Below are 144179 nucleotides of genomic sequence, written 5' to 3'. Positions count from 1 at the left end.
AAATCAAATTTTCACCCAAAAACTCTCCAACAAACTCCACAAGATGTTGTCTTTCTTCGAGCTAGAGTTGATTTCTGTGAGGACCCGCAAAATTCTCCTTGTTTTATTTTATACTATTTTATTTTTCCGTGTGTATTTTCCTTACTTTAATTTTATTATATTAAATTTTTAGAGATTTTTATAAGTGAGTATCATTTTAAATCATTTTTCCTAGTATAAGTTAGTTCATGTTAAGTTTGAAGTGCATTGTAGACGTGGGACCCGCTAGTACGATAAATGCGATATATTTTGACCACTAGTTGAAGTTTTGTGTTAAGTGATATTATTGTACAAGGTGTTAAGAGATAATTAGGGATTAGTTAGGAAGATTAGTGTTGGAAGACAAAGCTAATTAGAGTAAACTCTAGAAGCTAAGTGTCAAGACACCATTGGAGGGTGGACTTTGACCCAAGACCACCTTACTTTCTAATTAGCCAAATTTGAACAAAGTTCATCTCATTTTCCTTCATCTTTGGCCAGCCAAAAGAGAGGAGAAAAGAGAAAGAAGGCTTCATCTTGCACCTCAATTTCTTGCTACAATCTTGAGTTTTAACCAACCAAATCACAAATTACTCCATAAAAGTTGTTTACTAAGGAGGATTAAAGGATTGAGTTGAGTGATTTTTGAGGGACAAGCTCTAAGTTACCATCTTTGTTGAGGATACAAGGTACTTTGGACAAGAAACTTCCTTTTTCTTCATATATGCGTAAATTAGTGGATTATAGTTGCTACATAGGTAACTTTGTAAGAATATTTCATGGTTTGAAGTAGTTTTATGGTAAATTTCAGTTTTATGGTGAAAATTCTGATCACATGTGATGCTTGAGGGTTTTCCATGTTTTGATAGTTTAGCTATGTATAATATTGAAGTTTTATAGACTAGTTTAACTTGCCTAAGGAAATTTTAGCTTGTGTGCCTAAATTCCAACAATGGAAGATTGAACTGTCCTGCTACTGACCTATATGTATGTCTATGTTAGAGGCTGAATCAGGCTTAGGTCAAAATATGAAAGTTGTAGGAAATGGTTTAACTAGCTGCCTGCCAAATTTCAGCTCAATCAGAGCACGGTAATAAGTGAAATGACAAAAATACCCTTGACTGCCAAATGTACTGTTTCACAGGCAGTTTTCTGTTTTCTCTGAAATTACACCTTTTGACCTTGAAAATGAATGAAATGGCTATTGATGTCTTCATAAGACTTGTAGTTCTCTGTCTTAGCTTTGAAATGGTGTAAAGTGTACCCCAATCCGATAAACGTAGCTCCAGTGGTGACCAAAATACTATAAGATGTCAAATCTGCCGTTTAGCCTTTTGTCTTCAAAATTGATTTCCGGTTGTATTATTAGACTTGTGTTGTAATTGGATGATTTTGAGCCTAGTGAAAGACTATTGTGGTAAGATTATTTGTGTGTGATATTGGGGCTGAATTGAGAAAAATAATGAAGCCATAAATGGCTGGAAAATAGGTAAATACAAAGGACGTGCTGCCCAAATTTTCACTCGAGGACTAGTTGGATGTACTCGCGACTTGAGCGAAAGGGTTTAGGGTTGTTCATGCCTTTAGGACCAACTGTTACCTTTTTACTCTGAAGTCACATCTTTGCTTTGAATTAATGGTTCATTTGGATAGGCATATGACTCGTAACTGAGTCTCACCTGCGAATTCCATTCACTAGGTTTTGGAGTCGAGTCTCAATTGTTTTCCCTTGGTTGTTCTAGGACATGTCGGTGACCAAAGGCATCCTTTGGGAGGAAACTTTTGAAGTTCTCCTTGTTTGAACTGGTGAGTGTACCACTCCCCTGATTTGTTGTTTAACTGGTTTATTTGTACTTGAAATCTGTGATATGAATGACTATGAACTCTGTTTATTCTGAATGAGACGAGGGTGTACTTTATCACACTTGTTCTCTTACCTATGTGATCATTTACTATACGAATTTGAATCTGTTATCTGTGTCTGTTCTGACGTCATTTGGAGGCTTGTATCCAACGACCCTTCTGTGACCTCTGAGCTCAAATCCTGTGGCTAGTTACTCGAGTCGAGTCAGCAAGGGTCTGGTCGATTAGATAACGAGTCACGGTAGCCTGTTTCTGGAAAATCTTTGGGTATTGGAGACTCTGGATTTCCGGTATACTCGAGTATTACCACTTCTGTTTCTGTTGAAGTGTTCGGGCCCTGTAAGGGTATGTTTGGTGGACGGAATTTGGTGTAAAGTGATGCCTTACTGGACTGGTTACTTTATTTGAAAGTTGACGGAGTGTCAACTATTATTTGATTAAGCTCTGGTGAAGCAAATGGGAATTTGGCTCCAGAGAGCCACCTGTATCCTTTCGATTTGAATCACTGTGTGTAACTGTTTCCTGTTCTATCTGATGTGTGTATATGATTGATGAAAACGAAGTTACATGACTCTTTACTATTTATACTTCTGGTACCTCATTGAGCGTAACCTCACCCCCTTCCCGTTATCTTTGTTTTCCTTACAGGGGACAAACTTTGAAATCACGATTTTGGAAGAAAGGGTCGAGCAAGTGTAAATGTTCTTTAGTTAAGCTCTTTTGTAATCGAAAACCTTAGTTGGATTTTAATCAAGTATCACATTTTGAATTGTAATGTTTTCAATGTATGTATATAAGTGTTTAACCCTGTATACTATTTGTACTTGATGGAGATGGTACGTTTCATGGCTTTGGGTGAACTTGTCTTGGACTCATTAGATGGCCGGGCGAGTATGGAGCTTGAACAAAGTAAGGAAAATTCTGGCGAGAAAGGTTTGAAGAGAATCCGGCCGTATATCCGGCCAGTTCTTGGCCGGATACTTGGTCGGATTGTCAGGGGAAAAATGGAAAGTTTCGTTTTGGTTCACTGCCTTGAATCTGGCAGACAATCCGGCCAGATCTTGGCCGGATTATGACGTGGCCCCAGTGCTTTCGTTTCGTTTTCAATTTTCGTTGGAATGTTATATCAAAGGTCTATTGCATCTTTCAGTTTAGTTATTTTAGTTTTCGAAAGTTCATTTTTCGAAGTTCTTTTGAACGTCTCGTAGGATTTTCATGCGTTTCGGTTTAGTAGTCCTGGCGAGAGTTAGGCAGGCGGTCCGCCGAACCCTTTGGTTCGCCTTAGGGGCAGGTGGGGCTGTCACAATTTCCAAGAGGTGTGGAAGTTGGATGAAGATTTGGAGCAAGATTGGAGCAAGATTTGTGAAGTTTTCTTCCTCCTTCCTCCTTGGGTGTGTTCGGCCAAATGGAGAGGTAAGAGAGAGTGTGTGTGATAGTTTTTGGCTTGTCTTGGAAGGTTGGAGGAAAAAAGGAGCAAAAAGGTGTGCCAAAGTCAACTTTGAATAGTGTCGGAATAGTGTTTTGTACCACCACTTTTCTCTCTTGTTTGTTGCACTAGTGCACTAATTCTCCAATGTAATTCCTTTAACATTGTAATTACTCATTCTTAATAGTCTAATATAAATTTATCAAATCCCCACTTAGTCGTTCCAACGTGAAATGCTCGAACTTCCGGCTCGCGCATGATTAAGCGAAATTTAAAAGCAATTCATGCAACGATAATATAATTAACTAATTCTAGGGTAAATAATTATAAAAATGACTATTTTAAGAATAAATGTGAGAACCCAAAAATTTTCTTGTTTTCTAGCCATTATTTTTTATTCCATGCCTACATTTTCTATACTTTCCTTTATTATATTAATTTTCAAGCTATTTTTATAAGGGAATTAAGTTCTCAAGACATTTTCTGGTATAAGTTAATTCATGTGACATTAGTAGTGTATATTGGACGTGGGACCCGCTAGTGCGTTAAGTGCGATAAGTTTTGATGATTAGGTTAAGTTTTGTATAACGGGATTATTTTACAAGATGCTAGGAGATAATTGGAGGTTAGCTAGATAGAGTAACCATTGGAAGACTAGAGGATGAGATTAAACATTAAAGGTGCCAAGTGTCGCGACCCGATTAGAAGTTGGACTTGACCAAAGGTTTCTTAACTTCCCTAAAGCCAATTTTGACCAAGCTTTCCTCACTTTTCATCCCCTCTTGGCCGAAACTTTGAGAGAAGAAAAGAGAGAAGACTTCATCTTGTATCTTCAATTTCTTGCTTCAATCGTGTGTTTCAACCAACCAAATTGCAATCTACTCCATAACAGTTGTTCACTAAGGAGATTTCAAGTTGTTGGTGGAGTGATTTTGGAAGGGAAAGCACCAAGCTTCTAGCTTTCTTGGAGGAACAAGGTAACCTTGGCTAGAACTTCCCTTTACCTCAATTAATTGTCAAAGTTGTGAGTTTTGTAGTTTTATGAGAAAATTTCATGGAGAAAGTGGTGATTTGGGAAATTTCAGATTTTTGGTGAAATTTCTGGTCTTATTTGATGCTTGAGCAATTTCCATGGAGTGATAGCTTTGTTATGTGTAAAATGAAGCTTAGATATGCTAGTTTTGGTTGCTTATGGAAATTCCAGCTTGTGTGGTTAAATTTCAGCTTTAGGGTTTCAATTTGGGGCTTTATTGTGGTTGGTTTTGGAGCTATCAAGTGGTTCAAATTGAAGGGTATTGTGGCCCTAGTTAGGAGTGTTTTATAACTTATGTATTGTGTGTGCAATTGTGGTTGATTTGAGTTGAGATTGGTGATGGGTTGTAGGGTGGAAAGTAAAGGAATTTAAGGGGAAATGCTGTCCAATTTTTGGGGCAACTTGATTCCTTCAACTTTGGGTTGATTTGGTGATAAACTTGCTTAAGATGCTTGGTATTGCCTTAATGATAGCTTAGATGTTGGTTTATGATGTGTTTTCTTGATTTGCTGTATTGAAACCAGAAAAAAAACAGGGTTTGTCAAACCTGTAACTTTGGTTTCATTTTTCACATTGATTCGTATCAAATCAGTGGTTGGCCAAAACATGAAACTTTTAGTTCTATATTTTATCTTTCCAACGCATCTGATAACGCCTAAATCAGAATTTTGTAGCCTGAGTTATTGCCATTTGAATCCAGATCTGACAAGAAAATTCTGGTTCTGTAATCTGCAAATTCGACCTGGATCAATTGTGAATTGGGTTGACTTATCTTCATGAAAGTTGTAACCCTTTGTTTTAGCTTCGAAACGCTACCTAGTACACCTTGATCTGATAACCACATCTCCAGTTATGGTCAAAACCGTGCAATCCGTTTTCATACCGCATGCATTTCTTTGCCGTTTTTGCCGTTTTGGCCATCTTAGTCCTTATTTCCATTACGATGGTTGTTTGACTGATAGTTGAGTATAATCTTTTATCACAAGCAGTGACGACCCGGACGGAGTCGGTGGACCCATATAAATTGTCTTGATTTTCGTGCTAGTTATTTTGGGTGAGTAATTGGGTTTGTTTATGTAATAAATTGTCAAAGTGCTTTATATATGTTAAATGGGTACTTAGGCGAGGGTATACTTTATCTCACTCGACCTAAACCCATTCTATGTTCTTGATTTAATATGTGAGAATACATGCCTTGTGTTGAGTATCACCCCTTGTGCTGTGTGCTGTTGGGGTGATTACATGACTTGAGTATTTTGATGAGTACTTTGTTGAGAGATATCTGTAGACACCAAAATATCGGCCTTTGTTTTAATTTTTTAATTTTCATTTATTTTGTTTTATTTCCATTTTATTAAAAAAAATCTTTTTTAATTGATTCATTGAAAACAAGGGAAAGCAAGAAAAGAAAAACAGAAAAATAAGGAAAATCAGCTTTTGAAAAAAAAAAGAAGCAAGGCCACGCGCGCGTGAACTTCATGCAGGCCAAACATTTCGTATCAGAAACATGAAACGCAAAGTACAGAAAATGCAGCGCAGCTGCAATTCTTTTTCCATCATTTTTTCCATTGTTTTTTCTTCACCATTGGATCACTTTAACCTCATTCCAGCTGGCCTTCATCAAAACCTCAAGAAACACACACAAACAAAGCCAATCGAATGGCTAAAAATAGAGGCGGTGAACTAAGGTTTATGGAGAGCCCTTGAGATCAGGGTTTTGAGGTTGCTATTTGATATAAAAGGAACAAAAGAGAACCGAGGGTTTGAGAGAGAGGAGAGTGAATGTGACTACTAAGGGGATGAAATAGAAAAAGGAGTGACGGCTGAGGGTTAGACAAAAAGAGTGAGAGAGAGCAAGAGAGATCTGGGGGTGTAAGTTCTTGGCCGAGGAGAGAAGGAAGAAAAGCTTCGGGTAGAGGGTGACTGGGCAGAAAGAAATATAGAAAACTGAGAAAAACCAAGGCCAGTAGAAGGGAAGATAAGAAGAGAAATGTGATAAGGAGGAAGCCGAAGGGAAGAAACAGCACTGGGAAGGCACAGTTTTGGCGTCAACTTAGTCTGCTTCCAGTTTTTTCCTTTCTTTTGGTAAAAGCTCTTACCTTTTCCTGGTGTTTATACCTTAATATTAAGATTTCATTTTTGGTTTCTGTGAGAGGAGCTTCGATCAGTTTCTAGTTGTTCGATGTTTGTGAATATATCTTCCATCATCCCGTGGTTTGCTGTTTGCTGTCATGTTGAGTTGGTTTGTGTTTTACAGCTCCAAAGTTGTTGCCTTTTGCTGTTTATTTATATGATTAAGTATGTTAATGCTTGGGATTTGTTTGGAGCTGTCATTAGACTTTGTTATTAGGTTGTGGTTTAGAAGTAAGATACTGGCTGTGAAAAGGGAAGTGATGTTTACACGGGTTGCTTATTTGTCAATGCATGTGAGTTTGTGTTTGGATAAGATTGCAGAAATTTCCTATCTTTGCATGTTTCGCTCTATTCTGAATGATTGGCATGTGTAAGTGAAGAGTTAGCTTTGTTCAAATGTGATTTGGATAAGCAAACATAGGGAGTTAAAATTTCTGTTTTCAAATGGAGTTGTTTTTCAACAATCACACGAACTCAGTCCCCCCTTGTCGGCTATCCATATTTTGTTGTGGTTGGAGCATTAGGTGTCTTCATCAGTGAGGTTTGGTTAAGATGTTTTGGTTTTGAGGGGAGGGATGCTGAATCTTTAATTCTGTATCATTACATGGTATTTGTTGAGTTGAGTCTGTTAGGGTCCTTAGAGCCAGATTGAAGGGTTCGCTGCAACAAGCTTGAGTATCTCGGCTTGTTGCAGCAGTTTTTCCTTTTCTTTGGGTTGTTGAAATTATGTCTGGTTTAATGTTCTTGTTTTTGCTCGCTGATTGGCTATGATACCACGAACATATCTGGGATTTTCACATCTTATGGTATGAAAACTCATTTTCCGTTGCTTGTACTATGTTCATTTTTGGGGTCTATTTGGAATGGATGGTGGTATCTTCGATGAGTTCAGCAACGTTGGTTTCCTGAAATTTTTCTTGATGGGAACTCATGAATAAGGGTCATTAGTTTGGGTTTGTTTTGTTTTGAGAGTCGAGAGTTTGAGGTTTCACTAGACATTCATGTTGCTTTGTTGTGCCATATGTCCAGTTGCCTTAGTTAGATCTTTTAGAAATAGATGATTGTATTTGGGGGATGTTAATAACAATGGGTTGAAGCCTGGCATTTCGGTTTGGTTGTTAAATTAGTAGAGCTTGTTTGAGGTCTTGCGTGCAAATATATCTAAGCTGAAGTAAAAAGAAGTAAAAAGCTGCTGCATTCATTCTTATGTCTTTGCTGTTTTCTTCTCCGCAACAGCTCATCAAGTGAGTTTTGTCACCTAATTTGCTAGTTAATCTTGCTGTGGAAAGGGGAAATTGGATGAGTGGTGTTGAGTTTGCATGTTTGGGTCTAAAAAACACTTGAATCATGTTCGAATACTTGCCGGAAAATGAACAATCAGATTGCCGAACCATTTTTGCATGAAAGTTTTCAAGAATTTGCATGATTTCTTTCTAAGTTTTTGCTTGTTTGGATGTCAAAGTTATGTGTTGTGTTGCTTAATTTAAAGCTTGGATGTTTGGTTGAGAAAGTTTTATCAAAGTTTGTGTTAGATTCTGAAATTTGTGTTCGAAGATGAAACTGCGGCAGGTTTGAATTGCAGAAGTTTATGTCGTAGCATTTGCATGAAAATCTTCCAAGAATTGCACTTTGCTCCCTGTTGTTTCTTGTGAGAACCCTCATTTTTACAATACAATTTCCCCAAACTACATGCCTTGCACCAAGATTTAAACCACCTCTTATATGCCCTAGCATTATATTTTACAATGTGTTACAACAAATCCCTTGTATTGACCCACATTTTAAAACACAATTTTCTTATTTACATGCCTTATTATAAGATCTAGACCATTTAATATATGCCCTTACAATATATTTCCTATGTATTATAATAATTTCCATGCATTTCATTTCAATTCATTTTACTTGAAGTAAAATATTTCCTTGAGCTAGGTTGTAAATAATTCACCACTTGTAATTGTCCAAGTGTTCTTTTATTAGTGGTAGAGACTTTATATCAGATATTAGAGGTGTTAACTAGGTATTGGTACTTTTGGAAGGGTTAAAACATCATTAGTCAAAGAATTAAGAGAAGTTGTGGACAAGAATTGGGCCAAGTGGCAAAACCCTAGTCATGCATTTTGTTTGACCAAAGATTAGATGAATTTTAAACCAATATTTGCTCCATTCCTCCACCATAATTGCGTGCCCTTCTTAGCTTCCAAGAGAAGGAGAGAAACTCCATTTTAAAGCTTTCTAAACCTAGTGTAAGCTTGAGAGAAAAATCAAAAGAGAAAGATCTAGAGTTAGTGAGAAACATTCCTCCAATCCTTGTGGTTGTTCCAAGCCTAAAGCTTCTATTGTGGTGGTTTGTTTGGTGACCAAAGCAACTTGTAAGTAAGGTATGTAATCTTTAAAATTTGGGTTTATGATGTTATATCATCTACTTGAGGTTGAAATGGTGAAAAACAACTTGTTAGGGTTGAATTTGGGGTTAGTTTCTTGAGTTAATCAAGTAATGGTTAGGTTTACTAATATGCATACCAAGTGTTTGATGAAATGTCTAACCCTTATTCATGTGTGTTTATGAAGTATTGATATGTTTTAAACTCCTATTTAGTTGGATCTAATACTTGTTATGTGCAAGGAATGAAAATAACAAGAAGAGTAGAAGTTAGAAATTTTTAAAGTGTGCTGACCGAAACTTTTAAAGCTTGCTGCCTGGTTTTTCCTTGATATTTTCATGCACATTTTGGCTACAAATGTGAGTGTTATATGTTGGGTTATGTGTGTGGAGGTTGTCTACAAAAAAATTAGCCAATTTGGTGGAATAAATTTTGAGTTATAAACAAAGGAGGAAAACTGGACTAGGTCCAGAAATTTTCTGTCCAGCAATCTTGTTAAGGTCATAACGTGTTACTCACTGATCGGAATTGAGTGCCATTTGTGGCAATTGAAAGTAGACTCTTAGAGCTTTAAAACGGTACAAAGCTCATTTTCTGGTTCATCCTGAGCGATCCGTGGCGAGTCTGGAAATTTGGCTGTCCCGGCGGTACTGTTCATCAGAGACAGTCCAGAAAGTTCATTTGGTTTCTTAATTTTGAGCCACTTATGTTGGGATTTTGGAAATGGTTTCTTCCAGACAAATTTATCCTTATGAACCTAGTTTCCAATACAATTGACGGAACCTAATTCCGACTTTTCCACAATGAGCAATGACCATTTTCCCGAGGCTGGCCGGGCAAGACAGTTTAACCCGTAATGAAGCCTTTGAGCTTTAGTGAAACTTTTCTTTTGCCAAACTTTCATGTACATACTAGACTTGTTTTCCATGAACTTTCACCATGGTTTAGACCCTATTTGCATGCCGGATTAAGTAGCTTAAGCTACTCACTTGGCCTCTTAATGAACCTATACTTCAGTAGGGAACGAATCCAATTATTAATGTTTTCACTCGTTGACCTAGGTTTGGGCAACGACGGTGATCGTAACTGAGACGTTTGACGTCGATTATTACTTTTTCTTGACAGGTGAGTGTTCCACTACCTGCTACTTGTTATGTGAAATATTTGTGTACTTGAAAGTATTGAATTGTTATTGTTTGAGCCAAACACTGTTTTAATTAAAATTGAGGCGAGTGTGTACTTTATCGCAATTCGACCTTCCTTGTTTTTTTTCTTTTCACTGAGGCTCTACTTACTGAATGAATTAACGTGAAATGAGATATTACTATACATGACTGTGCTTAAGTTGCGTGGATGACATTCCACCAACTACTGTTACTGTTTGGGTACCCAACCTCATAGGTGAGTCGGTTGTATCGAGCCAGCAAGGGCTTGGTCGAGAAGGCCGATAAACCTTGAGGACTGTTTACTGTTCACTGGAAATTGAATCTTGCTTGGAGGTCCCTGGTGAAGCATAGCCGTTGTGCTTGCTTGTTGTGTTGTCCAGCACCACCAGTGATAAAATCCTTGGCTTGATACTGTTTCATTGGAATCTTTGAGCATTGGAAACTCGGATTCCTGGTATACTCGAGTATTACCAAACTACTGTTTATGGAGTGCGGGCCCGGTGGGGGGTTGTTTGGTGGACGGAGACTGGTGAAAGTGGTGTTCTACGGACCTATATACTGTTACAAGTGTTGACGGAGTGTCAACAGGAGGCAATTATGATCAAGCTCAAGTGGACCTTTGACTTTTGAAAGCCACCCGTATCCTTGAATTGAACTGTGATTAAATTGTTATTTTACTGTACGGTGTTTAGTTGGCTATTTTGTGATTTTATGTGGCTATGTGTTTACTTGTTTTACCTGGAACCTCACTGGGCTTTAGCTCACCCCGTTCCCTTTGTTTTCCTTAACAGATCGGAAAAGGATTTGATCGAGGGCTTTCTTAGCTTTATTTTGCCGTTCTTGCGTTTTGAGGTTGTAACTTTCGTTTAAGCAGACTTGTAAGCTTAAATTCTTAAGGATGATTTGTATTATGTAATTTTGAGTGAAACGTGGTAAGTTGGCATGCGATGATATATGTACTAAGCTGAATTGTTGGATTAGTGTTTATGTTTGAGTTAGGGTTTCAGTCCCCTGCATTGTCAAATGTTACATTCGTTTCATTGATGATATTAGTACTTTGAACGACTGAGTCCTGGCGAGAGCTGGGCAGGCAGTCCGCTGATACCCTAGGGTTTGCCCTAGGGAGAGGTGGGGCTGTCACAGTTGGTATCAGAGCCTAGGCTTCAGATCCTTGTAGTATATCCTAGACTTCAACGTTTGGGATGCTGGATTGTTGGATTGGTTTCAAAGTTAAGTGACCAATGAAAGGGATAAAAATTACAGCCTAGGGTTGAATTGGCCTAGATGAGTTAGGTATTTTTGACTTGAGAATTATATGTGATTATTTCCCCTTAAGAGTGCTTATGTTTATCTACACTTTGTGTAGGATGGCCGGATCGTGTGGCCCTAGCGATAGATCGGTTGGCGAGATGCCCTATGAGGACTTACCGATGATTAGATACCAGACCAGGCCCAGAGGAGCTAGAGCTTATTGAAGCCCATGTGACTGCTATGGGCATTGCGAGTGTCGGCATAGTTACACTTATCCTAATGAAATAGCTCTGGCCGTAGTGAAAGAGCGGAAAGTCCTAGCAAGGGACAATGCTAGGCTTGGATTTGAAGCGAAGTACCTGAAGAAAACTATTGAAATGCAAGCTCAACGGACTAAGGAACTTGAATACGATGTGGTCAAGGGCCGAGAAAGGGTTGATGATCTGAGCGCGCAGCTTGGAGAAGCTCAAGAGCGCATGGTTAAAAGGGCTAGGAAAGTGAGGGTTAGAGCTGAATCGATCCTTAACATATGTGGTGACTTACTTGGGGAAGAGAGCAATGAAGCTTCTCACGTAGGAAGCGAGGTTGGAGATGAACCCGCCCAGTCTGGTGGATCCATTAGTCCCACGGTGGACTAAACTCCTACTCCTAGGCTACACTTTTGGATGATTTTGACTATTGTACATAGGCAGGATAGGGGAGGTTGTGACTCGGTGGTTGTACAGTTTTCTTTTGACCACTTGTGCTAGGTTTTGTTTGATATGACTGTACGACTATATCTGTACTCTTGAAGCTTGTACTTGCTACTTTTGGTCCTGTTATCTTATAAATGACTGTTAATAGCCCTTATGTACAATGTTTTGACTATTGACTTGGATTTTTGACCTTGGATTTTGACTGTTGACTATTGACTTTGACTTTATTCCGACATTGGCCTTTAATTGCTTTGTATTTTCACTCATCTATTGTGACTCCTATTTCATTTATTTGACTTTTGAAAATGAATAAATATCTGTCATGTACCAACACGTACTTACCCGTTGTTATGATACTTGGGCCCTAGACTAGTGAGTAACAATGGAGACTAGACGGTGATATGGTTGGGGCCAGGGGTGTGGATCTAGGTAGGTCCAGGACTAAGAGGAGGAATAAAGGTCTGTAGTCAATTAGAACCAAGGACCCGAATGTGGAGAAGGAGACCAGATAGTTACAGCTATCAATCGTATGACTGATCTACTGTTTACTGGCCCGTTCGGTTGACCAACAAGGTCAAACACCGGGTAACTAATAAAGGAACCTTGAAGTAAGTGAAGATAGAGCCCCGAAACGGTTCCAAAAGTTCGCACCTCCTAAATCTCTTGGAGAACTAGATCTCGAAATTGCCGAGAACTGGGTTGAAAGAATGGAAGATATTTTTGCTGCTTCGTGGGGTCTCTGCGCAAACTGATCTTGTGGCCATGTGGTGTTATTGTTCCGATTATGTGAGTCAGTGGAAAGGACTAGGTGCTCTTCTTAGGCGTAAGTTATGACTCATGACTGTTATAAGCGTAAACCCTTTATCATGATACTTGGGGAAGGTAGATATGTACGTCGGGTAGGAATCTCTAATATGTGTGATTTACTCTTGAGACTGGCCAGTTCGAGTTGTGAATTACCTTATTGTGGATTCTTGTACTTGAGTACCAAAAAGTGGAGAGCCCTAAAATAAGGGTCTGTATCTTGATTGCACTTGAGATAAGTTTTGATGGCAAAAGTCAAAGCACGAAAGATCCTAATATTTGACCTAGTTATTGGACTGAATGAGGGAACGAATCTCCGAAGCTATCATGGACTAATCTCGAAATAGTCTGACAGGGTTTCTATAGACGGTGGCTAGATTGTAGCGTACGTCGAAAAATTTGCACTGAAGACCTATTTCCTTCTCTCTATGACTGTGAAGACTTGATAAGTGTTTATTTCGAATGTGAGGCGGTTTGATTACAACTATATGGATATTTTTACCCCTTGTGATATCCTTTCCTATACTTCCTTGACACCTATCCACTAATGTCTAAGTATGGACTTGACTCGATTATTATCGTGGCGAGATTATGAGTTTTGTAATTATGCATAGGGATTTGAAAAAGGAATTGGGTTCTATACTTATATGCAAGAGCTTGAGATAGGATGTGGAACTTTCAACATATAAAGTACGCTTTAGGGATTCGTTATGTATATAAGTGGCAATGGTACTCCTTGTGTTAAGACTCCAGAATAGGAATAAGTGACACAGTATTTGAAGTATTGTCCCACTTGTGTTCTACTTTCCCGTCTATCTCATTGAGAATAGCTAAGTTTAATTGCTCGTGGTTGGACTGGAAATGAACGAACTTAAAAGTTATATGACTAGAGCTTCCATGAAGCCAGTCGTAATTAGAGTTGCCTGGCAAGCTATCATTGAGTTAAGTAAATCGGCAAGGTGACAAATGTGACTGATCTGCAAAAGAAAATAGAGATTATTTGAAAGGAAGTAGAGTTCCGAAAGAGAGTAACTGAGCACTGGGAAGGACGAAGGAAACAAGAATACTTGGAGAAAATTGAACTATGGCACCAGAACATAGAATTGAAAAACAAATATGAAGGGATTCCAGAAGGGGTATGCAATAAGTTTGAATTAGTGCATTTGCCTAGTCGAATAGCATCTCAAGACATCCCTTGTCACGTTAGCCCTTAGTGAGTGGTTGGGCAGTATTGGATCCTTGCCCATGAGTCTATTGCTTTAATTTAGTCTTTAAGTTAAGTGAAGATTTCCATTTGTTGTTCCAAAGGAATAAACTATTTAACGTATAGTGTATGGGTTTGAGAGCTAGCAAGAATAGTAGCCAAGTTTTAACTCTTTTTTATCGAGATTAAAGTTTGTGTCACATTCTTCACCTTGACTAAATCAAAAGTTGACCAAATTAGTTTCATGTTCCTCTTGCTTGGCCGAACAAATGGAGAAAAAAAAAACCAAAGAGAGACCCTCAACTCTAACCTCAAAGTTGTACTTGAATCTTGAGTTTCAACCAACTAATTTGCAAAATACTCTATAGAAATGATAACTAAGGTAGATTTTAAGGTGTTGGTGGGGTGATTTTGGAGGAAGAAGCTCTAAGTTTTCATCTTTCTTGAGGTTACAGGGTAACTTTGGCAATAAACTTTCCTCTACTTTAAATATATGCAAACTGGTGGTCTAGGGTTTCAATTTCGTTTGTTTTATGAGAAAATATCATGGTTTGAAGTTGTGTTGTGAAATTTTCAGTTTTATGATACTTTTCTGTCCACACATGATACTTAAGTGTTGGCTATGGTTTGGTAGCTTTGCTATGTGAAATATCTAGCTTTTATATGCTAGTTTGACTTGCCTATAGAAACTTCCAGCTTGTGATTAGGAATTTCAGCTTAGGGTTTCATTTTCTAACTTGAATAGGTGACAGTTATATGCTTGATGTAGTGAGTTGTTGGCTTGATATTTATATGCTTGAGTTGAAGCTATTTCATGGGAAGAATGAAGCCTTGAATGGGCTGGAAAAAGTTAGTAAACACAAAGGATGTGCCGCTGAAAATTTTTCCGCAGGGAACCTTGGAAAGTTTTACGAAATTTGTTATATCTTGATGTAGAAAAGTCAAAATTGAGTTTCATTTATTATGTTTGAAACTAGGTTTAGAGTATCAGTATTGTTCTCAATTCCCATGAATATCTACGATGTTTCAAAGTTGACTGAAAGTGTATACCTGTTCTGTCTGTTACTGGGTGAAGCAGCAACTTTAGATTGGAATTTGACTAACTTGTGGATTGGATCTTACAATGGTACCTTCTAGAAAGTTGTAACAATTTGAATCTATATTCCGACGGTATAAAGTTTATAAATTTTGGACATAAGAATCTCGAGATATGATTTTCAAATGAGATCACGCAAAACTAGAAAATTTCTATTTTCCTAGGATTATTCCTACTTACATTTCCAACTTTAGGATTGGAGTTGGTAAACTATTTTGAAATTGGTTTATGAGTGGATTGAGGCTTAAATAAAAGGAAAATGAGTTCTTCAAATCATTTTAGGTCAGACAGTTTACAACTTTGCATTTTGAACGTCTTTTCTACTTTCTCCAAACGTTTGGCTATAAGTGATACTTTTCTGCTCTAAATGACTTTTGTAACATTGATTAGTAAGGACATGAGGATTATTCCTCGATTGGAACAAGCTAGTATTATATTTTGATAGGTTATACGAGTATGAAACTTGTAAATTAATACATGTTTTAAATAAAGATTTGGAGCCTCAATTCCTATATAATATGGCTTTGTATTGCTGGTCTTTTACTAAAGCATGTGCTCACAGGACTCGAGAGAGTTAAAAAGGATATTCACCGAAACTATTGTGAACTACTCAGTAATCAAGCTGAGAATTTCGAGGGCGAAATTCTTTAAGGGGGAGAGAGTGTGAGAACCCTCATTTTTACAATACAATTTCCCCAAACTACATGCCTTGCACCAAGATTTAAACCACCTCTTATATGCCCTAGCATTATATTTTACAATGTGTTACAACAAATCCCTTGTATTGACCCACATTTTAAAACACAATTTTCTTATTTACATGCCTTATTATAAGATCTAGACCATTTAATATATGCCCTTACAATATATTTCCTATGTATTATAATAATTTCCGTGCATTTCATTTCAATTCATTTTACTTGAAGTAAAATATTTCCTTGAGCTAGGTTGTAAATAATTCACCACTTGTAATTGTCCAAGTGTTCTTTTATTAGTGGTAGAGACTTTATATGAGAGATTAGAGGTGTTAACTAGGTATTGGTACTTTTGGAAGGGTTAAAACATCATTAGTCAAAGAATTAAGAGAAGTTGTGGACAAGAATTGGGCCAAGTGGCAAAACCCTAGTCATGCATTTTGTTTGACCAAAGATTAGATGAATTTTAAACCAATATTTGCTCCATTCCTCCACCATAATTGTGTGCCCTTCTTAGCTTCCAAGAGAAGGAGAGAAACTCCATTTTAAAGCTTTCTAAACCTAGTGTAAGCTTGAGAGAAAAATCAAAAGAGAAAGATCTAGAGTTAGTGAGAAACTTTCCTCCAATCCTTGTGGTTGTTCCAAGCCTAAAGCTTCTATTGTGGTGGTTTGTTTGGTGACCAAAGCAACTTGTAAGTAAGGTATGTAATCTTTAAAATTTGGGTTTATGATGTTATATCATCTACTTGAGGTTGAAATGGTGAAAAACAACTTGTTAGGGTTGAATTTGGGGTTAGTTTCTTGAGTTAATCAAGTAATGGTTAGGTTTACTAATATGCATACCAAGTGTTTGATGAAATGTCTAACCCTTATTCATGTGTGTTTATGAAGTATTGATATGTTTTAAACTCCTATTTAGTTGGATCTAATACTTGTTATGTGCAAGGAATGAAAATAGCAAGAAGAGTAGAAGTTAGAAATTTTTAAAGTGTGCTGACCGAAACTTTTAAAGCTTGCTGCCTGGTTTTTCCTTGATATTTTCATGCACATTTTGGCTACAAATGTGAGTGTTATATGTTGGGTTATGTGTGTGGAGGTTGTCTACAAAAACATTAGCCAATTTGGTGGAATAAATTTTGAGTTATAAACAAAGGAGGAAAACTGGACTAGGTCCAGAAATTTTCTGTCCAGCAATCTTGTTAAGGTCATAACGTGTTACTCACTGATCGGAATTGAGTGCCGTTTGTGGCAATTGAAAGTAGACTCTTAGAGCTTTAAAACAGTACAAAGCTCATTTTCTGGTTCATCCTGAACGATCCGTGGCGAGTCTGGAAAGTTGGCTGTCCCGGCGGTACTGTTCATCAGAGACAGTCCAGAAAGTTCATTTGGTTTCTTAATTTTGAGCCACTTATGTTGGGATTTTGGAAATAGTTTCTTCCAGACAAATTTATCCTTATGAACCTAGTTTCCAATGCAACTGACGGAACCTAATTCCGACCTTTCCACAATGAGCAATGACCATTTTCCCGAGGCTGGCCGGGCAAGACAGTTTAACCCGTAATGAAGCCTTTGAGCTTTAGTGAAACTTTTCTTTTGCCAAACTTTCATGTACATACTAGACTTGTTTTCCATGAACTTTCACCGTGGTTTAGACCCTATTTGCATGCCGGATTAAGTAGCTTAAGCTACTCACTTGGCCTCTTAATGAACCTATACTTCAGTAGGGAACGAATCCAATTATTAATGTTTTCACTCGTTGACCTAGGTTTGGGCAACGACGGTGATCGTAACTGAGACGTTTGACGTCGATTATTACTTTTTCTTGACAGGTGAGTGTTCCACTACCTGCTACTTGTTATGTGAAATATTTGTGTACTTGAAAGTGTTGAATTGTTATTGTTTGAGCCAAACACTGTTTTAATTAAAATTGAGGCGAGTGTGTACTTTATCGCACTCGACCTTCCTTGTTTTTTTTCTTTTCACTGAGGCTCTACTTACTGAATGAATTAACGTGAAATGAGATATTACTATACATGACTGTGCTTAAGTTGCGTGGATGACATTCCACCAACTACTGTTACTGTTTGGGTACCCAACCTCATAGGTGAGTCGGTTGTATCGAGCCAGCAAGGGCTTGGTCGAGAAGGCCGATAAACCTTAAGGACTGTTTACTGTTCACTGGAAATTGAATCTTGCTTGGAGGTCCCTGGTGAAGCATAGCTGTTGTGCTTGCTTGTTGTGTTGTCCAGCACCACCAGTGATAAAATCCTTGGCTTGATACTGTTTCATTGGAATCTTTGAGCATTGGAAACTCGGATTCCTGGTATACTCGAGTATTACCAAACTACTGTTTATGGAGTGCGGGCCCGGTGGGGGGTTGTTTGGTGGACGGAGACTGGTGAAAGTGGTGTTCTACGGACCTATATACTGTTACAAGTGTTGACGGAGTGTCAACAGGAGGCAATTATGATCAAGCTCAAGTGGACCTTTGACTTTTGAAAGCCACCCGTATCCTTGAATTGAACTGTGATTAAATTGTTATTTTACTGTACGGTGTTTAGTTGGCTATTTTGTGATTTTATGTGGCTATCTGTTTACTTGTTTTACCTGGAACCTCACTGGGCTTTAGCTCACCCCGTTCCCTTTGTTTTCCTTAACAGATCGGAAAAGGATTTGATCGAGGGCTTTCTTAGCTTTATTTTGCCGTTCTTGCGTTTTGAGGTTGTAACTTTCGTTTAAGCAGACTTGTAAGCTTAAATTCTTAAGGATGATTTATATTATGTAATTTTGAGTGAAACGTGGTAAGTTGGCATGCGATGATATATGTACTAAGCTGAATTGTTGGATTAGTGATTATGTTTGAGTTAGGGTTTCAGTCCCCTGCATTGTCAAATGTTACATTCGTTTCATTGATGATATTAGTACTTTGAACGACTGAGTCCTGGCGAGAGCTGGGCAGGCAGTCCGCTGATACCCTAGGGTTTGCCCTAGGGAGAGGTGGGGCTGTCACAGTTGGTATCAGAGCCTAGGCTTCAGATCCTTGTAGTATATCCTAGACTTCAACGTTTGGGATGCTGGATTGTTGGATTGGTTTCAAAGTTAAGTGACCAATGAAAGGGATAAAAATTACAGCCTAGGGTTGAATTGGCCTAGATGAGTTAGGTATTTTTGACTTGAGAATTATATTTGATTATTTCCCCTTAAGAGTGGTTATGTTTATCTACACTTTGTGTAGGATGGCCGAATCGTGTAGCCCTAGCGATAGATCGGTTGGCGAGATGCCCTATGAGTACCTACCGATGATTAGATACCAGACCAGGCCTGGAGGAGCTAGAGCTTATTGGAGCCCATGTGACCGCTATGGGCATTGCGAGTGTCGGCATAGTTACACTTATCCTAATGAAATAGTTCTGGCCGTAGTGAAAGAGCGGAAAGTCCTAGCAAGGGACAATACTAGGCTTGGATTTGAAGCGAAGTACCTGAAGAAAACTATTGAAATGCAAGCTGAACGGACTAAGGAACTTGAATACGATGTGGTCAAGGGCCGAGAAAGGGTTGATGATCTGAGCGCGCAGCTTGGAGAAGCTCAAGAGCGTATGGTTAAAAGGGCTAGGAAAGTGAGGGTTAGAACTGAATCGATCCTTAACATATGTGGTGACTTACCTGGGAGACGTGAGTGATGAGGTTTCTCACATTGGAGATGACACAGTAGCTGAACCCGCCCAGTCTGGGGGGTCAACTAGCCCTATGATGGATTAAGCCTTTACTTCTAGGCTATTCCTTTGGATGATTTTGACTATTGTACATAGAAAGGATAGGGGAGGTTGTGACTCGGTGGTTGTACAGCTTTCTTTTGACCGCTTGTGCTAGGTTTTTGTTTGATATGACTGTACGACTATATCTGTACTCTTGAGGCTCGTACTTGCTACTTTTGGTCCTGTTATTTTATAAATGACTGTTAAGAGCCTTTATGTACAGTGTTTTGACTGTTGACTTGGATCTTTGACTTTTGACTTTAACTTTATTTCGGCATTGGCCTTTAACTGCTTTTCAATTTCACTCATTTATCGTGACTCCGATTCCATTTCTTATAGGACCTTTAAATATGAATAAGCATATATTGTATACCCCTATTTGCTTACCCTGTTAGTTATAATACTTGGGCCCTAGACTAGTGAGTAATAATGGAGACTAGACAGTGATATGGTTGGGGCCAGGGGTGTGGATCTAGGTAGGTCCAGGACTAAGAGGAGAAATAAATGTCTGTAGTCAATTAGAACCAAGGACCCGAATGTGAAGAAGGAGACCAAATAGTTACAGCTATCAATCGTATGACTGATCTACTGTTTACTGGCCCGTTCGGTTGACCAACAAGGTCAAACACCGGGTAACTAGTAAAGGAACCTTGAAGTAAGTGAAGATAGAGCACCGAAACAGTTCCAAAAGTTCGCACCTCCTAAATCTCTTGGAGAACTAGATCCCGAAATTGCCGAGAACTGGGTTGAAAGAATGGAAGATATTTTTACTGCTTCGCGGGGTCTCTGCGCGAAGTGAGCTTGTGGCCAAGTGGTGTTATTGTTCTGATTATGTGAGTCAGTGGAAAGGACTAGGTGCTCTTCTTGGGCGTAAGTTATGACTCATGACTGTTATAAGCGTAGACCCTTTATCATGATACTTGGGGAAGGTAGATATGTACGTCGGGTAGGAATCTCTAATATGTGTGATTTACTCTTGAGACTGGCCAGTTCGAGTTGTGAATTACCTTATTGTGGATTCTTGTACTTGAGTAACAAAAAGTGGAGAGCCCTAAAATAAGGGTCTGTATCTTGATTGCACTTGAGATAAGTTTTGATGGCAAAAGTCAAAGCACGAAAGATCCTAATATTTGACCTAGTTATTGGACTGAATGAGGGAACGAATCTCCGAAGCTATCATGGACTAATCTCGAAATAGTCTGACAGGGTTTCTATAGACGGTGGCTAGATTGTAGCGTACGTCGAAAAATTTGTACTGAAGACCTATTTCCTTCTCCTATGACTGTGAAGACTTGATAAGTGTTTATTTCGAATGTGAGGCGGTTTGATTGCAACTATATGGATATTTTTACCCCTTGTGATATCCTTTCCTATACTTCCTTGACACCTATCCACTAATGTCTAAGTATGGACTTGACTCGATTATTATCGTGGCGAGATTATGAGTTTTGTAATTATGCATAGGGATTTGAAAAAGGAATTGGGTTCTATACTTATATGCAAGAGCTTGAGATAGGATGTAGAACTTTCAACATATAAAGTACGCTTTAGGGATTCGTTATGTATATAAGTGGCAATGGTACTCCTTGTGTTAAGACTCCAGAATAGGAATAAGTGACACAGTATTTTGAAGTATTGTCCCACTTGTGTTCTACTTTCCCGTCTATCTCATTTGAGAATAGCTAAGTTTAATTGCTCGTGGTTGGACTGGAAATGAACGAACTTAAAAGTTATATGACTAGAGCTTCCATGAAGCCAGTCGTAATTAGAGTTGCCTGGCAAGCTATCATTGAGTTAAGTAAATCGGCAAGGTGACAAATGTGACTGATCTGCAAAAGAAAATAGAGATTATTTGAAAGGAAGTAGAGTTCCGAAAGAGAGTAACTGAGCACTGGGAAGGACGAAGGAAACAAGAATACTTGGAGAAAATTGAACTACGGCACCAGAACATAGAATTGAAAAAGAAATATGAAAGGATTCCAGAAGGGGTATGCAATAAGTTTGAATTAGTGCATTTGCCTAGTCGAATAGCATCTCAAGACATCCCTTGTCACGTTAGCCCTTAGTGAGTGGTTGGGCAGTATTGGATCCTTGCCCATGAGTCTATTGCTTTAATTTAGTCTTTAAGTTAAGTGAAGATTTCCGTTTGTTGTTCCAAAGGAATAAACTATTCAATGTATAGTGTATGGGTTTGAGAGCTAGCAAGAATAGTAGCCAAGTTTTAACTCTTTTTTTATCGAGATTAAGTTTGTGTCACATTCTTCACCTTGACTAAATCAAAAGTTGACCAAATTAGTTTCATGTTCCTCTTGCTTGGCCGAACAAATAGAGAAAAAAAAAACCAAAGAGAGACCCTCAACTCTAACCTCAAAGTTGTACTTGAATCTTGAGTTTCAACCAACTAATTTGCAAACTACTCTATAGAAATGATAACTAAGGTAGATTTTAAGGTGTTGGTGGGTGATTTTGGAGGAAGAAGCTCTAAGTTTTCATCTTTCTTGAGGTTATAGGGTAACTTTGGCAATAAACTTTCCTCTACTTTAAATATATGCAAACTGGTGGTCTAGGGTTTCAATTTCGGTTGTTTTATGAGAAAATATCATGGTTTGAAGTTGTGTTGTGAAATTTTCAGTTTTATGATACTTTTCTGTCCACACATGATACTTAAGTGTTGGCTATGGTTTGGTAGCTTTGCTATGTGAAATATCTAGCTTTTATATGCTAGTTTGACTTGCCTATAGAAACTTCCAGCTTGTGATTAGGAATTTCAGCTTAGGGTTTCATTTTCTAACTTGAATAGGTGACAGTTATATGCTTGATGTAGTGAGTTGTTGGCTTGATATTTATATGCTTGAGTTGAAGCTATTTCATGGGAAGAATGAAGCCTTGAATGGGCTGGAAAAAGTTAGTAAACACAAAGGATGTGCCGCTGAAAATTTTTCCGCAGAGAACCTTGGAAAGTTTTACGAAATTTGTTATGTCTTGATGTAGAAAAGTCAAAATTGAGTTTCATTTGTTATGTTTGAAACTAGGTTTAGAGTATCAGTATTGTTCTCAATTCCTATGAATAGCTACGATGTTTCAAAGTTGACTGAAAGTGTATACCTGTTCTGTCTGTTACTGGGTGAAGCAGCAACTTTAGGTTGGAATTTGACTGACTTGTGGATTGGATCTTACAATGGTACCTTCTAGAAAGTTGTAACAATTTGAATCTATATTCCGACGGTATAAAGTTTATAAATTTTGGACATAAGAATCTCGAGATATGATTTTCAAATGAGATCATGCAAAAGTAGAAAATTTCTATTTTCCTAGGATTATTCCTACTTACATTTCCAACTTTAGGATTGGAGTTGGTAAACTATTTTGAGGTTGGTTTATGAGTGGATTGAGGCTTAAATAAAAGGAAAATGAGTTCTTCAAATCATTTTAGGTCAGACAGTTTACAACTTTGCATTTTGAACGTCTTTTCTACTTTCTCCAAACGTTTGGCTATAAGTGATACTTTTCTGCTCTAAATGACTTTTGCAACATTGATTAGTAAGGACATGAGGATTATTCCTCAATTGGAACAAGCTAGTATTATATTTTGATAGGTTATACGAGTATGAAACTTGAAAATTAATACATGTTTTAAATAAAGATTTGGAGCCTCAATTCCTACATAATATGGCTTTGTATTGCTGGTCTTTTACTAAAGCATGTGCTCACAGGACTCGAGAGAGTTAAAAAGGATATTCATCGAAAATATTTTGAACTACTCAGTAATCAAGCTGAGAATTTCGAGGGCGAAATTCTTTAAGGGGGAGAGAGTGTGAGAACCCTCATTTTTAAAATACAATTTCCCAAACTACATGCCTTGCACCAAGATTTAAACCACCTCTTATATGCCCTAGCATTATATTTTGCAATGTGTTACAACAAATCCCTTGTATTGACCCTCACTTTAAAACACAATTTTCTTATTTACATACCTTATTATAAGATCTAGACCATTTAATATATGCCCTTACAATATATTTCCTATGTATTATAATAATTTCCATGCATTACATTTCATTTCATTTTACTTGAAAGTAAAACATTTTTCTTGAGTTGATTTTAATTAATGCACCACTTGCATTTGTCCAAGTGTTCTTTTATTAGTGGTAGAGACTTTATGTGAGAGATTAGGTGTGTTAAACAAGTATTGGTACAATTGGAAAGGTTAAAACATCATTAGTCAAAGAATTAAGAGAAGTTGTGGACAAGAATTGGGCCAAGTGGCAAAACCCTAGTCATGCATTTTGTTTGACCAAAGATTAGATGAATTTTAAACCAATATTTGCTCCATTCCTCCACCATAATTGTGTGCCCTTCTTAGCTTCCAAGAGAAGGAGAGAAACTCCATTTTAAAGCTTTCTAAACCTAGTGTAAGCTTGAGAGAAAAATCAAAAGAGAAAGATCTAGAGTTAGTGAGAAACTTTCCTCCAATCCTTGTGGTTGTTCCAAGCCTAAAGCTTCTATTGTGGTGGTTTGTTTGGTGACCAAAGCAACTTGTAAGTAAGGTATGTAATCTTTAAAATTTGGGTTTATGATGTTATATCATCTACTTGAGGTTGAAATGGTGAAAAACAACTTGTTAGGGTTGAATTTGGGGTTAGTTTCTTGAGTTAATCAAGTAATGGTTAGGTTTACTAATATGCATACCAAGTGTTTGATGAAATGTCTAACCCTTATTCATGTGTGTTTATGAAGTATTGATATGTTTTAAACTCCTATTTAGTTGGATCTAATACTTGTTATGTGCAAGGAATGAAAATAGCAAGAAGAGTAGAAGTTAGAAATTTTTAAAGTGTGCTGACCGAAACTTTTAAAGCTTGCTGCCTGGTTTTTCCTTGATATTTTCATGCACATTTTGGCTACAAATGTGAGTGTTATATGTTGGGTTATGTGTGTGGAGGTTGTCTACAAAAACATTAGCCAATTTGGTGGAATAAATTTTGAGTTATAAACAAAGGAGGAAAACTGGACTAGGTCCAGAAATTTTCTGTCCAGCAATCTTGTTAAGGTCATAACGTGTTACTCACTGATCGGAATTGAGTGCCGTTTGTGGCAATTGAAAGTAGACTCTTAGAGCTTTAAAACAGTACAAAGCTCATTTTCTGGTTCATCCTGAACGATCCGTGGCGAGTCTGGAAAGTTGGCTGTCCCGGCGGTACTGTTCATCAGAGACAGTCCAGAAAGTTCATTTGGTTTCTTAATTTTGAGCCACTTATGTTGGGATTTTGGAAATAGTTTCTTCCAGACAAATTTATCCTTATGAACCTAGTTTCCAATGCAACTGACGGAACCTAATTCCGACCTTTCCACAATGAGCAATGACCATTTTCCCGAGGCTGGCCGGGCAAGACAGTTTAACCCGTAATGAAGCCTTTGAGCTTTAGTGAAACTTTTCTTTTGCCAAACTTTCATGTACATACTAGACTTGTTTTCCATGAACTTTCACCGTGGTTTAGACCCTATTTGCATGCCGGATTAAGTAGCTTAAGCTACTCACTTGGCCTCTTAATGAACCTATACTTCAGTAGGGAACGAATCCAATTATTAATGTTTTCACTCGTTGACCTAGGTTTGGGCAACGACGGTGATCGTAACTGAGACGTTTGACGTCGATTATTACTTTTTCTTGACAGGTGAGTGTTCCACTACCTGCTACTTGTTATGTGAAATATTTGTGTACTTGAAAGTGTTGAATTGTTATTGTTTGAGCCAAACACTGTTTTAATTAAAATTGAGGCGAGTGTGTACTTTATCGCACTCGACCTTCCTTGTTTTTTTTCTTTTCACTGAGGCTCTACTTACTGAATGAATTAACGTGAAATGAGATATTACTATACATGACTGTGCTTAAGTTGCGTGGATGACATTCCACCAACTACTGTTACTGTTTGGGTACCCAACCTCATAGGTGAGTCGGTTGTATCGAGCCAGCAAGGGCTTGGTCGAGAAGGCCGATAAACCTTAAGGACTGTTTACTGTTCACTGGAAATTGAATCTTGCTTGGAGGTCCCTGGTGAAGCATAGCTGTTGTGCTTGCTTGTTGTGTTGTCCAGCACCACCAGTGATAAAATCCTTGGCTTGATACTGTTTCATTGGAATCTTTGAGCATTGGAAACTCGGATTCCTGGTATACTCGAGTATTACCAAACTACTGTTTATGGAGTGCGGGCCCGGTGGGGGGTTGTTTGGTGGACGGAGACTGGTGAAAGTGGTGTTCTACGGACCTATATACTGTTACAAGTGTTGACGGAGTGTCAACAGGAGGCAATTATGATCAAGCTCAAGTGGACCTTTGACTTTTGAAAGCCACCCGTATCCTTGAATTGAACTGTGATTAAATTGTTATTTTACTGTACGGTGTTTAGTTGGCTATTTTGTGATTTTATGTGGCTATGTGTTTACTTGTTTTACCTGGAACCTCACTGGGCTTTAGCTCACCCCGTTCCCTTTGTTTTCCTTAACAGATCGGAAAAGGATTTGATCGAGGGCTTTCTTAGCTTTATTTTGCCGTTCTTGCGTTTTGAGGTTGTAACTTTCGTTTAAGCAGACTTGTAAGCTTAAATTCTTAAGGATGATTTGTATTATGTAATTTTGAGTGAAACGTGGTAAGTTGGCATGCGATGATATATGTACTAAGCTGAATTGTTGGATTAGTGTTTATGTTTGAGTTAGGGTTTCAGTCCCCTGCATTGTCAAATGTTACATTCGTTTCATTGATGATATTAGTACTTTGAACGACTGAGTCCTGGCGAGAGCTGGGCAGGCAGTCCGCTGATACCCTAGGGTTTGCCCTAGGGAGAGGTGGGGCTGTCACATTTCTAACTAATGCTACTATGGCCCATAAGATTGAAAAGATTAATCAATTTTGTCCCTTTAACATGTTATTTTTCTTTGGTATTGTGAGAGCCCGTAATTTTTCCATTTTAGGGTTTTATTATATTGAATGGCTTGTTTTCTGCACTTTCTGTATCCGGAAAATTTTCTAGATAATTTTTATGAGTAAATATAGTTTTTTAGATGATTTTTCTAGTATCGGTAAGGTTTTGAGAAATTAAGAGCGTATACCGGACGTGGGACCCACTAGTGCGGAAAATTCGGAAAAATTCGGCCAACTAGGTTAAGTTTTGGATACTGGAATTAATTTACCGGGTGTTAAGAGATAAGTAGATGTTGCAATTTGGATTGGTGTGAGAGGAAACAAAGTGATAGACTTGCATTAAATAAGTGACAAGTGTCACTTGGCTATTGGGTTTACCTTTTGACCATTATTTCTTGTTTTACCATTTGACTCATTAAACCAAAAACTTACCAAAATTAGCTTCATTTCCAAGCTCTTGTGGCCGGCTCTCTCAAGGAAGGAAGAAAAGAAAAACCTCTTCAACTTCTTGATTCACTCTTGCTCAAATCCACTCACTCAACCATTTATTCTTGTTTTTGTTCCATAGGAAACCATAAGTGAGTGTTTGTGAGGTGTTTGGTGAAGTTGTTTGGAAAGCTAAGGTGACTAATTGCTCTCTCTCTTGTTTTACTAAGGTGAGTAGTGAAGGACCCCTCTCCTCCCTCTAATGATACTTAAATCATGATTGATGGTAGTATAAGATGCACTTTTATGGATTATATCTTGATTTTTGGTTGAATTGATGAAGTTTTATAATTTTTGGGGATTTTTCTGTTTTCATATGAATATGATTCTGTGGTTATGTATTGTGAGGACCCGTAATTTTCTTAATTTCTAGGTTTTAATTTCTTTTAATTATACGTTTTTCCACCTTTTCTTTATTCGAAACATTGTGCAAATAAATTTTATGAGTAAATATAGCTTTTAAATGATTTTTCTAGTATCGGTTAGTTTTTGGGGAATTAAGAGCGTATACCGGACGCGGGACCCACTAGTGCGAAAAGTTCAGAAAAATTCGGCTAACTAGATTAAGTTTTGAATACTGGAATGAATTTACCGGGTGTTAAGAGATAAGTGGAGGGTGCAATTTGGATTGATATGAGAGAGACAAGTTAGGTAGAGAGTTAATAAAAGGTGACAAGTGTCACCATTTGATTGGGCTTACCTTAAGACCTTTCTTACCATTGACTTAAATAACCAAAATTGACCCAAAAATCCTCAAAAAAATCCTCCTTGAAGCCGGCCCTCTCTTGCTCTCTTTCTCTCTCTCTTACTCCAAGAACAAGGAAGAAAACACTTCAATCTTGTTCCAAATCACCAAAACCAACCATCCAACCTTGATTTTGCTCCATAAAACCACTTAAGGAAGTGTTGGTGAGTTGTTGTGTGAAGTTTTTTGGAAAGTTAAGGTGACCAATAGCTCTCTCTCTCTTGTTTCTAAGGTAAGTTGTGAAGAACCACCCTCCTCCTTTAATTGATGCTTAAATCATGCTTAGTGGTAGTATAAGATGCAAGTTTATGGATTAATTTTTGATTTGTGGTTGAAATGATGAAGTTTTATTATTTTTGGGGATTTTTCTGTTTTAATATAAGCATGATTGTGTGGCTATCTATGATGATTGGAAATGGTCTATAATGACTTAAGGAGGTGGGAAAAGTGATTAATTGCAACCAATTTCTGTTTTGGAAGAAAATTGAAAAACTAGGGTTCTTAAGGGAGCATTCTGTCCGAATTTTTAGGTCCTATATATAGGCCGAATTGGGCTTAGCTCAAAACATGAAAGTTGTATGGAATGACATTTTAGAGGTACCTACAAAATTTCAGGTCAATTGGAGTAGTGTAGAAAGAGATAAGTCGAAATTACTATTGCTGTTCTGGTTTTACCCGAAATTGAGAACTGCGCCTGTAATTGGTTGTTTTTCCTGGAATTTCTTCCGAATTGGTTGTTGAGGCCTTGTGATGAAATTTATCCCTATTTCTTAGCTTTCATATGGTTTTGGAATTTCTGGATTTGGACTTGCAGAGCCTGAGTTATGATGTTTCCGTTAGAATGCGTTTTGGTGAATCTGTTTTACGTTGTTGATGTAGTATCTTGCATTTTTGACCTGTTTGCACTCAAAACTGGGTTGAGTGACCTTCTGTAATGTTGTAGCCCTGTCTTTTAGCTTCGAGATGGTGGGTCTTGTACCCTCATCCGATAAGCGTAGTGAAATTTGTGCCATTACCGTAAAATGAGGATAAAAACTGTTTTTTTCAGGGCCAAAGCTAGTTACATTTCCGAAATTTCTGGTTTCCTCTAATGCTTATATATGCTTATGGAACCCTATTGTGATTGTGTTGGCATCGGTTTATGACTTGTAATCGAGTCTTCTTGTGCTTAGTGGAATATTCTAGGGCTTGACTTTTATTTCCGGTCATTTTCCTAGCTAACTTTTGTACTTGGATAACCTTGAGCCTATTGAACGGCTGTGGTGATGAATGTATATTGAGTATGACTTTGGGAGTTGATTGAGGAAAATAATGAAGCCGTGATGGCTGGAAAAGTAAGAAATTTAGGGGAAGTGCTGTCCAATTTTTTCTAGGCCAATTGGTTCCTTTAAGTTTGAATTGGCTTGTGATAGAAATGAAGGGCTTTTGGGTTGTTGAACCTAGGTCTTCATGTTACCTTTTTATTCCCAAAAATCATGTTTTGTACCCTTGCATTAGTAATTATTTGGCGAGGCATACGACTAGGAGTCGAGCCTCACATGTGTATTTTGTTTACTCGATTCTGGATGTGAAACCTTCAATTGGTTTACTTTGATTATTTTAGGGTTTCTTGGCGATTAAAGCCAATCCGAAGTGAAAACTTTTGAGGTATCTGTACTTGAACCGGTGAGTGTACCACTCCCCTCCATTGCTGTTTAACTTGATTTCTGCTCTCCAATCTGTTTAATTTGTTTGAGACGAGGGTGTACTTTATCGCACTCGTTCTCTTGTCTGTTCATATGCCAATTTTGGTGTCAATCTGAATCTGTATCTGTATCTGATATCTGTATCCGTGACCTATGAGCTCAAATCCTGTGGCTAAGTTATTCGAGTCGGGCCGGCAAGGGCCTAGACGATTAGATAACGAACCGCGGTAGTCTGTTTTGGGATCTTTGGGTATTGAGACCCTTGATTCCGGTATACTCGAGTATTACCATTTCTGTTTCTGTTGAGGTGAACGGGCCCGGTAAAGGGGTGTTTGGTGGACGGAATTTGGTGTAAAGTGGGGTCTACGGACGTGTTGGTTCTATATACGTTGACGGAGAGTCAACTGGCTTGGATCAAGTACTGCGCTGGAAAGCTGGCTCCTGAGAGCCACCTGTATCCTTCCTATTTGAGTTCTTGTGTTTACCTGTCTTACTTTATAGCGAGCATGTGTATCTGGTTTTTATAACGTGAAATACCTGATTTTTCTGCTACATGTTTGGTACCTCATTGGGCGTAAGCTCACCCCCTCCTCGTTATCTTTGTTTTCCTTACAGGAACCTCTTTTGGAAATCATGATTTTGAGAAGCGAGTTGAGCTAGTTAGAAAATCTTTTGTTCTTTTGTATAGCTCCTCGAGAATGAGCAAACCCTAAATGTATTTTCGTTTCACTGGTTCATTTGAATTGTAAACCTAGCGACATGTATATATGAAAGCGTTTTTCTCCATGTTTAAGCTTGGCGGTCTTCAATCGTCTTCATTCTTTTTGGGTCCTATCTCGCGTAATATCGGATTTGTGTGATTCGACTCCGTAGTCCTGGCGAGAGTTGGGCAGGCGGTCCGCTGAACCCTTTGGTTCGCCTTAGGGTGAGGTGGGGCTATCACACGTATGATGATTGGAAATGGTATTTTAAGGAAGCTAGAAGGTGGAAAAAGTGGTAAATTGCAAGCAATTTCTGTTTTGGAAGAAAAATTGGAAAGTTAGGGTTCTTGGAATTACATTCTGCCCGGTTTTGTAGCTCATAGTTAGAGGCCTGAATTGGCCTTGGGTTAAAACATGAAAGTTGTAGGGAATGATATTTTAGAGATGCCTGCAAAATTTCAGGTCAATCGGAGTAGTGTAACTTGAGAAAAGACGGAATTACCCTTGCTGCCCTGGTTTTACCCGAATTTGGGAATTGCTTCTGTAATTGGTTATTTTGGTTAGGAATGCTTCCGAATTGGTTGTTGAGGTCTTCTGATGAATTGTATCCCTGTTTCTTAGTTTTCAGATGGCTTTGGAATTTCTGGATTTGGACTTAGGTAGGCTGATTTATGATGTTTGCACTAGAATGCGTTCTGTGAATCTGTTTTTGCGGTTCTGGTGTAGTAGATTGCATTTTTGACCTGGTTACACTCAAAAATGGGCTGAGTGACCTTCTGTAATATTGTATCCCTATCTCTTAGCTTCGAAACGGTGGGTCTTGTACCTTCATCCGATAATCGTAGTGCCATTGGTACCAAAACCGCAAAATGATGTCAAAAACTATTTTTTTCCGGGTTAACACTTACTCCATTTCCGGATTTTTCTGGTTTCCTCTATTGCTTGTGTGTGCTTATGGAACCCTATTTTGGGAATATTTGGCATTGGTTTATGACTCGTTATCGAGTCTCATTGTACTTGTTTGCATGTTTTAGGGCGTGACGGTGGTTCACGACGCTCCTTTGACGGAGGTGCATGAAATATCATTTTCAAGCTTGGTGAGTGTACTACTCACTTGTGTGTTACTATATGGCTTTGATACTTGAACTTGATGAGTTAAATGTTATTGCACCATCGATATTGATTGAAGTGAGGGTGTACTTTATCACTCTCACTTATTTCTCATGTTATTGGAATGTTACATGGAATGTTACATGAAATGAAAAGTACTTGACTTGGTGTCGATTGGACGAGTATCCAACGACCATGATTGTTACCATTGAGCTCAACCCCATTGGTAATTGATTGAATTGAGCCGGCGAGGGCTTGGTCGTGCCAATTAATGAACCTTGGGGACTGTTATATGGAATCTTGTAGTATGAGAGACTCTCGATTCCGGTATACTCGAGTAATACCACAGTGCAAGTGTTTGGAGTTCGGGCCCGGTAGGGGTATGTTGGGTGGAAGGAATGGAAGTAAAGTGGAGTCTACGGTTGGTTACTCTTAAACATTGACGGAGGGTCAATGAGCTTCGATCAAGAATGCAAACGAGGAAAAAGGGCTCTTGAGAGCCGCCCGTATCCTTTTATCACCACCATTAATGTGTGCCTTTGCTTACTTTTGATGAATTGAAATGAAGAGCTTTATGCTTATGTGAACTTTGCTGATTGAGTGGTATTATCTCACTGGGCGTAAGCTCACCCTATTCCTTTTGTTTTCCTTACAGGAAAATGAATACTTTTGGACTGCAATTGATAGTTGGTTGCCGAATTGAGCTAGTTGGACATATCTTTTGTATAGCTCATTTATTGAAACCCTAAATGTACTTTTGGGACCGTTTCTCTTTTGATTTGGCAAACCAGACATGTATCCACTTTTGAATACTTTTGTATGCCACTTTGGCTTGTATCTGCTAAATTTCAACATGTAAATATTTGCTTGATGATTGGTTGGGGTTTCGACGGGTCGGTTACTATTCATGGCCTACTCCAGTTTTATTATTTTTACTTTGACATTTTGACTTGTTTACGCGCGTTTGTAAGATCCGGAACGTATTAGATCGCTCTAAATTGAACCGTTAGTCCTGGCGAGAGTTGGGCAGGCAGTCCGCTAACCCCTTTGGTTCGCCTTAGGGGAAGGTGGGGCTGTCACAGGTATGCTTTCATGTGATTTGTGGACAGATTCTTTATGAATATTAGGATGAATTTGAAGGTTTTAAGAACTTTTTCTAGATTTTAGTTTTGATTTGGATTCTTAGTGAAATTTTGGGTATTTTGTGGTTTGAATGTAGCAAATTGATTTTCATTTATTTTTGTGGATTTCATGATTGATTTTTATAGGTTTCGCTTTAAGTCCTTAATTTTAATTTATTTGCTTTTGGGATCCTTAATTTTGTAATAATAATAAATTGATCCCTCAAACTTCTTTAATTCTTTTACATGGGTCCTTGTTTGTTTCAATTTGATGAATATGAGTTATTCAGCTTATTTGAATGTTTTGAGTGATTCAATTTCATGTTCATCTCCATTTCATGTGATTATTTTGTTAATTAAAGTGATACCTTGACCTTTTTATTATTTTGGAGGGTAAATAAGTAATTTCGTTTCGTTAGGGCACCAACTCAAGGGAGGTACACTCTATCCCTTATTTTGATTTTATTTGATCCTATGTGCCCCTATGTGACTTATGTGTGATATTGCATGCTTTTGAATGTTTTTATTTCATTTATTTATTTATTAGGCATTTTAGTTGTTTTAATTTAGTATATTCATTTTATTTTAATTTTGGTCATTTGAGAGGCATTTAAATGCCAAGTTGTAATAGTTAGGGGCTTCAAGACCTGTATTTAGATAGAACATGTAATAGTTAGGGATTTATTTATTTTATTCCTTTCCCCCTCTTAGATTGTAGTTAGGGCCCCAAGTGTAATAGTTAGAGCTTTATTTGCTTTATTTGTCTTATGTGTTTTTGCATGCTTATGTGTTACGTGTTACTTGCTTTCTTAGGGCCTTGCATCTAGATATCATGATTATGTGTTATGTGTTTCTGTGATATTATGTGTTTATTTGCTTTATTATGTTTTATATTATTTGTTTAGTTAAAATCAATGTGTGACGTCACCACACTAGTCCAACGCTAGTTGTGGTCCATTCCCCGAATCCACACTAGTCCAACGCTAATTGTGGCCCTTTGTTCCGACTTTTCTTACTAGTCCAATGCTAGTGATAATTCATAGACATGGGCTAATCGAACGCTAGACCCTTAGAAACCATTCATACGCTAGATCATGTTTGAGTGACCACACTACATTTTTCATGCATATTTTTACTTCCTAGGGTCCTTTTATCATTTTTGCATGACATCCCCCTTATACGTATATCCCTTACCCCATATTTCCCCTTATATGTATATTTCTTACCCCTTTGTATGAAAACATGACATTAGACTTGTATTTCATTTAAGAATTAGAACTAGGTTAGATCATTTGCTTGCCTAGATAGGAAATAACCCCAAATATGGGATATGGACGAATTTTCTCTAGCCTTAGCACACTCGTATTCCCTCTATTAAAGGGAAAATCCAGTCACGAATCATAGTCCCCCACACCCGTTATGATGCATTCCTTTAGGCCATGTATATTTGTATATTATTATTATTTTCTTTTCTTTTCTTAGAGTCTCATATTTTTGCATATTCGTGACCTCTTCGAAGAGTCATTCTTGGTCATCACAATTAATGTGATTTGCACCAATTAAACTTTGAAGAGATATTCCGACCCCCCGATACCCTCCTAGGTTTAGGTTTTGCATGCATATAGTGACATCCAAATGTGATAAATTCTTAGGTTAAAATAAGAAAATTTTTGACTAAATCACGCAACTAGCTTTGGCTAGGTTGAAAGGGTGCCTTGGATTTTATCCTTGCCTTCCCTTTCTTCAAATGTGACTCCCGAACACTTTTCTCTGATTTTCGTAGATTTGGAGTCGTTTCAAAAGGGTTTTCTTTACTTTTTTATTTAAAATTCATTTTAGGTGACTTGGTACACCTTAACTTGATACCAAGTGGCGACTCTGGTTTTTATTCAAAACCCTTTTTAAACTATAATTTGGGCCAAAATCGTCGCACTTTTAAACCCCATTATTAGGCCCATTTTCTTTATTTATTCTTTACAAATTATTTAACTCACATATTTTCACTCAAAATTAAATCAAAAAAATCCCATTTTCTTAAAACTCGTTATTTTATTTTATTTTAAAAAATGGGGCGCGACAATATCTTTTGTTGAGAGATTGGATATCTCAGGACTCGATTCCAACCCGGTTCCAAGGGTAAACGGGCTATTCGAGCCGGCCGGGGTTTGATCAAAGTTTATCCTATGCTAATCTTGGGATTTAGTTCTTTGTTAAAGCAAAGTGATTTTGCTTTTGTTCGAGCTGCTGTGTGGTGAAGACTGGCCAGTGGGGGTTGATAAGGTGAACGAGAAAAGTAAGTAGAGTCTACGGACTATGAGTATTTTTATTGACAGAGTGTCAATAGGTGGTCAAGTTCGGGGAATTGAACTGGCTTTGAAGCCACTTGTATCCTACCATTGTAATGTTACAATTCTGTTTATTGATGCGAAATATCTTGGTTTACATGTTTATTTGGATGTGATTTTACGTTTCTATCCCCGATTATTAACTAAACATATATCTTACCCTATTCCATTTGTTTTCCTTAGCAGGGGTCGACGCGGGGATCGCTCGGGAAGGTGTATAGTATAGGTGACTTTTGGGGGTTGTAGATGTAGAATGGTTGATTTTACCCTAGTACTTGTTGTAAGCTGACTAGTAAGATGTATATCTTTGTTGTGACAATTATAGTTAGTAGCTTATTTAGGGATTACTTTCTGGTACTAGTGGTGTGTAGACTTGATGTAGTAGTTTTATACAACTTTTGAAGACGTAATAGTGTAAATTGAACTCTCTTTTGCGTGAGGTCTATTTTCTCATTTTTAAGTATCGAGTCCTAGCGTGAGTTAGACAGACGATTCGCTAAGCCCTTTGGTACGCCTCTAGGTACGGTGGGGCTGTCACAATAAAAGCATGAGTCTTCACAGAGACGGGATGAGAGGCACCTCCCACTCAGATTGAGTGTGGTACATGCTACCGCTCAACACGTACAAGTCAAGTACAAGATCTCAGGTAGTATTCAAGTTGTAAACATGTATATCAAGTCAATAATAACTAGTAAACAGTAAGAAATCACATTAGGGCAAGTGCGATAAAGTACACCCTTGCTCGTTCAAACAAGTCAGGAATTTCTTTTCAAATATCAAGTTCAATCATGCACTTGGAAACACTCACCAACAATTTATTTCGTTTCAAAACCACGTCCAAGGTCAACTCCTTGGTTGGAGTCCAAATCTGCGATAAAATATCATTGGACAGTTTGAAAGCAATTAGGGTTCAAATATATAAGAGTTTCGCTTAAAGAAAAGCAAATAAATGAAACTCGTTGAAGTAGTATTCATTTCACTTATCAATCTCTAGAAAATTCATGCTCGCTCGTTTGGTTTCGATAAATAAGAGATTAACACTTTTGAATTCGCACTTGGTATGAAAGATTGAGAAAATCATAGTCATAAGGGTCGCTACTTTCACCTTTTAACAGGTACGAATTTTGGCAAAATTTCAGTTTATATACCTCTACTAATGGAAACTTGAATACCATAGACAATCCAAGTTCACTTCGACCTCAAATTATCGCTCAAGTTTCAAGTTCACTCGCTTATCCTTCGAGCGAAAATTTGGGTAGCATTTCCCCTATTTTCTTACTTTTTCCATCCAAGTACAACTTGGATTCACAAGTCAACAAACCTCCAATCCAACCACAAGCGATAACCAACAACATACAGCTATTCAAGGTCTCAAAACCAACCAAACAAACCAAATAATAAACTTATCACCATGGATATCAAAGCTGGAGACCAGTTTAAAGAAGAAATTATAAGTGGCAGATTTGTCATCCTTCAGTGTTTTGGTCATAACTGTAGCTAGGTATATCGGATCGAGGTAAATTTAATAGCATTTTGAAGATAAGACATACGTCTAGAACTTTGATGAAGGCATCAAACCCCAGTTCAGACATTATCAGGGTCGAAATTGGCAAAAATAGAGACATAAAAATTCTGTCGGAGCCAAAACAGGATAACTGAACAGTTTTGGTAAAATGGCTATAACTTGGTGTAGAAAAATCGAAATTGAGCTCCGTCAGCGGCGTTTAAAACTAGATTCCTAGAAATTTCCAATGGTATAAAAATCAGGTTCTAGTCATTTCCTACAACTACCGGCAAGCTCAGGAAATTTGTGACAGCCCCACCTTACCCTAAGGCGAACCAAAGGGTTCGGCGGACCGCCTGCCCAGCTCTCGCCAGGACTACGGAGTCGAATCACACAAATCCGATATTACACGAGATAGGACCCAAAAGAATTGAATGATTGAAAATCGCCAAACTTAACAGTAACTTACCAAAATCACATGGAAAAAAAAATACATTTTCATATATACATGTCGCTAGGTGTACAATTCAGATGGAACCAGTGAAACGAAGTACATTTAGAGTTTGTTTCCCCTCGAGGAGCTATACAAAAGAACAAAAGATTATCTAACTAGCTCAACTCGCTTTTCAAAATCATGATTTCCAAAAGAGGTTCCTGTAAGGAAAACAAAAGGAACAGAAAGGGGTGAGCTTGCGCTCAATGAGGTACCAGACATATAGCAGAAAAATCATGGCATTTCACATTTAACAAATCAGATACACATGCTAGATGTAAAGTAAAGTAACTAATGATTCACATAGGAAGGATACAGGTGGCTCTCAGGAGCCAAATTCCCATTTGCGTCACCGAAGCTTGATCGAAGTTGACACTCCGCCAACGTATATAGAACCAACGTCCGTAGACCCCTCTTTACACCGAATCCCATTCACCAAACACCTCTTTACCGGGCCCGCTCACCGCAAACGAACAGAAATGGTAATACTCGAGTATACCCGGAATCAAGGGTCTCAATACCCAAAGATCCCAAAACAGACTACCGTGGTTCGTTATCTAATCGTCCAGGCCCTTGCCGGCCCGACTCAAATAACTTAGCCACAGGATTTGAGCTCATAGGTCACAAAAAGGTCGTTGGTTATAAGTTTTCAAACGACGTCCGAACAGATACAGATACAGATATCAGATACAGATACAGATTCAGATTGACACCAAAATTGGCATATGAACAGACAAGAGAACGAGTGTGATAAAGTACACCCTCGTCTCAAACAAATTAAACAGATTGCAGAGCAGAAATCAAGTTAAACAGCAATGGAGGGGAGTGGTACACTCACCGATTCAACTTCAAAAGTTTTTACTTCAGATTGGCCTTAATCGCCAAGAACCCTAAAATAATCACAATAAACCAATTGAAGGTTTCACATCCATAATCGAGTAAACAAAATGCACATGAGGCTCGACTACTAGTCGTATGCCTCGCCAAATAATTACAAATGCAAGGGTACAAAACATGATTTTTGGGAATAAAAAGATAACATGAAGACCTAGGTTCAACAACCCAAAAGCCCTTTCATTTCTACCAAAAGGCAAATCCAACTTAAAAGAACCAAACGGCCTAGAAAATCGGGCAGCACTTCCCCTAATTTTCTTACTTTTTCCAGCCATTAAGGCTTCATTATTTCCTCAACCAGTCCCAAAGGTACACACACAACAACAAGTTCATCTAATAGTCATTCAGCAAGTTCCAAGTAGTACTAGTACAAGTCAAACTAGGGAAAAGTCCGGAAATGAAAGTTAAGCTCAAAACCAGAAAAACAGTTTTGACGTCCTTTTGCGGTAATGGCATCAAAGGTACTACGAGTATCGGATGGAGGTCCAAGACCCACCGTTTCGAAGCTAAAAGACAGGGATACAATATTGTAGAAGGTCACTCAACCCAGTTTCGAGTGTAACCAGTCAAAAATGCAAGAAACTATTCCAGAATCACAAAAATAGATTCACAGAACGCATTCTAGCGGAAATATCATAAATCAGGCTCTCCAAGTCCAAATCCAGAAATTCCAAAACCAGCTGAAAGATAAGAAATAGGGATAAATTTCATCAGAAGGCCTCAACAACCAATTCGGAAGTAATTCGAGCCAAAACAACCAATTACAGGAGCAATTCTTACATTCGGGTAAAACCAGAACAGCAATAGTAATTTCAACTTTTCTCATTCTACACTACTCCGATTGACCTGAAATTTTGTAGGTACCTCTAAAATGTCATTCCCTACAACTTGCATGTTTTAAGACAAGGCCAATTCGGCCTCTATCTATGAGCTAAAAATTCGGACAGAATGAAGAACATTGAAACCTAGTTTTCCACTTTTCCTTCCAAAACAGAAATTGATTGTAATTAATCATTTTTTCCACCTCCTAGAGTCATTAAACATCATTTCCGATCATCATACATGACCCCATTATCATATCCATATGAAAACAGAAAAATCCCCAAAAATAATAAAAGTTCATCCATCCAACCACAACTCAAAATATAATCCATCAAACCATCTCTTTAGCCATCACAAGTCACTAATTCACCATTATTGGAAACAAACAATGAATCTTTACACACCATACCTTGATACCTCACAAAAGATAGTAGCTTAGTGGTTCCTTCTCCAAAATAACTCCACCAAGACCTTGGAATCTCCTTAGTAACCAACTTTTATGGAGTGATTTGCAATTCCATCAGTTAAAACTCAAGATTGAAGTAAGAAATTGGAGTGAAAGATGAAGGTTTTTCTCTCTCTCTTGCTCTCCAAGTTTCAGCCATGTGAAGGAAGAAATGGCTTGATTTTTGGTCAAATTTTGGTTTTAGTAAAGTTAAGGTAAGATGGTCAAAAGTCCAATAGTGAATAGGATGGTGACACTTGTCACCTTTTGATTTAAAACTTATCTTTTTGTCTCTCCAATACAAATATCTTAACACTTTGTAAAATAATATCACTTAATACAAAATGGCCAACAAGTTGTCAAAAATATAATGGCATTGACGCGCACTAGCGGGTCCCACGTTCAAAATACACTTTTAATTTCTCAAAAACTAACGATACTAGAAAAATCATTTTCAAAAACTATCTTTTGCTCATAAACTTTATCTGGGAATTTTTCTAATAAAGAAAATGTAGAAAAGGCGGGCGATTAAAAAAAATAAACCCTAGAAAATTAAAAAATTTTCGGGTTCTCACACTTATACTTTTCGGGGCGTCACAAACTCCCCTCCTTAAAAGAATGTCATCCTCAACATTCCCTCTTGCACCAATCAAGTCGAGACATCCCGCAAGAATCACTAATATTGCAAACCAAACCCACAGTCCGGCATCCTAAACTTCAAGCCTAGGATACACTACAAGAATCTGAAGCCTAAGCTCTGATACCACCTGTGACAGCCCCACCTTACCCTAAGGCGAACCAGAGGGTTCGGCGGGCCGCCTGCCCGGCTCTCGCCAGGACTACGGAGTCGAATCACACAAATCCGATATTACACGAGATAGGACCCAAAAGAATTGAATGATTGAAAATCGCCAAACTTAACAGTAACTTACCAAAATCACATGGAAAAAAAATACATTTTCATATATACATGTCGCTAGGTGTACAATTCAGATGGAACCAGTGAAACGAAGTACATTTAGAGTTTGTTTCCCCTCGAGGAGCTATACAAAAGAACAAAAGATTATCTAACTAGCTCAACTCGCTTTTCAAAATCATGATTTCCAAAAGAGGTTCCTGTAAGGAAAACAAAAGGAACAGAAAGGGGTGAGCTTGCGCTCAATGAGGTACCAGTCCGTTGAGTGCTCTCGTGAGCCGGTGAAATCATAGCACTTAAACACCCAACGCTTAAATAGATCATAACACACGAACAGAGAGAGGGAGCCCCTTTTTGAGCTCCAGATAACATGAACATGAACCACAAACAGAGTGGAGACGTTGGTGTCCAGCACAAGACTTTCCCAGAACTCATTGAAGCCAAAATCATATCATGAATTCACATGCAAGCACGCATGAGATGCAATCGAGTAAATAATGCAAGAAATATTTCACAAGTACTTTGGAAATAGTTTAGGGTCACTCACCTCCATGGCTCAGAAACCATCCATCATATATCATTGCCTTGCTCAAATCCGAGTCTTAGATCACAACTCAATGCAAACAAATCCCTTCAAAGTTCGGACAGAATGAAGAACATTGAAACCTAGTTTTCCACTTTTCCTTCCAAAACAGAAATTGATTGTAATTAATCATTTTTTCCACCTCCTAGAGTCATTAAACATCATTTCCGATCATCATACATGACCCCATTATCATATCCATATGAAAACAGAAAAATCCCCAAAAATAATAAAAGTTCATCCATCCAACCACAACTCAAAATATAATCCATCAAACCATCTCTTTAGCCATCACAAGTCACTAATTCACCATTATTGGAAACAAACAATGAATCTTTACACACCATACCTTGATACCTCACAAAAGATAGTAGCTTAGTGGTTCCTTCTCCAAAATAACTCCACCAAGACCTTGGAATCTCCTTAGTAACCAACTTTTATGGAGTGATTTGCAATTCCATCGGTTAAAACTCAAGATTGAAGTAAGAAATTGGAGTGAAAGATGAAGGTTGTTCTCTCTCTCTTGCTCTCCAAGTTTCAGCCATGAGAAGGAAGAAATGGCTTGATTTTTGGTCAAATTTTGGTTTTAGTAAAGTTAAGGTAAGATGGTCAAAAGTCCAATAGTGAATAGGATGGTGACACTTGTCACCTTTTGATTTAAAACTTATCTTTTTGTCTCTCCAATACAAATATCTTAACACTTTGTAAAATAATATCACTTAATACAAAATGCCAACAAGTTGTCAAAAATATAATGCATTGACCGCACTAGCGGGTCCCACGTTCAAAATACGCTTTTAATTTCTCAAAAACTAACCGATACTAGAAAAATCATTTTCAAACTATCTTTGCTCATAAACTTTATCTGGGAATTTTTCTAATAAAGAAAATGTAGAAAAGGCGGGCGATTAAAAAAAATAAACCCTAGAAAATTAAAAAATTTCCGGGTTCTCACACTTATACTTTTCGGGGCGTCACAAACTCCCCTCCTTAAAAGAATGTCATCCTCGACATTCCCTCTTGCACCAATCAAGTCGAGACATCCCGCAAGAATCACTAATATTGCAAACCAAACCCACAGTCCGGCATCCTAAACTTCAAGCCTAGGATACACTACAAGAATCTGAAGCCTAAGCTCTGATACCACCTGTGACAGCCCCACCTTACCCTAAGGCGAACTAGAGGGTTCGGCGGGCCGCCTGCTCGGCTCTCGCCAGGACTACGGAGTCGAATCACACAAATCCGATATTACACGAGATAGGACCCAAAAGAATTGAATGATTGAAAATCGCCAAACTTAACAGTAACTTACCAAAATCACATGGAAAAAAAAATACATTTTCATATATACATGTCGCTAGGTGTACAATTCAGATGGAACCAGTGAAACGAAGTGCATTTAGAGTTTGTTTCCCCTCGAGGAGCTATACAAAAGAACAAAAGATTATCTAACTAGCTCAACTCGCTTTTCAAAATCATGATTTCCAAAAGAGGTTCCTGTAAGGAAAACAAAAGGAACAGAAAGGGGTGAGCTTGCGCTCAATGAGGTACCAGTCCGTTGAGTGCTCTCGTGAGCCGGTGAAATCATAGCACTTAAACACCCAACGCTTAAATAGATCATAACACACGAACAGAGAGAGGGAGCCCCTTTTTGAGCTCCAGATAACATGAACATGAACCACAAACAGAGTGGAGACGTTGGTGTCCAGCACAAGACTTTCCCAGAACTCATTGAAGCCAAAATCATATCATGAATTCACATGCAAGCACGCATGAGATGCAATCGAGTAAATAATGCAAGAAATATTTCACAAGTACTTTGGAAATAGTTTAGGGTCACTCACCTCCATGGCTCAGAAACCATCCATCATATATCATTGCCTTGCTCAAATCCGAGTCTTAGATCACAACTCAATGCAAACAAATCCCTTCAAAGTTCGGACAGAATGAAGAACATTGAAACCTAGTTTTCCACTTTTCCTTCCAAAACAGAAATTGATTGTAATTAATCATTTTTTCCACCTCCTAGAGTCATTAAACATCATTTCCGATCATCATACATGACCCCATTATCATATCCATATGAAAACAGAAAAATCCCCAAAAATAATAAAAGTTCATCCATCCAACCACAACTCAAAATATAATCCATCAAACCATCTCTTTAGCCATCACAAGTCACTAATTCACCATTATTGGAAACAAACAATGAATCTTTACACACCATACCTTGATACCTCACAAAAGATAGTAGCTTAGTGGTTCCTTCTCCAAAATAACTCCACCAAGACCTTGGAATCTCCTTAGTAACCAACTTTTATGGAGTGATTTGCAATTCCATCGGTTAAAACTCAAGATTGAAGTAAGAAATTGGAGTGAAAGATGAAGGTTTTTCTCTCTCTCTTGCTCTCCAAGTTTCAGCCATGTGAAGGAAGAAATGGCTTGATTTTTGGTCAAATTTTGGTTTTAGTAAAGTTAAGGTAAGATGGTCAAAAGTCCAATAGTGAATAGGATGGTGACACTTGTCACCTTTTGATTTAAAACTTATCTTTTTGTCTCTCCAATACAAATATCTTAACACTTTGTAAAATAATATCACTTAATACAAAATGCCAACAAGTTGTCAAAAATATAATGCATTGACCGCACTAGCGGGTCCCACGTTCAAAATACGCTTTTAATTTCTCAAAAACTAACCGATACTAGAAAAATCATTTTCAAACTATCTTTGCTCATAAACTTTATCTGGGAATTTTTCTAATAAAGAAAATGTAGAAAAGGCGGGCGATTAAAAAAAATAAACCCTAGAAAATTAAAAAATTTCCGGGTTCTCACACTTATACTTTTCGGGGCGTCACAAACTCCCCTCCTTAAAAGAATGTCATCCTCGACATTCCCTCTTGCACCAATCAAGTCGAGACATCCCGCAAGAATCACTAATATTGCAAACCAAACCCACAGTCCGGCATCCTAAACTTCAAGCCTAGGATACACTACAAGAATCTGAAGCCTAAGCTCTGATACCACCTGTGACAGCCCCACCTTACCCTAAGGCGAACTAGAGGGTTCGGCGGGCCGCCTGCTCGGCTCTCGCCAGGACTACGGAGTCGAATCACACAAATCCGATATTACACGAGATAGGACCCAAAAGAATTGAATGATTGAAAATCGCCAAACTTAACAGTAACTTACCAAAATCACATGGAAAAAAAAATACATTTTCATATATACATGTCGCTAGGTGTACAATTCAGATGGAACCAGTGAAACGAAGTGCATTTAGAGTTTGTTTCCCCTCGAGGAGCTATACAAAAGAACAAAAGATTATCTAACTAGCTCAACTCGCTTTTCAAAATCATGATTTCCAAAAGAGGTTCCTGTAAGGAAAACAAAAGGAACAGAAAGGGGTGAGCTTGCGCTCAATGAGGTACCAGTCCGTTGAGTGCTCTCGTGAGCCGGTGAAATCATAGCACTTAAACACCCAACGCTTAAATAGATCATAACACACGAACAGAGAGAGGGAGCCCCTTTTTGAGCTCCAGATAACATGAACATGAACCACAAACAGAGTGGAGACGTTGGTGTCCAGCACAAGACTTTCCCAGAACTCATTGAAGCCAAAATCATATCATGAATTCACATGCAAGCACGCATGAGATGCAATCGAGTAAATAATGCAAGAAATATTTCACAAGTACTTTGGAAATAGTTTAGGGTCACTCACCTCCATGGCTCAGAAACCATCCATCATATATCATTGCCTTGCTCAAATCCGAGTCTTAGATCACAACTCAATGCAAACAAATCCCTTCAAAGTTCGGACAGAATGAAGAACATTGAAACCTAGTTTTCCACTTTTCCTTCCAAAACAGAAATTGATTGTAATTAATCATTTTTTCCACCTCCTAGAGTCATTAAACATCATTTCCAATCATCATACATGACCCCATTATCATATCCATATGAAAACAGAAAAATCCCCAAAAATAATAAAAGTTCATCCATCCAACCACAACTCAAAATATAATCCATCAAACCATCTCTTTAGCCATCACAAGTCACTAATTCACCATTATTGGAAACAAACAATGAATCTTTACACACCATACCTTGATACCTCACAAAAGATAGTAGCTTAGTGGTTCCTTCTCCAAAATAACTCCACCAAGACCTTGGAATCTCCTTAGTAACCAACTTTTATGGAGTGATTTGCAATTCCATCGGTTAAAACTCAAGATTGAAGTAAGAAATTGGAGTGAAAGATGAAGGTTTTTCTTTCTCTCTTGCTCTCCAAGTTTCAGCCATGAGAAGGAAGAAATGGCTTGATTTTTTGGTCAAATTTTGGTTTTAGTAAAGTTAAGGTAAGATGGTCAAAAGTCCAATAGTGAATAGGATGGTGACACTTGTCACCTTTTGATTTAAAACTTATCTTTTTGTCTCTCCAATACAAATATCTTAACACTTTGTAAAATAATATCACTTAATACAAAATGCCAACAAGTTGTCAAAAATATAATGCATTGACCGCACTAGCGGGTCCCACGTTCAAAATACGCTTTTAATTTCTCAAAAACTAACCGATACTAGAAAAATCATTTTCAAACTATCTTTGCTCATAAACTTTATCTGGGGAATTTTTCTAATAAAGAAAATGTAGAAAAGGCGGGCGATTAAAAAAAATAAACCCTAGAAAATTAAAAAATTTCCGAGTTTTCACACTTATACTTTTCGGGGCGTCACAAAATTGACTAAAATTCACCACCAAATGTTGGAATTTTTTATCAAATCTGGAAATTCATCTTTTAACGCTAAAAGACACAATCATGCCACTAATCACCTCACAAATTCCATATCCAAGCTCAATACCAACATTGGCTAGTTAAACAACATAATCAAAGCTGAAAAATATAAAACTCTAGCTGAAATTTTCACTAAACAACCGAAAACTAGAAAATCATCCATAATATTCCAAGATTCAAAACATGTATAGCATATTTAGCAAGATTAAGAAAGATAAAAGGAAGTTATAGACTTATTCCTTACAAAACCTTCTTGAAAGTGAGGTACCAAGCTATTTCTTCCAAAACTTTCACCACTCCTAGTTTCCTAAACACCAAGATGCAAGTTTAATCGATTTGTTTTTGTGGTTTCAACTCAAACAAGGCAAGATTCAAGGTTGTAGTTGGAGGTTTTCTTCCTCTCTTTTCTCTCCTAAACTCATGGCCAAGACATGAAGAAATGGAAGAAAAGTTGGCCAAAAGGAAAGATAAGAAGAAAGGAAAATGTCTTGGTCAAACTTCCATGGATTGCCAACACTTGTCACTTCAAGATTTCTTCTTTTTTTTTCTTTTCTCCCTTTTCTTTGGTCAATAATGGTGGCCGACTTAAGGGTTAATATAGGTAAAATTAAATGAAATAAAAACAAGGAGATTAGAGTAAGAAAGTATTGGTCAAGTGGTGTACTCAATCTGTAACAAACGGTGCACGTCGGTTCAAGCCTATTTTCCTTAACTCTCTCGTACTTGTGGTTTAACTTATGATTCATTAAATTATTACTAGCACTTCTAATCACACACTTCCTCTTACTTAATACTTGCTCTTATCCACCAAATTTAGTACACACACCTCCCCAAATGATAACACTACCAAAATGCGTAAAAACCCTAATTTGCTCTAACTATAAAAGTAAAAGTAAAAGTAAAACTCTCGATTCTATTATATATTACAACTCTGGAGGGAATAAAGTAATTTATTCAAAATAAGAGGGAATTATAAAAAAATATAAGTAAATTTTCAAGTCGTCACACTCTGTCTGCTGTCGGACGCAAGCATCGGCTATATCGGACGTCCGATACTCCCAACGGCTAGTTGACTCTTCATCTACTTTCTAACCGTTAGAAGTCATAATGAGCATTTTTCTGACCTCATATAAATAGCACATAGTCAGAAACTTAACAACTTTTGCACATTGAAGATACAAACAATATAGAGTAGTTTTAGTGAGCAACACTCTCCAAGGAAGATTTGTAGTCTTAGTGGTGTGAAATTCATTGTAAACTTTTCATTTGTGAGTGAATATTTCAATAGTGTAGCTCTATGAGGGTTGTCCTGAGGGATAGTAAAACTTCCTAGCTTGACTGAGTGGAGATTTGGGCAAGAAGGAAGTGAGTCTTCCTTGGTACACAAGATTGGTTGTACTTCATCAACTTAAAGAAGCTTGTTTGAATTGATCTTCAAGCTCAAAAGGAGCTTGGTAATCAATTGGTTTGCAATTCCTTTTGTGACGGCCCCACCTCCCCCTAAGGTGAACCAAAGGGTTCGGCGGACCGCCTGCCCAGCTCTCGCCGGGACTCACTCACTCACTACAGTCCTCAAATAAATTACAATATAAATCTCACATAAGTACAAGTACAAGTACAATCTCAAATATTACGCAAATTAAAACTAGAGCTCCAACGGTACAGCAGATCCTCCAATCATTCACACGGAGAACTTTAATACAAATGCTTCCGTCGCTTCAAGCCCTGTGGAGGGGAATAAAATAGTTTTGGGGTGAGCTAGAAGCTCAGCGAGTAACCAGTAAAATTAGTAATCAAATCAGTTTCTCAATAGTTCATTTCAATGATGTCATGATTCAGTAATCAAATGTACTTTTATTGCTCTTGTGAGCCAGGGAGATCATGGTACTCAGACGTCCAACGCTCAAATAGATCCAGTAACAGTGAAACAGTAATAGGGAGCCCTTTGGTGCTCCAATGAACAGTAAACCGTGGTGAAGACGTTGGTTCTAAGCCCAAGACTTCCAAAGAACTCATTTAAGCCAAATCATGTCATGAACTTCACATGCAAACACACATGATATGCAATCGAAAATATGCCAAGAAACCAGCTGTCATAAAGTAGCTTTAAAACAGTTTGGCTGCGTCACTCACCAACCACGGTCAGGACCATCCATTCATATATCGTTCCTTGCCACTCCAAGGCCCTTCAACTCAAAACCTCAAAGCAATCAAAGCTTTCAAAGATCGACAGCATATCCCCTTAATTTCCTTACTTTTCCATCCTACAAGCAACACCAATTCATCTCAAATCAACCACATACACATCATAGACTATCAAATACACCTTTCGGCACAATATCCATAAATGAAGCTACACTTATCGGATTGAAACGAATCTCATGGCGTTTCGAAGCCAAGACATAACCCTACATTTCTTATGAAGACCGCCAAAGCCAAATCATGCATTTTCAGAGTCAAAAATGGAAAACTCCACGAAAACAGAAATCTGGGCGCGAAACAGGGCTCATGGGCAGTCAAGGGTATTTTGGTCATTTCACATGTTACAATACTCCAATTGAGTTGAAATTGTACAGGAAACTAACTAACTCAATTACCAACAACTTTCATGTTTTTGGCAAAGGCTGATTCGGCCTCAATCATGGCCTAACAGGTTCGGGTAGAACAGGGTAGGATGAAACCCTAAACTGGAAATTCCGCATAAACTCTGAAATTTTCCGCAACCAATCATATCCAACATATACCAATCTCCATTTTACACTATAACAGGCCATCAATCCATGACTAAACAATAATTATGATATAAAAACATAAAAATCACTAATAAATCAAAAATCCATCAAAACTCCACTTTCAACCATAAAACCTACCACAAATCAACATATTTAGCCACTAAAGCCACTAATTTGACATTAGCAAGAACAAAGAGAAAGTTTGTAAGCAAGGTACCTTAACACCTCAAGAAAGATGATAACTTAGGGTTTTCCTTTCACAAATCCCTCCACTAGAAGATTTAATCCTCCTTAATAAACAACTTTGATGGAGTAATTTGATAATTCAACGGTTGAAACTCAAGATTTGAGCAAGAATTGAAGTTGAAGTTGAAGAAACTCTCTCTTGTTCTTTCCTCTCCATAAATTTCAGCCAAGACAATAAAAATGGAAAGAAATTGGGTCAAAATTTGGTTTAGTAAAGGTTAAGACAAGTCCAAGTCAAAGTCAAGGTCCAATGTTTCAAGGACAAATGGCATCCAAGGGTTAATCCTCATCTTGTTGTCTTCCAATGGTTAATCCCTCTAGGTAACCTCTAATTATTTCCTAGCACCTTGTAAAATAATATTTCCTGATACAAAACTTCAATTAATCGGCAAAAATTTATCGCACTTAACGCACTAGCGGGCCCCACATCCATAATACGCTTCAAAATGACCCGAACTAACTTATACTAGAAAAATGGTTGGAAAACTATATTCATTTATAAAAATCACTGGAAAATTTTAATAATAAAATAAAGTAAGAGAAATGCACGCGGAAAATAAAATAAATAAGGAAAATTTTCCCTTTTCTTTTCCTTCGGGCGTCACACCTTTCTTCTCATTTACTTATTGTTATGTTGTGATCTTTAAATTGCTTATCTCTTCTACTTCTCTCAAGTGATATTGTTCATTCATTGATTGATTCATTGTGTGATCACTTAGAAAAGAGGGTAAATTTCATATAGAGCAAAAAGTGCCCATAACTTGATTAGTTTTCTAATCAACCTAATTCACCCTCTTCTTAGGTTGTCTTCGGGTCTAACAGTTTCCACAAACTCCCGTCGTCCTTTAATTCAAACCCATTGGAAGGTTTAACTCTAACCTTTTTCTTAATCTTAGTAAACCCATCATTCAACTATTGTGCTTCCTTAATCCTATCTATCAAGGTAGGTGCGATCACTAGGGCAGTTAGGATCTTGGCCGTGGAGTCCACCATTTTTAATTCAAAATTCTCCATTTATTCCTCTACTATAGGTTCTCTTAATCCCTCGATTTCCTACCAAGGGCATCTGCTACCTTATTTACTTTGCCTGGGTGATAGCTAAACATCAAATCATAATCCTTAATTAATTCTAACCATATTCTCTGTCTCATATTCAACTCTTTTTGAGTAAATAGGTACTTGAGGCTTTTGTGATTGGTAAAAACTTTACATTGCACCCTATACAAATAATGCCTCCACATTTTCAAGGTAAAGACAACTGCCGCCAATTTCAAATTATGCATTGGACAATTCTACTTGTAGAGTTTCGATGACGCCTCTACTTCTCCCAAGGGCGAACCTAAAGGTATCCGCGGGACGCCTGCCCAACTCTCGCCAGGACTCGAGATAATTCCAATTCAAACTTAAAGTCTAATACTAACAATAAAAGTCGGAATAAAGGTACGAAATCATTTCCATACATAAATATTCAATCTTATATTACAAGATACCAAAAGTACATCTCATTCCCAAAATATACAACCTACAAAAGTCGTCTAGACAAATACATTCAAAATCCCAAATTCAACAGTGTATCAAGTCCCAAAATACAACCATTATAAGTCGACCAAACAATTACAACCAAGGTACTAATCAAAAGAGTAATCTAGTCGGCTTTTCTCCAAAATCTTCCCGTCCGGTCTTGCTAAGGAAAACAAATCTAACGGGGTGAGCGAATGCTCATGAGGCCAAGAAAAAAAAAATAAAATATGCACATGCGAACACATAGTTCAAGTAACAAGTAACAATAACATATGTACTGGAATTAAAGTCAGAAAGTTCAAGTAATTCACAATCGATAATATAACACACTTGTTAAAGATACAGGAGCTCTCAGGAGCTAATTTTCACTTGCTTCGTCAAGGCTCGATCCAATACCCCCTTGTGATGACACTCCGTCATCCGGGTAGGTATTAAGTCCGTAGAAACTTCACTTAATACTTCCTCCATCCAGCATTCCACCCTCTCGGATCCGTAACCAAACACGCACGAAAAGGGCGACACTACACGAGTATGCCGAACAAAATCTCAAAAGATCAAGTTTTGTTTTTAAGAACACGCATGAAAAGGGCGATATTCCACGAGTATGCCGAACAAGATCTCAAAAGATCAAGTTGTGTTTTGTAATAATCCCATGATTCATCAAGTTTCTCGACCAATCCTATGCCGGCTCGAGTCGCAAGATTGGCCAATGAGATTTGGGCGTCCCCATAAGTCGAGGAGGTTCACTCCACTCGACAACACGACACGCACGACAACACGACATGCACACGTAAATGAGTATATTTTGCCGACGAGATTCACTTCAATCAAGTTTAATGCAAGTAAAGTTTGAGTAAAGGAGAGCGAGTGCGATAAAGTACACACTCGTCTCACCAAGTGATATTCATGTATATAAGCAGATAAATCAAGTAAACACAACAAGTCATGCACTTGACACTCACCAATTCAAAACTAATTGAGCGAGTAAAGTCTTTAGTTGTCCCCTCTGGGATTCTCTTCAAAACTCGCTTGAGTGTGAGACCCCGTAAATTTTCTCATTTTCTAGGTTTTATTCTATTTAATTGCGTGCTATTCTGCATTTTCTTTATTAGAAAAATTTTCCAGATAATTTTTATGAGTAAATATAGTTTTTAGATGATTTTTCTAGTACCGGTTAGTTTTTGAGAAATTAAGAGCGTATACCGGACGTGGGACCCGCTAGTGCGGAAAGTTCGGAAAAATTCGGCCAGTTAGGTTAAGTTTTGGATACCGGGTTTCCTTTAACAAGTGTTAAGAGATAACTAGAGGTTACTAAATGGATTAGTGTGAGAGGGACAAAAGGATAGCCATGCATTAAATGGAGTGACAAGTGTCACTTGGAGAGTAATTCTTACATTTTGACCACTATTCACCATTTTACCAAATAAACCCAAAAATTGACCAAAAAATCTCTTCATTTCAAGCTTCTCTTGGCCGAACCTTGCTAGGGAGAAAAGGGAAAACTCTTCAACTTTCTTCATCTCAAACCTTGCTCAATCCAACAAACCAGCCGATTAAACTTGAAAGTTCTCCATAAAAATCCTTTTCTTAGTAGTTGTGAGGTGATTAGTGAAGTGGGTTGGAAGATTAAGGTGCTAAATTGCTCCCTTTCTTGGGTTGTTAAGGTGAGTAGCTAAGGGACCTCTCTTTCTTCTCAATAATGCTTAATTAGTGACTTATGTGAGATGAAGTGATGATATTAGGTGTTGTTTCATGATTTTTGGTAGAAATTGGTGAAGTTTTATATTTATTCATGATTTTTCTGTTTTCATATGATTAATATTGTGTGGCCATGGATGATGGTTGGGAATGGTTTAGAATGAAGCCTTAGGGTGTAAATTGTGGCTATTTACGGAAAATTTCCGCTTTGAAAGGAAATTTCGGAAATTAGGGTTGCAATTGAACCCATTCTACCCGGTACTTTTTCGCCTAGTTAAAGGCCGAAATAGCCTTGGTTTAAAACATGAAAGTTGTAGGGAATGATAGTTTATAGTTGCCTACAAAATTTCAGGCCAATCAGAGCAACGTAGCCAGTGAAAAGACTAAAATACCCCTGCTTCCCTGTTTCCGTCCGAACCTGGTAATCAGCTTTGGTAATTGGTTAGTTTGTCCAGGAATACTACTGATTTGGTTGTTGATGTCTTCTTAAGAAATATAGCCTGGTATCTTAGCTTTCAGATGGCTTTGGAATCACTTGAATTGGACTTTGGTAACCTGAATTATGGTTATTTAACCAGAATACGTTTCGTTAACTTGTTTATGCAGTTCTGGTTTAGTACATTGAACTTTTGACTTAGTTGCACTACAAACTGGACTGAGTGGCCTTCTTCAACATTGTAGCCCTTTCTGTTAGATTTGAAATGGTGTATATTGTACATCCATCCGATGATCGTAGTGCCGGTTGTGTCCAATACGCTTAATGACGTCAAAACTGTTTTTAGGTCTTAGAGCTTAACTTCCATTTCCGGACTTTCCCTAGCTTACTTTAGTACTTATACGTTCTAATGGAGCCTTATTTTTGGTAGTAAGTGGAATTGGTTTATGACTCGTATTCAAGTCTCATTGTGTTTATTTGAATGTTTTAGGGTGTGACGGTGGTTCAAGACGCTCTTTGGCCGGAAGTGTATGAAATATCATTTACTTGCTTGGTGAGTGTACTACTCACTTGTTTGCTACTATGTGGCTTGGTTACATTTGAAATTGATGCCTTGAATGTTATGTGCACCGTTGACATTGATTGAAGTGAGAGTGTACTTGATCACTCTCACCTTTATGTTCAATATGACTGTTTCCTGTGATACTTAAATGGTACATGAAATACTGGCTTTGGTGTCGTTTGGACGAGTATCCAACGGCCATTACTGTTACTATTGAGCTCAACCCCATTGGTAGTTGATTGAATCGAGCCGGCAAGGGCTTGGTCGTGAAAATCGACGAGCCATGGGGACTGTTATATGGAATCTTGTAGTATGAGACTCTCGATTCCGGTATACTCGAGTATTACCAATTTTAAACTGTTTGGAGTTCGGATCCGGTAGGGGTATGTTGGGTGGAAGGAATGTAAGTAAAGTGGAGCCTACGGTTGGTTACTCTTTAAACATTGACGGAGGGTCAATGAGGTCCGATCAAGTATGCAAGCGAGGAAAAGGGGCTCTTGAGAGCCGTCCATATCCTTTTACCAATTTTATTAATGTGTGATCTCGATTTACTTCTTTATTGAATGAATTGGGGTGAAAGGTCTGATGCTCATATGAACTTGGTTGCTTGAGTGATAGTATCTCACTGGGCGTAAGCTCACTCTATTCCTTTTGTTTTCCTTACAGGAATTTGAATACTTTTGGAATGGCTTTGATAGTTGGTTGCCGAGTTGAGCTAGTTGTAGATACATTTTGTGTAGCTGCTCAATGAATGAAACCATAAATGTATTTTGATCCGTTTCCTCTTTTGATTTGTAATTTGCAAACCGTACATGTATAAACTGGTAGGATCACGTTTGTTTGCTATTTTGGCTTGTAAATGCTTAATGCAAGATGTACATGTTTGATTGATGTTTGGATGGTTCTTGGACAGATTCGTTTTCATGTCGACTCCTATTTTCATGTTTTCTTATTTTGTGATTTTGGCTTGTCTGAGTGCGCTTTTATTTTTTCAGAACGTGTTAGATCACGGGTAACTGCTCGTTAGTCCTGGCGAGAGCTGGGCAGGCAGTCCGCTAACCTCTTTGGTTCGCCTTAGGGGAAGGTGGGGCTGTCACAGGTGGTATCAAAGCCTAGGTTTGAATTGGCCTGGGCGTGTTAGAAATGCTCGACTTGAGGATTATTTTGATTGGTTCCCTTAAGATTGGTTATGCTTATATACTCTTTTGGTGTAGGATGGACGGACAGAGTGGGCCTAGTGGTAGCCCTACTGGCGAGCGACCCCGGGGAATGCTCCCGACGATTAAGTACCAGATTAGGCCAAGAGGGGCCGTCATCCGTTGGAGCCCGGCTAACCGCCTCCAACGGTGTGAGTGCCGCCACACCTACGCCTACCCCAACACCGTTGTGTTGGCCGCGGTCGAGGAACGGAAGGAGTTGGCGAAGGATAACGCTAGACTCGAGGCTGAAGTAAACCAACTGAGAACGGCCAACGAGAAGCAAGCAGAGCGAATCAAAGAACTAGAGTATGACGTGATCGAAGGGCAAGATAGGGTGGACGACCTTTGCGCCCAACTTGGAGAGGCACATGAGCAATCGACTAAGTGAGCTAGGAAAGTTAGGGTTCGAGCTGAGTCGCTCTTGAACCTTTGCGACGAGATGCTCGAGGAGGAGAGCGATGAGGCTTCGTGTGCGAGGGGCGAGGTTGGAGGTGAATCCACCCCGTCGGGTGGGTCCACTAGCCCAACGACGGACTAGGCCGTCACTTTTGTAGTATTTTGGGGAGGTTTTTGACTATTGTATATAGGACGGATAGGGATGGGTAGACCTGGGAAAGAACGTTAGCTAGCCATTCTTGTATGTTTGGGACTAGCGATGTGTATATTACTTTTGATGATGTCTTTCCCTTGTGGACTGTTTTGTTGTACTTGACTTGACTGGATGTTCATATGTGCTTTATTTGCCTTGTGTGGAATGTATATACGTTTTATTGTAAAAGTTTCGGGTTTCTTACTTACCAGTAGTGTTCTTTTATGTGACAGCCCCACCTCCCCCTAAGGCGAACTAAAGGGTTCGACGGACCGTCTGCCCAACTCTCACCGGGACTCAGTCGTTCACTCAAGCAAATCAGAAATAAAACCACAAGAAAGAGCAAAACAAGGATCCAAAACTTAAAACAAAATTATATACATTGTTATCTCAGAAGGAAGTACAATCGTCGAATATACAAAGGTTCTCAATTCACCATACAACCAGCCCGTGCCAAGCAGTAGGGCGAGAACCATTACAAAACCAAAGAACTAGACCAAGCTAGTCTATACAAAGCTCTCGTCCTTGGTCGCCTTCCCCTGTTAAGGAAAACAAAACTAAAGGGATGAGCTAAAAGCTCAGTGAGCTTCCGAACACATAAGCAGCAATCCATCCAAAACATTAAATATAGAATTTCAATAATTCAAGTAACATTTACAATGGAAAACGATAATAACACATACATTAAAAGGATACAGGCTCACAAGGAGCCATTTGTTCGTTCGTTCGTTCTCCTGACATTCCCCTTATTCCTCCATTCACTTGAAAATGTATTTTTGTAAGTAAAACCCTCGTTCGTTCGTTCATTTCATTCACCCCCTTCCCAGACATTGGCCGGGCTCCACTAGACTTCAAGGTAATACTCGAGTATACCAAACGTTCACACCCAGGGTCGTCATATCGCCCGACCGAGTCCGCTTCTGGCTCGAGTCGATCGGTAACGAAGGGCAGGGCCCAATTCAGCCAAACGGCTTACATTCATGCGCAACTAGCATTTAATCATTAATCATTGAAAATTTCACATTTATTTAAGTCGAGTGCGATAAAGTACACACTCGCCTAGAAAACTCGTTTTAACAATCATTGAAAGCACTTAACACATTATCAATCAATAATAACAAGCCAATAAGTCAAGGAAATATAACAAACAAAGAACACTCACCTATTTACGTAAAACAACGTGCAAATATCCTTACGGATATTACCTCAGTCACCGAGAAAACCTAAGAGTAAATGAGCAAGAATATTACAGTCTATCTAGCACAAACAAGTAAGTGAAATCAAAGAAAAACCGGCAAATGATAAGTAAAACGTATAAAGATGCCTTTATAGTGAAAAGGGGATATTTGGATCGGAGGACGAAAATAACTAGAATTTCATAAACCAAACACAAAACTAACTCAAGCGGGTTATAAAATGTCCGGCGGAAAACACTTGGGCCAAAGACAACTCGGACTCCAACGAGATAGGCTAAAAATATTATTTTCGGAATCGTTTAGATAGTTCAAAATCACCTCATACCCAAGCAGCTAGTATAGACTATGTGAGAACCCGTAATTTTCTTAATTGCTAGGTTTTATTTTCTATTAATTGCACACTTTTCCACATTTTATTTATTCGAAAATTGTGAAAATAAATTTTATGAGTAAAGATGGTTTTGAAATCATTTTTCCGAGTATAAGTTAGCTTATGAGAATTTAGAAGTGGATACCGGGCGTGGGACCCGCTAGTGCGGTAAGTTTGATACAATTCGGCCAACTAGGTTAAGTTGTGTATACCGGATTTTAATTTATCAGGTGTGAAGAGATAATTAGAAGTTACCTAGATGGATTATCATTGGAGAGACAAAAGGATAGAGTTGCATTAAATAAGGGTGACAAGTGTCACCTTGTGATTTATTCTTGACCTTGACCATTTTATTTACCTTTACCAATTAACTAAAATTGACCAAAAATTCATCACTTTCATCCTTCTCTTCGCCGAATTTCTTGGAGAGAAAAGAGAGAAAAACCTTCAACATTTTCCTTCCATAACTTGCTCCAATCTTCAAATCCAACCGATAAAACTTCAAATCACTCCATAAAAACTCTTCTCTAGGTAGGATTAAGGTTCTTGGTGAAGTGATTTGGAAGAAATTGGTGCTAAGTAGCTTCCTTTGAAGAGGTTGCAAGGTGAGTAGCTAGGGAATTCTTTCCTTGGTATTGATAATGTCAAATTAATGACTTATGGTGGCTAAAGATGTGATTTGGTGAAAGATTTCTTGATTTTAGTTGAGATTGGTGACTTTTATATTTATTCTTGAATTTTTCTGTTTTAATATGATTCATATGGTGTGGCTTTGTATGATGATGGGAATTGATCTAGAATGAAGTTAGAAGGTGTAAATTGTGGTTAATTGCAGGAAATTTCTGTTTTGGAAGGAAATTGTAAAAGTTAGGGTTTCATTTTCCCTCATTCTGCCTGGCACTCTTCATCATAGTTAGAGGCCGAATTAGCCTTGGGTTAAAACATAAAAGTTGTATGGAATGATATTTTAGAGATGCCTGCAAAATTTCAGGTCAATCGGAGTAGTGTAGCTTATGAAAAAACTGAAATACCCCTGCTGCCCTGTTTCTACCCGAACTTGGTAATCAGCTTTGGTAATTGGTTAATTTGATTGGGAATGCTTCTGATTTGGTTATTGACGCCTTCTGAAGAAATGTATCCTGGTGTCTTAGATTTCGGATGGCTTTGGAATCACTTGATTTGGACTTAGGTAGCCTGACTTATGATGTTTGAACCAGAATGCGGTTTGTTAACCTGTTTTTACGGTTCTGGTTTAGTATATTGAATTTTTGACCTAGTTGCACTAGGAACTAGACTGAGTAACCTTCTTCAACATTGTATCCCTACCTCTTAGCTTCGAAACGGTGTGTATTGCACCTCCATCCGATAATCGTAGTGCCAATGGTGCCAAAACCGCAAAATGACGTCAAAACTGTCTTTTGGTTTAGGACCTAAACTTCGTTTCCGGACCATTGTCCTAACTTGAATTTGTATTTGTACCACTTGGAACCTATTGAACGGCTATTGAAATGAGATTATTTTGTGTGAGATTTTGGGATTGATTGAGGAAAATAATGAAGCCATGATGGCTGGAAAAGTAAGCAAATTCAGGGGAAATGCTGTCCAATTTTCTAGGCCGTTTAATCTCTTTCGATTTGAGTTGCCTTTTGAAAGAAATGAAGGACTTTTTGGGTCGTTCAAACCCTAGGTCCTCTCGTTACTTTTGTTTCCAAAATCATGTTTTGTACCCTTGTATTAGTAATTATTTGGCGAGGCATACGACTAGTAGTCGAGCCTCACTTGTGTATTCTGTTTACTCGATTTTGGATGTGAAACTCTCAATTCTTTTACTTTGGTTCTTTTAGGGTTTCTTGGCGATTAAAGCCAATCTGAAGTGAAAACTTTTGAAGTATCTGTACTTGAACCGGTGAGTGTACCACTCCCCTCACTTGTTGTTTAACTCGGTTTCTGTACATGCAATCTGTGATATGAACGACTGAACTATCTGTGTATTTTGTTTGAGACGAGGGTGTACTTTATCACACTCGTTCTCTTGTCTGTTCATATGCCAATTTTGGTGCGAATCTGAATCTGTTATCTGTATCTTTCATCTGTATCTGTATCTGTATCCGCATCTGTTCGGACGTTGATTGGAAGCTTGTATCCAACGACCTTTCTGTGACCTCTGAGCTCAACACCTGTGGCTAGTTACTCGAGTCGGGCCGGCAAGGATCTGGTCGATTAGATAACGAACCACGGTAGTCTGTTTTGGGATCTTTGGGTATTGAGACCCTTGATTCCGGTATACTCGAGTATTACCATTTCTGATCTGATTGGAGTTCGGGCCCGGTAGGGGTATGTGAGGTGGAAGGAATCGGAGGAAGTGAAGTCTACGGTATTGGTTACTCCTTTAGCGTTGACGGAGTGTCAACTATTATTTCGATCAAGCTTCGGTGAAGCAAATGGGAATTTGGCTCCTGAGAGCCACCCGTATCCTTTCTATCTATGGTGTTTGTTCATTTCTTTATTTGATTCGCATATGTGATTAATAGAATATGAAGTTCCATGTATCTTACTTGCTATTATTTTGGTACCTCATTGAGAGTAAGCTCACCCCCTTCCCGTTATCTTTGTTTTCCTTACAGGGGACAAACTTTGAAACCACAATTTTGGACAAAAGGGGTCGAGATAATGCATATGTTATTTTGTTAAGCTTCTTTGTAACCGAAACCCTAATTGTATTTTGTGTAGCATGAATACTCTGGTTTGTATTTTGGTTCACTTGTTCAAGACTCCGATGTAAAAATATGTATAAGTGTTTAACCGACGTTCCGTACTTCCATATGATTTGGTATGCTCTGTTTTAACTATTGATGGTCTTCAATTGATCGTTTTCGTTGGGTTCTCGTGCGAACTATATTGGATTTGTGCGAATCGACTCCGTAGTCCTGGCGAGAGCTGGGCAGGTGGTCCGCCGAACCCTTTGGTTCGCCTTAGGGTGAGGTGGGGCTGTCACAGACTAAACGTCATGATAAAATCATGAGAAAAGGAGGACAATACTACCTTACGTTCACACTTAAAACCTCACTTAAAAGTGGTTCACTTGTGGCCGAGAAAACCCTAAATCATACCTCTATATTTTAGGAAGGAGTAAGTAGCATTTGAAGTGTTAAACTAAAGAGGTATCATGTTTTAAAATGGAAAGCCGGTCATGGTATTGGCCAAACAAAAGTATACAAGTTCAAATAGAAACTTAGCCCTCGAGCGAAAATTTGGGCAGCACGCCCTTTGTATTTACCTATTTTTCCAGCCATTTATGGCTTCATTATTTTCCTCAATCAATCCCAAAGTCACACACAATATCATCTCATTTCAATAGCCATTCCATAGGCTCAAAGTCATATAAGTACAAAAATTCAAGTGAACAATAAGTGCGGAAATGAGCTTTAGTAAAAGACAGATTTGATAGGGTTTTGCGGAAAGGACACATTCGAGGCTACGCTTATCGGATTGGGGTGAAACTTATACCATTCCGAAGCTAAGACGAAGTCCTACAACTTTCATGAAGATCACTTGGTCTAATTTCCAGTGTAACCTAATCAAATTCCCAGTTCACAGAACCAGGTTCCAACTAATCGGCTAAGTAACTGTACTACATTTAAATGGTCATATCTCAGGCTACCAAAGTCCGTTTAAGGTGTTCTTGGAGGCTTTGGAAAACTAAGACAGAGTACTAAAACTTTCATGTTTTGGAAAATGGCTAAATCAGCACGGATCATAGTGACTAGACACGATCAACTAGATGAACTGTCTAAAACGGATCACTGGAAACATCCTAGGGCAGCGAGGGTATTTTGGTCTTTTCATAGGCTACGTTGCTCCGATCGGGCTGAAATTTTGTAGGCACCTATAAAATATCATTCTCTACAACTTTCATGTTTTATAATAAGCCTAATTCGGCCTCCAACATGATACAATAAAATCGGACAGAATAGGGCTATAATTTTCCAGAAATCTGGAATTTTGGGATTCAATGGAAACTTTCTTCATTTCTTGCCTCAATCCACCACCACAACCTCCTATATAAGCTTAGATACAACATATATCATCCATATAGCAAGTATAGGCAGAAATCATCAAACCCTAACTTACATATATCACCTTTAAAATCATCACAACAACTTGTATCACTACTAATCTAACCAAAACATGAATTATATAACAACTTAAACCAAAATAAAAGAACCAAAGCCATGGGTAGACCTTATACCTCAACAAATGAAGCTTGCAAGAATAATACTTCACCTCCTCTTGGAATTTTTGTTTCCCCTAGCTTCCCAAGTTCACAACTCACACTTTAATCGGTTTAGAATTTTGTTCCTCACTTGGATGGCTCAACTCAAGATGAAGGAAGTTTGTTTCTTGCTCTCTCTTTCTCCTCTCTTTGTCTTGGCCAACCAGCAGAAAAATGAAGGGAAATTGAAGCCAACAAGATGATAAGAAGGTTGGACTTAGCTTGGTCAAGGAGCCATAGGGGTGTGACACTTGTCACCACCAAAGCCAACAAAAATTTCTTTTTCTTTCCTTGCATTTTTAGCCATAAATTTCGGTCAAAGCCAGCTGGAAATAAGGAGATATTTTGCTCAAATATTAATGAGCTTGTATGGTAAGAAAGTGGTGGTCAAGTGGTGTGTTCAATCAGTAGTGCACGGTTCACGTCGGTTCGCACCGTTTTTCCTTAAATCACACGTACTAGGGTTTTTACTTCCTATTCACTAACTTTTTATCATTTCTTCTAATCACATATTATTTCTCACCCAAAAGTCACTCTTAAGCACCAAATTTGATCCTCGCTCCGTACCGGATAATTACACGACGGATACACGAAAAATCCTATTTCACTTCGAATTGAAATCGGAAAGGAAAACCCTAATTTCCTATGATCATTGGCACTTTTTCTAGGGTGATTAAGTAGCAATATGGTATAGAATAATAATTTTCAAATAAAAGGAAATTTTCAAGAAATATGTAAGGAATTTGCAAGTCCTCACATTTTATGTTATAGTTACGTTGCCTAGATTGAATAGATTTCATGGAAGGCACGCGTAGTGGACGGGGACGTGGGTGCGGGAGTAGGGAACCCACGTGGAATAGGGGCGCTAGGGAAACCTCGTCAGGACCTAATCCTGAACCTGGGTTTGACCCCAACGTTCAAATAGCCGCTGCTATGCAGCAAATGACCAACTTACTGGCACAAGTGGTACAACAACAGGGTCAAAATCCTAACCCTAACCCTGGGAACCTTGGCAACCATGTGGAGAGCGAAGACAGGGCTCTCGAGAGATTCTAGAAGTTCGCCCCACCGAAGTTCATTGGGGGGCCCGATCCAGATGTCGCCGAAAGGTGGTTCGAGAAAATGATAAATATTTTTGCTGCCTTGCACTACACCGAAGAAAGGTAGGTGACCTTCACGGTTTTCCAACTAGAAGGAGCGGCCCGCTCCTGGTGGAACATCATCCGGTAGAAATGGGAACGGGAACAGACACCGCGGACTTGGGTGAACTTCATGCGAGAGTTTAATGCTAAATTCTTCCCTCCTTTAGTCCAGAAACGGAAGGAAGATGAGTTTATCCGACTTCGCCAAGGGGTCCAGTCTGTAGCGGAGTACGAGAACCAATTCACCCGCCTATCCAAGTTTGTCCCTGAGCTGATAATGACCGAGCAACGGCGAATAAGGTGCTTTATCCAAGGCCTGAACGTAGAAATTCAGAAGGACCTCGCAGTGGCTCAGATTAATGCATTTAGCGAGGCCGTGGAGAAAGTCCAACGGGTGGAAAGTGCTAGGCTGCAAGTACGGAACTTCCAGGCTAAGAAGCGAGGCTTCCCTGGGAGTAGTTCAGGACAAGGGGAGAAAAGTGCTCCTCCCAAGTACGGACGAGGGTTTGGAGGTGGTCGACAGTTGGGAGTTGGTAGAGGGGCTCAGTCCAGGGGTGGCCCAGCAGGGAGAGGTCAAGGAGGGAGTTTCCAGAAGGGTTCAGGTTCGGCATCCCGTGGACCTTGTGGGTACTGCGAAAAGCCGAATCACTCCGAAGATAATTGCTGGAAGAAAATGGGCAAATGTCTGCGTTGTGGAAGCGCAGACCACCAGCTTGCTACCTACCCAATCTTAAAGCAAGACGGAAAGGGAGCTCAACCAGCGCCAAAGACCAATACGGGACCGGCTAAGGGAGATGGGACGAAACCTAAGGTCGCGGCTCGAGTGTACTCGTTAGAGTCTCAACAAGTCCCAGATTCCTCTGAGGTCGTAGAAGGTACGATCCCTATCTTCCACCGCTTTGCAAAAGTTTTAGTAGATCCTGGTGCCACTCATTCCTTTGTTAACCCTAATTTCATGTGTGGCATTGACCTCAAACCTGCTAGTTTACCTTACGACCTAGAAGTTAGTACGCCTACGGGAAATCATTGTCTGGTTACTAGTTTGGTTTATAAGGATTGCGAAGTTTGGGTAGGAGAGAGAAAATTGTTAGGGGACTTGATTAGCTTGTCCATCAAGGGGTATGACGTGATCTTGGGCATGGACTGGTTAGCCAGGTATAACGCCCAACTAGATTGTAAGAAGAAGGTGGTAGAATTCCGTATTCCTGGGGAGGCGACCCTAAGGTTGGATATAAGGGGAAGGTTAGCCTCATCCGCCCTGATCTCAGGCATTCTGGCTAGGGAACTGCTAAATAAAGGGGCGCAAAGATTCTTAGCCTTTTTAATCAACACCCCTATGGATAAATTGAAGGTGAAAGACGTGCCTATAGTAAGGGAATATCCGGATGTGTTTCCTGACGAGTTGGTATCCTTGCCTCCGGAGAGAGAGATAGAATTTAAGATCGACTTGCTATCGGGAACCTCGCCTATCTCAAAAACCCCGTATCGGATGGCCCCTGCTGAACTTAAGGAGCTGAAATTGCAATTACAAGATCTTTTGGCGAGGGGGTTCATTCAAGAGAGTGGGTCTCCGTGGGGAGCCCCTGTACTGTTTGTGAAGAAAAAGGACGGCAGTTTGAGGATGTGTATCGATTATCGGGGCCTGAATAATATTACGGTTAAAAATAAGTATCCACTGCCCCACATAGATGAGTTGTTTGACCAGTTGCAGGGAGCGGTGGTCTTCTCGAAACTGGATCTCCGCCAAGGGTATTACCAGTTATTAATTAGGAAGGAGGATATTCCGAAAACCGCTTTCAACTCGAGATATGGGCATTACGAGTTCGCAGTTATGCCCTTTGGACTAACCAATGCCCCTGCCGCCTTCATGGACTTAATGCATAGGATTTTTAAGCCCTACTTGGACCGATTCGTCGTGGTATTCATTGACGACTTTCTAGTCTACTCCAAGACGGGTGAGGAACATGAGCAGCACCTAAGGGTTGTTTTACAAACCATAAGGGACCATCAACTGTATGCCAGGTTCAGCAAGTGCGAATTTTGGCTGGAGAAAATTTTGTTTCTAGGGCACGTGATTTCTCAAGAAGACATCTCGGTTGACCCGACGAAAGTAGAGGCCGTGACTAATTGGAAGAGGCCAGAAAACCCCACCGAGATCCGCAGCTTTCTAGGGCTGGCTGGGTACTACCGGCGATTCATTAAAGACTTCTCTAAGTTAGCTGGTCCTTTAACTGACCTGACGAAGAAACATGGTCGGTTCGTATGGAATGGCCGATATGAGACAAGTTTACAAGAGTTGAAGAAAAGATTAACCATGGCTCCAGTTCTAGTCTTGCCTAATGGAGTAGACGGGTTTACCGTTTATACTGATGCATCGCGAGAGGGCCTAGGATACGTTTTAATGCAGAACCGGAATGTAATCGCTTTTGCCTCTAGGAAGTTGAAACTTCACGAGCAAAATTACCCGACCCACGATCTGGAATTAGCCGCGGTTGTTTTCGTTCTGCAGAAATGGAGGCACTATCTATATGGGGTCACATTTGAGGTGTATTCAGATCATAAGAGCCTTAGGTATCTTTTCTCTCAAAAGGAATTGAATATGAGGCAGCGACGGTGGATGGAATTTCTGGAGGATTACGACTGCACTATCAATTACCATCCAGGGAAGGTGAATGTAGTGGCCGATGCTTTAAGTCGTAAGGCTCAAGCAGCAGGGTTAATGATTAAAGAGTGGGATATGTTAGAATCCGTCTGCGAGTGGAAACCCTGCCTTGGGAGTCATAAGGTGATTTCTGGCAACATTAAGGTAACCTCCACCCTCTTGGAGCGGATTAAAGAAGCTCAAAAGGAGGATTCAATGGTGCGGAAATGGGGAGAGAAGGTGGAAAATGGGGAATCAACTGACTTCAACTTTAGTCCTGAAGGTATTTTAAAATACCGAAATCTAGTGGTGGTGCCTAAAGATGAAGCGTTAAAAACGGAGATCTTAGAAGAAGCTCATCGGTCTAAGTATACAATCCATCCGGGTAGTAGCAAGATGTATCAAGACCCGAAAGGAGCCTATTGTGAGACAATATGAAGAGGGAAATCGCTTTGTATGTGCAGAAATGTCTCATTTGCCAACAAGTTAAGGCGGAGCATAAAAAACCATCAGGCTTACTACAACCTCTGGAGATACCCGAATGGAAGTGGGAAAATATTACAATGCACTTCATTTCTGGTTTGCCCGAACGCAACGAGGACACGATGCCGTTTGGGTGATCGTCGATCGACTAACCAAGTCGGCCCATTTCTTGCCGGTAAACATGAAATATTCCATGGACAAGTTAGCTCAGATGTACATGAATGAGATCGTCAGGTTACATGGTGTTCCTGGGAGCATCGTCTCCGATAGAGATCCTCGTTTCGTATCTAGATTTTGGCAGAAGTTCCAAGAGACTCTGGGGACTAAACTCAACTTGAGCACTACCTATCACCCTCAGACGGATGGACAATCGGATCGAACAATCCAAACTCTCGAGGACATGTTGCGAACCTACATTCTGGATTTTGGAGGTAACTGGGGTCAACACATGACCTTAGTAGAGTTAATGTACAATAACAGCTACCATTTGTCGATTCAAATGGCTCCATACGAGGCACTATATGGATGGAAATGCCGGTCACCGATCTACTGGGACGAAGTTGGCGAGAGAAAGGCACTGGATCCAGCTACTCTTCCATGGCTGGAAGAAGCTCGAGAAAAGGTCAAATTGATACATCAACGACTCCAAACAGCTCAAAGCCGACAAAAAAACTATGCGGACAATCGAAGGAAAGACTTGGAGTTCGAAGTTGGAGACCGTGTTTTCCTCAAGGTTACACCGTTACGGAGCGTCACGGCGGGTACTGTTTCCCCTAGTTAGAGGGTTGCAATTGAACCCATTCTACCCGGTACTGTTTCCCCTAGTTAGAGGCCAAATTAGCCTTGGATTAAAACATGAAAGTTGTAGGGAATGATATTTTATAGATGCCTACAAAATTTCAGGCCAATCGGAGCAATGTACCTATGAAAAGACTGAAATACCCCTGCTGCCCTGTTTCTGTCCGAACCTGGTAATCAGCTTTGGTAATTGGTTAATTTGATTGGGAATACTAGTGATTTGGTTGTTGATGTCTTCTTAAGAAATATATCCTGGTATCTATCTTTCGGATGGCTTTGGAATCACTTGAATTGGACTTTGGTAGCCTGAATTATGGTTATTTAACCAGAATGCGGTTCGTTAACCTGTTTATACGGTTCTGGTTTGGTACATTGAACTTTTGACTTAGTTGCACTACAAACTGGACTGAGTGGCCTTCTTCAACATTGTAACCCTTTCTGTTAGCTTCGAAACGGTGTATATTTACATCCATCCGATGATCGTAGTGCCGGTTGTGTCCAATACGCTTAATGATGTCAAAACTGTTTTTAGGTTTTAGGGCTTAACTTTCATTTCCGGATTTTCCCTAGCTTACTTTGGTACTTATACGTTCTAATGGAGCCTTATTTTTGGTAGTATGTGGATTTGGTTTATGACTCATATTCGAGTCTCATTGTGCTTATTTGAATGTTTTAGGGCGTGACGGTGGTTCAAGACGCTCTTTGGGCGGAAGTGTATGAAATATCATTTACTTGCTTGGTGAGTGTACTACTCACTTGTTTGCTACTATGTGGCTTGGTATACTTGAAATTGATGCCTTGAATGTTATGTGCACCGTTGACATTGATTGAAGTGAGAGTGTACTTGATCACTCTCACCTTTATGTTCAATATGACTGTTTCCTGTGATACTTAAATGGTACATGAAATACTGGCTTTGGTGTCGTTTGGACGAGTATCCAACGGCCATTACTGTTACTACTGAGCTCAACCCCATTGGTAGTTGATTGAATCGAGCCGGCAAGGGCTTGGTCGTGAAAATCGACGAGCCATGGGGACTGTTATATGGAATCTTGTAGTATGAGACTCTCGATTCCGGTATACTCGAGTATTACCAATTTTAAACTGTTTGGAGTTCGGATCCGGTAGGGGTATGTTGGGTGGAAGGAATGGAAGTAAAGTGGAGCCTACGGTTGGTTACTCTTTAAACATTGACGGAGGGTCAATGAGTCCGATCAAGTATACAAGCGAGGAAAGGGGCTCTTGAGAGCCGTCCGTATCCTTTTACCAATTTTATTAATGTGTGATCTTGGTTTACTTCTTTATTGAATGAATTGGGGTGAAAAGTCTTATGCTTATATGCACTTGGTTGCTTGAGTGATAGTATCTCACTGGGCGTAAGCTCACTCTATTCCTTTTGTTTTCCTTACAGGAATTTGAATACTTTTGGAATGGCTTTGATAGTTGGTTGCCGAGTTGAGCTAGATGTAGATACATTTTGTGTAGCTCCTCAATGAATGAAACCCTAAATGTATTTTGATCCGTTTCCTCTTTTGACTTGTAATTTGCAAACCGTACATGTATAAACTGGTAGGATCCCGTTTGTATGCTATTTTGGCTTGTAAATGCTTAATGCAAGATGTACATGTTTGATTGATGTTTGGATGGTTCTTGGACAGATTCGGTTTTCATGTCGACTCCGATTTTCATGTTTTCTTATTTTGTGATTTTGGCTTGTCTGAGCGCGCTTTTTATTTTTTCGGAACGTGTTAGATCACGGGTAACTGCTCGTTAGTCCTGGCGAGAGTTGGGCAGGCAGTCCGCTAACCTCTTTGGTTCGCCTTAGGGGAAGGTGGGGCTGTCACATAGAGCACCTGAAGAAATAGTGACCATACATCACTCACGTAAATCCACTACCACGTAACACACAAGAAAGAATATCCACTTGTTTAGATTAAACCAAAGCCTCAAAAGAGAACCTATTTTTCTCGAAAATCAAAATTCGAAAATGATGGTTTAATAACACAAAAAAAAACTGATTTCCTTCATGAAATCGAGTTTAAAGCGATCAATTAACATCAAGAAAGAATAACGAGTTCTCAAATTTTCATTTTCTAAGAAATCGGCAAATTTCAGCTTTGCGCGTCAAACTTAGAAAATTCAGATCTTGCACTCAGTAGGTCCAAAATTGTAAAACTTGGCACCGTTGGAAACTTGATTCAAAGTTCTAAAAGTTTCTAGAAGACACTCTTCCAAGATTCTAAATGGAAGACATTCAAATTTTAGCTCAAAGTGGCTGACTATAGGCACACAGGACAGTTTTAGTCTTATTTTTCGGCAAACTTTAGAAATTCGGAAAAATTCACAGAAAGTGAACTAGCCTCTAAAATTTGTAAATCAATTATAATTACAACCAAGGTTTAAAACACAACAAGTAGAACTAGAATCGGAGTTTTGAGCGTCCAGATATAGCAACTCAAAGTTAGCTAAAAATGAGGACTAATTGAACATTTTCCAGATTTGAAAGGCTATCTTTGAAGTATTATTTGGCCATCAAATTGGCATTTAAAATACACCAAATTCGGTACACTAGATCTTTCATATATGAAATATATCTCTACCAAATTTCACACAAAAAATCACGTGGGAAGGCAGTTAACAAGACAACTGAAGTTTGTGAAATTTTCAAAACAAATCTGCCAACTCAAGCTTCTCTTCCCTTTTTAAACAATTTGTATCATGAAATCAGTCTAATTTTTGGGTCATTTGTGAAACCAAGGTCCAAGAAACATTTCATAAGCAATTTTTAGTTGGTTGACATCAAAATCTCAAAATAAAACCTCTCACAAACAACCAAACCAGTTGGTCAGCATGAAAAGAGGGTTTTCCAGATTTGCTGCAGTTTACAAATTGCACCATATCTCGCTCAATACAACTTGGAATTGAGAATGGTCAGTGGCGTTGAAAACTAGATTCAAAAGGTTTCATCTGAACAAATCATTCTGAAATTCAGTTTGTAAAGAAGAGAAAACAGAGCTACAAATTGCAGTTTCTAACTTCCTCTCGTTTGGACTGACAGAACAGGGCAGCTGATTTGATTGGTCACTACAGATGACTCACTTCAAATTAGAAGGTGCATATACACCATTAGAAAACTATGGATGTCTAGTTTTGAATGCCGCTAACGAAACTCAATTCCGACATCCGGACAGAGAGATATGTTCGTTCAAAGAACACTGCCAGAGAACCACTGTTACACGTTTTTCAGATTTTGTTCTTGCCAAAATTCAATTTTTATCCAACCAATCCAAATGATTTTTGGTAGAAACTTTATGCACACCACACACAACATATATACATCAGTTTCAAGGTCAATTGAGCATCAAAAATTCGAAATCAGACCACTGCAAAAACAGGACAGATTCGTTCATACCTAACATCAACTTCCATCGGTTTCCTTTTCACTTTCCTACCCAAATATCATCTTGTTTAACATATAATTACCTCAAACAACATTCATTATCACCATAACAATCCAATATATCCATTGTGGGATTTCATAGAGCCCACTCCAACATTTAAACTCAAACCACAACAATAACCATGAAGCTACAAGCTTCCTAGCAAAAATAATCCCACTAAAGTTAAGATTAAGTGATCGGATGATTACCTCCTACACTTTGGAGTAAAATCAGAAATTTTGCACCTCTAAAGCCCCAAGAAAAACCGTCAGATGATGCTTCCTTCCAAGCTCAAGTGAATCTCCAAGTGGTTTTGTGGTTAGTTGCAAAGTTGGAGATGATTTGAAGCAAGAATAATGCAAGATGATGGAGAGCTTTTCTTCCTTCTTTTCTTACTGTTATGGCCGGCCAAGATGAGAGAGAAAAGAGAGGTTTTGTGTGCTAAAACGTGGAGTGGAAGAATGCAATAGTAGATATAGGTATTGGGCCAAAAGTCAACTCTTAATAGTGCGCGCACGCACGCGTTTTATGTCCATTTTGTCTTGGGTTTGTTTCACGTGTGCACTAAACCTCTAATGTACTTCCTTTAACATTATAATTATTCACTCTTAGTAGTCTAGAATAAATTTCTTAAAGTCCTCCAATTAGTCGCGCGCGTGAAAACGCGAACTTCCGACTTGCGCGCGATAAAGCGCAATTTCTAAGAAATTCTTGTAACGATAATATAACTAACCAATACTAGAGTAATTAATCATAAAAATATCTATTTTAAGACTAACGCATGAGTCCTCAAATCTCCGAGGTCACTGTACTCTCAGATCGAATATTGCCTCCAAACGCGTATTCGCTATTTCTTACTAAACGAGCTTCCGAAAATTAAATTTATTAACGGGACATTTTAAAAATATATGCAAGTCATAGTTCCATGTAAATGGTTTTAAAATGGTTGAAATAAATTATTCGGGAAAAACAAGTGAATAAATATTTAAATAAGCCAGTAAATTACTATAAAAATAAGAGAATTTTCGGGTCTTCACATCCTTCCCTCCTTAAAAGAATTTCATCCTCGAAATTCACACCGAGGATAATATCATACCTCTTAGTAGTCATGCTTACCAGATTAGTCAATATGTGACGACCCCACCTCCCCCTAGGGCATATCCCAGGGTTTAGCGGACCGCCTGCCCAGCTCTCGCTAGGACTCACTCACTCACTTCAAATATAATAGGTTATAATTTCAAGAGTAAAAGAAATACCAGTTTCCAACCTTGAAACATACATGTACTTTCATTTCTATTTCAAACATTCGTACAATTCCACATATATCAAAAGATATGAGTTTCAGATATATTCAGTTCTAATCGAGCACTAGCGCGAGTACAATCGTAAAATTCAAAAACTACTAGACTACGCTATCCTGTACCAGTCTCACGCCTCGCTCATACCCCCTGTAAGGAAAACAAATGGCGTGGAATGAGCTAAAAGCCCAGTGAGGTTCCAAATAGCAAGTTGACCAATATTGAAAAGTACAAATATCACGTAGCAAAATAGCGAGCATATCAAGTTCATGAAAGTGAGCAATAACACTTCAAATACCAAATGTCAAAATGAGCGAGTGAAAACTCTTTTTGTTTTCCAAAAGAACAATAACACTTCGAATAACAATCAATGTATAAGGATACAGATGGCTCTCAAGAGCCAAATTCCCATTTCTTCACTAGAGCTTGATCAAGTATTAGTTGACACTCCGTCAACTTTCAAGTAAAGTAACTAGTCCAGTAGTACACCACTTAACTCCAATCGCCGTCCACCAACCAAACCCCTTACCGGGCCCGAACTCCACAATAAACACTGGTGGTAATACTCGAGTATACCGATTAGTCGAGGAGACAATACTCCACTCGACAACACTAGATACCCATGGTTCGTTATCTAATCGACCAAGCCCTTGCCGGCTCGACTAGATTAACTAACCAGTAGGGTTTGGGTCCCCAAGAAGTCGATGAGATACATCTCCAATCGACTGAATGAAGATAAAAGTACGAAAACGGGAATGAGAGGTACCTCCCACTCGAATCGAGTGTGGTACATACTGCCGCTCAGTACTTACAAGTCACGCACAAGTATATCAAGTCATTTGCAACCAGAAACGAGTACATATCACATTAGGGCAAGTGCGATAAAGTACACTCTTGCCTGATTATATCAATCACATATCATTCGATCACATTGGTCAAGTATTGAAAATAAGTGTCCAGTTCAATCAGGTATTTGGAAGCACTCACCAAAGATTTAGTGCTTGTCAAAATCACTCTCAGTTGTAACTCCTTGGTTGGAGTCCAAATCTGCGATACAATATCATTTAAAAACTTAAAATTACTAGGGTTCGAAACTTAAGAGTTTCACTTTCAACAGATCAAGTAAATGAAACTCGTTTAGATAGGATTCATGTTACGTATCAAACTCTAGAAAATTCAAGCTCGCTCTTTTGGTGTTGCTAAAGAAGCAACTAAAACTTTGGAATTCGCATTTGAGTCTAAAAGACGAGGAAAATATATTCCGAGTGGTCACCACCTTCATTTTTCCAAGGGTATGAGTTTCGGCCAAATTTTAGCTTATATACCTTTACAAAAGAAGACTCGAATACCATAGACAATCCAAGTTCAATTCGACCTCAAATCTTCGCTCAAACCGCGAGTACACACGCCTAACCTTCGAGTGAAAATTTGGGCAGCATGCCCTTTGTATTTAGCTATTTTCCAGCCATTTATGGCTTCATTATTTTCCTCAACTCAGCCCAATTCAACATATAAGCAAGCTCAACACAATAGCTATTCAACTGGACTCAATATTATCCAATTACAAGTCAATTCGAGCAGTGCAACCATCCAAATCAAAGCTAGAAGTTAGAAACTAGTTTTAAAGATAAATAGCCACATAGTAGGTTTGATATCTCTCGGCAGTCACAACTGAAGCTATGCTTATCGGATTGGGGTAAATTTTATGGCGTTTTGAAGCTAAGACAGAGACCTACATTTCCTATGAAGACACCAACACCCAGTTCTTGCACCTTCAAGGTCAAAAATCGCAATCTCAGAGAAAACAGAAGACTGTCAGCTAATCTGGGTATTTGGGCAGTCAGGGGTATTTTAGTCATTTCATTCTCTACAGTGGTCCGATTGAGCTGAAAGTTTACAGGTAGCTAACTAACTCAATTCCCTAAAACTTTCATGTTTGAGTAAAAACTGATTTGTTCTTTATCACGAACGAATATGCAGTTCCAGTTGGGTCCAAAAACTGGGCAGAATCACTAACCCTTGCTGAAATTCATTAATCTTCACCAAAACTAGAGTATCATCCAATATAATTCAAGATTCAAGTCATCTATCCAATAAAATGCAACATAAGAGAGAGAATAAGAGTTTCTTAGCTTAATACCTTCAAGCTCAAACTAAGTCGAGTGCGATAAAGTACACTCCCGACTTAGAAGGCGAGGGACAATTGAAAACACTTCACAATGAATCACTTAGCAATATTCATAATACATACACATAAACAGTTAACACATAATTCAGATAACACTCACCAAGGATTCAAATGACTACTCTCGAGTCTCGAGTTGGTTTCCTGGTTCACGGCTACTTCCTAGTACAAGTTAATAAGTTCAAAGTAAATATATAATTTGTAGTCGATCATTTGTTATTCTTTTATTTAAACTTATTAAAATCAAGTTTGACCTTAAAATACAACTATAACATTCTCAATATTTATTTATCATTTTATTTTTGAAACTTATTGACTTTATTATTTTTAAACCATGAAATACCTATCTTTAAGTTTATAAACTTGTATAAGGTTTAAACTAATATACTTTCTCAATCCAGTATTAATTATGGCTTATAGATACTCCATACTAAGCTCTAGGTTGTTCGTGAATTAAATTTTGTTTCACAACCTTAACTTCTCAAGTTTTATAGTCTCTTAAATATTATAAAACTAATTTAAGTGATTAGGAGCCATTTCGTGTATATAGCCATAACAAATTACCTTAGAGTTTCTAAAACATTATATAAGTCTTAATCTCATTACCAATTCAACCATTCAACATAATTCAGCAATATTACTTCAAAATCCATTAGGTTTGGTAGCTCTAAAACAAGGTTAACGTACATATATAAAATTTAAGATCTTATAAAACATTTGAGCTAAGATTAAATCATTTCATTCTAATCTTAATAATTAAAGCAGATGGAACTTTTATTTCTTCCCTTTTAGACTGAACTAGACTCTAGTGTGCATGTTATTCCTATTTGTTCCACTTCACTAGCCCTTCGAGTTTTAAATTCTTTAAAGTATTCAAAACAAGGTTAAGATGCTACAACGGATATATATATATATTTATATGTATAGTTACAACAACTATCTTAGAAATTTGTTCAAAAACTTCAAGGAAAGTTCATCTCTTCCCTGGTTCGGCCAACAAGTGTAATTTCCTGCAATATCATTCAAATTGTTCAACAAATCTCCACCTTTTACTTGCTTGAAACACTAAACACGTAGCTCATAATTTGCCCACCCAAACTAGAACAAATAACACATAATTCCAGAAAAGAATCCCACCAAAAGCCTCAACTAATTCGGCCAGCAACACATTACAATTTCCAGCAGTATAGCAATTTAACATATGGTGTTTTCTCCATAATTTTCTTCAGTTTTAACTCCAACTCATCATGCAAAAGATGATTCTCCAACTACAGAGTAAACTTGATCATCCATATTAAATTTTACAGCCAGAATTTCAAAGGAAAACTGATCTGAAGTCTATTTCTCTCTCTTGGTCAAGCTGTGGTTGTTTTGGACAGCAATAAGTTTTTAAACAAGAAATTTCTCCATTAACTACTTCAGTTCCCATTCAACTCCAACATGAATGCTAAAACTAAAAAAAATTATGCAAGGTATTCAGATTCAACGTAGGAATTTGGAACCCAAAAATCTGTCAAGAAAATTGGAAAATTTCCTTACTTCATCTCTCGGCTAGCTAGACAGAACCACCGGTTAATTCTTGCAAATTTTTCACTCAAGCTAACAACTCTGCACTAGTTACGTAGATAAGACAAGGAAATAGCACATGGTTTGAGCTTCTAGCAGAAAGTTACTCCATACATTCGGTTACTAAGCTGCAAATTTCAGTTTCTTCCTCTCGGATGAAGCTGGAAAAATTCCAGCATGTTTCTTCCTACAGTCTCAACCCAAAATTCCATCTTTTCCCAAGTTTCTTCAACTAAACTTCCCATAATACATAAGGCTAACGTATTACATGCATTTCCTGTCATTAGTTTCCATTTCACAATGATCACAGGCTGCAACTCAAGCAACTTACATTCGGTTCCTACAACTTCAGTCTAGCTCCCATCTTTTCTTCCTCCTTATCAGAATTCCCCTCTATTAAATCTTATTATTCTTTGCTAAAAACTAACATGCAGCCCATATTTTCAGTTATATTCAAGAAATAAAAAAGGTGGTTACAAGATTCTTACCTTCTCCATTAAATTTTAATAACGGCAGATTGCTCCTGCTCCTAGCTTCGGTTTCTCCTAAAATTGTAGCAGCTTTCACTCTTCCTCTCGGTTGAAGCTAATCAGTGAAGAAACTAACAAAGTTTCTCTTCCTATCCTTCACTTTAGCTCTCAATTTTGGTCGGTTAAAGAATGCAGAAATGGGAAAGCTATTAGGATGCTCTGTTTTCTCTCTCGGTTGTTGCTGCCTAAGGAAAAATTGCAGAGTTCTCTCTCTCACTCTCTTGATTGGTACTCCAAATGAGCTGATCACTCACTTCCTCTTCAGTTGGTGGTGATAATTCCAAAGCTCTCCACTCAGCTTCTACTTAGTTCTAGAACTCAGGTATCCGGCTGGTCGCACGTTAAATTAGCTAGGATGAAGGGTTTGTTAGGTCATTTGATATCCACTTATTTGCTGAATAAGGGCTGTGATTTTATTAACTCACACATTAACTCCTAACCTCATTTGTATTTCCTTGATCCATTAGATTCTCACACATTTGTTTTTATAGGAAATTAACTACATATGTAGCTCGTTCAACTATAATATATTCAAATCACACAAATTACGGTATGCATATCATATATTTATTTGATTCATATAATTTTTTAAATTTTAATTGTAATTTATTTTATTATGTTTTTGACATCATTCTAGGATATTTCTAAATTCTCAATTTGTAACGACCCCACCTCCCCCTAAGGCGAACCAGAGGGTTCGGCGGGCCGTCTGCCCAGCTCTCGCCGGGAATCAGTCGATCACGACAGTCCTCAAACAAATACAAGATAAAATCTCACATAGAAATCAAATATTCAAACATTTACATATCAAAAGCGAAGCGTCCACGCTTCCACTGCGCCACTCTGATCCTTGACACCAACTATTATACAGGAGGAAGTCCAAAACTAGACTATTACACATCCAATCAATTCTAAACATTCAATACAATCCCAATATGAACGATTACACAAAAGGAAATCCAAGTTCAATCCATACATGATATAATCCATGATAAACACTACAAGCCACTCATTCGCCTTGAGCCCTGTGGAGGGGAATAAAACATTTTGGGGTGAGCTAGAAGCTCAGCGAGTAACCAGTAAAATCAGTTATCAAATCAGTTTCACAATCGTTCATTTCAATAATGTCATTTCAATATGGAGTATCAATAATTCAAGAAACATTTACAATGGAAAGCGATAGTAACATTCATGAAAAGGATACGTTCGTTCTCCTGTCATTTCATTTCATTTGGTTTCATTCGTGCATTCATTCACCCCGTCCCTGGCTTTTGGCCAGGCTCCACCAACCTACAAGGTAATACTCGAGTATACCGAAACGTTCACCCAAGTTCCTAGTCGTCCGACCGAGTCCGCTTCTGGCTCGAGACGACCGGTAACAAGAGGCAATGGCCAGTTCAGCCCAAAAGGCTTACATTCATGCGCAAGTAGCATTTAATCATTAATCATTGAAAATTTCATATTTATTTAGGTCGAGTGCGATAAAGTACACACTCGCCTAGAAAACTCGTTTTAACAATCATTGAAAACAAAATCAATAATAACAAGACACTGATATGCAAGCACGCATGATATGTAAGAAAACAGTTCCAAAATTAACTTTGAAAACAGCTCAAAAGTAAATAATGCGGGAAAGCGGTTCAAAAGTAAATTTGGAAACAGTTCAAAAGTAAATAATACAAGAAACGGTTCATAAATAATTTTAGAAATAGTTTGAGGTCACTCACCTCCACGGCTCTGAAACCATCCACCAAGCTCCAAGTAGTACTAGTACAAGTCAAGCTAGGGAAAAGTCCGGAAATGAAAGTTAAGCTCAAAACCAGAAAAATAGTTTTGACGTCCTTTTGCGGTAATGGCACCAAAGGTACTACGAGTATCGGATGGAGGTCCAAGACCCACCGTTTCGAAGCTAAGAACCAGGGCTACAACAATGTAGAAGGTCACTCAGTCCAAATCCTAGCACAACTAGGTCAAATATGCCAAATAACAAACCAGAACCGTAATTGCAGGTTTACAAATCACACTATGCTGTAATTAGTCCAACTCAGTCTATACAGGTCCAAATGCATTGATTCCAAAGGAATACGGTAGCTAAGACATCAAGATACATTTCATCAGAAGACACCAACATCCAAATCCAAAGTAATTCCAGTCAAAACAGACGATTACAAGCGCAGTTCGCACATTCTGATCAACCCAGAACAGCAACAGTAAAATCGACATATCTCATTCTACACTAATCCAATTGCCCTGAAATTTTATAGGCACCTCAAACACATCAATAAATACAACTTTCATGTTTTAAGCAAAGGCCAATTCGGCCTATAACCATATGATACAAAACCGGACAGAAAGGGGGTTATGAAACCCTAACTTTTCACATTTCCTTCCAAATCCAAAATTGGTTGGAATTTCCAATCATTTATATCTACTAGAGTCATTAACCATCAATTCCCATCATCAAAGATATCCACAACATCACATTCATATTAAACCAGAAAATTCCTCAATAAATTGAAAACTTCACCATCAATTCCTTCAACCCATGAAATACTACCACAATACAACACACATAACTACCACAACCATAAATTAACCAATACTAGAGCAAAATGGACTTGTTTATCCAACTTAGCTCAAAATCAAGAAAGCTATCCACTTAGAGCTTCCCATCCAAAAGCAAGCCATCAAAAGCTTTAAACCACCATAGTGAGCCCTTGTGTGAAATATTTCCAAAACCATCGGTGAAAGCATAAGATTTTGGTAGAAATTGAAACTAGAAAATTGAAGAGTTTCTTGTTCTCTCAAAGCTCACGGAAGAACCAGGGAAGAAATGAGATATTTTGGGTGCAAAAGTGGAATAAAAAGGGAGGAAACAGCCGGTCAAAGCTCATGACCGACTCTGCCACGTCAGAATCCGGCCGGAATCTGGCCGGATTTCCGGCCGGATTCTTGGCCGGATTCAAGGCAGTGGCCAATTCAATTTTTTTCTAAACTGCAAGGCAATCCGGCCAGGTATCCGGCCAGAAACTGGCCGGATTTCAGGCCGGATTTGGCCCCTGTTTTTTTTTCAAAACTTTTCTTTTCTTTTCCAAGTTCAAACGTTGCGCTCCTCCGCTCGTCCAACAAAAATATATATAAAATGAAACCCCTCCTTCATACGGGGCGTCACAATCTCCCCTCCTTAAAAGAATGTCGTCCTCGACATTCCATCTTGTACTAATCAATTCAAGACATTCCGCAAGAATCACTTAAACATTCCAAACAATCACTAAGGTTACTCTAATGCCACTTGTCCGATTTTCATTCTTACGTACCCACAGTCCGGCATCCTAAACTTCATGCCTAGGATACACTACAGAGATCTGAAGCCTAAGCTCTGATACCAATTGTAACGACCCCACCTCCCCCTAAGGCGAACCAGAGGGTTCGGCGGGCCGTCTGCCCAGCTCTCGCCGGGAATCAGTCGATCACGACAGTCCTCAAACAAATACAAGATAAAATCTCACATAGAAATCAAATATTCAAACATTTACATATCAAAAGCGAAGCGTCCACGCTTCCACTGCGCCACTCTGATCCTTGACACCAACTATTATACAGGAGGAGAGTCCCAAACTAGACTATTCACATCCAATTCAATTCTAAACATTCAATACATCCCAATATGAAGATTACACAAAGGAAATCCAAGTTCAATCCATACATGATATAATCCATGATAAACACTACAAGCCACTCATTCGCCTTGAGCCCTGTGGAGGGGAATAAAACATTTTGGGGTGAGCTAGAAGCTCAGCGAGTAACCAGTAAAATCAGTTATCAAATCAGTTTCACAATCGTTCATTTCAATAATGTCATTTCAATATGGAGTATCAATAATTCAAGAAACATTTACAATGGAAAGCGATAGTAACATTCATGAAAAGGATACGTTCGTTCTCCTGTCATTTCATTTCATTTGGTTTCATTCGTGCATTCATTCACCCCGTCCCTGGCTTTTGGCCAGGCTCCACCAACCTACAAGGTAATACTCGAGTATACCGAAACGTTCACCCAAGTTCCTAGTCGTCCGACCGAGTCCGCTTCTGGCTCGAGACGACCGGTAACAAGAGGCAATGGCCAGTTCAGCCCAAAAGGCTTACATTCATGCGCAAGTAGCATTTAATCATTAATCATTGAAAATTTCATATTTATTTAGGTCGAGTGCGATAAAGTACACACTCGCCTAGAAAACTCGTTTTAACAATCATTGAAAACAAAATCAATAATAACAAGACACTGATATGCAAGCACGCATGATATGTAAGAAAACAGTTCCAAAATTAACTTTGAAAACAGCTCAAAAGTAAATAATGCGGGAAAGCGGTTCAAAAGTAAATTTGGAAACAGTTCAAAAGTAAATAATACAAGAAACGGTTCATAAATAATTTTAGAAATAGTTTGAGGTCACTCACCTCCACGGCTCTGAAACCATCCATCAAGCTCCAAGTAGTACTAGTACAAGTCAAGCTAGGGAAAAGTCCGGAAATGAAAGTTAAGCTCAAAACCAGAAAAATAGTTTTGACGTCTTTTGCGGTAATGGCACCAAAGGTACTACGAGTATCGGATGGAGGTCAAGACCCACCGTTTCGAAGCTAAGAACAGGGCTACAACAATGTAGAAGGTCACTCAGTCCAAATCCTAGCACAACTAGGTCAAATATGCCAAATAACAAACCAGACCGTAATTGCAGGTTTACAAATCACACTATGCTGTAATTAGTCCAACTCAGTCTATACAGGTCCAAATGCATTGATTCCAAAGGAATACGGTAGCTAAGACATCAAGATACATTTCATCAGAAGACACCAACATCCAAATCCAAAGTAATTCCAGTCAAAACAGACGATTACAAGCGCAGTTCGCACATTCTGATCAACCCAGAACAGCAACAGTAAAATCGACATATCTCATTCTACACTAATCCAATTGCCCTGAAATTTTATAGGCACCTCAAACACATCAATACATACAACTTTCATGTTTTAAGCAAAGGCCAATTCGGCCTATAACCATATGATACAAAACCGGACAGAAAGGGGGTTATGAAACCCTAACTTTTCACATTTCCTTCCAAATCCAAAATTGGTTGGAATTTCCAATCATTTATATCTACTAGAGTCATTAACCATCAATTCCCATCATCAAAGATATCCACAACATCACATTCATATTAAACCAGAAAATTCCTCAATAAATTGAAAACTTCACCATCAATTCCTTCAACCCATGAAATACTACCACAATACAACACACATAACTACCACAACCATAAATTAACCAATACTAGAGCAAAATGGACTTGTTTATCCAACTTAGCTCAAAATCAAGAAAGCTATCCACTTAGAGCTTCCCATCCAAAAGCAAGCCATCAAAAGCTTTAAACCACCATAGTGAGCCCTTGTGTGAAATATTTTCCAAAACCATCGGTGAAAGCATAAGATTTTGGTAGAAATTGAAACTAGAAAATTGAAGAGTTTCTTGTTCTCTCAAAGCTCACGGAAGAACCAGGGAAGAAATAAGATATTTTGGGTGCAAAAGTGGAATAAAAAGGGAGGAAACAGCCGGTCAAAGCTCATGACCGACTCTGCCACGTCAGAATCCGGCCGGAATCTGGCCGGATTTCCGGCCGGATTCTTGGCCGGATTCAAGGCAGTGGCCAATTCAATTTTTTTCTAAACTGCAAGGCAATCCGGCCAGGTATCCGGCCAGAAACTGGCCGGATTTCAGGCCGGATTTGGCCCCTGTTTTTTTTTCAAAACTTTTCTTTTCTTTTCCAAGTTCAAACGTTGCGCTCCTCCGCTCGTCCAACAAAAATATATATAAAATGAAACCCCTCCTTCATACGGGGCGTCACAATCTCCCCTCCTTAAAAGAATGTCGTCCTCGACATTCCATCTTGTACTAATCAATTCAAGACATTCCGCAAGAATCACTTAAACATTCCAAACAATCACTAAGGTTACTCTAATGCCACTTGTCCGATTTTCATTCTTACGTACCCACAGTCCGGCATCCTAAACTTCATGCCTAGGATACACTACAGAGATCTGAAGCCTAAGCTCTGATACCAATTGTAACGACCCCACCTCCCCCTAAGGCGAACCAGAGGGTTCGGCGGGCCGTCTGCCCAGCTCTCGCCGGGAATCAGTCGATCACGACAGTCCTCAAACAAATACAAGATAAAATCTCACATAGAAATCAAATATTCAAACATTTACATATCAAAAGCGAAGCGTCCACGCTTCCACTGCGCCACTCTGATCCTTGATACCAACTATTATACAGGAGGAAGTCCAAAGCTAGACTATTACACATCCAATCAATTCTAAACATTCAATACAATCCCAATATGAACGATTACACAAAAGGAAATCCAAGTTCAATCCATACATGATATAATCATGATAAACACTACAAGCCACTCATTCGCCTTGAGCCCTGTGGAGGGGAATAAAACATTTTGGGGTGAGCTAGAAGCTCAGCGAGTAACCAGTAAAATCAGTTATCAAATCAGTTTCACAATCGTTCATTTCAATAATGTCATTTCAATATGGAGTATCAATAATTCAAGAAACATTTACAATGGAAAGCGATAGTAACATTCATGAAAAGGATACGTTCGTTCTCCTGTCATTTCATTTCATTTGGTTTCATTCGTGCATTCATTCACCCCGTCCCTGGCTTTTGGCCAGGCTCCACCAACCTACAAGGTAATACTCGAGTATACCGAAACGTTCACCCAAGTTCCTAGTCGCCCCGACCGAGTCCGCTTCTGGCTCGAGACGACCGGTAACAAGGGGCAATGGCCAGTTCAGCCCAAAAGGCTTACATTCATGCGCAAGTAGCATTTAATCATTAATCATTGAAAATTTCATATTTATTTAGGTCGAGTGCGATAAAGTACACACTCGCCTAGAAAAACTCGTTTTAACAATTCATTGAAAACAAAATCAATAATAACAAGACACTGATATGCAAGCACGCATGATATGTAAGAAAACAGTTCAAAAATTAACTTTGAAAACAGCTCAGAAGTAAATAATGCGGGAAAGCGGTTCAAAAGTAAATTTGGAAACAGTTCAAAAGTAAATAATACAAGAAACAGTTCATAAATAATTTTAGAAATAGTTTGAGGTCACTCACCTCCACGGCTCTGAAACCATCCATCAAGCTCCAAGTAGTACTAGTACAAGTCAAGCTAGGGAAAAGTCCGGAAATGAAAGTTAAGCTCAAAACCAGAAAAACAGTTTTGACGTCCTTTTGCGGTAATGGCACCAAAGGTACTACGAGTATCGGATGGAGGTCCAAGACCCACCGTTTCGAAGCTAAGAACCAGGGCTACAACAATGTAGAAGGTCACTCAGTCCAAATCCTAGCACAACTAGGTCAAATATGCCAAATAACAAACCAGAACCGTAATTGCCGGTTTACAAATCACACTATGCTGTAATTAGTCCAACTCAGTCTATACAGGTCCAAATGCATTGATTCCAAAGGCATACGGTAGCTAAGACATCAAGATACATTTCATCAGAAGACACCAACATCCAAATCCAAAGTAATTCCAGTCAAAACAGACGATTACAAGCGCAGTTCGCACATTCTGATCAACCCAGAACAGCAACAGTAAAATCGACATATCTCATTCTACACTACTCCAATTGCCCTGAAATTTTACAGGAACCTCAAACACATCAATACATACAACTTTCATGTTTTAAGCAAAGGCCAATTCGGCCTATAACCATATGATACAAAACCGGACAGAAAGGGGGTTATGAAACCCTAACTTTTCACATTTCCTTCCAAATCCAAAATTGGTTGGAATTTCCAATCATTTATACCTACTAGAGTCATTAACCATCAATTCCCATCATCAAAGATATCCACAACATCACATTCATATTAAACCAGAAAATTCCTCAATAAATTGAAAACTTCACAATCAATTCCTTCAACCCATGAAATACTACCACAATACAACACACATAACTACCACAACCATAAATTAACCAATACTAGAGCAAAATGGACTTGTTTATCCAACTTAGCTCAAAATCAAGAAAGCTATCCACTTAGAGCTTCCCATCCAAAAGCAAGCCATCAAAAGCTGTAAACCACCATAGTGAGCCCTTGTGTGAAATATTTCCAAAACCATCGGTGAAAGCATAAGATTTTGGTAGAAATTGAAACTAGAAAATTGAAGAGTTTCTTGTTCTCTCAAAGCTCACGGAAGAACCAGGGAAGAAATGAGATATTTTGGGTGCAAAAGTGGAATAAAAAGGGAGGAAACAGCCGGTCAAAGCTCATGACCGACTCTGCCACGTCAGAATCCGGCCGGAATCTGGCCGGATTTCCGGCCGGATTCTTGGCCGGATTCAAGGCAGTGGCCAATTCAATTTTTTTCTAAACTGCAAGGCAATCCGGCCAGGTATCCGGCCAGAAACTGGCCGGATTTCAGGCCGGATTTGGCCCCTGTTTTTTTTTCAAAACTTTTCTTTTCTTTTCCAAGTTCAAACGTTGCGCTCCTCCGCTCGTCCAACAAAAATATATATAAAATGAAACCCCTCCTTCATACGGGGCGTCACAATCTCCCCTCCTTAAAAGAATGTCGTCCTCGACATTCCATCTTGTACTAATCAATTCAAGACATTCCGCAAGAATCACTTAAACATTCCAAACAATCACTAAGGTTACTCTAATGCCACTTGTCCGATTTTCATTCTTACGTACCCACAGTCCGGCATCCTAAACTTCAAGCCTAGGATACACTACAGAGATCTGAAGCCTAAGCTCTGATACCAATTGTAACGACCCCACCTCCCCCTAAGGCGAACCAGAGGGTTCGGCGGGCCGTCTGCCCAGCTCTCGCCGGGACTCAGTCGATCACTACAGTCCTCAAACAAATACAAGATAAAATCTCACATAGAAATCAAATATTCCAACATTTACATATCAAAAGCGAAGCGTCCACGCTTCCACTGCGCCACTCTGATCCTTGATACCAACTATTATACAGGAGGAAGTCCAAAGTAGACTATTACACATCCAATCAATTCTAAACATTCAATACAATCCCAATATGAACGATTACACAAAAGGAAATCCAAGTTCAATCCATACATGATATAATCCATGATAAAACACTACAAGCCACTCCTTCGCCTTGAGCCCTGTGGAGGGGAATAAAACATTTTGGGGTGAGCTAGAAGCTCAGCGAGTAACCAGTAAAATCAGTTATCAAATCAGTTTCACAATCGTTCATTTCAATAATGTCATTTCAATATGGAGTATCAATAATTCAAGAAAACATTTACAATGGAAAGCGATAGTAACATTCATGAAAAGGATACGTTCGTTCTCCTGTCATTTCATTTCATTTCCAACACATTCGTGCATTCATTCACCCGTCCCTGGCTTTTGGCCAGGCTCCACCAACCTACAAGGTAATACTCGAGTATACCGAAACGTTCACCCAAGTTCCTAGTCGCCCGACCGAGTCCGCTTCTGGCTCGAGACGACCGGTAACAAGGGGCAATGGCCAGTTCAGCCCAAAAGGCTTACATTCATGCGCAATAGCATTTAATCATTAATCATTAAAATTTCATATTTATTTAGGTCGAGTGCGATAAAGTACACACTCGCCTCGAAAACTCGTTTAGCAATCATTGAAAGCAAAATCAATAATAACAAGACACTGATATGCAAGCACGCATGATATGTAAGAAAACAGTTCCAAAATTAACTTTGAAAACAGCTCAAAAGTAAATAATGCGGGAAAGCGGTTCAAGAGTAAATTTGGAAACAGTTCAAAAGTCAATAATGCAAGAAACGGTTCATAAATAATTTTAGAAAGAGTTTGAGGTCACTCACCTCCACGGCTCTGAAACCATCCATCAAGCTCCAAGTAGTACTAGTACAAGTCAAGCTAGGGAAAAGTCCGGAAATGAAAGTTAAGCTCAAAACCAGAAAAACAGTTTTGACGTCCTTTTGCGGTAATGGCACCAAAGGTACTACGAGTATCGGATGGAGGTCCAAGACCCACCGTTTCGAAGCTAAGAACCAGGGTACAAAAATGTAGAAGGTCACTCAGTCCAAATCCTAGCACAACTAGGTCAAATATGCCAAATAACAAACCAGAACCGTAATTGCAGGTTTACAAATCACACTATGCTGTAATTAGTCCAAATCAGTCTATACAGGTCCAAATGCATTGATTCCAAAGGCATGAGGTAGCTAAGACATCACGCTACATTTCATCAGAAGACACCAACATCCAAATCCAAAGAAATTCCAGTCAAAACAGACGATTACAAGCGCAGTTCGCACATTCTGATCAACCCAGAACAGCAACAGTAAAATCGACATATCTCATTCTACACTACTCCAATTGCCCTAAACTTTTACAGGCACCTCAAACACATCAATACCTACAACTTTCATGTTTTAAGAAAAGGCCAATTCGGCCTCTAACCATATGATACAAAACCGGACAGAAAGGGGGTTATGAAACCCTAACTTTTCACATTTCCTTCCAAATCCAAAATTGGTTGGAATTTCCAATCATTTATACCTAGTAAAGTCATTAACCATCAATTCCCATCATCAAAGATATCCACAACATCACATTCATATTAAACCAGAAAATTCCTCAATAAATTGAAAACTTCACCATCAATTTCTTCAACCCATGAAATACTACCACAATACAACACACATAACTACCACAACCATTAATTAACCAATACTAGAGCAAAATGGACTTGTTTATCCAACTTACCTCAAAATCAAGAAAGCTATCCACTTAGAGCTTCCCATCCAAAAGCAAGCCATCAAAAGCTTTAAACCACCATAGTGAGCCCTTGTGTGAAATATTTTCCAAAACCATCGGTGAAAGCATAAGATTTTGGTAGAAATTGAAACTAGAAAATTGAAGAGTTTCTTGTTCTCTCAAAGCTCACGGAAGAACCAGGGAAGAAATGAGATATTTTGGGTGCAAAAGTGGAATAAAAAGGGAGGAAACAGCCGGTCAAAGCTCATGACCGACTCTGCCACGTCAGAATCCGGCCGGATTCTTGGCCGGATTCAAGGCAGTGGCCAATTCAATTTTTTTCAAAACTGCAAGGCAATCCGGCCAGGTATCCGGCCAGAAACTAGCCGGATTTCAGGCCGGATTTGGCCCCTGTTTTTTTTTCAAAACTTTTCTTTTCTTTTCCAAGTTCAAACGTTGCGCTCCTCCAACAAAAATATATATAAAATGAAACCCCTCCTTCATACGGGGCGTCACACAATTTATAGAATAAGTATATTTAGTCATTTAATTTGACCAATTATTTGTTATCTATAATATTTCAAATGACGAAATAAGGGTAATAATGGCTAAGTCTATTCAAGATTTTCTCGAGTTACCACACAATAACCTACACTTTCCAACTCGTATCTCATAATTTCTATCCACCCAATTAGAAATCAAACTTTGATCCCCAATATGCGTTTTAACTTCCAAGTCATAGGATAACTCAATCGACCTCATGTCTATCTTACTCATGAATTTAGGGTTTTCAAAAGAGTGTGTCATATCATAGTTACTTAGAACCTTAGCTAAACAAATTCCACCAATGTCAATTACTTTCTCCAAAATCCAAGATATATGATCCCAACAATCCTCAAGGTTCTGAATTGCCATCTCTGACTATCCATCAGTTCGTGGGTGGTCGGAAATGCTTAAATTCAATTTAGTTTCTAGTGTTTCTTGCATCTTTTGCTAGAACCGAGAAATAAATCGAGGTCTCGATCGGACACAATACTTACAGGTATCCCATGCAACCCTATAATTGCATCTTAAACCACACTTGGAAGTATCTGTATAAATTTTTAAAACCATCTCCTCTGCTCGGTAAGGCTAACACAGGTGTCTCGGTTAAACACTCTTTCATTCTTGAAATCATTCCTTAGATGTTGTATAACCTCGAAAGGGTACTTCTTTCAACTAAAGCTCACATTTATTGCAATTAACAAAAGTTGTCACTCTCTCAGGATTTGAAAACTATCATCAGGCATCTTTCATGATTTCCTCGGACCTTAGAGTATACCAATATACCATCAATAAATGGCATCACAAATTGATCCAACTATGGCATAAAACCCTGATGTGTTAAGTCCATAATTGCTGCTATTGTATTAGTCAACCCAAAGGGCGTAACTGTGAATTCAAAATGTCATGTCTAAAATTGAAAGCGATCTTAAGTACATCAGTTTCTAGGATCTTCAATTGGTAACAACTCTATTTTAAATCCAACTTGAATAATACTACGGTCCTTGCAGTTGATCAAATTTTCATCTATATGAGGAAAAAGGTTATTTGTTCTTAATGATCACATTGTTCAAGTCTCGAGAGTCTATGTATAGCCTCAAACTTCCAATACAAATATTATATCATGTCCCTTAATTGTTAGGCTCATTAAATCTATCAAATATTTCCTTTGTATTTCTTTTCCAGTTCTACGTTTTTGCGTAGCAACTCAGTTTTCTCTGCATATTCTTGTTTCCACCGTCCTTTCCAGTAGTCAGCCAATTTCTTTTAAAACTCTATCTCCTTTCGAAGAAGGTCCACTTCCTTATGCATTTCTCCCAAATTTGTCATCTTACCGGTTGATTTAAGTCAAATGCTAGCCTGCCAGGCAAATCAAGGATCAAAATGAGTAACTATTCACAATGAAAATTCTAGCTATATTACTCTTTCATTCTTTTGCTTATAGGTTACCTCAAAATATAGTTCTTAACTATTCTCTTCTTAATATGGATGAGCTCTTGAGTCTCCACAACATTACTATCATCACTTATAAACATAACAAGATACGAAGATCTTATTTCTTAATATAAAAGTTTCAAACCCTAATTCACTTTCCAATACTCACTTACAAAGTTACTCAAGAAGAAACCCTAACCTCTTGCTTTCATTAGTGCCTTATTTGATTCCCTCAAATCAATTCTATTATTTTGAGGTTAGGCCCTCCATGAGGCTTAGATAGGTGAACTTCAAGAATCGTTCAATCCTCACACCTCTCTCGATTCTTAGGTCGGTTGATTGATTTAACCCTTTGGTGCTCAACTAACCGTGCTAAGACATCAATCATATGGTCAACAATAGTAGCTACGTGATTGTTTTCCTTCAATTCTAGGGTTTTGGTCCGGCCCAGTTGCCGTTACCTAAACATCCCCTTGAGTTTGGGGTTGCTTAACCCCTCGCCCTCGGTCCCTTTTCACTTCTTTGGCCGCTCATAAATTTAACATTTATAAAGGCATGATGTAAAATGAGTGCATATAAACGAAGTTTGAAAAGTGACACTTTGATCATGCAAAAAAAAACTAAAAGGGAAGACACCGAAATAATCGCAAATGTGTACAACCCAATCATAGATTTGAAGTCATAAAACAATAAAGTCAAGTATCTCATAAGTAACATTCAATTGCTTCCAAAGTTAGATAGTACGGTTAAACAAATACAATGGCCTTTGAACAAGCACCACCCCAAGTATCCTTGGCAAAAGCTATTAAAATAGTTTAAATCACTAGCTTAGTGATTGGCGGAGCTAGAAATCTCTGCTACTTCCGTAAGATCATTTTTATTTCCAGCACTAGGAGTTTTCTTCTTCATTTTCCCTCATTAAGTATCTTGTCATCACCACTTGTTCGACCAAGGTAACACACTTGGTCATCATTCTCTCAGTCCTCGAGTATCCTCTCGAACTACCTTAGTTTCCTCGGATAGCCATCTCCAGTCATCGACCACCGTTAACACTCCGTTATTTGGGTACGAGTAAGTCCTCTAGCAATCACATGGGGTCCTAGTTCAACGAGTTGGATTATATCTCCAATGAATTTTCCCTAGGCCATTCTCGATAACGGATAACCGGAAGGGGCCCCCGAGACGGCTCAATACCATCATTACCTTCTGTGACGCCTGAAAGAAGAAGAAAGGAAAAATTTATGGTGAATAGTGTTTAGTGAGAATCCGGCCGGAAATCCGGCCAAGAACCGGAAATCCGGCTAGTTGTTGGCCGGATTGTTGGTTGGATTATGAAAAAAATAGATTCGCCACTACCTTGAATCCAGCTTGGAATCCGGCCGGAAATCCGGCCTGATTCTGGCCAGATTGTGACGTGGCACCTCCGCAGCCAGGTTTGACCGGCTGTTTTTCCTTCATTCTTATCTTGTTTTGGCTGATATTTTTTCTCATTTCCTTCCTTGGCTTGGCCGGCTGTTTTGAAGAGAGAAAACAAGAGAAAGTTCATTTTTTTAGTTTCAATCTTTGCTCAAATCTTGAGTTTTAACCGGTGAAATCACAAACTACTCCGTACAAGTGTACACTAAGGAGGAATAAAGGAGTTGGTGGAGTGATTTTGGAAGGGCAAGCTCTAAGCTACCATTTTCTTGAGGTTTCAAGGAAATCTTTGCTAGAACTCCTTCTCTACTAGTAATACTAGCATATTTGTGATTCAGAGTTGTAAATAGGTAGCTTTATCAGAATATTACAGGGGTTGAAGTAGTTCTATGGTGAATTGCAGTTTTATGATGAAATTTCTGCTCTCATGTAATGTTTTGAGGATTGTCCATGTTTTGATAGTCTTGTATTGGGAAAAATGGAGCTTTTATGTACTAAATGTGGTTTGTTGTGGAAATTCCAGCTTGTGTAGGTCAATTTCAGTTTTAGGGTTTCAAAATTTGGGGCTCTTCTAGGGTTGTGGTGGAACTCTTGATTGGCTAAGATTGAAGAGTATTGTAACCCTAATAAGGTGGGTTGAATAGCTTATGAATTGTAGTTGTACTTGTGGTTGTGTTGGATGAATTTAAATGGTTGTTTGTAGGGTGAAAAATCTGAAATTTTAGGGGAAATGCTGTCCAAATTTTAAGTCTATGTGATTTCTTGGTTTTGGCCTGCTTTGAGTGAAATGAGTGACTTTGGGGATGATTTCATGATTTTAAGTAGAGTTTGACAAATTTCTGATTTATTGGTGATTTTTCTGATTTTATATGATAATTATTGGTTGGCCATGAATGATGGCTTGATATGGTGTAAAATGGAGCTTTTGTGTGTTAGTTGTGGTTGTTTGCAGAAAATTTCAGATTTGTGCGGAAAATATCAATTTTAGGGTTTTGAATTGGGGCTTAATTGTGATTGATTTTGGAGTTATCAATTGGCTCAAATTGAAGGGGCATTGTGGCCTACTTAGATATGTGGTATATCTTATGATTCGTATGTGTAATTGTAGTTCTATACAAAGGTTAGTTTAGAAGTGTAATTTCAGTTTTACCTTGTTTCTGGACTCAACTTGGACTGCAAATTTATCCATGTTTTAGACCGAACCAGCTGTTGGACAAAACATGAAAGTTGTAGAGATTTGAGTTAGCTATCAACCTACAAAATTTCAGATCTATTGGAGTACTTACCAATGTGAAATGACCGAAATACCCTTGATTGCCCTTAAGCCCTGTTTCATGGACAGTTTCCATTTTTCTCTGAGATGTCGATTTTTGTTCATGAAAATGTTATGATTTAGGCTTTGGAGTCTTCATAAGAAATGTTAGTATATGTTTTAGCTTCGTAACGCCATAAGATTCGTTTCAATCGGATAAGTGTAACTTCAATTGTGATTAAAATGCCAAAAGGTGATAGGAACTTGATGCTTTTAGAATTCCTTTTGTTTGACATGATAATTGTGATCTAGGGTTTGGACTTGAGCAAGGCAATGTCTGTGATGGATGGATCATGAACTGTGGTTGGTGAGTGATTTCCTAACTATTTGCAAAGTTACTTTTCGAACTATTTCTTGCATTGCATACTCGACTGCATATCATGAGTCACTACAAGAAATTTGGTCATTAGTGACAATATTTCTCAGTGATGAAAAAAAATCGTCACAAAATGGGGTCCTTTAACCACAATACGGCAAGTTGTCACAATCGAGTCAAGGAAGCCAACACATCAGTGACGACCTTGCATTGTTGTCACAATTCGATTCCCGCCAGGAGTCATGAAGAGAGCGGGAACTGCAATAGTGACAACTTTCTAAAAGTCGTCAGTAATAATAGCACCTTTCTTTGACAACTTTGCTATTGTTGTCACTGATAACATTATATAGCTGTTAGTGACAACTAGTTTTATCACTGTTTGATTTTAAATATTTATTGTTTTTTGCAACTATTACTCTTAATTTTTTGTAATCATTATGTGTTCTCTAATGATTTTTAGTTGTTGTATACTTACGAGCCTCCTTATTAGTTTAATTTTCTTGTATATGTAATAACTTCATTAGAATAAAAAATAATTAAAAAATAAAAAATTCATTAGTGTAAATAAACTTGTGACTACTTAACTTAGAATGATTATTAGTTAATTTGATATGAATTTAAATAAGAGTTTTCAAATTGAATCGGTTATCGAAGTGGATAAATCATAAACTCCATAGTTAATTAACTAATACACTTTATGTATTAGTTGAATTGTGCATTTTTTTCTTATTTGAAGATAATGGATTAATAGTGAAGTTTTATAAATAGTAGTTATAATTGATATAAAGTTTTAGCACTTATAAGAACTAGTTAAATTTTATTAAAATGCTTTTCCATTTATATGAATTTAAAAAATTTTGCCACTCATACTAAAATTTTTAATCATACTAAAACTTTAAAATTGTGACACAAAAATAATGAATAAAAATGAAATCTATATTTCAAATACAATTATAAAAGACAAAATTGCACCAATTTTTCTTGTGTAAAAAGGGGGGGAATTATGATGTCCAAATCTAGTTAAAATTCAAGACAAAAACAAAGTGGCGCAATTTTAAAATTCAAGGCAAAAAAAGAGGCGCAAAATTGTCCAAGTCTCTTGTACTACGTAGATGCAAAATAAACTTTTCTAAGTGTTGAACTCTCTCTCAGACATCTCCCCTCTCCAGTCTTTAAATCGAAGCCCGTTTTTTATCCTTCCCGTCAAAGTCTCTCTAATTTCAGCTTCAAAAGCAGCGATGGCACCAAAGGCGGAGAAGAAGCCGGCTGAGAAGAAGCTCGTGGCCGAGAAAGCCCCAGCAGCCGAGAAGGCTCCGGCAGAGAAGAAGCCAAAGGCCAGGAAGAAACTCCCGAAGGAAGGCGGAGCCACTGCCGGCGACAAAAAGAAGAAGAGAGTCAAGAGAGCAGCGAGACCTGCAAGATCTACATCTTCAAGGTGCTGAAACAAGTCCATCCCGACATCGGGATCTCCAGCAATGCCATGGGTATCATGAACAGCTTCATCAACAATATTTTCGAGAAATTGGCTCAGGAGGCTTCCAGGCTCGCCAGGTGCAATAAGAAGCCGACGATTACGTCGAGGGAGATTCAGACTACTGTGAGACTTGTACTTCCCGGTGAATTGGCCAAGCACGCCGTCTCCGAAGGCACCAAGGCTGTTACCAAATTCACTAGCTCTTGAGGAAATTGAAGAGAAAACGGTTGATTTCTAGGGTTAGTTCTTTCGGTTGATTTTTAGGGAAAATTTTTTACCTAGTTATCGTGAATCCCCTAGATTAATTGTATCCTCTACTTCTTGGCCCACTTGGGAAGGACTTGCTACTTCCCAAAGATTTTTGGTACAAAATCAGCTACAACTGGACTTGGTAGGGGGAGAATTGAATAATAATGACCAAATTAGATGAGGCAATTAGACAAGCTTTAGATGAGGCATAATAGCATACTCATTTACCTCAAAATATTTATTGCTCTGGCTGAATGATTTTTCCTCCAGAACTGCGCACTTCAATTTTCTCCAAGGTTGCAACACGAAACATTCGTTCTGTTTCCAAGAGGGTAATCACTTCTATTTCTTCTTCCCGTCTCTTTTGTGCTTTGCCCGGAGTGATAACTATGGGACTATTTTTGGTTAATTGAAGGGAATTTTTTCTTTTCATTTTTGATTGTAGTTTGGATTTACTTTTCTTCTTTGTTTGGTACAATGAATCTGTTCTACTTCTAGCATCTTAGCTCAATCTGTTTTTGTGTAACTACATCTCATAGCATTCTTAATTATTGGTAAATGCTAAAGTAATGTTCTTTAATTGTTTGTGTTAGTAAAATAGAGTTCTTTCCTGCGTTCATATATGGTTCCTTGGTGTTTCTGGTGAAGTAATGACTTGTGGGAAAAGTTCCCTTTTCTAATCTGGGTATAGATTGTATATTCCAGGTGTTATGTGTACATCAAGTTGTCTCATACAATAACACTAAATACTCAGATTTGGATTGGAAGGCATTTTCTGTAAGGTTGATTCAGGAAATGAAAACTTAATGCTTCTTTTTTCTTTGTGGAAATAATGTGTATGCTTCTTTTTTCTTTGTGGAAATAATTTGATGCATGGAGAATTACTTCAAGTTATGTTTATCGAACGCTTAGTCCTGACAATTGGCTTGTTCATTCTGAAGTTTTCTTCTTTCACTTCCAATATTCAGTGGCTCTTTGTTTACTTTTTCTTTACTATTGCATCACAGACTCACAGTTGTATGTCTTCCTATGTTATCTAGAATCTTTTAGAGATTTGCATCTGGCCCGCATTTTCCACTGTTGACGTTAAATGAAAGGAGAGTTTTCCACAGAAGATAAAGTAGTGAAGCTGTCGAGCTTGTGTAGTTTGCTCTGCTTCTGAGAAGTTTTGATGCCTATGTGCTCTGGACTAGTGATTGACGAGTTTCAGTCAGCTTTTTGTTGCACTGATTACAGTAGCCAGTTGAATGTCAAAAGGGAGATTTAAAAAAAAACTCAGATTTGGGTACTTTTCTTAACATAACTAGTTGGACTAGTCTTTGTGTTTAAACCTGAATTATGTAATTGTCTTGCTATAAAAGTGTGTACTAAGCTTTCATGCTAGGATATAAGTTGAACTTAGTGATAAGTAGGGAATAAACACGGACATCATCTCAAAAGTTTGTAATATGATCTATGAACTCTGTTTGATTTGTGGGCTTTGGTTGCACGAGTTTTAGTTACACGGGCAATGTATTCATGTGACTTTCCAGATTTTATTCTTATGAAATTTCAAAGTGGTTGTCACATGGGTGAAAACAAATTTTGCATAAAAGAATACCATAAATTGACTGGTCTGTATTCTTCTAATTAGATGTCATGGCTGATTACTGTGTAGGCGAATTGTCTATAGTTATAATATGTGGATATATTGTGGTGAAAGTTTGTATTATCTTAATGGATTATGACACTGTAAGTATTTATTTACAGTAGCATTTTTTTAATGGGTTGCAGTTCCATGGTTGATTTTGTGCATTAATTTAATTTAGTTGTATGGTTTGACAGCTTTAATTTCATAAGGATGATAAAATTCTTGCTTTTGTTTTACTCAAGTGTTTTAGCATGGTGTGCTGAATACGTTTTTCAATCAAAGCTAAATTAGAGGTTCAAAGCAGTTGATTATCATGCTCTTTTCATTTCTATTGCACTTGTTTCTGAGCTTTATAATGTTATGGAACTTATCTGCTATACTTGCTATGTTACTCATTTCATTATGATTACTACACCGGTACTTGGATATGATTGTAATCATTCATACATAAATTTTTTGTCTTTACATTTGATTGTTATTACTTGATAATACATTTTCATTTTAGTAGTACTTGTACTCCGAGCATGTGTGTCCAGTCTTTGAAATTAGTGAGTTTTTGAAGCCAATCTGAAGCTTTCTTGAGTTCTAAAGTTTCAAGTGCTTTATCTCTTACTTTGCTCTTGTTCAGTCACTGTCTAGACGATACATAAAAGAAATGATTCAGCTTATTTTCTTGCAAATTTCTAAGTTCTCTTTCTTGTCTCAAGTTTTTATTATCACCTACTAATAATTGAAGTACTTCACTGCAGATATGTTGCTCATTTTAGATTTTTGAAAGATCAGCAGCCAGAGTTGCTAATTGACTCAAGAACTGTAGAGAAAATCCTATACTCAAGAAATTTTTCGACGACACATTAAAGTCATCACTGATAAGTTTTATTGACAACTTGACTAAAGTTGATGCTCGTAATGCATGGCAATAAAACTTAATAAGGTAGATTTGTACTCCAGAGTTGCTAATTGATGCTCGTAATGCATGGCAAAACCTTTTTCTGATCATACTTTTAATAAGGTAGATTTGTAATAGTACAAATCAAGTGCAATATGAATCATGGACATAATTTTCTGCCCAATTGACTTAATGAGGGCATTTATATAGATGGTTTAATTTTGGGTAGTAAGCTAATTTAAAATAACCTTTTACGGGTTGAAGAATGAACTTAATCAAGTTATTGTAGCACAGCAATTTGCAGCGAATCATTGTTTTATGTTATCCATGGCTAATTTTTATAAGTAACAATCCTTTGTCTTCAGTAGAACATATAGAATATAAATAAGTTATTGACATTACTAATACTTTAATAGCTAACTTTTGAGTTCATTTGGGATATTGTTCTTGTTATGACAATTCTTCACCTTCTTTATTCTTTTCCTTAATAATTTCCTACTCATTATTTGAGTTTGTGATAAGTAAATCTAAGATTTTTTTCCTTTTCAAAATGCTTGTTACTTACTATTGTTATACTACTTTATGCAGACAAATGCTACTATGTCAGATTTTGTGCAAAATTCACAGCTACTAAGTGGACTCAAGAAGGATGAAGATAAAGCTTCTTTTTTGGCTCGTGAAGTGTTTTGGAAGTTTTTATGACTTTTGAGGCTCGGATGCTTTTTGTAAACTTGATTGACTTTGCATGAACAATTTGGGTTACACAGTACCACTTCTATTGTAGTATTTGTAGGATGACATTGAACTTAAACATTATATTTTGGTCCTTTGTAGCATAATGGATGCTTTTAGCTATTAATTAGCAGGCCTTTTATGGTTCTTTTGATTTGATGAATTGTTGGATTCCTTTTTAGTATAATGGATGCTTTTAGATATTAATTAGCAGGCCTTATATGGTTCTAATTTGATGTATTGTTGGATTGGTTGCTTTTAGGACAATCGTTTGTATCAGGTTTTATAGTGACAATATATTGTTACTAATCAGATTTCTCCACTAACAACAAAAAGTTGTCACTAAATAGGGTGTATAACAAAAAGGTATATAGTGATGATAAATGTTGTCAGTAAAGAGCCATTTTTAGTGACGACTCTAAAGAGTTGTGAGTAACCAATCAATACCAACGGCAACTATGAAAAGGATTTTACTGACGACACTACTATGAGCATCATTGATAAGGTGAAATGTCGTCACTATATATGTATTTATTATTGACAAAAAATATTGTCACTAATGAATAACATTTACTGACGACATTTAATGTTGTGACTGTGTACCTTTACCGACAGAGATTCACTGACGACTTTGTGACAACTAAAATGTTGTCAGTAAAACACGTTAGTGACGACTTTTACATTTTCTGTGATAATAATCAGTTGTCACTGATGACCAAATTTCTTGTAGTGAGTGCTTGCATGTGTATCATGACATGATTTGGCTCCGATGGGTTCTGGGGAATCTTGTGCTTAGAACCAACGTCTCCACCACTGTTTACCTGGAGCATTGATAGCTCCCTATTACTATTTGACTGTTCCTTGATCTGTTTGAGCGTTGGAGTTCTAAGTACAATAACTTCACTGGCTCACAAGAGCAATATACATACATTTGATCACTGATTCATGACATCATTTAAATGCACTATTGTGAAGTTTATTTGATTTTTGATTGTTACTGGATACTCGCTGAGCTTCTAACTCACCCCAAAACATATTTTTCCCCCTCCACAGGGCTCGAGGCAGAGGAAGCGCATGTAATGAGTTATTAGTATGACTAGATGAAATATCTCCTGTACAGTTTGAATTTAGTTTTATCTTGTGTAATATTTGGGATTGATATTGTAATTATTTGAGAACTGAGGACTTTTGTCTTATTCGGGGAATTGTACGACTACTTGAGATTTGTAATGTATGTACGTATATGTTCTAAGTTTGGAAAATGTTATTTCGTTTATTATTGAGGTTGTACCCTATGTTATTGGATGTGACTGATGTAATTTAATTGAGGATTGTTGTGAGTGAGTGAGTCCCGGCGAGAGCTGGGCAGGCGACCCACCAAACCCTGGGGTACGCCCTAGGGGGAGGTGGGGCCGTCACAGTTGGTATCAGAGTTTAGGCTTCAGATCTCTGTAGTGTATCCTAGGCTAAAGTTTAGGATGCCAGACTGTGGAATTGGTTTGAAAGTGGTAAGTGTAAGATATGACTTGGTTGCTTCCAAGCATACATCAACCGATTCTGGTACTAGTGTACGGCCTGAGTTGTACAGTTTCTTAGTTTTGGATTCTTGTACTTGAGTACTCGATATTTTTCCTGAGGAAATACTTGTGAATTTGGAAGGAACATGGTCTAGTGTTTGATGATGTGAATAGGAATCATAAGTGAGTTTGAGATAAGTTGTAATGGTACAGGTTAGGGTACAGATGATTTTGTATTGTACTCAAGACTTAACCGAATGAGGAGATTGGAATGATAAATGTTATCTAGAACTTGTCCAATAATATTTTGGCTAGGGTTTTGATAGATTGTGGTGGTGGCCGGAATTATTGAGAAAACTTCTGGTTTTGCACCCTTCTTCTAGTCTTCTTATTTGAGTAAGGTTTGCACCACCCGATTTGTAAGTGTTGGGTTATGAACTACTTGAACTGCCTGAGATCGACTGAGCTGAGCTCATTTGAGACTTGAACTTGTTTAGGCGAGTGTGCTCTTATATACACTTAATGGACCTGATTTGACTGAATATATGGTCTCTCATTTACGCATGAACAAGTAGTTTGATTCGTATATGACTTGCATGTGGATTTGAATTTTGTGACTTCTTGATGACTTCTTGAGAATGTGAATTGCTGGGCATAGGCTAGGCGAGTGAGTTCTTATTCGTACTCGTGCTCCTTGAACTTGAAGTAATTGATCCTGCTTTTGAACTCGTATGCTTTTATGGGTGGTTGTAGACCGGCTACTACTCTTCTGTAGCGGTTGAACTGAACCTCTCTGGCGAGGCACTGCCTGTTATGTTGTCCAGCACCGCCATTCTTCTGGCGAGGCATGCCTGTTGTGTTATCAAGCACCGCTAGGGATGAACTTTTGAACTGAACCTCTCTGGTGGGGTATTACTTGTTGTGTTCTCAAGCACCGCCATTCTTCTGGTGAGCCATGTTTGTTGTGTTATCAAGCACCACCAGGGATGAAATTTTTGAACTGGACCTCTTTGGTAGGGTATTGCCTGTTGTGTTCTCAAGCACTGCCATTCTTCTGGTGAGGCATGCCTGTTGTGTTATCAAGCACCACCAGGGATGAAATTCTTGAATTGAGACTCTTTGCTGAAATATAGCCATTTGTGTTAATTTGCTGTGTTATCAAGCACCACCAGGGATGAAATTCTTGAACTAAGACTATTTGGTGAAGTATAGCCATTGTGCTAACTTGTTGTGTTATCAAGCACCGCCAGGGACAAATACTTGAATTGAGACTCTTTGGTGAAGCATAGTCGTTGAGCTAACTTGTTGTGTTGTCCAGCACCGCCAGGAGTAAATTTCCGATCTGAGGTTTCCCTCTGTCCTGAATTTTTCGAATATCTGCGACTTTGAATCCAACTCAGGGCTAGTTGTTTGAACCAATCCCTTTTGCATGTTCTCTTTGGGTACTTGTTTAGCTATCCGTTGGCCCGTTACTAAGTGATAAGTGGGATTGGAGTGATTCCTAGTACTTGACTGACTTTCGAGGACTATTTTGATCTGGTTAGTACAAGTTGGAATGTCGAGGACGACATTCTTTTAAGGGGGAAGTTTGTGATGCCCGAAAGAAGAAGAAAGGAAAAATTTATGGTAAATAGTGTTCAGTGAGAATCCGGCCAGTTCTTGACCGGATTCTTGGTCGGATTGTTGGTGGATTTTGAAAAAAAATAGATTTGTCACTACCTTGAATCCGGCCTGATTCTGGCCGGATTGTGACGTGGCACCTCCGTAGCTAGGTTTGACCGGCTGTTTTTCCTTCATTCTTATCTTGTTTTGGCTGATATTTTCCCTCATTTCCTTCCTTGGCTTGGCCGGCTGTTTTGAAGAGAGAAAACAAGAGAAAGTTCTTCATTTTTTTTAGTTTCAATCTTTGCTCAAATCTTGAGTTTTAACCGGTGAAATCACAAACTACACCGTACAAGTGTACACTAAGGAGGAATAAAGGAGTTGGTGGAGTGATTTTGGAAGGGCAAGCTCTAAGCTACCATTTTTTTGAGGTTTCAAGGTAATCTTTGCTAGAACTCCTTCTCTACTTGTAATAGTAGAATATTTGTGATTTAGAGTTGTAAATAGGTAGCTTTATCAGAATATTTCTGGGGTTGAAGTAGTTCTATGGTGAATTGCAGTTTTATGATGAAATTTCTGCTCGCATGTAATGTTTTGAGGATTGTCCATGTTTTGATAGTCTTGTATTGGGAAAAATGGAGCTTTTATGTACTAAATGTGGTTTGTTGTGGAAATTCCAGCTTGTGCAGGTCAATTTTAGTTTTAAGGTTTCAAAATTTGGGGCTCTTCTAGGGTTGTGGTGGAACTCTTGATTGGCTAAGATTGAAGGGTATTGTAACCCTAATAAGGTGGGTTGAATAGATTATGAATTGTAGTTGTACTTGTGGTTGTGTTGGATGAATTTAAATGGTTGTTTGTAGGATGAAAAATCTGAAATTTTAGGGGAAATGCTGTCCAAATTTTAAGTCTATGTGATTTCTTGGTTTTGGCCTGCTTTGAGTGAAATGAGTGACTTTGGGGATGATTTCATGATTTTAAGTAGAGTTTGACAAATTTCTGATTTATTGGTGATTTTTCGGTTTTTATATGATAATTATTGGTTGGCCATGAATGATGGCTTGATATGGTGTAAAATCTGAATCTTTAGCCCATGAATGTTTCTGGCCGGATTGGAGGCAGTAGCTTAACCCAATTATTTTTAAACTCCCTTGCAAATCCGGCCAGATATCCGGTCAAGAACTAGCCGGATACTCGGCCGGATTCGGTGAACAGTTCTCAGCAAAAATTTTCTTCTTTCCTCGTTCAAATTTCATACTCGTCCAAAACCCAACCAAATACCAATATACTTTGACTAACACTAGAGAGTATACATTTCCAAGTAAATGTACCATGTAAACATAAGAAAACGCTTGTATATTTACACATTGGTAACTTTACAAATGAAACAAAACATTCGATTAAAATACATTTAGGGTTTCCAACTGTTGAGGAGCTATACAAAAGAACAAAAGAATATCTAACTAGCTCAACTCGTTCCCAAAAATCATGATTTCCAAAAGTGGTTCTTGTAAGGAAAACAAAGATAACGAAGAGGGGGTGAGCTTACGCTCAATGAGGTACCAAACATATAGCAGTAAAATCATGGCATTTCACGTTTAACCAATCAGATAGACATGCTAGATATAAAGTAAAGCAGTTAGACACAATGATTCAAATAGGAAGGATACAGGTGGCTCTCAAGAGCCAGATTTCCATTGCAGTACTTGATCCAAACCCGTTGACTCTCCGTCAACGTATATAGAACCAACATGTCCGTAGACCCCACTTTACGCCAAATTCCGTCCACCAAACATACCCCTTACCGGCCCCGAACACCTTAACAGAAACAGAAGTGGTAATACTCGAGTATACCGGAATCAAGAGTCTTAATACCCAAAGATTCCCAGAAACAGACCACCTTGGTTCGTTATCTAATCGACCTGGCCCTTGCCGGCTCGACTCGAGTAACTAACCACAGGTTTTGAGCTTAGAGATCACAAAAGGGTCGTTGGATACAAGTCTCCAAACGACGTTAGAACAGACTCAGATACAGATAACAGATTCAAATGTACACAGTAAATCGGCAGACAAATAAGAGAACGAGTGTGATAAAGTACACCCTCGTTTTAAACAGATTAAACAAAGAGTACAATCATTCAAATCACAGATTGCATGTACAGAATCTAAGTTAAGCAACAATGAGGGGAGTGGTATACTCACCAGTTCTATCAAACCACTTCAACGTTTTCACTCCAAAGTAGGGCTTTGATCACCGTGAAACCCTAAGGGCACTAAGTTGGGCTACAGCCAGGTCCTTCTGAATCTCAATATTTAGTCCCTGGACAAAATGCCTTATCCGTCTTTGTTCAGTTACAATCAGTTCAGGCGCAAATTTAGATAACCGAGTAAATTGACTCTTATACTCGGCTACGGTCTGAGTTCCTTGGCGAAACCGAATGAATTCATCTTCCTTCATTTCTTGGATTAGGGAAAAACTTGGCGTTGAATTCCCTCATGAAATTCGCCCACGTCCTCGGGGTTTGTTCTTTTTCCCATTTCATTCGAATTACGTTCCACCAAGAACGGGTGGCTCCCTCCAGTTGGAAGACAGCAAACATGACCTGTCTCTCCTCGGTATAGTGTAAAGCTGCAAATATGTCTATCATTTTCTCCAACCACCTTTCGGCCACATCTGGATCGGGTCCTCCAAGGAATTTCAGCGGGGAGAACTTTTGAAATCTCTCGAGGGCTCTATCCTCGCCCTCTACATTGTTACCAGCATTTTCAGGTTGAGGATTAGGGTTTTGGCCCTGGTGTTTTACTACATGGGCTAGCAGATCGGTCATACGCTGGATAACAGCGGCTACTAGGGCATTAGGGTCGATTCTAGGCTCAGGGTTTGGTTCAGGCGTGGGTTCCTGATTACCCCTTTCAGTCGAAGGTTGCCTAATACCACATCCACGGCCTCATCCACGACGGGGTACCCTCCATTTGATTAACCATTCTAGGGTCGAAGCGTGAAAATAACATTAAAGATAATTATATGCATAAGTAAGTAACAAAAGGTACACACAAATCAAAAACATATATACTTAACACTTTATCAAACAAATCACACGATAGTAGTCGATCAGATACAAGCAAAAGGAATCCCATGAAAGTATCAGGGTCATCAAAGATACTATATACCAACTAGGCCAAAGGTACAAAAGCAATTAATGAAAAGCTTTCCCTCTCTAGGGCTCCGTCCATAATCTACGAGAAATAAACAATTTATATCTTAATCAAGGTTAATCATACTTAAAGACACCCAAACAAATCACACGAAGTTCCAGAGAAACACATTTCTAGTTCGCTCAAGTCTCTTCTAACCTAGGCTCTCATCTCTGTAGTAGCCGGGTACAAGAATCCCAAATAAGATAATTCACAACTTGAGCCTGCCGGTCCCAAGCGTAAATCATCTATATTAAAGATTCCTACCCGACATACATATCTATCTTCCTCAAGTTCCATGATAGAGATTTTTACACTTATAACATGCACGATTCATAACTTACACCCAAGAAAGCACTTAATCCTTTAAACACATTCATAAAGCAGGACCATAACACCACTTGGCCCAAGCTCACTCCTTGCAGAGACCACGCGAAGTGGCTCTGATACCAACTGTGACAGCCCCATCTCCCCCTAAGGCGAACCAAAGGGTTTAGCGGACCGCCTGCCCAGCTCTCGCCAAGACTACGGAGTCGAATCACACAAACCCTACCCTAAGAAAACGAACAATTGAAAACCACCAAACTCAAATATAACTTACAAAATCATACGGCAAAATGGAACATCGATTAAACACTTCAACGAAAAGGAAAACGAAAAACGAAAACAAAACTGAAAATGAACAGTAACCGCCACGTCACAATCCGACCGGATTCCTGGTCGGATTGGAGGCAGTAGCTTAACCCAATTATTTTCAAACTCCCTTGCAAATCCGGCCAGATATCCGGTCAAGAACTGGCCAGATTCGGTGAATAGTTCTCAGCAAAAATTTTCTTCTTTCCTCGTTCAAATTCCGTACTCGTCCAAAACCCAACCAAATACAAATATACTTTAACTAACACTAGAGAGTATACATTTCCAAGTAAATGTACCATGTAAACATAAAAAAACGCTTGTATATTTACACATTGGTAACTTTACAAATCAAACAAAACATTCGATTAAAATACATTTAGGGTTTCCAACTGTCGAGGAGCTATACAAAAAAACAAAAGAATATCTAACTAGCTCAACTCGTTCCCAAAAATCATGATTTCCAAAAGTGGTTCCTGTAAGGAAAACAAAGATAACGAGGAGGGGGTGAGCTTACGCTCAATGAGATACCAAACATATAGCAGTAAAATCATGGCATTTCACGTTTAACCAATCAGATAGACATGCCAGATATAAAGTAAAGCAGTTAGACACAATGATTCAAATAGGAAGGATACAGGTGGCTCTCAGGAGCCAGATTTCCATTGCAGTATTTGATCCAAACTCGTTGACTCTCCGTCAACGTATATAGAACCAACATGTTCGTAGACCCCACTCTATGCCAAATTTCGTCCACCAAACATGCCCCTTACTGGGCCCGAATACCTCAACAGAAACAGAAGTGGTAATACTCGAGTATACCGGAATCAAGAGTCTTAATACCCAAAGATTCCCAGAAACAGACAACCGTGGTTCGTTATCTAATCGACCTGACCCTTGCCGGCTCGACTCGAGTAACTAACCACAGGATTTGAGCTCAGAGATCACAAAAGGGTCGTTGGATACAAGTCACCAAACGACGTCAGAACAGACTCAGATACAGATAACAGATTCAAATGTACACAGTAAATAGGCAGACAAATAAGAGAACGAGTGTGATAAAGTACACCCTCATTTCAAACAGATTAAACAAAGAGTACAATCATTCAAATCACAGATTGCATGTACAGAATCCAAGTTAAGCAACAATGAGGGGAGTGGTATACTCACCAGGTCTATCAAACCACTTCAATGTTTTCACTCCAAAGTAGGGCTTTGATCACCGTGAAACCCTAAGAATAACCAAAGTAAATCAAGTGAAGTTTCCACATCCAAAACCGAGTAAACAGAATGCACAGTGAGGCTCGACTACTAGTCGTATGCCCATTCAAATGACTACAAATATAAAGAGATAAAGGTGTGGTTTTGGAGTAAAACGATAGCGGTTAGTTCTACAACATGCGCAACCCCCAAAACGTTACATTTCTAACAAAATTAACTCACACTTGAAGGAACCAAATGACTTAACAATTGGACAGCACCTCCCCTTAAATTCTCTATTTTTCCATCCTACAATCAACCCCAACTCATCTCAAATCAATCTACATACAAATCATAGACTATAAAACACATCTTTCAGCATAATAACCACAACTGAAGCTACACTTATCGGATTGAGACGATTCTTACGGAGTTTCGAAGCCAAGACATATATCTACATTTCTTATGAAGACCTCCAAGGCCAAATCATGCATTTTCATGGTTAAAAATCAAAATCTCAGAGAGGACAAAAAACAGTCCGCGAAACAAGGCTTGTGGGCAATCAAGAGAATTTCGGTCATTTCACAAGTTACAGTGCTCCGATTGAGCTGAATTTTACCAGTAGCTAGCTAACCCAAATACCAACAACTTTCATGTTTTGGGTAAGGGCTGATCCAGCCTTTAACATGGTCGAACATACAGTGAAAAAACAGGGCAGATTTGAAACCCTAAAACTGAAATTTATGCACTCTAGCTGAAATTCTTCGGAGGCAAGCAAAACTAGCATTTTCAAGCTCAAAATTACTCATGACAACTACCAAATCATGGCTAAACATCAATCATCATATGCGGACAGAAAATTTACTATAAAAACTGAAATTCACCATACCCCTACTTCAAACCATAAACTTATCCACAAAACTACATATTTAACCTCTCCAATCCACTAATTGACAATTATTAAGTGTAAAACGAATTTTCTATGGAATTTACCTTGAAACTAGAGGAAAGATGATAGCTTAGGTTTTCTTCTACAAGAATCACTCCACCAAGACCTTTGTTCCTCCTTAATAAGCACTTGTATGGTGTAGTTTCCAAAACTACCGGTTAAAACTCAAGATTGAACCAAGAAATTGGAGTGCAAGATGAAGTATTTCCTCTCTTCTCTCCCTCAATAATTTAGGCCAAGCAAGGTGAAAAATGAAGAAAAATTTGGTCAAAATTTGATTTTAGTAAAGGTAAAGAAATTTGGTCAAAGTCCCCATCCAATAGTGTCATGACACTTGGCCTTTCTTAAGTTTATTCTTATCCCTTTGTCTACCAAGCTTAAGCTAGATAACTATCCTCTAATTATCTCCTAACACCTTGTAAAATAATACCCCTTAATACAAAACCTCAATTTATCGCCAAAATTTAACGCACTTAGCGCACTAGCGGGCCCCACGTCTACAACGCACTTTAAACTTATCATGAATTAACTTATATTATGAAAATGATTTAAAACCTATACTCACTTATAAAAATCTCTGGAAAATCAATATAATAGGGTATAATGAAGAAAATACATGCGAGAAAATAAAATAAAATATTATAAAATAAAGAAAATTTACGAGTCCTCACAATCCTGTTGCATCCTCATGATGCTCCTCACACACAGCATCTCAGTGTGATCTCTGGCGGCGGCACGCCTGAGCCTCCTCCTCTCATCTAATACCGCCACGACCACATGGTCAATGTAGGAGTAATTCTGGCAACGGGTACAACGCCTAGTCCGACAGGCCGTACTCCAGCGCCGAATCTGTCCTCCGGGCCTCTCCTCGTAATTGACGACGCGAAAGCGCCTCCGAGACGGCCCACCTCCGCTCCCACTAGCTCCGTCCATGACCTATAAGGATATCCAGACTTTACAGCTTAGACAGAATAATATCACTTAAACAGACCCTAACACAATCCCCGAAGGTTCTAAGAATCAAGTTTCGAGTTCGCCCAGGTTATTTCTAACTTAGGCTCTGATACCAACTGTGACAGCCCCACCTTCCCCTAGGGCATACCCTAAGGGTTAACGGACTGCCTGCCCAACTCTCGCCAGGACTACTAAGCTGAACACACAGTTGTCAAATCATACGGTGCAATCGTACGTCGAATATACGCATCCACGAGCACGAAACGAAACGAAAACAAAAAAATGAAACCGGAAAATCACCTACCACGCCACAATGCGGCAGGATTCCTGACCGGATTGGAGGCAGTGGCTTAACCTAAAATGTAACCCAAATCCCCTGTCAATCTGGCCAGCTATCGGCCGGATAGTCAGCCAGATTCTCTTCCCGCCAAAACTTTTCTTTCTTTGTTCAAATTCTGCACTCGTCCGAATTCCAATCAAGTACAAGTAAACTTTATATATCATTAGAGAATGTACAATTCCAACCAAACATACCACATAGACATGATTAACACTTTTATATACACACGTTGGTCACATTACACTTAAAAGGAAACATTGGATCAATATACATTTAGAGTTTTCCAACTACAGAGGAGCTATACAAAAGAATCATCTATACTAGCTCGACTCTTTCTCTCTTCCAAAAATCATGTTTTCCATAGTAGTAATCCTGTAAGGAAAAATAAAATAACAGGGGGTGAGCTTTCGCTCAATGAGGTACCAACAGGTCATGCAATCCGGAATCACAGAAGTACACTTTAAACAATCACATAGACTTCATTTCAATACCAAGGAGCACCACATTTTAACATGGAGTAAAAGGATACAGATGGTACTCAAGTACCAATTTCACCTTATCACCACTTGATATGAACCCGTTCACCCTCCGTCAACGTTTGAAAGTGACCACGACCGTAGGCTCCACTTTACACCATATTCCATCCACCATACACACCCCTTACCGGGCCCGAACACCTTACAGTAACAGTAGGGGGTAATACTCGAATATACCACAAGGTCAAGGAGATAACACTCCACTCGACAAACAGTAAACCCATGGTTCGTTATCTAATCGACCAGGCCCTTGCCGGCTCGACTCGATTAACGACAAATGAGGTTTGAGCTCAGAGATCACAGTAAAGTCATTGGATACAAGTCTCCAAACGATATCAAACCATGCACAAGTACGGATTCACAATTATACAGTAAACAGTCACACGGATAAGAGAACGAGAGTGATAAAGTACACTCTCGTCTTATACAGTATAAACAGAGTTCACAGTCATTCAGTCCAAAGATTCAGGTACAAATAACCAATTAAGCATTAAATCATGCATGGTACACTCACCAGTTCAAACAAAGCAAGTTCACAAATTTTCGTCCGACGTATGCCTTGGATCACTGGCACGTCCTATAATAATCAAGAAAACAACAATTGAGACTCGAGCACGAGTCGTACCTCTTCAATGAACTACTAATGCAAGACCAAATATAGCTTGGAATGGAAAATACATAACATTTAGTGCTAAAAGTATAAACAAACCCCAAAACCTTTCATTTCTATCCAACCTCAATCTAAACTCAAAGGAACCCAATATCCTCAAAATTGGACAGCATTTCCCCTTAAATTTCATACTTTTCCATCCTACAAGCAACCACCAACATTCATTCAAAACAACCACGAGTACACCTACAAAGCATAGGCTATTCAACACACCTCATTAGGGTTACAATACCCTTCAACCTTAGTCAATTAAGAGCTCTACCACCAACCATAATAAAGCCCTAACTTGAAGCCCTAAAACTGAAATTTTTCCCCACAAACTGAAATTTTTCACAAACAACCACAACCAACACACAAAAGCTTCATTTTACACCATATAAAGCTATCATTCCATGACCAACCATTAATCATCATATAAGGACAGAAAATTCACCAATAAATCTGAAATTTATCAAAACTCTACTTTAAACCATGAAATCTTCCACAAAACAACATATTTAGCCACTATAAGGCACTAATTGACCATTATTAAAACAAAGAGGGAATTTCTAAGCAAAGTACCTTGAAATCTCAAGAAAGGTGGTAGCTTGGGGTTTCCTCTTCCTAAACTACTCCACCAATACCTTGAATCCTCCGTAGCAAGTAACTTTTATGGAGAAATTTGCAAATTAATCAGTTGAAACTCAAGACTTGGACAAGAAATTGAAGTAACAAGATGAAGTCTTCTCTCTTTTCTTCTCTCAAAGGGTTCAGCCAAGAGGGGATGAAAATGAAGAAAGCTTGGTCAAAATTGATGTTAGGAAAGTTAAGACAACTTTTGGTCAAAATCCACCTTCGAATAGAAACGCGACACATGGCGCCTTTAAGGTTTATTCCTATCCTCTTACTTACCAATGGTTAATTACCTAGCTAACCTCCAATTATCTCCTAACACCTGGTAAAATAATATTCATTAATACAAAACTTGACCTAGTCGTCAAAGTTTATCGCACTTAACGCACTAACGGGTCCCACGTTCAGTATACACTCCTAATGTCACCTGAACTAACTTATACTAAAAAAATGATTTAAAAACTATATTTACTTATAAAAATAGCTAGAAAATTAATATAATAAAGAAACTATAGAAAACATGTGCAAAGAAATAAAATAATGCCTAGAAATTAAGAAAATTTTTGGGTTCTCACACAACCATTCAAAACTTAGGTAAACCAAAGAAAATCCAAATAACTACTAATGGAAAGATGCAAATACGGTTTTGGAATTGAAAAGAGAACATTTGGACCCAAGGGACATGAGTAACCAAGGAGTTCCTCATTCCAATTCGCGATTGGAATTTCCAGCAATAAAATAGCTAAAAGACAACCGACCTCGAGTTTAAAGTGGAACAAATGCAACCAGAAAGTATGCTAGAAGAAACCATCACCTTTCCTCTTATTTTACACATGGTTTTATCAAAATTTCAGTTTATACGCTACCATCAAAGTGCACTCAAGAGATCACATGTAGCCTAATCCAAACTAACCGAAACTCACCCTTCATTCATCACATATTTCACAAGAAAGGAAGTAATAAAAATTTTAGCAGCACTTTCCCTTATTTTCTTCACTTTTCCATCTAAACTCAACACTTATACTCATATCAATCCAACCTCAATCACAACCACAAATTACCAGTTATAAAGTACACTTGTTTAAGGCCACAAAATCATCCAAAATAGCCAATTTCCTAGCTCAAAAACCAACCACAACAAAGCTGAAATTTTGAACTACAAGCTGAAATTTTCTATAGGCAAGCCAAAATACATATATAAGCTAGAAAATTCACATGGCAAAGCTACTAGTTCATGGCTAAACTCACAGCATCATATCAAAGCTGAAATTTTACCATCAAAGCTGAAATTTTTAAATCACCACTCAAACCATGAAATTTCTCATGAAAACTACCAAAATCAAACCTTAAATCCACTCATAAGCAAGTAATAAAATAAAAGAGAGCTTCTTGATATATTTACCTTAATACCCTAAGAAGAAATGGAAACCAAGTGCTTCTTTCTCCCAAATCACTCCACCAAAGCCCTTAATCTTCCTTAGATGTCACCTTTTATGGAGTAGTTTGCAAGCTTAAGTGGAAAACCAAAGGATTCAAGCAAGATTTGGTGGTTGAAGATGAAGGTTTTTCTCTCTTTTCTTCACTCAAAATTTCGGGATTTTGGCCAATTTTTTTGTCAATAAAAGAGTAAAAAAGGTCTTAGTCAAAAGTCAAAAGTCCAAGGCTTTTCTGACAAATGTCCATCCAAGGTTAATCATCATCTCTTTTGTCTTCCAATCACTAAAATATCTTGTCAACCTCTAATTATCTCTTAGCACCTTATATAATAATATCCCTTTGCACAAAACTCCTCCTAATCTTCAAAAATTTATCGCACATACCTCTTTAGTGGGTCCTACTTCCATAATGCACTTCGAACTTAACATGCACTAACTTATAAAAGAAAAATAATTTAAAAGTTTGACTCACTTATAAAATACCTAGGAAATTAAGGCAATAAAGTAAAGTAAAAAAATGTATTTGAAGAAACAAAATAAACAAAATAAAATAAAATAAAAAAAATTCGGATCCTGACACCCCACAGCATCATCACTTGTAATCACAATATTATCCACATAAACAACTAATAAAATCTTACCAACATTAGAATGCCGATCAAATACAAAGCGATCTACTCCACATTTTGTCAGACCGAACTTCATGACAACACTACTAATCGACCAAACCAAGTGCTAAGAGACTGTTTCAATCCATATAAAGATTTTTTCAAATGACAAACCAATCGTGAATTCTCTTCCTGAATAACAAATCCACGAGGTTGTTCTATATATACTTCTTCCTCCAAATCTCCATGTAAAAATGTAATTTTCACATCCAACTGATGTAATGATCAATTATAAGTTGTTGCCAAAGAGATAAGAAGATGAGCACAGGTAATCTTTGCAACAGGAGAAAATGTCTTTAAATAGTCTATTCCATACACTTGAGTATGTCCTTTAGCTACCAGACAAGCCCTCAATCTATCAATAAAACCATTAAGTTGCACTTTTATAGTGTACACCCATTTACAACTAACAACAGGCTTCCCAGAAGGAAGAGGGACAAGATCCCAAGTATCATTTTTATCTAATGCAAACATCTTTTTTTGCGTAGCTAATCTCTGATCAGAATAATTGAGAGCATAGGTAATAGATTTAGAAATGGATACAAAGTCAAATAAAGCAACAAAAGAAGAAAATGACAGAGAGATACAAGAATAAGAAAAAAATATTAGAAATAGGATGAGAAGTACAGTTTCTCTTACCTTCGCTTAAATTAATAGGAAGATCTAACTCACAAGAGGGCGTTAAACCTGAATTTGAACATTGAAAGTTAATTGGTGCAATGCATGGTGTATCAGGGGCTTTCTCAATTACGGAACGACGAGAATAAATTTAAAGATTAAGACGAGATAACCGAGTTGTGGAATCTGGTGGACTGCATAACTCAGGTAATAAAGATGAAAGGACTGATAAAACAGGAGAAAAAAAAGAGAAACACTGTTCTAACTCACTAGGCATACTTTGTTTCATAAAACAAGGAGTGGACTCAAAGAAAGTAACATCAACACAAGTAAAAAATCGATTTAAATCTTGACTGTAACATCTATATCCTTTTTGCACTTGTGTGTATCCTAAGAAAATACATTTAATAGCATGAGGATCTAATTTATCCACCTCGGGAGTAAGCTGATGAATAAAACGCACACATCCAAAAATACGATGAGGTAATTTAAATATAGGTTCACGAGGAAAAAGAATGGAGTGAGGTAATTGGCCCCCAAGAATATTAGATGGCATGCGATTAATTAAATAGCATGCAGTTAAAACTGCATCACTCCAAAACTGTTTAGACACATTCATGTGCAATAAAAGTGTTCGATCAATTTTGACTAAATGTCTAATTTTTCTTTTAGCAACTCCATTCTGTTGTGGAGTGTGGGGAAAAGAGGACTGATGAATAATACTGGATTTAGTCATAAAAGTATCAAAAGGAACTAAAAATATTTTTTCGTATTATCACTGCAAAATCTACGTATAGATACACCAAATTGATTCTTTATTTCTATAACAAATGCACAAAAAATGGAATATATCTCTGAACGATCTTTCATTAAATAAAATCATGCAACTCTAAAAGAGTTATCAACAAAGATTACAAAATATTTAAAATCTAACTTTGAAGTGACGCGACTAGGACTCCAAACATCAGAATGAACTAACAAAAAGGGTTCAAAAACCTGTTTATTGACTCAAGGGGCAAAAGAAACATGACGATGCTTTCCTAACTAACAAGATTCACATTCTAATGAAGACAACTGACTCAAAGTAGGAATCAACTTTTTCAAATTTTGTAGAGACAGATGACCCAAATGACAGTGAATTTCAAGAGGAGAAATAGTAATAGGACACGTAAGCGGACCATTGGAGTTTAGAAAAATAAGGACCACTATGCTCATGCCCTCCACCAATCATCCTCTTTGTCTTCAAATCCTGAATGACAACAAAATCAAGAAAAAAAGTAACTGAATATTGTAGAAATTTAGTAAGTTAACTAACAGACATTAGATTAAAAGACATATTGGGTATGTAAAGAACAGAAGACAGTGTAAGAGATGGGTTAATTTCTATAGTGCCTAGTCCTTTAACTTTTGTTATAGATTCATCAACTAAAGTAACATGAGAAAAAGAAGTAGACTCTTAAATATTACAAAAATTGTAGACACCAAAATTTTAATTTAATTTTCATTTGTATTTCATCAAAAGTCGTAAAATGATAGTTAGCTATTTTTATTGAGCTAAGGTTCATCTTCTTTTAAAAATAATCAATAAAACAAACATTTTTTGCATTAAATTTTTGAAAAAAGAAAAGTCTCACAAAAAAATTTGTTTTAATCTTTTCAAATTTAATTTCTTCAAAATAAATGAAAATTTGCAAGGCAATTTCAAATAGAAGTTTAACATTTTGTTTACCCTAAATTTGTTTTGAAAAAAAAATAAAAACAAAAAAAACAAAAATATGTGGAATGCATGCAAGATAGCTAGGTGGAATGCATGCAAATGAGCCATGTGGTTTTGGCTTTTTGCACACCACAATATTTAGGGGATAGGTGGCAAGAACACTTGTTGGATTGGGAAAAATTTGGAAGGAAAATGGGAGAAAAATCTGGAACCAAGAGGAAAATAGGAAGAAAGGAGCTTCGGGTGGTAGAGGAGAAAAAACAAGGAAAAAAGGAACAAAAAATGAACAACGGGGGAGAGCTTTCAGGCAGAGGAAAAAACAAGAGAGGGAGAGGAAGAGTGAGGAGAGAGAGAGAGAGACTGTGGAGAGCAAGGAAAACAAGAGAGAAACTAGGAAAAGGAGAAAACCAGAAGAAGAGAGGAAGAGGGTTTCAAGGAAAAGAGAGAAAAGAGAAAAGAAAAAAAAAACCAGAAAAGGGGGAATTTGGCCTGGCTGAGAGAGGAAAAGCAGGAGGAAAAACAAAGAGAAACAACGGAGAGGGAAAGAGAGGGAGAGGAAATAGAAAAGGAAGAAAAGTTTTCTACAGAAAGTTTCGTCACCAGGCTGATGAACTAGCCTGTTTCGGGGTCAAATTTCTGCTTCGATTTTGGTTTTTGGAGAAATCTTTTGGCTTTTGCACTTTCTTGGGAGATAATAGAAGAAGTTTCATTCACAAACTTCTTGGAGAAAACATCTCTAAGCTGGCCAGATTGAGACTCAAAGTGCTGACCTCGCCAATCTTGAATATATGTCCTTGTTGCTTTGCAAATCTTGTGGCTCATAATCAAAGTTGTGTTGTAAAATTTCTGTTGGAAGCTTATGAACAAAAAAAAAGGGCCATCAGCTTTCTTCATCCGTGAAAGCAGAATGGATGTGATCCATGGGTTTTGATGATTTGATTTCATCAAAGTGTTGGGATAGTTTGATGCTCGATGGTTCAATAGTTTGGCTGCAAGGTGTTAGCTTTCGATAAACCCATTTAGGATTCACCAGAAAGTTGGTTTTGTTTTTCTCTGTCATTGCATGTTTTTCCATTTGGTTATTCGTTTGATCTTCAATGACAATAATGTTTCCTGCAGTTGGGTTGTGTTATTCAAAGAGAGTTGAAGTTTTTAATGGGTTTTGGTTAACGAGTTTGCTGGTTTTGGTTTGAAATTGTGAAGGAAGTTTGAATGAGTTGCAAAGTAGCAGTAGGGAGTTGCAAAAAGCTTCAGTTGCAGAAAGCTTCTTCGAAGCTTTGCATGCAAAACTTCCAAAAATTGCATTTTAACCCCTCAAGTTTTTCCTTATTTCACTATGGCCCAAAAGTATGGAAAATCAATCAATTTTACCCTTTTGAAATTCAATCATCTTTTCATGATTTAACCATGTTTTAATAAGTTTATTTTCAGGTTTTAGGAGATAATTAGTAGAACTCCATTAATTTTTAAAACTTTATTTTTGACTTCTAATCTTATCAATAATAATAATTTGACCCTTAAAACTTTTATAATTATTTCAATTAGGTCCTTGCTTGTTTTAATTTCTTGAATATGGGTTGGTTACTTTCATTTAAATGCTTTAATTGTTCAATTTCATGATTATTTTCATTTCTTTACATATTATTGCTTTTATTTATTAATTAAATTGGTACATTGACTACTTTGCTGATTTTTGAAGCTTTAAATAGGGTAAATCCAAACCCAATTAGCTACTACTTCAAGGAGAGGTATTTTTTATTATTTAAAAATCCTATGTGCTCCTATGTGATTTTATGTGTGTAATTGAATGTTTTTTGAATGTTTTTTATTTTATTTTATTTATTTATTTATTCACTTTATTGGTTTTAATTTTGTATATTTATTTTAATTTAATTTTTGATTATTTGAGAGGCAATTAAATGCCAAATTGTAATAGTTAGGTTATTATTTTATTCTTTACTCCTTTAGATTGTAGTTAGGACCCCCGAATGTAATAGTTAGGTCTCTATTTGCTTTTATTTGTTTATGTGTTGCATACTTATGTGCTTATGTGTTTACTTGCTTTCATTAGGGCTTTGCATCTAGATATTATGTTTATGTGTTATGTGTTTTATGTGTTTACACGATTATTTGTTTTATTATGTTTTATATGATTTATTTGATTATAATAAATGCATGACGACACCATACTAGTCCAATGCTAGTTGTGGCCCTTTTTTCAATTTCTCACTAGTCCAACGCTAGTGAGAATTTATAGACATGGGCTAATCCAACGCTAGACCCTTAGGGACCGTCCACGCATTAGATCATGTTTGTGTGACAAATCACTACATTTCATGCATATTTTCTACTTTTTAGGATTCTTACCATTTTGCATGATATTTTTCCTATATATCCCCTATACCTATGTGCGAAATATGACATTTAGACTTTCATTCCATTTAAGGAAATTAGGAGTCAATTAGTGCATTTGCTTGACTAAATTAGGGAAATTACCCTTCAAATATGGGAAATGGACGAGTATGGCTTCATGGCCTTAGCACGCTCGTATCTCTTCTATAAAAAGAAAAATTGAGTTACGAATTCAGTTCCCTATACCTGTTATGTTGCATTCCTATCCTATTAGGTCACGTACATTTATATATTATAATATTATAATTTTTCTTTTCTTTGAGTCTCATTTTTGCATATTCGACCTCTTCTAAGAATCATTTCTTGGGTATCACAATTAATGTGATTCGCACCAATTAAACTTGGAAGAGATACTTCGATCCTCCTAATATACATTAGGTCTAGGCTGCATCCGTGTAGTAACCTCCCAATGGAATAAGTTTTATAGGGTAAACTAAGAAAATTTTTTCGACTAAATCACACAACTAACCTTGGTTAGATTGAAAGGGTATCTTGGATTTTATCCTTACCTTCCCTTTCTTCAACCGTGACTCCCGAGCCTTTTCTCTTGATTTTCGAAAATTTGGAGTCATTTAAAAGGGTTTTTTCTACTTTTTACTTTTTTTAAAAAAAATCATTTTAGGTGACTTGGTACACCTTAACTCAATACCAAGTGGCGACTCCTGCTTTTCTTAAAAAATCCTTTTTAAACTTTTATTTTGGGCCAAAATTGTCGCACTATTTAGTCCTATTTTAGGCCCATTTCTTTATTTATTTTCTAAAAAATTAAAAATTCATTTTTACTCAAAATTAATCAAAAATTCATTTTTATAACTCATAATTTTATTTTTTCAAAAAATGGGGCGCGACAAAAATTTCTAGAGGTACTTGACATATGATCAGTAGTCCCGAAATCAATAACCCATGAATCAGAATTAGAGGATGTGGAAAGACAACTCATAACATTACCTTTTTGTGCTAAAGAAGTAGAGGGAAGAGATGCGTGATTTGCAATGTGGTACTGTGACAGCCTCACCTCCCCCAGGGCGAACCCAAGGGTTTGGTGGAATGCCTGCCTAACTCTCGCCAGGACTCATGCATTCAATCGAACCAAATCATGATTTCAAGCCAAACAATTTCTTAAAACCAAGAAAGTACTTGAATAACAACAGCCACAATCCTTAGACAATAGCATTAACTATTACAACCATAATATTTCAAATACAAATAAAATCTACACTTTCAAATGTCCAAAAGTCGCTCAGGAAATCACACTAACTCTAGAAAAAAAGTTGGCTAGTCTAGTGCCTCCAATTCTTCACTTCAAATTCGTGTTAAGGAAAAACAACTTAAAGGGATGAGCGGACGCTCAGTGAGGCCAAGATATCAAGCAAGCAAGTAAAACAAATACCATAATTCAACTCAAATAGCACATATACAAAATAGCAACAATGGATTCATGTAAAGCTACAAAAGGACTAAAACGCATTCATTAAGAGGATACAGGAGCTCTCAGGAGCTAATCCACAAGCTTGCCATTTCACGATCTTGGATGTCATTTATTTTGTTGACACTCCGTCAACCACGTAAATAACAAGTCCGTAGAATTCACTTGATACGAATCCTCATCCACCATTTCACCCCCAACCGGACCCAAACGCCAAATAGAAATAGTGGCGGTAATACTCGAGTATACCCAAACAAGAACAAGTATGGTCGATGAGATAACACTCCAATCGACTTAATCAGGATAAAAATACTGAGACGAGATGAGAGGCATTTCCCACTCGGATTGAGTGTGGTACATGCTACCGCTTAGCACTTACAAGTCGAGCACATGCACAAGTCAATCAAATTCGAACAAGTACATGGTCACTCAAGAAGGAGAGGATGAGTATGATAAAGTGTGACGCCTCCACTTCTCCCAAGGGCGAACCCTAGGGTGTCTGCGGGACGCCTACCCAACTCTCGCCAAGACTCGGTACAAATTCAATTCAAACTTAAGAATAACCAATCAGTACTAAAAGTCAAAAATATAAAGGAAGGTCAATTCCTTAACAATCGATTAAATCTTACATCATAAGTTACCAAAACATCTTACAATCCCAAAATATACAGCTTCCAAAAGTTGTCTAAACAAATACATTCAAAATTCTAATCAAATGGGCCACCAAGTAAACTTCTCCAAATTCCTCCCATTTCAGTTCCTGTTAAGGAAAACAAATCTAACGGGGGGCCAAGAAAATCATGCAAGCAGGTAATTTAAGTAGCAATAAAGCTGGTACGAGAGGTAAAGCTATAACATTTAAGTAATTCCTGAATATTCACAAAACACATTCAGGAAGGATACGCGAGCTCTTAGGAGCTCATTTCCACTTGCTTTGCCAAATTTCAATCTAATGGTCCGTAGAACTTTACTTGTTCCATTTATGAGTCTGAGTCGAATGAGAGGTACCTCCCACCCGAATTGGTGTGGTACATACTATCGCTCAGTGGTCGATGAGACATCGCTCCAATCGACTTATGCTTAGCTTATAGTTCTGAGTCGAATGAGAGGTACCTCCCACCCAAATTGGTGTGGTACATACTATCCCTCAGTGGTCGATGAGACATCGCTCCAATCGACTTAGAAAGGTTTATGGTTTTGAGACGACATGAGAGGTACCTCCCACCCGGATCGGTGTGGTACATACTATTCGCTCAGAGCTCACGAGTTAAACATATTCATGTACAATTACCAATCATTGGTTATGGTTCTAAGTCGACATGAGAGGTACTTCCCACCCGAATCGGTGTGGTACATGCTATAGCTCAGGGAACCGATTTTAGCACTGAGACGGTATGAGAGGCACCTCCCACCCGAATCGATGTGGTACATGCTTCCGCTCAGAACTTACGAGTTAAACGTGTTCATGTTATTCAAGAATTTGATACATCCAAGCATTTAATATATTTCAGCATTTCAAGCATGAGTTATTCATTTCAAATGAGAACGAGTGCAATAAAGTACACACTCGGCTTGGCAAGTTTACGTATCATGTATAACACTTGTACAACTAATATCTCAATCACATAAGCATTTAACACATACTCGACACTCACCATGTAGCAAGAGCAAGTAGGTTCAATTTGAAGTTCAAGCATCCACCGTGGGATCCTCTTGAAGGTCCTCATGTGCACCTGAGCAAATAATAATAGACTATCATTCAAATATTCCCACTATTGAGGAAGATCGTATCATAGTACAATCTTAGAAAAATCTCGTGAAACGAGCCTTAATTATCCTAAATCGAGGCTCTCGAGCGGGATTTCAAAGTACAAAAGAAATTAAGTTTACATTTTGGAAATCAATGATACAACGTTCGAATAATATCGAAGGAATAAGGAGTGCTTGAAAAACTCCATTTCCTTGGAATTCGGAAAATTTCTGTTTTGATACGAACTCTTGAAAAATCGTATCTCACTCTACACAAGTCCAAAATTGGGAAACTTGACACCATTGGAAACCTCTTTGAAAGTACTAAAAGTTCTTAGAAGACACTTTTCCATGAATTTAAGTGGAAGGTATTCAAAAATGGGCTTAAAGTTACTGTTTCAGGGTGCTCACAATTGTGCTGGGGTTGGTTTTTCGCTAACTTTGGAAATTCGGTAAAATTCATACGTTGCAAACCAGCCTCCGAAATTTATAAATCAATTAGAGTTACAAGCAAATTTTAGGACAGAACAAGCGGATCAAGAATCGGAGTTTTGAGCACCGAGATACGGTCACTCAAAGTTGGAGGAAAAACGAAACTGTTAAGCTAGTTTTCAGATTTGAGTTCCAAACTTTGGGACTTTAGTTTGGTAGCAAAATAGACTCGGAATGGTACCAAATTTGGTATGAATATACTAACATATAAGGGCCACTCTCTTGTCAAATTTTATAGAAAAATATGAACGGGAAGTCGGTTAACAAAACCGTTGAAATCGCAAGAAGTTCTAAGGCTAAGCTGCCTTTGAGCTTCCGGTTTGCCGTTTTCCAAAAATTTGGCCAAGAAACGACTCAAACATGATTCATTCCAGTAGGTAAATGTCCAAGGTACATTTGATAGGTGATTTACACCAAGAAATTTCGGATAACAAGTCCCAAATCATTGCTAGTTCAAATCTGTCCAAATGTAAGGTATTCCTTCACCAGACCAGATTCGAGTTTTGATCATAAATCACTCAATTCAACTCGGAATTGAGCGTGGTTGGTGGCTTTGTAAAATAGACTTGTAAGGATACATTTTCTCAGAAGAAACCATTTTCAAAATCTATCCATAACCAGCTTGTTCGTGAGCATTAAGTTGCAGCTCATGAGCTGCCTTCCAGGAAGTAACGAAACAGGACAGTGGATTTCAAATGAATGGTTTGGCTAGCTCAAGTGGAACCAGGACATGAATTTTACACCAATGGAAATATAGGAATGTCTAGTTTCAAGTTCCACAAACGGCACTCGATTCCGACATCGGAGCAATGAGTTATGGCCGAAACAAGAAGACTGCCTGGGCAGTGACGGGATTAAAATTCCAGTTTTCTAACCTTTCGAAAGTCTAACATTTTAGTGACCAAATCAAGTTATTTTGCAATGAAACTTTTTACACAACCAATATAACATGTAAAAAACATAGACAAGCCATTAGAACTTCAAAATTTTGCACAAAAGTGATCGGACAAACCAGGGGCAAAATGGTCACTTTTTCCCATTGCACCTCATTTGAGTTTCCATCAATAACCCAACATTAATCCACCAATATAAGCACTAAACCAACATTATTTTCATCATCAATCACCAAATCAGTCCATATATCCAAGGTGGGAGTTCATAGAGCCCACACACCATCTTTCCAACATAGATAAAGCCACCCTCATGATTATATAAGTTTACAAGTGCAATAGAATTTCCATAAGTCAAGATTTGAGATGTTGATCGTTCATTACCTCTTTGGATGATCAAGACAGAAATTTTTGGCCTCTTGAAGCTCAAAAAAACCGTGGAAAGCAAGCTCTCTTCCTAGCTTAGCTTGATCACAAAGTGATTTGAGTGTTGTGTGTATATTTTGAGATGATTTGATGAAGGATTGAAGCAAGAAATGCAGAGGAATTTTTTGGTGGTTTCTTTGCTCTTGTTGGTCGGCTGTTTTAGGAGGAAAAGAAGGGTGAAAATCCGATGTTAAAGCTTCTACAACAAGCTTAAAACTTGTGGCCCACAATTGCTCAAGAATGTCCATTAAAATAATGCACGTGCGCGCGCGTTTTGTGCTCGATTCCTCTCAAGTTTATTTCACTGGTGCACTAAACCTCTAATGCACTTTCATTCATATTATTATTATTCACTCTTAATAGTCCCAAAATAAATGTCTTCAGCCCCTCAATTAATCACGCGCGTAAAAACGCTTACACCCAATTTTTGCGCGATAAAACAAAATTTTCAAGAAATTCTCGTAACGAGGATATAACTAACTAATACTAGGGTAATTATTCATAAAAATACCTATTTTAAGACTAACGCATGAGTTCTCAAATCTCCAAGGTTACTGTACTCTCAAATCGAATATTATCTCCAAACGCGTATTCACTAAATCTCACTAAACGAGCTTCCAAAAATTAAATTTATTAACGGGACATTTTAAAAATATTTGCAAGTCATAGTTCCATGTAAATGGTTCAAAAGGGGTTGAAATAAATTATTCGGAGGAAACAGGTGGATAAATATTTAAATAAGCCAATAATATTCGATAAAAATAAGAAAATTTTAGGGTCCTCACATAAAGTACACCCTCACCTCATCAAGTTTAATATTCAAACACATAACACGTGGCAACATGTATCATTCAAATCAAGATATCAAGAAACATGCACTTGACACTCACCAATTTAAATAAAATAACGTCAAAAGTTCGCCCCTCGGGTTATGCCCTTGATCACTAACAAACCCTAAGAACAACCAAGATAAAGTATTATAGTTTAATCATTCAAATCTTAGGTGAACCAAAGAAAATCCAAGTAACTACTAGTGCAACAATGCAAATATGATTTTGGAGTGAAAAGAGAACATTTAGACCCAAAGGATATGAGTAACCAAGAATTTCCTCATTCCAATCATAAAACCAAGTTTAAAATGGTTTAACAACTCCAAGTTAAAGTTGGAAATGAAAGTACGGACAATTTTAGGAAAATAGAATTTTTCCAGTTTTGTACGACGCTATTTGAAAAGTCATATCTCAAGCTTCTTAACTCCAAAATTTATAAACTTTATATCTTTGGAAAATAGACTTAAAGGGGTACAATTTTCCAGAAGAAACATTTGTAAGATTCTATCCACAAGTCAGTCAAATTCCAGCCTCAAATTGCTGCTTCATCCAGTAGAAGAACAGAACAGGTGTGGAAATTCAGTCAACTTTTGAAAATCACAGATATTCATAGAAATTGAGAAAAATTCTGAAATTTTCACGGTAGAAAGTACTCTGAATCTAGTTTCAAATGCAATAAGAACTCAATTTGGATTTTTTTACACCAAGATATGGTAGATTTCCCAAGACTGCTCAGAGTATCCTGCGGGAAACATTTTCCGTAGCACTTCCCCTTATTTTCCCTAATTTCCAGCCATTTTCAAGGCTTCATTCTCACCACAAAACAGCCTCAAATCAAGCATATACATACTAGGCCAACAACTCACTAAATCAAGTATATACATAGCATATAACCATCACCTACTCAAGCTACAAAAATTATACCCTATGCTGAAATTCATAATCACAAGCTGGAAATTTCTATTATAAAGCCAAACAAGCATTGGAAAGCTGGAAAATCATATGCTAATGCTAATAAATCATAACACAACTGAAATGAACTCATCAAAGCTGGAAATCCTCGATCAAATCTGGAAATTTTGATCCACAACATAAACCATGAAATTTTCCATGAAAACCACCATAATTTAACCCTTAAATCCACTCAAAGGCAAGTTAAATGACAAGAGATGGTTTCTAGACTTTGTTACCTTGAAACCCAAAGAAGACCAAGCAGCCACAAGCTTCTTCCTCCAAAAACTCTCCACCAAAGTTCCTCCTCCTACCTCAAATTCAGCTTTTATGGATTGATTTGCAAGGTTAAGGTGAAAACTCAAGGATCAAGCAAGGTTTTTTTTTGTGTTGCAAATGGAGTTTTCTTTCTTTCTTTTCTTGTAATTGAAGGTCAGCCAAGAGAGGGGAGAAGATGATAGGATTTTTTATCAATTTTTGGTTAATAAAAGGTTAAGAAAGGTCTTAGTCAAAGTCAATGGTCCAAGACTTTTGTGACAAATGGTTTGCCATGGTTAATCCTCATCCTATTGTCTTCCAATCATTAAAATATCTAGCCAATTTCTAATTATCCTATAACACCTTATAAAATAATATCCCTTTGCATAAAACTCCTCCTAATCTTCAAAAATTTATCCCACATACCGCGTTAGTGGGTCCTACTACCATAATGCACTACGAATTTAACATGCACTATCTTATACATAGAAAATGATTTAAAACTTAATTCACTTACAAAAATGTATGAGAAATTAAGGAAACAAAATAAAGTAAAGAAAATGTACTCAAAGAAATAAGATAAAAAATAATAATTTTCGGGTCCTCACAGGTACTGCAGAAATTTAACATAATCTTTTTCGGATATGGTAAAAGTCTCTGGGACCCTTGTGTTGAGGATTCTGATTCAGTTTGGTCAGTGGTAACCGCATTAGCAAACCGAGAAGGTTTTCCACCTAAATCCTAACAAGTATCACGAGTGTGATTTTTCAAACCACAATGAGTGCACTCATAGGTGCCTCGACCTCCACGACCCCCACAACCTCCTCTACTTCTTCCTTCACGAGAGCCATATTTGCTCACATCTAAGTTGCTCTATCCGATTGTTGTTAGCAACTAAAGCAGACTTGTTATTAATTAGAGCACTATCACCTCGTCCATTATCCTTAGATGTAGAGCGTAAGACACCAGTTTATGCCTCTACAAAGGATGATAATTATTCACCTACTAAAATTTGAGATTTGATTGGTTCACATTCTAGCTTAAGGCCAGCCAAGAATTTGAGCACAAGCATTTATTCTCTTTGCCTCTGCATAACTGTAATATCACTTAAGAGAGGCATTGCGACATTTAATTCTTCTGAAATTCGCTTGAGATGAGCAAAGTATTTTAGTTACTGTCTTGTTATTTTATTGCAACTGAAAATACTCCAAAGAAATATCATACATTCATGAAAGATTACTGTAGTATAATAACCGGACATAATTCCAAACTTCTTTTGTTGTCTTACAATGAGAACACATGTAAGCAATTCGTGACTCCATAGAATTCCATAGTGCTCCAAGAATTTGAGCATTCTCTTGAATCCACATTAGTCACTTGTTATCCTCCATAGGAGAGTCATCTGTGAGATGTCATTGCTTTCCTAAACTTGTCAGATAAATCTTAACAGTTTTTTAGCACTGTTGATAATTAGTGTCGTTCAACTTCCAATTAGTGGAAGTCACCATTGTCATAACATTAGTTGATGCCACGACACTTTTTGATGAACTTTCAGCCATAGCTAGTAGCACATCAAACCAAAAACAATCTAAATTCGTGATAAACAGTACTCTGGAACAGTAACGCGTGAATAGTATGTGATGACCTGTATCGCGTGAATAGGACTTTTGCTAGATGTTTAACCCTAAACCTAGGATTTTAACTCTAATACCATGATAACATGTATTTTGGAAGAAAACATCTAGTATTTGTATTATGAGTGACCAACTAGTATTTATAGTAGTACAAACCTAACAAACTATTTATAAGAATACCCTTGTGAATTTATTATCTACAAGAGTACTTGTATTCTCTTAACACCAACTAAGCAAAATGGAAGGTAATTAACAAAAATGCAATGATACGCCTTTCCTATAGTCTAGGGTGCTCAATAGCTGCCTTATTAACCATATAGTATAAGGGTGAACACCCCCTGCCACCTCAGTGTGATTGTTCGCCTATGTAGTGCCTAAGTGGCCGAAGGGGATTGGTTGCTTGGAATGTGCATATAGTCATCCGCCCTTGTTCCTTTTTTCTTTTTCTTTTCTCAAATGTAGCATCATTTTATTTTTTGGTGCAGTAAGTTTCGCTTCTTCTGCCTTTTTTGGGGGAACTAACCGATGGGTATGGGTTCGGGGCAACCGCCCCATCAAGTCTCATCTAAAACTTTTTCTTCCGTTCTCTCCTGTCCCTTCTCAAATATTATACCCAAACTACTAACTCCTCTATATCTGTTCAATAAACCACTTTCCGTTATTCTCACGTCTTTTTGAAAGATAAACTGGATCTTCACCATTTTCATCTTTTCTCTTCATTCGAATAGGTGATTCTTTTGCTTAGTAATTATTTGAACTTTTTTTTCTACTGCAAGAAATGGGACAAAAAAAAAAGGAAAGCCACGTGGAAACAAGAAGCAACTTCAGCATCTTCATTAGAACATGTGATATTTTTGCTCAATAAGTATTTTAAATTTTTTTTTGTGAAATTTATCTTCATCGTGGTTATTTTGCTCAGTAAGTAATTTTATTTTTTTTACTACAAGAAATTAGACAAAAAAAAAAAGAAAAGAAAGCCACATGGAAACAAGAAGCAGACTACGAAAAAATGGATCTTCAGCATTTTCATCAGAACATGTGAATTTTTTACTTAGTAAGTATTTTTACTTTTTTTGTGAAATTTAAGCTGGTTATATGATTTTTTAAAAATCTTTTTCCTGATCTAAAATAGAAAATGAGAAAGAAATAAGCAGATTAAAGGAAAAGCATGGATCCTCAGCCTAATCGAGTAATATAAAATGATTGTGAGTGCATGTTGTGCATGACACATAATTTTTTTTACTTTTTAATCTCTTCTTGATTCTCAGTATCTCTCTAGCTTTTTGGATTTTTTGTGGGGGTCTAGTAGTCTAATTTTTGTATATATATATATGTTGCAAGTGCAAAAAATTGGAAATTTCTTCCAGCATTAGGTTCTGTAAATTTTCCCCTTTTATAACGTGCGTTCTATTTGGTTATTTTTAAAAAAATAAAAGATTTAGTATTTGTATTCCTTCCTAAGAATTGCTTGATTTTTCTGGGGGTTTTTGGCCATATTGGAATTTTAATTTTTTTCGCAACTAAAAAGTATTAGAATGCTTTTAACGAATTTGAGAAAGTTCTTTTTGATTTTTCTTCCTTTAAAAGATTTTTTGGGCTGTCTAACCTGTTTATTTTTTGTGATATTGCAGGTCCAAAAATTGGAACTTTGCTTTCATTCTCTCCATCAACCCACTCTTTATAGGGTCTTCCATGGTTTCCCCTCATGTCTTGTAATCCTTACTTTTGTTTGCTTTCCTTAGCTATGTTGCTTAACTACTTTTTTTCCATATATATGTTCTTTACCTGGTTTATTTGTTTACATCATGTTTATGTTTGTTATTTTTCAATTTTCAGTTTTCTCTGAACTTTTTTTTCTCAAGTGAAAAAATAGAAAAAAGATTTTGTGTTTATGGGGTTGAAAAGTAAACATTTGGAGCAAAGTAGAAAAGGAAATGGTAAATTTGTTAAATTGGTTCTTATAGAATTAGATAAAATGAAGTGGGGCTATCTTAGTTTAGAGAGGTCTTGACTCCAAGAAAATAATTTTGGTTGCCGGCATATTTGTCGCACTTGCTGTATTTGCTGCTTTTTATTGGATACTATGTACTTTTAGTTTCATTAATTTTAGTTGTAATACTTTTAGTCAGAGAGGACAAGGGGGATAAATTATAGTTGTATATTTTTGTAATTTTTTAGGTGCGAAATTGAAAATTTTCATTGAATGTATTCGAAAACTACTGCAGATTATATCAGTATGGCTCGAAGAATGGTAAATACTATTTTCTAGTCTTCTTTTTGTAGGAATGGTATATGCTATTTACCTAGTTTATTTGTTTACTTCATGTTTATGTCTGTTATTTTTCAATTTTCAGTTTTCTCTAAACTTTTTTTTCTCAAGTGAAAAAGTAGAAAAAAAGATTTTTTTGTTTATGGGGTTGAAAAGTATACCTTTCGAGCAAAGTAGAAAAGAAAATGGTAAATTTGTTAAATTGGTTGTTACAGAATTAGATGAAATAATGAGGGCTTTTGTTGTATTTATCTTAGTTTAAAGAGGTCCTGAGTCCAAGAAAATGATTCAGGTTGCCATCATATTTGTCGCACTCGCTGTATTTGCTGCTTTTTATTGGCTATTGTGTAGTTTTAGCTTCATTAATTTATACTCTTTGGAGGAGAAAAAAATTGTAGTTGTAATACCTTTAGTTAGAGAGGACAAGGGGGATAAATTATAGTTGTATATTTTTGCAATTTTTTAGGTGTGAAATTGAAAATTTTCATTGAATGTATTCAAAAGCTATTGCACATTATATCAGTATGGCTCGAAGAATGGTAAATGCTATTTTTCAATCTTCTTTTTGTAGGATTGGTGATCTGCTACCAAGAAGAAAAGTGGTTGACATTCTTTTCTTAAGATTAACGTTTTTAGGCTGTCTTTTTTATTTTTTTTGGTTTATTCTTTCTTTCTAAGAGCAGTTAATTTGTTTTTTCTAAGGTTTTTGTTGTATAATTCTAATCTCAGCTGCATTTGTTTATTCTAGATTTTGTTTACATAAAAGAAGAAAGGGTATAAGGAGACGACTTTCTTTGTTGAGCCTTGGGAGGCTATTCAAAATATGTTATTCCTATGCTTTGTTGTTGTTTTCACAACTAATCTTTTCCTTTTTATTATAGTTTTTCAGACTCATCTAATCTTTTATTTGAATTGTTGAAGAAATTCAAAATTTCTCCACGTAATTTGGCATGTAATTTGTAGTGATTGAGACTGCCTCAAAGGAGTAGTAGTTATTTTAATCCCATTTTTACTAAATTTACCTATTTGGTTTAAATTCCATTTTAGGTTGATTGAGATGGATGGGGGATGAAGATTAAAGAGTAGTTGATGGTAATTCTACTAAGGGCTTTAAAAAGATTCAAATACTTGACTTGGATGGGTTCAAATTGAATTGCAAAAGGTAACCATGTTTGAATAAAAAGTGATTTAGAGTTTGTTTGTTGTACTTCTACTTACCAATCAATGCACTTGAACAATTGTAGCTAGAAGTAGCATCCAAGTTGAACTAGCAAATCTTTAAAATAGTGAAGTACTACAATTTTTTATTTTTTTTAATTTTCCTAAAACGTATAATTTCCCATGCTGGCTGGTTCTTTTTAAAAAAAAAACACAAATTTTTTCTTGATCCATTTGTTGAGAAAAAAATTTATTGATCTTCACAACATCTTTTCCCTTGCATGACTTTCTTCTTCCAAATTTTTTTTTCTTGTCAAATTTTTATCTCCGACGTTTTCTTTTTTCTTTTTTTTTTTGGGCCTCTACTACAGGAAGAAGCATTATTTATTTGTGGTTGAGGAATAATCAAATGGTGACGGTAGCTTTTAAATATATGTTTGTTCATCTTTTATTGTTGTTTTCCCTACATGTTTTACTTCTTTTTTAGACTACTAAGTAAACTTGAAGGTCTTGGGATTTTTTTCCCATTTTTTTGGTTTTAATGATAGCATAAGTTGTGACTAAATTGAGTTTCTGGTTAATTGATAGGTGAGAATATCTTCAACTAAGTGACATTGTTGAGCAGATCTTGTGCACGTTGATATTTTGAACTCCATAGCATGTCAGGTTTCTTGTTTGGCTTTCTACAGAGACTATTCTGTAGTGTGAAGTGCTATCTTCTCTTTAAAGAATTTATATGTTCCCCTATTATTTGCCTATACTGATGCCCTTTTGAAACTGAAAATTCTACGAGTAAAAAGAAATTACAGCCTCATGTCCTATCAAGTCTTATCTAGTAGTATGCGTTTCTTTTATTTGATGTTTTGGTGGTTGCCTTCTGGTTCTAGATGATTTAAAGTTTACAGCATGAATTTCATTGAATTTTGATTAATTAGCTAAAACAGGTTATTTGCATTCATAATAGGTATTATTGTTGCTTTGGGTCGAATATCTGGCCTTAAGCATTAGCCATTTCTCGTAGAGATGCTGAATCGAATGTGAAAAAAAAAATTCTGCAAGATTTAATTTTGCATCATATGGAAGAAATTTTTATTATAGCTTTAGCAAATGATTTGCTTCAGGAAAGCAAATTTTTGCCTAGACAAAAAAAATCATATGATTTTCTTTGATATCTTTATTCAACATGCATCTATGTTCTATAATTGAATTTTGGGAATTTTAATATTTCTGATTGCAATTCTGGTTACTAAATTTATAGTTTTCATTATTGGTTAAATAAAACCACCCAAAATAAAAGAAGAGCATAAACAGATTGGAATTTATTGTATGTAGAATTTGATGGTTTTTGTTTTGATAAAATTTTAAATTTGTTTTTCTTTTACTTTTTTGTTGGTTTTTAGTCATTTTTCCTTGTGTTTTGAGGAGAGGATAAAATTATATTAAATTATTAGTTCATTTTGACTCTTTTTATGGTTTTGGTTATTGATTAGTTTACTTGATTTCAAATGGTAGGTTAAAGTAGTAGTGTATGGCACATCTATTTTACTGCAGGCTTGCACATCTTTTACTAATTACATACAATTTGCATGTCATCTTCAGAAATCGGGAACTCATGTGTGAGGTTGATCATGGGCCAAAATGAGTTACAAAAGGTATCTAGTGATGCTTGTAACGATCCCACCTTCCCCTAAGGTAAACCCAAGGGTTTGGCGGACCGCCTGCCCAGTTCTCGCCCGGACTCACTCTCAAATTTTCAAAATTATAAATTATAACTTCATAAGTACATAAAACAGCAGTTTCCAAAGTTAGAATGTACATCCATACACATGTCTATCTCAAATGTTTATACATACCCGGATCTAACAAAAATTCGAGCTCTAGATGAACTTCTAACCCTGGACAAGCACTAGCGCAAGTACAATTACAAAAGTCAAAAACTAAACGACACCAGCCTGTCCCAGTCTCACGTCTATGCTCGAACACGCTGTAAGAAAAACAAAACTAATAGCATGATGACTTGAAAATTTGCTTATATTTTCTTATAATTTCCTCTTATTTTGAATAAATTATTTTATAATTCCTTTACTACTAATTCACTCCCTTATTAGTTGTAATAAATAATAGAATCGAAAGTTTTGTGACGACCCCACCTCCCTCTAGACCATACCCCAGGGTTTAGCAGACCGCCTGCCTAACTCTCGCTAGGGCTCGCTCACTTACTTCAAATAAAATAGTTCACAATCTCAAGAGTAAATGGAATAACAGTTCCCAAGTTTGGAACGTACATGTACATTCTTTTCTAGTACAAACATTAATACAATCCCAAATATAACAAAAGATATGAATTCCAGATACATTCAACCCTAACCAAGCCCTAGCGCGAGTACAATCGCAAAAATTCAAAAACTAGACTATACTAGCCTGTACCAACCTCACGCCCTCGCTCGTAACCCCTGTAAGGAAAACAAATTTAACGGAATAGAGTGAGCCAAAACTTAATGAGGTTCCAAAACTTCATGCAGATCCAAGTAGCAAGTTGGTCATATGTAAAACTTGAAATATCAAAGTAGCGAGTATAAAAGTTCATAAAAGTGAGCAATAACATTTCAAGTAACAAATCTCAAAATGAGCGAGTGTAAAGTTTTTAAAAAGAAACAATAACACTACAAGTAACAATCATTTCAAAGTATAAGGATACAGATGGCTCTCAAGAGCCAAATTTCCGCTGCGTTACTTGATCCGAACCCGTTGACACTCCGTCAATGTTTGAAGAAGCAAACCATAACCGTAGATCGCCACTTTACACCAATTTTCATCCACCAATCAACCCCCTTACTGGGCCTGAACGCCAAGATAAACACGTGTGGTAATGCTCGAGTATACCGATTAGTCAAGGAGATAACACTCCACTCGACAAAACAAGAGACCCATGGTTCGTTATCTAATCAACCAAGCCCTTGCTGGCTCGACTCGATTAACTAGCCAGTGGGGTTTGGGTTCCCAAGTAGTTAGCATAGTCGATGACCAATCGACTTAATCAAGATAAAAATACAGAAACGGGAATGAGAGGCACCTCCCACTCGGATTGAGTGTGGTACATGCTATCGCTCATCACTTACAAGTCAAGCACAAGTACAAATACAAGTATAGGTCAATGCAAATCAAGTTACTTGTACATGCATGAATGAGATATCAAATGTTTAGTTGAGTTAGGTCAAGTGCGATAAAGTACACACTCGCCTATGAAATATCAAATAAGGTGTTTAGTAAATTTCTAACAACAATGAGCAGGTAGCATGCAGTTGGAACACTCACTAATATGAGCAAGAGATATGTCAAAAGTTTCCTTCCGGGTTGTACTCCGGATCACCAAAGAACCCTAGATCAGTCAAAATAAGGTATTATGATTCAACTAATCAAAATCTAGATGAACCATAAAAAATCCAGAAATTACTAGTGCAAATATGAAAATACAGTTTTAGAGTGAATAATAACATTTGAACTTCCAAGTCATGAAAAATCTTGAGTCATTTCTCAAATTCAAACATAACGAAAGAAAATACCAGAAATCAGTAGTTGAAAGAACAACCAATCCCAAATTGATGTGAGCAAATGTAATTCAAAGTTTTTGAGATAAAACTAACACTGTTCATCTTAGTTGATACCAAATCTTGGTAAAAAACAACTCATATACTACTATTGAAGTGTATTCAAGAGTACATATGTAACTTAAGATCCAACTAACCCAAAATCAAACCTTACATCTCACTAATATTCATAAGAGCAAGTAATAGAAACTTGGATTCACCTATTTTCTTACTTTTTCCATCCAAGTACAACTTGGATTCAGAAGCCAACAAACCTCCAATCCAACCACAAGTGATAACCAACAACATACATCTGTTCAGGCCTCAAAACCAACCTAACAAACCAAATAATAAACTTATCACCATGGATATCAAAGCTGAAAACCAGTTTAAAGAAGAAATTATAAGTGGCAGATTTGTCATCCTTCGGTGTTTTGGTCATAACTGTAGCTAGATATATCGGATCGAGGTAAATGTTATGACATTTCGAAGCTAAGACATAAAACTACATTTCCTATGAAGACATTGACACCCAGTTCTCGCATTTTCAGGGTCAAAAAGGGATGGTCAGAAGCACATGAAAAACAGGTCAGGAAAATTAGAGGTTTTGCGCAGTCAGGAGTGCTTTGGCCAAATCATAAGCTAAAATGATCCAATTGATCTGAATTTTGTAGGTAGAAAGTTAACGCAAATCCCTATAACTTTCATGTTTTATCCAAAAGCTAATTCAGTCTAAAACATGGAAAAATTTGCAGCCCAAGTTGAGTCCAAAAACAAAGCAGAACTGAAATTCACTACCAAATCCTGGAATTTTGCATATCAACCCTAAAACTACTCATCAAAGCTGGAAATTGCTTGACAAAGCTGAAATTTCATCTTTTAAGGCTAAATGTGATACCCCGAAATTTTGGACAATGTTTTTCCCTCGTTCTTTTAAAATTTTGATCTATTTCTTTTGTTTTGTTTTAAAAACATTGTTTTTTTTATTGGACACTTTAAATTGAAATCAAAACCCTAGTTTTACTTGTGACTAACAGGTTTGCTTAAATCCCTCATATTTTAGTCGAAACCCTAATTTTAATCTGTGAAATTGTAAAATGCATCATATTTTTCTTAAAATTCCCTTTTATTTGGAAATTATTACTTTATAATGGCCCTTCTACCCAATCACCCCACGATAAGTGCAAATGAACATGGAATGAAGGGTTTTCCCTTTTCGTTTTCAAGTTAGCACAAATTAGGGTTTTACGCCTATCCGTAGTGCGACTATTCGGTACGGAGTGTGGATCAAATTTGGTGATTAAGAGTAAGTTTTAGATGAGAAAACAATGTGTGATTAGAATAATAATAATAAGTTAGTGAATTATAAGTTAAAACCCTAATACGTGCGAATTGAGGAAAAACGGTTGGAACCGACGGGTACCATTTATTACCGAGTGAGTGCACCACTTGAACACTACTTTATTGCCTTGCTTTTATTTCAGTCAATTAACCCTAAAATATCTCTTAGATTAGCCACAATTTTTGACCAAAAGAAATGATGTAAGTCTAGAAAAGCCAAGTGTCACAAACCCATTGGAAGTTGGACTTGACCAAGTCTTACTTAACTTTATTAAACCAACAATTGACCCAAATCATCTTCTTTTTACCTTCTAGTGGCTGGCTGTTTTGAGGGGATAAAGTAAGAGAGAAAAAAACAAAAAAAAAAACACAAAAAACAAGGAAGAAAGGTTGGATGTTGGACCTTTGGCCAAGACTAGTTTAGTCTTTATCTTAGAAGCAAATCTGACTACAACACTTCATTCTTTTCTTATCTCTTGACTGACCAAGATGCTTCATTTCAGCCTCCATTCTGCCATTCTAGCCGTGAGTGAAGAAAGGAAAAGAGAGAAAGAAAACCATTTCATTTCATCTTGAGTTTAGCTTATTTGAGTGAAAATCAAGAAACTAAACTGATTAAATCTTCCTTTGAGTGCTTAGGTACTTGTGTGTTGGCAAAAGTTGAAAGGGAAAGCTAGGGTTACTCTTGAAAGTAGCTTTAGGAAGGTAATAATGCTGGTTTACCATTTTCTTACTTTTAATCTTGCTTAAGTTTGTATAGCACCTCAAATTTTTGGTTAATGATAGTTATTTCAATGGTTTGGATGGATATGGTGCATGTTCTTGAGTTAGGGTTGAGGTTTTCAACTATATTTCTTGTTGGTTAGATGGTTTATGATGGTTATAATCTTGTATATGAAGTTGAGGTGGTGAATCAAACCAGAAATAAGAAGATTAGCATTGGACTGTATGAATTCCAGATTTCAGGAAATTTTGTTTTCAGTTCTGCCCGTTTCTAGTTTCCTATGTTAGAGGCCGAATTAGGCTTAGACTAAAACATGAAAGTTGTAGATAATGATGTTTTATAGTTTTCTACAAATTTTCAGCTCAATCGGATCACTGTAGCTTGTGAAAAGACAAAACTACCCCTGACTGCCGTAGGTAGGGCCCTGTGGATAGCGTTGACTTTTCACCAATCTGACCCATCTGTTCACCCTGATCCGTACAGAATTAGCCTTTGGCCAAAACATGAAAGTTGTAGTACTATGTCTTAGCTTTCCAACGCCCATGGAATCACCTCGATTGGACTTCGATAGCCTGAGTTATTGTCATTTAAACATAGTGCGGTTAACTGACCTGTTTGTGCGATTCTGGTTCAGTAATTTGAATTTTTGACCTAGATACACTACGAACTGTGTGACAGCCCCACCTCACCCTAAGGCGAACCAAAGGGTTTGGCGGACCGCCTGCCCAACTCTCGCCGGGACTACGGATCCGGAACAGACATAAACCCTTCCAAACGCTCAAAAGAATTTCCAAAAAGGTAACATTCAGAACCAAATGAGCCAAAGTAAAAGATACAATCAATCTTTGGTACAGCGTTCCCACGAAAATCAAAACGAAATGGAAGAGCCGTAGAACACCACTTTAACGCCAAAATCCCGTTCACCAAACATACCCCTTACCGGGCTCGAACGCCAAACAGGAACAGGAATGGTAATACTCGAGTATACCGGAATCAAGAGTCTCAATACTCAAAGATTCCATAAGAACAGACACCCATGGATTGTCAATTTCCTCGACCAAGCCCTTGCATGGCTCGATTTAATTAACTCCCCATGAGGTTGAGCTCAGGTTTAACCAGAAAGTCGCTGGACTCACTTCCAAACGACATCATAACAAGTGCAAGTAACAGATTCAAGTTCATAACAGGTACAAGTAATAGCTTTCAGTTTATACAGTACAGGCAAGAGAACGAGTGTGGTAAAGTACACCCTCGTCTCATTCAAAATAACAGAGTTCACAGTTACCCATGTCACAAATTTGAAGTATATAGAAACCAATTAAACAACAATTCAGGGGAGTGGTACACTCACCTATTAAGGCGAAATAACGTCTAGAATATCTTTCTGGGTAACACTTTCAATCACCGATGAACCCTAAGGTTAATCAAGAGAAAATATTACAGTTCCTCCAGCAAAAGTTAGGTGAATCGAAAACAATTCAAATACTACTAGTATTTTGGACATATGCTTTTGGAAGTGAAAAGAGTACATTTAAACCAAAGGACAAGAGTAAAATATTTGGAAAACTCATGCTCGCTCGTAAAACTTTGAAATATCCATTTGGGTCGAAGAAATGAAGAAAACGTATTTCTATTAGTCGTAAATTTCATTTTTCCAAGTGTATAAGTTTCGGCCAGATTCGACCTTATATACCTCGATAAAAGAGAACGCAAATATCCTAGATGGTTCATATGGTATTTTCTCTCAAATCGTTTCCTAATCCTCGAGTGTTAATTTGGGCAGCACTCCCTTTGTATTTACCTATTTTCCAGCCACTTATGGCTTCATTATTTTCCTCAATCAATCCCAAAGTCATACACAATATAAATTCATCACCACAGCCGTTCAATAGGCTCAAAGTTATCCAAGTACAAGATTTAGCTAGGAAAATGACCGGAAATAAGCTTTAAGCTAAGGAACCAAAAAGTCAGATTCACCGCTACTTAGCGTATCGGACATAACTGAAACTACGCTTATTGGATTGAAGTGCAAGTTATACCATTTTGAAGCTAAGACAGAGGGATATTACTTTGTTGAAGACTACTAAGTCCAGTTCTCATCCTAACTAGGTCAAAGTTACCAAAACAACCCCAGATTTTCCAGTTCGATGCTCACTGTGAAATTCAACTAGCAGTCCTGATTCATTCAATCATATCGCAGCACACACAACTCCAATTCAGGTAATTCTAAAGCCATTTGAAAGCTAAGATACAAGGTTATAATTCTTAAGAAGACATCGACAACCAAATCAGTAGTATTCCCGGTCAAACTAACCAATTACAGAAGCTGATTATCAGTTTCGGAGAGAAACTGGGCAGCTGGGGTATTTTGGTCTTTGCACAGGGTACGTTGCTCCGATTGGGTTGAAAGTTTGTAGGCACCTATAAAACATCATTATGTACAACTTTCATGTTTTATACTAAGGCCAATTCGGCCTCTAAATAGGAGAAACAGTATCGGGCAGAATGGGGAAAAATGGAAACCCTAATCTGGAATTTTCCGCAATTCGCTACAATTTACGCACTATGGCTTCATTCTAGACCATTTCCAACCATCATCCATAGCCACACCATACTAAACATATAAAAATTGAAAAAATCAAGAATAAATATAAAATTCACCAATCTCTACCAAAAGTCAAGAATTCTTCCACAAAATCACTTATTCAACTACTATCAATCACTAATTGAACATTATCAAGATCAAAGGAAAGATTCCTTAACCACTCACCTTGTAAACTCAAGAAAGAAGGCAACTTAGCACCTTTGCTCCTCAAACCACTTCACCACTCACCTTAATCCTACCAAGGGAAAGGTTTTTATGGAGCAAATCAAAGTTTTAACGGTTGGTTTGTGAGATCAAGGCAAGAAATTGAAGAAAGAAGTTGGAAGTTTTCTCTTCTTTTTCCTCCAAGAAAGTCGGCCAAGAGAGGGAGAAATAAGATGATTTTTTGGTTAATTAGTAAAGGTAAGTAAGATGTCAAAGTCAAGAATTAATCACAAGGTGACACTTGTCACCCTTATTTAATGCAACTCTATCCTTTTGTTTCTCCAATGATAATCCATCTAGGTAACTTCTAATTATCTCTTAACACCTAATAAATTAAACTCTGTATACACAACTTAACCTAATTGGCCGAATTTTATCGAACTTACCGCACTAGTGGGTCCCACATCCGGTATACGCTCTTAATTTCTCAAAGACTAACTAATACTAGGAAAATAATTTTAGAACTATATTTACTCATAAAAATTATCTAGAAAATTTTCCTAATAAAGAAAATATAGAAAAGGCATGCAATTAAATAAAATAAAGTCTAGAAAATAAGAAAATCCATGGGTTCTCACACTCTCCCTCTTAAAAGAATTTCGTCCTCGAAATTCCTTATCATCGCTTTCTCCGGGATACAAAAATTTTACTACTTCCTTCTCTCGATTAAATTGAGCATCATACTTAGCTAACAGATCTGTACACCTTCACTGGCCAGGCTCATTGAATTCTTTGGTATAGTTTCTTCTTCCTTCCCAAATTGTAATTCTGGTACACCATTCTAATGGGCAAATGGTGGAATACCAGAATCTTACCTTCCATATCCTCTAATGGGTCAGAGACTTGACGTTGTTCTAAGGAGTACACCCGAGCTGACACTTTCGATCCAGTCTTTTCCCCCTTCGACTGGTCAGGGTTGGTCGTGGTTGGTTGTTGGCTCCTACTCCTTTCTCGAGATCGGCTTGGGCAATTTACGATTTGATGATCTGTGCTCCCACAACACAGACATTTTCTTCCTTTCTTCCAGCAGACATTCTCCGTGTGATTCGGCTTCCCACAGTACCCACAGGGATCACGGGAAGCGGAGACTGAGCCTCTCTGTGAGGCACCACTTGACATCCTCGGTAATTGTACTTCCCCGTTTCCCCTTCCAATCTTAGGAGGCGTACCCTTATCCCCTTGCTCTGAGCTACTTCCAGGAAATCCCCTTTTCTTAGCTTGAAAGTTTTTTAACTTGAAATCTCGCGCTTTCAACTTGTTGAGCTTTCTCCACCGCATCACTAAAGGTATTGAGTTGGGCTACAGCCAGGTCCTTCTGAATCTCAACGTTTAATCCTTGGACAAAATGTCTTATCCTCCTTTGCTCAGTCACAATTAACTTGGGAGCGAACTTGGACAACCTGGTGAACTGGCTCTCATATTCGGTGACGGTTTGAGTTCCCTGGCGGAGCCTAATGAACTCATCTTCTTTCTTTTCCTGGATCAGAGATGGAAAATACTTCGTGTTGAACTCTCTCATGAAATTCACCCACGTCCTTGGGGTTTGTTCTCTTTCCCATTTCAGTCTTATGATATTCTACCAAGAACGGGCTGCTCCCTCCAGTTGGAAGACAGGAAATGTGACCTGTCGCTCCTCAGTATAATGTAACGCGGCAAATATATCAATTATCTTCTCTAGCCATCTCTCGGCCACGTCAGGGTCTGGTCCTCCCAGAAATTTCGGTGGCGAGAACTTTTGAAATCTTTTGAGAGCTTTATCCTCACCCTCTATGTGATTACCAGGGTTTCCCGACTGATGATTAGGATTTTGGCCCTGATGTTCTATTACGTGAGCCAAAAGGTTAGTCATACGTTGGATAGCAGCAGCCACCTGAATGCTAGGATCCATTCCAGGTTCAGGATTAGGTCCAGGTGTTGGTTCCTGATTTTCTCCTTCATTTGAGGTTCCCCGCCCCCGGCCCCGTCCACTACGAGTACCCTCCATTTGACATAACCAGTCTAGGGTTGAAGCGCGAATACCATATTAAAACAAAGTATGCAAGTACAAGTGATAAAAACAGACAATATACATATAGCATATTTTTAGCAGATAAATCACACAGTAACAGTCAGTCAGATACAAACAGAAGGAATCGCATGAAAGTCATTAAAAGAACTATATACTAACTATGCCAATGGTACACAAGCGACCAACCATTAGTTTTTCTCTCTAGGCTCCGTCGACAATCATCCCTAGGCAGGGTCAATCATCCTTAATGACACCCTAACACATCATATCAAGTTCCGTAGAATCAGATTTCTAATTCGCCCAAGTCATTTCTAACCTAGGCTTTCATCCCTTTTCGTATTCAGACACAAGAATCCAAAATAAGATAATTCACCACTCGAACTGGCCAGTCCCAAGAGTAAATCATCTACATTTGAAATTCCTACCTGACATACGAATCTATAGTCTCCAAGTACCAGAATAATGTTTTGAACCCTATAAGATACCGTGATTCCTAGCTTATGCTCAAAAGAGTACTTAGTCCCTTACACTCATTCACATGAGCGAGACCACAACACCACTTGGCCCCAAACTCACTCCGCGCAGAGACCACGTAAAGCGGCTCTGATACCACCTGTGATAGCCCCACCTCACCCTAAGGCGAACCAAAGGGTTTGGCGGACAGCCTGCCCACCTCTCGCCGGGACTACGGATTCGGAACAGACATAAACCCTTCCAAACGCTCAAAAGAACTTCCAGAAAGGTAACATTCAGAACCAAATGAGCCAAAGTAAAAGATATAATCAATCTTTGGTACAGCGTTCCCACGAAAATCAAAACGAAATGGAAGAGCCGCTGCTACGTCACAAGCCATCCCAGTACCAGTACACTTTGTTTAACATAAGAGAATGTACATGCCAAATATATGTCACATAAACATGAGAAAACACTTCAAAATATACATAGTAGTAAGTTTACAAACTAAAAGGAAATATTGTATTAAGATACATTTAGGGTTACCAACTTCCACGGAGCTATACAAAAGGGTGTTTATACAAGCTCAATTCATTCTTCAAAATGATCATTGGTCCAAATGATGGTTCCCTGTAAGGAAAACAAGGATAACGGGACGGGGTGAGCTAAAAGCTCAATGAGGTACCAAAAGTATAAACGGTAGGAACAGAAGAACTCATGAAAATCACTTTTAAGGCACATATTCACATCAAATACAAGAGATGAAAGAACACCACAATGTAAAGAATACAGGTGGCTCTCAGGAGCCAAATCCCCGTTGCAATATTTGATCCAGCCTTGTTGACCTTCCGTCAACGTTCAAATGAAGGAACCAGTCTCGTAGAACACCACTTTAACACCAAAATCCCATTCACCAAACATACCCCTTACCGGGCCCAAACGCCAAACAGGAACAGGAATGGTAATAGTCGAGTATACCGGAATCAAGAGTCTCAATACTCAAAGATTCCATAAGAACAGGCACCCATGGATTGTCAATTTCCTTGACCAAGCCCTTGCATGGCTCGATTTAATTAACTCCCCATGAGATTGAGCTCAGGTTTAAACAGAAAGTCGCTGGACTCACTTCCAAACGACATCATAACAAGTGCAAGTAACATATTCAAGTTCATAACAGGTACAAGTAATAGCTTTCAGTTTATACAGTACAGGCAAGAGAACGAGTGTGATAAAGTACACCCTCGTCTCATTCAAAATAACAGAATTCACAGTTACCCATGTCACAAATTTCAAGTATAGAGAAACCAATTAAAAAACAATTCAAGGGAGTGGTACAGTCACCTATTAAGGCGAAATAACGTCCAGAATATCTTTCTGGGTAACACTTTCAATCACCGATGAACCCTAAGGTTAATCAAGAGAAAATATTACAGTTCCTCCAGCAAAAGTTAGGTGAATCGAAAACAATTCAAATACTACTAGTATTTTGGGCATATTGTGAGGACTCGTAAAAACTATTATTTTTTTTTAAGCCTAATTTGTGGCTTAATAAATTATTTAATTGGATATTTGCCTCGAGGAATATTTTCTAGTCTTATTAGACCTAAATACATGGTAATATAACTTCGTTATATTTTTAAAGTAACTCATTTCACGAATTAATTTCCTGGAGCGCGTTTAGTAAAAACAGTGAATAGTGCTTGAAGATTTTATCCGCTTGAGAGTACAATAAGTTTGGAATATTGGAGACATGTACAATGGACCTAAATTCGGTATTTTAATGTTTAAATACTCAAGTGATAGTTATTAGTACTATCGTTATAAGAATTTCCCGGAAGTTTCGCGTTATAGCGGTAAAATTGGCGGTACGCGTTTTCACACGCGCGACTTTATTTGAGGAACTTTATACCCTTGTTTCGAGACAATTAAGAGTGAATAATGTTTATATTAACATGAGTGCATTAGAGGTTTAGTGCACTAGTGAACCAAACGCGCGAGAAAATCGAGCCTAAAAACGTGCCAAACGAGCCTTACAAGAGTTGACTTTGGAGCAATTTTTCACCACACATTTAATCTTCTTTGAGAAGCCAACTTAGATCAAAATCACACTCTCTCTTCTCTCTCCTCACAGCCGGCCAAGCTCCTCTCTCTCTCTAACTCATTTGCAACAAAAAATTCTGCACACTAATCTCAACCAAAACTACCCCAAATCACCTCCAAATCACACCAAACTTGGAGACCACTTAGCAAACCTCTTGGAGGTTGGATTTAGCTAACAAAAGGCTGCATCTTCACGGGTTCTTGGAGCTTCAAGAGGGCCGAAATTTCTGATCTTGCACACCCAAGGAATAGGTAATGATCAACCCTTGGATTCTTGTCTTTTGGAATTTATATAGCAAGATTAAGCTCATGCATGCACTTAGTTAGCTTGTTTATGGTGAAAATGAAATGAGTGGGCTCTTGGTATTCCCACACTTGGGTTGTTGTTGCTGATTTAAGGATTAATGTTGGATTTAATGGTAGTTTAGTGGTTATAATGATGAGTTTATGGAGTGTTATTGTTGGAAACTCAAAGTAGAGGTCTTGGCAAGAATTTCCGAAAATGCCCCTGTTTTGTTCGGCCATAAGAAGGCCCATTTTTGGTGATCTATTGGCATGAACCTGATGTATATATGTTATATTATGTGTGTAAAAATTTTCGTTGGAAAACATTAACGTTTGGTGGGTCAAATGAATTTTTCTCCTAGAAGTGGCAATCTGGAAATCTGTTCCGTATTGCACTGTCCAGCGTTGGCATTTTGGCTATAACTCTGTCCTCGGATGTCGAAATCATGTGCCTTCGGTGGCGTTTGAAACTAGACATTCCTAGCTTTAATTTGGTATAAAATGCACGTTCTGATTCCTTGTGAGCAAGCCGAACCAAATGTTTTAAGTTCGCTGTCCTGTTGCTCTGTTCGTCTGGAATGAAGTGTTCAGGCAGCAACTTGATGCCCGAATTTGAACCAGATGGGTGCCGAATTTGGGAATGACTTCTTCTGTGATGTTTTAGTACTATGAATGTATTTTCCAACGGCGTAAGCCATGCTCAATTTCGAGCTATATTGACTGAGTTGTGACTGAAACAAGTGGACTGCTCTGTTTTGGAAAAACCCTAATGTTGGACTGGTTTGGAACAAGATATTGGAGTGAACTTGTTAATTGATGTTCTTGATACTAAACACTTACCAAAGGCATTATGGATGTTTCTTAGGCCTTTATTTCACAAATGAACCATGGTTGTATAGTTTGCTTGATTAGACGTTTTGAATTGGGTAATGAAAGTCTCAAGGCAGATTGCCTTATAATTTTCCTGAACTTTGGTTGGCTAATTAACGACCTTGCCGAAGGTATTTTTCCCCGAAATTCGATAGAGAGATACCTTCCATATAGTATTGAAATACTGCCAATTTTGGTGCCGATTCAAGTTCGTTTCGATACCCAATTGAATTACTAAAGTTAGAGGTTCAAATCTGGAAAATTCTCATCCAGTCTTGAATTTGCTCAACTTCGGGCTACCGTATCTCGGTGCTCGAAACTCCGTTTCTCAATCCGCTTGTTTTGTTATACTCTTGGATTGCAACACTATTTGATTTCCAAATTTCAAAGGTTAGTTCAAAACAAGTGAATTTTACTGAATTTCCAAAATTGGCCAAAAACCAACCTTGAAACTGTCTTAGTATTCTACAGCAGTAACTTTGATCCAACTTTTGAATACCTTCCATTTCGAATCATGGAAAAGTGTCTTCTAGAAACTTGTAGTACTCGGAATGTAGTTTCCAATGGTATCAAGCTTTCCAATTTTGGACCTACGTAGTGCAAGATACGATTTTCTAGAATTGACACCCAAAGCTAAAATTTGACAATTTCTTAGAAATGAGATTTTGGAAACTTGCCTTCTTTTCTCGATACCGATTGAACATTTTGAACTCGATTTCATGAAAAATGTTAGTCTCTTTCTTTAGACTTTAAAACTTTACTCTTGAGCCTCGATTATTAATAATTAAGGCCCAATTCATGAATTCCCTTTAGATTGTACAACCTTCTTTGATAAGTAGGAGTTCTAAGTGATAGTGTATAATAGTTAATGGTTGTTTACTCAGGCACTCGAGGGAATCTCCAAGGGGAACTCGGAGCGGACACCTAAAACGCTTGTTTGAAAACTACTCGCTTGTTTTGACTAGGTAAGTGTTCCATATAGGAATACGTAATTGAATAAGTCTAGGACACGCTTATTTCATGATTATTAAGTGCTATGTGTTAAGTATTTACCATACTCATGCCTATTTAAGGAATGTATACTTGCATCGTATATCTACATGAATTGGTTAAATCATTAACCATATCAAATGACCATATGAACTCGATACATGCTTAACTTGCTAGATTGTTTACTTAGTCTACTTGGTTTTGAAAAATGGAGTCGAGTGTGTACTTTATCGCACTCGTTCTCTTTTGAGATGAATAATTCATGCTTGAAAATACTCGAATAACATGACTTGGTATGCTAAGGTTGCATACGTCGTTGGAGTGAATCTCCTCGACTCTCACGTGGTAAAAATGGGATAACGGCCAATGATGGCCTATGCATATGACCAATGCTTGTCAATTAACCGTCAACCGTGAACAGTTAACCGTCAACCGTGAACAGTTAATCGTTAACCGTGAACCGTTTACCAACCCACATGACTACCTGATTACCTGACTATTTGCTCATATGATTTCTAATCTATATGATTATTCGATATCCGTGAATTATATGCTCCCATGAAATCAACTTGTATTGCTTACGTGCTTACGTGCTAAGTATCCACTTGATCACTTGATTATCATGAATCACATGTTATATGAAGTTGTCCATCATTGTTAGGCGAGTGTGTACTTTATCTCACTCGACCTACTCAATGATGAATTTTACCTTTTGTCGAATTACTTGATTACTTGTGCATGTTGTAAGCTCTAAGCTGAACTTGGGCCCTGCCTCGGTTACTGACCTACTCGAGCCAGGACTGGGCTCGGTCGGGTAGGTTGGAACCCTGGACAACCGTTTCGGTATACTCGAGTATTACCACCGGAGGGATAAGGTGATGGCCAGTCAAACCGAGGGGATCCGGAAGTCATAAGGTGCAGATGACCGACAGAGTTCCACTGGAATACCGTATCCTACAGTATATGTTTACCTTGTATCATGATGATTGTTTCGTGCTAAAATGCCAGCATGAAATCCCGAGCTATGCCTGTAATAAGCTCCAATCACTCGTGAACTATACATGCTAATGTCTCATACCATGATAAATGTCTCAAATTACCTGTACAATGATTATTGCCTCATGATAACATGCCATTGTGTAACCTTGAACCATGCGTATGATATGCCCAACTTATTTGATTTATTTGAACTGTTAGAGTGTCTTGGAACCTCACTGGGCTGTGTAGCTCATACCACGTTGTGGATTTCTTTTACAGGGTTCGAGACCAAGGGTGCTCGTGAGTAGTACTAGATTGTTTTCTTTTGAAGACTTTAAGTTATATTATAACGGATGGCTATAGTACCCCTTTTCCATTGGGTTGTATTTAAGCTTGAAAGCTGCATAATTGTAAGTGTGAGATATTTGAAGTACCTTAATTGTGTATTGAAGTTAATTAAAGTATTTCGAGCTCTTGAATGATGGATTGTAGTGAGTCCTGGCGAGAGCTGGGCAGGCGTCCCGCGGATACCCTTTGGTTCGCCTTTGGGAGAAGTGGGGGCGTCACAGTTGGTATCAGAGCCATATGCCGACAGTTGGGACCTTACGTCCTTCGTCTGGAAAAGCCCCGAGCCTCTCGTTCGTGAAGAGTCACGAAGCGAAACTCTCCGTAGGGGATGCCCGCGTGCGGGTGGCAAGCTGATAGGTACCCCGTGATGTGACCCTGAGAACTGTCACAGTTGGTATCAGAGCTTAGGCTTCAGATCTTTGTAGTGTATCCTAGGCTTAAATGTTTAGGATGCCGGACTGTGGGACTGGTTTGAAAGTTAAATGATTGCTTGTAGCAATGAAATTTAGAGCCAATTCACGTGGTCTCTACAAAGGAGCAAGATAGGACCAAGTGGTGTTATGGTCCTTACTATGTGATTGAGTAAAGGTTTAAGTGCCCTTCAAAAAAAAAATGTAAGCTGTGAATCATGAATGTTATAGGTTGTAAAACCTTTATCTTGATAATTGGAGGGAATTTGATATGTATGTTGGGTAGGAATCTCGAATGTGGTGATTTAGTCTTGGGACCGGCCGGCTCGAGTTGTGAATTACCTTATTTCGGATTCTTGTACCCGAGTACTTGAGAGTTGAGGGCAACCATAAGGACTTTATATCTCCATTTTTGGGGAATAAGAATGAATCGATATTTCATGTGAATGGTTGCAGGAAACCAATAATTGTTTGGTTAAGATGGTACAATAATTAAGAGTGGAAGATGGAAAATATTGTAACTCAAAAGATCCTTGTGTTGGGATTGAAATCGAGCATGTTAGGGAATGAGAATCGTCTAGTTCCAATAATCTAGTGAATCCCTACTTGTGATCTTTTATAGTGAGACGATGGGAGTAGAACTTAGAGTCTGCGCCTTGAAGATGAATGTACTTGTGATGATCACTTGTTTATTTTGCTATTGACTTTGACTTGGCATGAACTTTACTTGGCCATAACTTGTTTTATAATTTAATGAACTCTAGTTTGTGTTTACTTGCATAGTGATAATGTTATTTGTGTAAGTGACTTCATTCTCTTTAAATGTTGCTACTGGTATATGAGTATAGTTCAATTTTAACTAAGTGTGAGGGTTATGCATGTGCGTATAGATTAGTTGTGAACATGGAAACTAGAGGACAACGAAAGGGACGTCAACCTAGACAACCCCGAAATGAAAGAGTAGCTAATGGGTCCGGTATTGATCAAAACGTTGAGTCAAGTGTTGGGAGAGGAAATGACCAAATGGGACAAGTTTTAACTCGCATGACGGATATCCTGGAGCTCTTGGTAGCTCAACAAGGTCAAGGTGTTGGACAAGGAAACCAACGTGGAAATCAAGAGATAGGGGAGGATCGAGCTTTAGAGCGGTTTCAAAAATTTTCCCCGCCCAAGTTTGCTGGAGGACCTGATCCAGAGGTGGCTGAGAATTGGTTAGAGAATATAAGAAATATATTCGATGCCTTGGATTACACAGAGGAGAGACAAGTCACCTTTGCTGTATTTCAACTTGAAGGAGCAGCCCGAGCCTGGTGGAATGTTATAAGAAACA

At 37.9% G+C, this 144179-nt stretch overlaps 1 pseudogene; it reads left to right on the top strand.

The window, feature by feature from the left end:
• The first annotated feature begins 90994 nt into the window (after positions 1-90994).
• On the top strand, positions 90995-91582 carry LOC113783601 (annotated as a pseudogene).
• Positions 91583-144179: the final 52597 nt, after the last annotated feature.

Source organism: Coffea eugenioides, chromosome 9 (assembly GCF_003713205.1).
Source record: "Coffea eugenioides isolate CCC68of chromosome 9, Ceug_1.0, whole genome shotgun sequence".
NCBI lineage: Eukaryota > Viridiplantae > Streptophyta > Magnoliopsida > Gentianales > Rubiaceae > Coffea > Coffea eugenioides.
This window is presented reverse-complemented; position numbering and strand designations above follow the sequence as displayed.